Source organism: Sebastes umbrosus, chromosome 23 (genome assembly GCF_015220745.1).
Source record: "Sebastes umbrosus isolate fSebUmb1 chromosome 23, fSebUmb1.pri, whole genome shotgun sequence".
NCBI lineage: Eukaryota > Metazoa > Chordata > Actinopteri > Perciformes > Sebastidae > Sebastes > Sebastes umbrosus.
In genome coordinates, this window is record NC_051291.1 from 21,250,104 (window position 1) to 21,393,537 (window position 143,434).

Consider the following 143,434-nt stretch of genomic DNA (forward strand, 5'->3'; position numbering starts at 1 on the left):
GCTTAGTGACCTCCGCAGGTGACCGCCACTTGATGCAGAGCAATCTGTTCCATCTCTGAGCCGCTCAATAAACTGTAATCAGGAGACGGAGGATATTTCTGGAGCAGTCAGCAGCCGTTCTGCTCCGACTGGTTCCTCCCTTAAAGACCCTGGACTTAATATACAGTCTGTTTAATGTACTGAACCTCCACATGCTGGGTTAAAGTTGACTTATTTTAAATTTGGAAAATGTGAACGTGCTTGTTCAAAGTAACAAACCCAAAGAATTGTCTCTAACTCTGCAGGTGTTTGAAGCTTAGGATAGCAGGATACGCTAGGCAGCCGTCATGTTAAACATGTAGACGAGTTTAACTTCAGTCTGTTCTCAGTAGTTTCTCAGAGAGAGAGATGACCTTCCAGAGCCACTCAGCAGTTTATTGATCCGGTTGGAGGCTGCTGCTCTTTATGCAACACGTCCTTCTTTACATCCATCGGCTGCTGCCCACAGTATGAACTCAGTATGAACCCGTCTCCCACTCCTTCACAAGAAAACAAGCACAGAAACACACTAAACATGCTGCAGCCTTCACTGTCTCAATCACCGTTCTTCCTGCAGCCAGAGAGGTTCCTCTGTCAGAGGGCGAGGTGTGTTCTGATTGGTTGGTTCTATCTGGGTTCAGACTACATGATATTTTGTCTGTTAAACGGTCACTGTGTCAGATTATAGAGGCATAAATTATTGAAATAAATCAGGATTGGCGGCTGCAGGAGGAGGAAGACAAATCATAAAACTTCCAGGAAATAGTGCTCCAGTGACCATCGATCATCGCTGCTGTCACAGCTGGGAAACTGAGATGAAGCTGCTGCTGCTGTTGCTGTTGGTCTGCAGGAGGAAACTATCAGATATAAAGTATACATGTACTGTACTGTTAAAATATGCCTGGCTCAGTCCCACGACACTGATCCTGATGCTGTGTTCACACTATGAGCGACACTACAAGTCACTTTCAATGGAGGTCGTTGGCATGAAGCTACAAACTGACGGCTGTGATGCGCTACAAATAAAGCTGAGCTGGTCTCAACTTTTTTTTCAGCGCTTTTTTTCCGTTCTGTCTAAAAAAAATAGTCAGTTCCCACGACGTAACTACGTCAACGAGCGCTTGAGCAACATTTCAACGGCGAGTCGCCTAAAATCTATCTGCCACGCTGGCTGTTTTGTTGCTTTTGTCGCTCATAGTGTGAACTTAGCTTTAACATCGGCTCAGGACATCTGATGGTATGAGATTAGAAATGGTTTTGTTTTGATGATTTTAATGCTTTTTAATGCTTTTTAATGCTTTTTAATGCTTCCAACCAAAACTTTAAACCAAATAATTTTTGCATGCCACCCATCGGGCTCCGGGGGCCGAGGGTGAGGGTAGGCATCACCCTAACCCTAACCCCTAACCCTAGCCCCAAAGAGACTCTCATCACCCACAGATCCCCAGGCCCCCTGGCCCTTGGCCCCTGGCCCAAACCCTGTTCTCCGGCCGGACCGGTGGACCCCGAGCTACTCACCAGTAACTGCCCAGGCCAGAGCCTCGCGCCCACCTGTCACTTCGTGCCCCTGGTACTCCACCAGAGTACCAGGAAGAGGGACCCACATTCGGCCGCCCTACCTGCCCCACACCCCTCGGCTGTGAGTGTGTGGACTTTTGTGTGGTAATTTTTTTCAAGTCTCTTGGTCATCTTGCCCCTGGTAGTACACCAGAGCACCAGGGAACGCTGGCCATGCAATTGTCCGCAAGAAAACCACATAGTTAGGTTAAGGGAAAACATCATGGTTGGGCTTAAAATAAGTACCTAAACTAAGTCAAATACGTACGGAAACAACAACACCACATAAACGTCAACAAAAAACACGTGACAATCGTCACTAACCGGTCAACACCGGTCTCCTGGTTAAAAGTCAGGATACATTGTGTACAAATGAAGAGCGGAGTATGCTTAACATCTTGCAGATTATCGTGACATTTATACGCCTTTTAGTGTGAACGGGCTGGAATAAACATTCCTGCTTCACAGGGGAACAACTGTATCGTGACTTCAGCTCCTCCTGGTATCTTCCTGATGGGAAGGGACTGAACCTCAACATGACGGCTACAGCGTACATTAGGTTGGTCACACGGGGACGAGCTTCCCGCAGCGGTAGACAGATGATATGAGCTGCTGATGAACCCAGTGTATGATGGGTAATAGAAGTTGTAACAGCCTGCCAGCCGGCGACCTGCCGTGATTGATGTGGCCCCTCGTGGATGCGTGAAGGCTGACCTCAGAGCAGCAATGCTCCTGAAACAACGACGGCAGGGTCAGAAAATTGAAGTCAGAGGTCGATGGTCCATCAGCGGAGAGGACGGGGACGCCGTAATAGAATCTGTTCTCTTCAGACACTTCGTTTTAATCTCTCTTCGCCGCACGCTTTGCTTAACGGTCTCAGTTATGAAGCAAAAAGCTGCAAAAAAAAGACGCTTTTTATTAGTATTTCATGTTGTATTAACTCTATATGTTTTAATCTTTCTGCACGACGATGAAAGAAAGAAAGAAAGAAAGATAGAAAAATAAAACAACAATCAAAATCTCGACCAACTCAGACAATTAATATCTGTGTAATCTTTATTAAAAACTATTTACAGAAAGGGGAAGACACACTGCAAATAATGAAATCAAATGAGTAAAAATGATATATATAATAATAAATTAAATAACTAAATAAGAGACGACGCAGGGACGTGATGGTACAAACAGTCTCGGGGCTCCTACATTAAATCTGCTGCATCATCTCCTCTCTGTTTGTTTGCAGGGGGAAGCCTGACCTTAGACCTGTGACCCAGAGAGCTATTAACAAGACCAGAGAGAGTCAGTGTGAGACATCTGAGACGTCTGAGGCAGCAGGTGGACATGGGGGGGGGGGACGGACGGACGGACGGACGGATAGCTAACAGCCAATCAGCTGTCAGGAGAGCAGGGAAATCCCCCCCTCTAACTTTAGATCCTGATTAAAGAGCATTTTGTCCTGAATCATGAAACCAGAGCGTGAACTAATATTTATAAAGTTTAAAAGTAGAGAGGAGGTGACTTTCAAGATTTCTGAGGTAGAAAACGTTTTGACCTCATTTCTCTTCAACCTGTAATATTTCAGCTAATTTAATTATCCCTTCATTAATTAATGTTAACAGTAAGTCGTCCCGTGAGAGCGAAGCTTTAGAGGTTCATCACACACCGTGGATTCACAGCTCTCTACTACGGGAGCAAAGCAATGTACGGCTATATGGAGAGAGCTGGATTTACTCCGCTGTTTATTTTCCCTTTTATTTATTTATGTATTTATTTTATTTTTTTCATTTATGTATTCTTGTATGTTAGCATTTATTTTTTTATTTATTACATTTCACCCCTTATTTATTTCCCAAAAACTTTCTGTATTATTTTCTTTTTACATTTCTTTATGCATTTCTGCCTCATTCTGCAAATGTGGGGGCTGTCACTGTATAAAATAAATCAAAAATAAATCCAAAAATAAATAAATTACTCAAAAATAAATACATAAATAAATAACAGGGAAATATCAATTTATGTCAGATTTGATCAATTAATTAATGGCTACATTTATTTTTATATTATTTTTGCTGCATTTAATAACATCTATTTAGTTAGCTGTATTCATTCATTCATTTTTTATGTTGGCAGGTTCTGTCCTCCGTGGTTATGTGTTCTGGATAGGTCATTTTTAATATTTATAAGCAGACGATTTACGTTTCATTAACTGATTTTTCCAATTTAACAGTTTTGAAATAAGACTGAAATAAACCCTGAGTTCTCATCCCCTCCTGTATCAGCAGGTATTCAGCAGGAACATTAATGACCAGTGGAAAGACGTTTTCTTTGTTCCTCACCTCGCCGCCTCTCCGCTCTGCATAATGAACAGGGCAGAATACAATTATTACAATTACCCAGAGCGAGATGACCCCAATCAAGTCATTCACCAGAAGCAATTATAACGAGCTGCCAGACATTTCAATAGCAGGGACCCTTTTTCTGTGTGACGGCTAATAATGAAGTCAAGAACTCAGACTGAAGAGAGAGAATCACATATTTTACTGTCAGCCTTTAAACACATTCTGTTATTGCGACTTCTTCCTCTTCCTCCGCTGGTCAGACGTAGTGAGACTCTGTTGTCCACTAGACACTTATTTGTCTTGACAAAGCGTGTTTTCTTTGTTAAAAATATATATATTTTTTTACCATAGACTGTAAATGAGAAGTAGACGTAGTCACCGTGACGTCACCCATTGTTTTGTAGACGGTTTTGGCCGTCACCATCTTGTTTTTGATCATCAACATTTTGGTTTTTGACCGTCGCCATCTTGGTTTTTGACCATCACCATCTTGGTTTTTGAACATCGCCATCTTGGTTTTTGACCATCACCATCTTGGTTTCTGGGTGTCACCTTCTTGGCTTTTGTCAGTCGCCATCTTAGTTTTTCACACAACTCAGCCTCCCTGGTAAAGTCTACTCCAAGGTGCTGGAAAGGAGGTTTCAGCCGATAGTTGAACCTCGGATCGAAGAGAAACAATGCGGATTCCGTCCTGGCCGTGGAACAACGGTCAGCTCTTCACTCTCGCAAGGATCCTGGTGAGGCCTGGGAGTATGCCTATCCAGTCTACATGTGTTTTGCGGACTTGGAGAAGGCGCGAGAGATACCGGGAGATACTGTGGGGGTTGCTGAGGGAGTAGGGAGTGAGGGGGGCACTTCTCAGGGCCATCCAATCCCTGTACGCCCAAAGCGAGAGCTGTGTTCGGGTTTTCGGCAATAAGTCGGACTCGTTTCCGGTGGGGGTTGGCCTCCGTCAGGGCTGCACTTTGTCACCAATCCTGTTCGTGATATTCATGGACAGGATATCGAGGCGTAGTCGGGGGGAGGTGGGTTTGCAGTTCAGTGTGCTGAAGAGCTCATCGCTGCTTTTTGCAGATGATGTGGTCCTGTTGGCATCATCGGTCTGCGGCCTCCAGCACTCACTGGATCAGTTCGCAGCCGAGTGTGAAGCGGCCGGGATGATGATCAGTACCTCTTAATCTGAGGCCATGGTTCTCAAAAGGAAACCGGTGGATTGCCTACTCCGGGTAGGGATTAGTCCTTACCCCAAGTGAAGGAGTTCAAGTACCTCGGGGTTTTGTTCGCGAGTGAGGGGACTATGGTATTACGGTACTACGGTATTGCATTCTCCTTACCGCAACGTTGTGACGAAAGGAGAGCTGAGCCAGAAGGCAAAGCTCTCGATCTACCGGTCAATCTTCGTTCCTACTCTCACCTATGGTCATGAGGGCTGGGTCAGGACCGAAAGAACTAGATTGCGGGTACAAGCGGCCGAAATGGGTTTCCTCAGGAGGGTGGCTGGCGTCTCCCTTAGAGATAGGACTCGGAGTAGAGCCGCTGCTTCTTTGCGTCGACAGTAGCCAGCTGAGGTGGGGTCCTGCTGGAGCTGTTGACCCCGTGACCCGACCCCGGATAAGCGGTTGAAGATGGATGGATGGATAAAAATAAATACATTAATAAATAAAAGAGAAAATTAAACTGAATAATAAATACATAAGGGAATTAATACAAAGATAAATGAATAAAGAACCAAAATAAAACAGAAATATTATTTTATGTCACATTTTATCGATTCATTAATGGCTACTTTTATTTTAATATTTTTTTTCCCACATTTAATGACATTTTCATGTATTTATTTATTAAGTAATTTGTTTATTTATTCATTTAATTTAGATTTTTGCCGGTTCTTCCTCCACACCACAGCAATTTCCCTCAGGATGAATAAAGTTTTATCATATCTAAAGAAAGAAAAAGCTCAGATGTGACTGCAGATGATTCCTGCTCTACTGTATGTTTCACATCCCAGCGATACTGACGTCTAAAAGTCATTACATGTAAATATGAAAGAAATGATATCAGATCTTCTATTAATATCTGTTCCTCAAACAGCACATAACAACCCGTATTAATGACCCGGTGTGTAAAATATAGTGAAAACCAAAAACCCTGAAACCTCTCAGGTTCTTCAGGTTGTGGATCATTAAGTTCCTGCAATAGAAACACATCTTTAAAATACTATTAAGGGATAATAATAGAAGCAATTTACAGCTACGAGTCTTCTGAGAGACGACGAGGTAAATATATCCTCTATGCTTCCTACAAAATTAAAGAAATATATCTAAATGTTTTCCATGTCTTGTGTCGGTCTGATCTGATGAATAATGTTTTGGTGGAGGTGAGCTGGATGCTGAGTCAGTCATGAATCAGCAGAGTCATCGTCCTGCAGTCAGACACTTCCTGTCCAGACCGGCCCGTCCTCGCCCACATGGCCCGAGGCTGGCACGGGTCAGCAGGGCCACCGGGCGCCGTGCGTCCGTCAGGCTGTTATGTAATCGCCTCCATCAGCAACAACCTGCCTGCTGCCACCTCTCATACAGTATCACACAGTAACAACCACTGACCCTGGATCAGGTTTAGCAGCAGTTCTGTGACAGTAAATAAATAAATAAATAAAGAGTCTCATCATCAGGACAGAGACGACCTGTTGAGGAGAGAATCAACCAGACCTTTGTTGCTCTGAGCAGAAACATCAATAGAGTCTCAGTGTTTGTGGATCCATCAGAAAAGGAGGAGACAGGAAATGAGATCGACCCTCAGGCCTTGCTGCCAGGAAGAACAACTCACCGCCAAAATAAATGTAGCCTATTACAGTCATATACCACAATGGAAAAATCAGCATTTACAGAAATAAAAGTCTGGAATATAAAATGTGACTTAATTAAACAGTGTTAGTGGTACGATTTGTTCAGAGATTCAAAGTAAAAATTTAGTTTTTAAACACTGTATCTCCAGTTTTAGGGATTTTCATGTTTTCAGTAGAAGGAGGAGAAGAAACAAACAAGGATTCAAAGAAGGAAAGAAAGAGAAGAAGATAGAATGAAAGAGTTTTAAAGAAAAAGCCTCAAAAAGTGATGAATAAACAACACAAATGTTAACAGAAAGAAGGGAGGATGAAAGAGAGAATAGAAAGAAGTTAAGAAAGAAAGAAATAGAAAGATAGTTATTTTTATTTTATTTTATTTTATTTTATTTTATTTTATTTTATTTTATTTTATTTGCACACACATAAAACTTAAGACTTAAAAAATAATAAATGTGACAGGAGAGGTCAAGAAGCCGCAGGCTTATACAACAGACCTCCCATCAACATAAAGAGGAAAACAAATAATAACAAAATAGGGAGAAAAAAAAGAAAACTGAGCCAACATCATTTAGAAAAATACCAAAAAAGTATATGATGTGTGTTTATAAAAAACTACAATATTCGTCGCTCTTGAATGCAGCATTAGTGTGTTTCTAATTATTTTGCTTGACTGACATTATTATGGGAAGCATGATACAACCAGTTATATCATATTGTGTTCTTTGATTTCTTTTATTTTAGTTTCAAAACTTTATTGAGCAACTTTTACCTCTGAGAGCAAACCTACAGAGGTCAAAGGTCACACAGCTGCATAGCTTTAAGACAAACTTTTATTTAGAAAAACTTCTTATTTCGTTTTAAAGACACAAGACTTTAAATCTGGATCTGAAAGAACCCACAAACTTAGATAAATAGAGGAGTAAAAAGTACAACAAGTAGAAAGTCTACTCAGTACTGCAGTACAGTACAAGTGAAGTGGTTTTTGGAGGGTAGAAGTGGAAACGTGGTCTTGGCCAGCCGGGCCTCTCTGGCACAGCGCTGTGTTTTCTGCTCCCAGCGTTCCCAGAGCGTTGGGACGGCGCTGCCCCAGTGATTGATGGAGCTATTCTTATTACTGTGACCCGTTACGTAAAAACACAGTCAGACCCTAAAAATAAGAGCAGGCGTTTCAGGACATTCATTGTTTGCTTTAGTACCGGACCAGGAATCTGGATCCATCAGTCACCCTGCCCCCTCTCTTCCCCTCACAAATTAGTCGCATTAGCGCCGGCCGCGTGCTGCTGTGGATAAAAGTTATTGATGTGCGTCTGTTGTGGCTGAGCCCACATGAACCGGTGCATGATGGGAGGGGAGTTATCGGCTCGCCGTCTGTGAAACATACGAGCAGAAATAGAAGACAGAGCTTTCCAAGAAAGAGTAAATGAATGTGGATGAGTTCACGTCACCTGCTGGAAGAGTCCCAGATCTGATGGATCAGATCAGACTGGAGGACACGGGATCATCAGGTCTGATCTGGATCGCCTGGTTCAGTTCAGACTCTATACAGGTATAATTGCAGTTCGCCGACTGTATTTAAGAAGTGGACAAAATCACCATGATGTCACCTATGGGTTTGTGGACTGCCGTTTTGAAGTCTTGAGTTCAGTATTTTGGGCTGTCCGTCGTAATCTTGGTTTTTGGCCGTCCCCATCTTAGTTTTTTGCAACCAGAAGTGACACCAGAGGGTGGAGCCAAGTACAACTGAACGCTGAATAAGACATTTTTAGGCAACCAAAAATGTTACAATTAACTTTGATGAAGTGAAAACAGACTGTGAAAGGGTTAAAGTTGTAAGATGAAAACACGGACAACTCCCAGACCGGACAACGCCGTGGTAGAGACCTGTCAATCTGGAAAAACGTCTGGAAAATTGATGAACAATGAATACACATTGTTTCATGAAATTAATTTTCTGCATGAATTGTATTTTTTTATGACTTCATTTTCTGTTTTTATTTATAATATATATAATCTCATAATGACAGGAAGGTGTGGAGGCTGTAACATTTAATAGTTTCTGCCTATGCACTTATACTGTCCACCTGCACCAACCGCAATACATGTATTTACAGCATTTACCGAAACAGTGATCATAAAGTGCTTTACAACAAGAAACCAGTAAACCGTAAAAATATCAGGAACAAAGATAATAATGAAACAGATAACCTTTCAGTTCCTTAAGTTCACTTACTCAGAACGAATACATCTTTACTGCAGCTTCAGCTCATCACTTCTTTATATATAAAATATAAAACACATCCATGATGGTAAAATAGATCAAATAAGTGTAGTCATTGATTGTGATGGGACCTTCCTTTATAAACCATGATGAGAGTAAATGTGATAAACTGATGTGATGGATTCTGCATCGACTGTGTAATCATGTTGCAGTAATGTGCTCGCTGTTATTCTGCGGCTGTGCTTGTGTTGGTGTCGGGGGGGAGGGGATGTCATTCGGTGTGTGTGTGATAGTCTGGCAGTTTCATCAACCATGCTAATAGAGTCTGCAGAGAGGTCATGGCTGCACGTCTGAAAATAACAGTGTGTGAAACTACTGTTTGCTTTTTTATACTGTCAGCAGAGAAACTGAAGGTAACAGGCCTGTTTACTGCAAATACAAGGACGTAGTTTTGTCTTATTATTCAGTTCTTTTGTCTGTTAATGAGTCCTAAAAAATCTTAAGAATTAAGAAATATTTTAGGAGAGTAACAGGAAAAATCATAAATAATAAAATAAAATAAATAAATAAAAAAAAAAAAAAAAAAAAAATCCATCGTGGTCCTCTTTCCAGGAACACAATGGTCATGTTCAGCTAATCTACCCTAATAAAATATATATGATAATTAACCAGACTACTGGACTCTCCTCCAGATAACAGCTTAAAGTGGCAGTAGGCAGTATATCTTTGGTATCATTGGGCAAAAATTCCATAATACAGCATATTGTAATTCAAGTGTTCTGAGAGAAAACTAGACTTCTGCTCCTCCTCATGGCTCTGTTTTCAGGCTTTAGGAAATCTAGCCCGTGACGGGAGACTTTGACCAATCACAGGTCATTTCATTGAGAGAGAGAGCGTTCCTATTGGCTGTGCTCCGGTCATGTGACCGGAACTTGGCGTTCCTTCGCCAGATTTCACAATGGCGGCGGCGTCACAAACTTTCTCATTTTACAGCTAAACCGTGCACTACAAGATGATTCTGAAAACATTTGAGGAGAGAAATAGACATTAACGTAACATAATATTGATTCATATTTGATCAGCGCTGCCTAGTTTGACCGTTTGATCGGAGTTTGCGAGTGATTGACAGCCGGCTCTCATAAACAGCAGCTGGACAGCAGACCTCAGCTCAGCTCTTACTGCTTGTTTCCTCCGGTCTGTGAAATCTTGCAGATGCCGTTAGGAGCACCGGACACCGGAGGACACTGAGGCACATGATTTTTTTCAGGTACCTGTTTCATGTACTACTGTCACAATATATAGTGACTGTTTTATAAAAATAATTTTGTAATCATATTTGCTCCAATCTCGCCTGCTTCAGCTTTAATTGCTTCATCTTGAGAAAACAAAATGCTGTTAGAATATTGTGTAAAGCAAAACAAAAGCTGTTCTTTCAAGATAATGGAATATTTTGATCATGTCAACATGCAAAGATACAGATAGCTGACTTAATGGGTTTTGTTTTACATATTTTAACCTAAATATAATTTAAAACAGAGAAGAATTAAACTGCAAAAACCAAGATGGCGATGTCCAAAAATCAAGATGGCGACGGCCCAAAACCAAGATGATGACAGTCAAAAACCAAGATGGAGACGAACAAAAACCAAGATGGCGACGACCAAAAACCAAGATGATGACGGTCAAAAATCAAGATGGAGACAAACAAAAAGCAAGATGATGACAACCAAACACCAAGATGGGTGACGGAACAAAAACCAAGATGGCAACGGCCTAAATACCGACCTCAAGGCTTCAAAATCGTAATTGACAAACCAATGGGTGACATCACGATGACTACGTCCACTTCTTACATATAAAGTCTATGTGGTTTACAGTCCTGTTTAAACTACTCTGCTGGAGTTTAACGGTCTTCCTAACCTGAGTTTTGGGAGCTCGTGGAGGCGACGTGGCTCTATGGTTTAATGTTTGCTGCAGTTTATCAGGGTGGAGTGGGAATCCCAGCGTCTGCATCCAGCTTGTGATTAAACTTCACCTCTGCAGCTCCACCTCAAATCATCTGCTACGGTACAAACTAAGGTACTATCTAGTGAAGAAAAAATATTAGTTTTCATTAATATTCTGCACAGCTTGCCGGCGTGATGACATTTAAAGTGGATCACCATTAACCAGCGGTGCTGTTGTTTTTATTGTGGAGGGGCGGACGCAGCAGGAAATGAATCCATCACTTTGCATGCTGGGACTCTGGTAGTGAAGCGTGTAATCTTCTAATGCATCCCCAGGAGACGAGTCATTCCTGACATCAAGTGACATCAGAAGACGTCGTGCAGCCTGAGACTCACATTACCGGAGCAGTCACCTTCTCCCAGCTGGTCGCCGCCAACAGGAAACGAACAAACTAACAAGCATGAAAACACTTTCTTTTCCTTCAACCTCTGCTCCTGAACCTGAAACACGTTTTCTTTCTCACTTTGACTCGTTGGTGTCGTCACTGCCGTGCGGTTAAGAATCATAACGAAGCGTTCGCGGGTCTTTAATAAATCCGGACGTGTCAATGACTTCAATTAAAGATAACAGTGAATCCCCCTGATGCAACGAAACCAATTACTCTCCACAGAGATACGAATGCCTTTAAACTGCCTCTGAACATTTGAGATCATCTTTAGAAATAAAACAACAGCTGAGACTTTCACTTCACAGATTACAGCTGCAGGCCAGAGGCTCATCGCTTATTCCACCATTTTACTGGTGAAGATGAAACCTCGTCTGAGGTTTGACAGAGAAACCTCCCCAGATGACAGAGATTCCTCAGAGATTGCCATCAAGCTCCCCGAGACATTAACCCAGTTTCTGATGATTTCCCCGTCAGGAGCTGACACCAAGACGACCCTCAGTGTTCAATCATTCAGTCAGAGGACACAGAGCGTCGTTATACATCCTGGGAGATTATTACAGGTCGTTAACTATTTTAAATTAAAACTAAAGTGGATCATCCTCCAGGCTCTAAAATCTCCACCTCTCTGAGGGAAAACTGTCATGGCCATTTTCAAAGGGGTCCCTTGACCTCTGACCTCAGGATCACCATCTTGGTTTCTGGCCGACGCCATCTTGGTTTCTGGCTTTCGTCATTTTGGTTTATGGCCGTCGCCATCTTGGTTTCTGGCCGTCACCACCTTGGTTTCTGGCCGTCACCATCTTGGTTTCTGGCCATCATCATCCTGGTTTTTGAACGTCTACATCTCAGTTTTTGGATGTCTCCATCTCGTTTTTTGGCTGTCGCAATCTCGGTTTCTGGTCGTCGCCGTCTTGGTTTTTGAATGTCACCATCTTGGTTTTTGGACGTCTCCATCTTGGTTTCTGGCCATCACCATCTTGGTTTTCTGCCCGTCGCCATCTTGGATTTTCGTCTTTGCGTCTTTGATTTTGGTCGCTGTCATCTTGGTTTTTGATACTTCTATCATCATGTTCTCAGCACAAAATTAATTTGAATGAATGAATGAATTAGTATTTTATATAAGGGTTAAATAAGGCTAACATGCTCTGCTGTAGCATCATTCCTTATTAACAGTTCTTTTCTTCATATCTTCCTGATTAACCGGTGCTCCCTGACTGAAGGTGTTGATGAATAATAACCAGCTGTCTCTCAGCTTTCACATCACACTGTAATTTCATCTAACTACATTCATTTAATTACAGAGGACATGTTAAAGACGTGAGGCTCCCAGCAGAGAGGAGGCGAACCATTGATCCTTGACCAGCGTGGACATACCCAGCAGCTCATACTATAAGATAAATTAAATCTGCTGGAGACTTGGACACGTCTCCGGTTCAGAAAGTGATTTAAAGTTGAATGTAAGATTTCACCCGTCACAGCTGGGATGTGTCCTACATTATGAGGCCGTGTCCTGTGTTCATTTCACAGCCGAGGTAATCACACTCGTGTTCTAATTTCACACTACATTTATAATTCACAGCAGGTTTACAGTGACATGTATATGTCCCGGCTTCAAAAAGCATAAAATCCAGTGTGAATGTAAATTAAATTTGCTTCATTTTGAGGGTCTGTTGGTGGACGCCATCGTCCCAAAATACACTGTACAAAAGAGCAGCTGGTTTCTGGCCGTCGCCATCTTGTTTTTTTGACGTCTCCATCTTGGTTTATTGGCCCTCACCATCTTGGTTTTTGGACGTCTCCATCTTGGTTTCTGGCCGTTGCCATCTGGGTTTTTGGAAGTCTCCCTCTTGGTTTTTGGCCCTCACCATCTGGGTTTTTGGCCGAGGCCGTCTTGGTTTTTGGACGTCTCCATCTTTGTTTTTGTCTGGGGCCATCTTGGTTTTTGGCTGTGGGTATCTTGGTTTTTGGACGTCTCCGTCTTGGTTTTTGGACGTCTCGCTCTTGGTTTTTGGATGTCTCCATCTTGGTTTTTGGATGTCTCCATCTTGGTTTTTGGACGTCTCCCTCTTGGTTTTTGGACGTCTCCGTCTTGGTTTTTGGACGTCTCCATCTTGGTTTTTGGACGTCTCCATCTTGGTTTTTGCCCATCACCATCTTGTTTTTTTGCAGTCACCATCTTGGTTTTTGGCCGTTACCATCTTGGTTTTTGGCTGTCTCCATCTTGGTTTCTGCCCGTCGCCATCTTGTTTTTTTACCGTCTCCATCTTGGTTTTTTTTACCGTCGCCATCTTGTTTTTTTTCCCGTCTCCATTTCCAGCTGCTCATAGCCGGAAAAAGTTAGAAACTGGGGTTGATGATGAGCAAACCATATGTGTGCGTCTCTAAGTACTGTCTGACTTCCTGTCTGTGGACCATTGGTTACTATAGAAGACGTAAATCTTTAAAAACACAACAATATAGTTTCATCAGTAATTTCCTAAAAGAGCCAACATGCTGCTGGTATTCTTCAGACTCTACTTGACGTGTTTTTACTGACTGTGACGTCAGAGCTCACAGATACCCAGTGACCTCCAGGATTTCATCCATTATTCATGTCAGACTTTGGTACGGCTTTCAGTTAATAAAAAAAGTGTATGATAAATTATAAAGACAGCAGAAAGCTTTAGCGGGTGGGAAAACCCCTCCGTCCACTGTGTGTGTATTAAACTGGATGATAACGTGTAACGGTCGGTGGTGATGGGACTCCCAATGAACCATTCAGAACCAGAAAACAGTGACGTCCACAAACAACCCGAGAACCAGGTCATATGTGGCGTCGTGCAGCAACAGTTCATGTTCTCACAGACATGAAACTCTTCTGGTTAAATCATCACAACAAAAGATTAACAACTGTTAATCTTTGAGAGGTAAAACAAAATCCTATGAAGGAATATTGGATTATATTCTCTCTCTTTTTCTTATTTTAACACAAACACAAAATTTAAAACATTTTCATACATTTGCTAAAAAGACATACTTGATAGCATCAGTCATTTCGGCAAACACAAAAATGACACGTGTCACATTAGAGATGTGTTTTCCGTACTTTTGTCAGGTTGTTTCCGTACGTATTTTACTTAGTTTACGTACTGGTTTTTGGACGTATCCATCTTGGTTTCTGGCCATCGCCATCTTGGTTTTTGGACGTCTCCATCTTGGTTTCTGGCCGTCGCCATCTTGGTTTTTGTCTGTCGCCATCTTGGTTTCTGGCCTTCTCCATCTTGGTTTTTGGCTGTCGCCATCTCGGTTTCTGGCCGTCACCATCTAGGTTTTTGGCTGTCACCATCTTGGTTTCTGGCCGTCACCATCTTGGTTTTTGGCCGTCACCATCTTGGATTTTGTCCGTCACCATCTTGGTTTTTGGCTGTCGCCATCTCGGTTTCTGGCCATCACCATCTTGGTTTTTGACTGTCGCCATCTTGGTTTCTGGCTGTTGCCGTCTTGGTTTATGGCCGTCGCCATCTTGGTTCTTGGACGTCTCCATCTTGGTTTCTGGCCGTCACCATCTTGGATTTTGTCCGTCACCATCTTGGTTTTTGGCCGTCACCATTTTGGTTTTTGGTTGTCGCCATCTTGGTTTCTGGCCGTCACCATCTTGGTCTTTGGCCGTTTCCATCTTGTTTTTTTGCTGTCTCCATCTTGGTCTTTGGCCGTTTCCATCTTGGTTTTTGGCTGTCTCCATCTTGGTCTTTGGCCGTCTCCGTCTTGATTTATGAACAAACCATTATAGTGTTAGTGTGTGACGTGCTTATTTTAAGCCCAATGACGTTTTTCCCGAACTTAACTGCAGACGTCACCGTAGTTTTGTTGCTTGGTGTACAAATGACACATGAGATCCTAAAATGCGTCCTCATGACACGCGGAATGTCGTTGTAATGTCGGGCTACTTATACGCCTTCCTGTGAGCCCGGGGTTGGAATGACAACTACATGTATGCACACCAGATCCGGTGCAAATTATCCGTGTTACAAAAAACGTAAACTACACAACTAATCGGACCCCAAAATGTTATGCTAAAACTAGCTGTTGACCAACATATAATGTTAGCAAGTGCGTATCAGCCACATTAGCATCTTTATCGTATCCCAGCTGCATATATTGTCCTTTATCTGGTTGTTGAGGTAGTCGTCGTGGTAGTTCTTGTACAGTATTGGGTGTTGAGAAACCAAATTTATAGACTCTCTGGGAGTAAAAATCCTGCTTGTAGCAAAAGGATGCTTCATAAATCTGACAGAAATATAGTTCATATATGCATATTTCTACAGAAGCCTGAAACCTGCAGGCTGAAGCATCTGTGGTTTCAGTTTTAGCTGCTTTATGGATATTTAGGAATAATTAAACAATCTGAACATTTTGCAGATGAGTTGAATCTGAACTCTCTGTCTAATACGTTAGAGATGCATGTGTTACTGAAACCAAACGGTTGCAAATTAATGTTTTTATTTGAGATTGAAATCAGATTAATTTCTGTCTGCGGAGACTTTTAGAGAAACAGAAGTGAAGCTGCCCTTTAACTGATCATCTTTGGGAGCCAGAGGTTTGTCTGATTATTGTGAGATTCGAGGTTTAACTGAGACTGGAACGGTGACATCGGAGAGCATCGCTTTCGCTCCGAGGCCTCGCAGACGTCCCGCGGTCCAAACAGGAAACCGAAACCTGGACAGAGACGGGGGAGAGAATTCACCTGAGACCCAAGAGCGACATTTAAGAACATGTGGATATGAAGTGATGAGCTCACAGGATACAGGAAATGAGGTAGTGGCAGACTGAGGTCGGTCAGCATGAGTCAGACGATCAGGAGCTGAATGATGATGAGGAGGGCTTCAATAAGAGACCTTTTAAAATACGTGTGCATCATTAAACTTTAAAGACCTGTTGGCCCTCTGATCGGATAATGATCCATCTTAACGATGTGTTATGGGCCTCAAACTGTAAGGAATCCATTTGTACCAACAATGTCATGCTAGCTTTTCATGAAGGAGGTTGAAAAGCGCTCCAAATGTTACATTTTGGCGAGGAAAAACTGTCATGGGGGTCTCAAAGGGGTCCCTTGAATAAATGTGTTATTTTCTCCTGTTCTAAAATGGTGTGTTTGAATATTTCTGTATACTGGGGTCCATAAACAGTCTTGAAGTACATAAAGTGGGTATCACCGTAAAGCTGAGACTCTTGTGGATCCAATGAGCCCAACTGTATTCATGTGTGATGATGTTAGTCCCCATAGGAGACATTTCATTGTAGTGAAACTTGACCTCGCTGTATAAAATGACCTGTGGTGACCTCTAGGATAATCACAGCCTCATGAAACTTTATTGCCATAAACTAGAGATCTAGAGCATTCAGAGGATGGATGGCTTTCCTAGCTAGATTGACAATAAGGGGGTTTCTGAGCACAAGTGCTCGCCATCCAATCTCCAAATGTCAAAAGTGTTTGATCCCAAATCACAGCATTGGCTTTTTCTAGTGTTCCTCAAGGTCTTGGTGTCTTAATGTGGTATTTTGGAGGGATGATTGATCTTTTTTTAATATCAATTCTCCAGTGGTAAAAAATGGTTACATTTATCACCAAATCTGTGTAACAAATGGTATCAATCCCCAAAAATTGCTGCAACAACTTATGAGTCATAATAGAGCATGAGAATGACCATCATATACTTCTATCATCATGTTCTAAATCCCTTATACACTTTCACTATTTATTTTGATTATTGACTTATGACTAGAATTAATCTCCAGGTTCTCAGCTTTCAGATGATGTACACCACCTCTATGTGAAATTGACTGTTGACCTGCTATCTCCCCCTAAAGACCCTCTGTACCCCCCTAAAAAAAGTTCTCTCTTAGGGTTTATAAAATCATAAAGTCATGCTGGAAGTTATTGCCACTTATTCTTTATTTTTTTTGCATATTTATTTGTATAAAGAAACACACCAGTTTCCCATGCATTTTGGAAATAACTTCTTCCCTTATTTCCACTGTTTTTTGAGTGTCTTTATGTTGAATTTCTGTTTATACGAGGAGCTGAATATGGTGACACAGAACCTCATTTCATATGTCTTGTGTTTTTAGCAATATCATGAATTTCCAGATAGCAAAATGACAAGTTTGTTTGGTAGTGAAAGATGTTGGCTGGTATTCTGGTTCCATTCCAACATCCCATTGAATGTTTTAATGCATTCCTCTTCGTTCTCCTGTTTTAATCTTTTCATTCAAGAGGAACTTTGAATTAAGTCTCCAGGTTTGCTGTTGTATTTTCTGAATGACTCTCTCCCTGTGTATCTTCTTCTTCTCTCTCTTGGTTAGAGATGTAAATCTGTTTTATTTTCCCTTTTTCATCATCTCATTTTCTCATTTTCCCTGCAGCAGCTCCCTCGGGTCATTCCATGGGAAAAGAAACTTTTCCTGCTGGCCCCTGAGAGAAATCCAGCTATTTTCGGAGAGAACACGTCACCACTTTGAGCTGCAGCCCAGAAACTCTCCCTTCTTTCCATCATCCAGATTCCCTTTTTATTTTTTTTCTCCTTCTCTCGACTTGTTGCACAGCGCAGCACTGTTTACCTTCCACACAGAGACATGTTGCTTTCAAACTCTCGACAGAAGAATGCTTTATTTTGTGTTTCACGCACAAAGCAATACGCAAGCAGACATGACACCATCCTTGAAAGTCGTGCACAACTTTAACCCCAGCGAGGTTCCCGTCTGGAAAACGGCTGCAGCGCGTGACATTGCGGAGCCTCTTTTAGTCTCTCTATGTGTGTGTGTCATTGTGGATGAAAGGATGGATGGACTGAGGAGGACGAACCTCTGAGCCACAGGTATTTAATCACGGATGAAATTTAGATTTCTTGCATGAAAATTGCATGTTTTTTGCACGCGTTTTGCACGCGTTTTGCACGTTTTTACGCATTCATTCATTCATTCATGCATGTTCGTATTTGCATCAAAAACAACTCAAGTGATAACCTTGAGACTGTGCCACGCTGGAGACAACAGGTTCATTTACGCACGACTCTTCCTGTGCACGCAAAGTCTCCAAATCCCCCTGCTATTGTCTCCATATTATTATTTTATTGTGTCTAAATAGCCGGATCAGATTCATTGTGAGCATATGTGCGTGTTTTCCCCCCCCACCCCCCCCTCCTCAGTGAGAGAGCGCGCACACACACACGTCAGCTCGGGGAGGGCAAAGCCTGCTTAAGATGCAGTGAATGTGACGGCCAGTCCAGACAACAGCAGCGCGTGGACGGTGGAGAGGTGAGCGCGGTGGGGTGGGGGGGCAACAACGATGCCAGAGGAACCAGAACCAGAGGAACCACAGGAAAAAGAGGAACTACAGGAACCAAAGGAACCACAACCAGAGGAACCAGATCACACGTGACGAAAAGAAGAAGACACGAGAAAAAGACGGTCAGCTGGGTTTCCAAAATACGCGCGGAGGAGTCGGAGGGGGGATCGGAGAGAGGACTGAGGAGCCCTGGTCTAGGGTCTAGGGGGGTCTAGTGGGGGGGTTAAGATGACAGTGGTGCCCGGAGAGAACCTGGATGAGACTGTGGCACTGGCCGCGCTGTCAGCCCAGGATGTGTACGACCCGGAGCGAGCCGACAACCAGGACTGCTGCGAGCGGGTCGTCATCAACATCTCCGGGCTGCGCTTCGAGACGCAGCTGAAGACGCTCGCCCAGTTCCCGTGCACGCTGCTGGGGAACCCGAGGAAGAGGATGCGCTTCTTCGACCCGCTCCGGAACGAGTACTTCTTCGACCGGAACAGACCCAGCTTCGATGCCATCCTGTACTACTACCAGTCCGGCGGGAGGCTCCGGAGACCCGTCAACGTGCCGGTGGACATCTTCATGGAGGAGATCAAGTTCTACGAGCTGGGCGAGGAGGTGATCGAGAACTTTAAGGAGGATGAAGGTTTCATCAAGGAGGAGGAGCGGCCGCTGCCAGCCAACGAGTTCCAGAGGCAGGTCTGGCTCCTGTTCGAGTACCCGGAGAGCTCCGGACCCGCCAGGGGCATCGCCATCGTCTCCGTGCTCGTGATCCTCATCTCCATCGTGATCTTCTGCTTGGAGACTTTACCGGAGTTCCGGGAGGAAGCCCGGGTACCGGACGAGCAGCTGCTGGCGGTGAACGGAACCGCGCGCGCAAAGAAGCCTAACCCGTTCACTGACCCGTTCTTCATCGTGGAGACCCTCTGCATCATCTGGTTCTCCTTCGAGCTGCTGGTCCGGTTCCTCGCGTGCCCGAGCAAGCCCGCGTTCTTCAAGAACATCATGAACACCATCGACATCGTGGCCATCATGCCGTACTTCATCACGCTGGGTCTGGAGCTGGCGGAGCATCAGGGCAACGGACAGCAGGCCATGTCTCTGGCCATCCTCCGGGTCATCCGTCTGGTCCGGGTCTTCAGGATCTTCAAGCTCTCCAGACACTCCAAGGGGCTCCAGATCCTGGGAAAGACCCTGCAGGCCAGCATGCGGGAGCTGGGACTGCTCATCTTCTTCCTCTTCATCGGAGTCATCCTCTTCTCCAGCGCGGTGTACTTCGCGGAGACCGACGACCCGGAGTCCGGTTTCAGCAGCATCCCGGACGCCTTCTGGTGGGCCGTGGTGTCCATGACTACGGTGGGCTACGGGGACATGTGTCCGGTCACCATCGGAGGGAAGATCGTGGGCTCTCTGTGCGCCATCGCCGGCGTGCTCACCATCGCGCTCCCGGTGCCGGTCATCGTGTCCAACTTCAACTACTTCTACCACCGGGAGACGGAGCACGAGGAGCAGTTCCAGTACACGCACGTGACGTGCGGGCAGCAGCAGCAGCCGCAGTTTGGAGACTTTAACCAGAGCGACAGCAAACCGTCTCTGACCAAATCCGACTACCTGGACAGCGACAACGCGGACTCCATCAAATACACCAACTGCAGCCCGCACAAAGCGCCGTACACCGGGAAGCTCACCGACGTCTGAGATGGACCCCACGTTTACGCACCGGTGGCGCGTAGAGGAGAACCTTTCAGTGCCATCAAACATCCTGCACTCTGGTTGGAGTTCAGACTGGAGAGCTCCTCATTTCTGCCATCAACGGGATTCATTTATGGATTATCATTCATCCCCTGAAACGGTCTTCCATTACGCGCGTCATGAGTCAGGAGAAATGATCAGCCTTTAGCCAGTTGTAGCACTTTATTGTTATTATTATTATTAATGTCTCTCTTAGTAAATGCGTAATTTATTGCCATAATAATGCAGGTTTAAAGTTTACATTTGCTTTTTTTTCTGTCTATCTGAAGCAACACAGGACCAATTTAATCTAAATAAGATGCAGCACATTCTCATGTGTTTTCAGCTCAGTGGTGATCAGATGATGTGGAAGAATCAATTCTACTAAAATTAAACAGTCCAAGGCTCCAGAAGGTTAAATCCTCACTTTGTTAAAGCATTATGAAAATCAGCTGCAGCTTTTTTTCCCCCCAAACCAACAGCGCCACAGTGTGGATGAGAAGCATCCCCGCATCCCTCTGCTGGATGCAGTTTCTATAGCAACCTTCCAGACTTTTCTGTATTGTCTGCCACAGGACTGAAGGCTGTGAAGACGAGACTCAGCGAGGCCACTAAACCACCATGTTGTGGAAGCCTCCATGTTGTTTGATTTCACCAGCTGAATCATTTCAACCTTCACAGTCCAAAATATAAAATATAACATATTAACAGCCAGTTACACGACTTATTGTCCATGCACCTTAGTCACACAGAATATGATCCATACTGATGGTCCAAACTGAGCTGTAACCAGCCATTACTCTGATCATCTGTTATTTTAGGCTTAAAATATGTCAGAAAATAACATCACAAGTTCCCAGAGACCCAACAGAAGTTCTAAAATCGTGTATTTTTTTCAGCCAGAAAAACACATGTATAAAAAAGAAAGGAAGCCGTCCCATTCAATAGTTTGTAAAAAAAAAAGATGTTTTAGAGCTCGACTGATGCTGAAATTTTGGGGCTGATTTATACAATACAGACACTGATATTTACTTATTTAAAATCTCAGCAACAAGTGCTGTGATAAAAAGCAGAATATTTTAGCAATGAAAATTATTTAATGATACACTTTCTTATCAAAATTGACAGTAAAAGAACATTTTGAACAACAAAAGTCACAGGAATTAGCAAAAAAGATATAAACAAAACACAAAAAAACAACAACATATTATACAGAAATGAAAAAAAAGATCAATTCAAAAAAATGTAGCCAAATTTTGCCACTTTTTGTTGGCCAAGTACGGAAGCCAAAAAAGACTGAAATCTGAATCTTTGGTATTTAAACTGTGATTGAATTTCAAAATTAAGTATTCACGTTAAAAATTCATTTTCTTATAAAAAATGACAGTAAAAGAAAATTTTGAAAAGCAAAACTGGAATTACTGGAATTAGCAAAAATTAAATAAACAAAACAAAAAAAACAACAAAATTTGATACAGAGATGTAAAATAAGATCAATACAAAAAAACGTGTTGCCACTTTTTGTTGTATATATTGACCCGATATGGCAGCCAAAAAAAGGACAAAATCTGAATCTTTGGCATTCAAAGTATATAAGTATTCATGCAGTTTCTTGTAATGTTGAAATATAAAAAAGAGTATATAAAAAGAGAATTCAAACCACATAAATCCAGATAGCTAGGTTTTCAAAGTAAAATATTTACATTCAGTTGTATTAAAAAAAAATTACAATTAAAATTATTTTATCACCTTTTTGCTTCCATAACAAAATGCTGACACTGAGACCGATATTTCTTTGATCAGGTGATATCAGCTGCTGATGTATCTGTCGAGCTCTAATGTTTTAACTTTAGGAAATGCTTAAAATGCACAAATCAGTTTAAGCAAAAATACAATTTTCTGTCTCAAATCGATAAATATTTTAGCACTTCCCCCGATATTTACACCAACAGGTCGCCTGCTGTGTTTGAGGTTTCCATAATTAGCTCCGTCATTAAAGCACCTTACTCATCTGGACTCCAGGGACGAATCACTCAACCAAACCTCATGAAAAAAGGGGAATTTTTGAACAAACTGAGGGAATAAAAATGGTCCCAGCAGACGTCCTGTTGGATTATTAGCTGATGGATTGATGGATGGAGGCCTGATGGAGTTTAACTGCTGAATCATCGACACACAGACGGACGGCCGGACGGCTCTTCAACTCAGACGACTAACGGATTCATAACTCCGGAGGGCTGGTCACACGGAGAGGTGAGTTCAACCAGAACAAGTTCATTATATTATATTCATTCTGTGTATCTGTGTTGAGGTTTCTGTAGCCCGATATCAATCAATAATGTTGTTTTCATGTGTTCATGTTCGGTCTAGATTAGTAGCGAGTGACATATTTATCCATTTGGCGTCATTTTCAGTGAACACGCTGAATTAAAGATCATTTTCCACCTAGATCGATAAAATATGTTGATTTAAAGCTGCATGAATTGATTGTTGGCCACCAGGGGGCAGGAAAACAAACTAAAAACCATAGACGTATACAGGAAGTGGATGTTGTCACCGTGACGTCACCGTTGGTTCAACGTTTTGGCCCTCGCCATCTTGGTTTTTGGTCTGCCATATTGTTTTTTGTTTTTTGGCTGTTGCCATCTCGGCTTTCTGGCCGGCACAATCTTGTTTTTTGGACCTTCGCCATCTTGTTTTTTGGGCCATCGCCATCTTGGTTTTTGGCCGTCACCATCTTGGTTTTTGCCCGTCACCATCTTGGTTTTTAGCCGTCACCATCTTGGATCCTTGGTCGTCACCATCTTGTTTTTTTGCTGTCACCATCTTGGTTTTTAGCCGTCACCATCTTGTTTTTTTGGCCGTCACCATCTTGGTTTTTGGCCATGGCCATCTTGGTTTTTGGGCTGTTGCCATCTTGTTTTTTTTGCCGCACCATCTTGATTTTTGGGTCGTCGCCATCTTGGTTTTTGGGCCGTCACCCTCTTGGTTTTTTGGCCGTCACCATCTTGTTTTTTGGGCCGTCACCCTCTTGGTTTTTTGGCCGTCACCATCTTGGTTTTTGACCGCACCATCTTGATTTTTGGCCATGGCCATCTTGGTTTTTGGGCCGTCACCCTCTTGTTTTTTTGACCGTCGCCATCTTGGTTTTTGGCCGCATTATCTTGATTTTTGGCCATGGCCATCTTGGTTTTTGGGCCGTCGCCATCTTGGTTTTTTGGTCTGCACAATCTTGGTTTTTGGCCATCACCATCTTGGTTTTTGGGCTGTAGCCATCTTGATTTTAAGGCCTTCGCAATCTTGGTTTTTGGGCCACCAATATCCACAACCCTCGCTTTCACTCATACACTAACTTAATACTCTTACAATACAGTTTTTTTTTTTTGTATTTTCTGATATTGATACCAATTATCACAAACAGTTTGCAAAAAATCACTAACGACCAGATGAAAAATACAGAATGCTAGTTATTTAAAGAAATAAAAATGACTAACGCTAATTTTCTTGATTTGGAAAAAAAAATAATTAAAAACCCACAAGTTGAATGACTAAAACATCTTATTAATTCAGAGAACATTTTGAGGTGAATCCTTCTCACATTAACATCAGCTGACATTGGCAGAAACTGCATTGTTTCAGTCTTTTATTCTGTATAAGTTTGGTCAATAAGAAATATGAGAAATTTCTTTTCTTATATAGAAGAAATACGTTATTACTGCAGCTCTGTTCTCTGATGATTACTCACAATGAAATGGTATTTTTAAGCTTCATTGAGAACAACAGTTAGTCACTCTTGTTTAAAATGCAGGATGTTAATGTGTAAAAGCTGCAGACAGATTTAAAACCCATCATCTGTTAACATCTGTAGCAGCTGCAGTACAGCTGTGATCCTGCAGGTGGCAGCCAACAGCTGCTGCATCATTCTGCTGGTTCACATTGATTCTGTCAGCTGCAGCTGGACACTGATCCACTTTCTATTCAGAACTTCCTTTTAAAATAAAACAGTTCTGGCTGTAGGAGAGTCTTATGACGTAAATGTAGACTTTTCTTTACTTTCTGATAGTGCCAGTGTCTCTAAAAAAGAGGGAAGAATAATAAGAGGTTAACTTTTACACTTTATCTTCTTAATTCTTCTTGTGCGTTTGCTTTGGTCTGGCAGATGTGCGAGCTGTCAGTTGAACTCTTGTGGTGTGAAAGCAAAGCCACAAGATTAAGTAAATTGTGATTTTAGCAGGAATAGTAAGAAACTAAGATATTAAATATATCTGTTGATCACGGGATCTGTCAAGGAAGTTCTGTGTTCAAACTGAGGTGTGTTTTATGTTTTTATCAGCTCCTTCTTAAAGAGGTGAAACGAGTCGATCACACAGGAACTATCCCTCTAAATCATACCTCTTTTTCATCCTGTTTCTACCTGGTATACTTGCCAATATTCATGGCGATGAGGTCGGTTACAGTCCGGACAAATAATGATCTTTCTTTGTGACACCAGATAACTTAAGCAAACACAAAAGTTTAAATCTTTTGTAAAAAATCAGCGTGAACATGAACAGATTTTTTATTTTGATGGTGCGGACTTGGAACAGGTGTAGTTGTGATTTTACTTTTTAAATAAAATGTTTTATCATGAAACATCCCTTCTATAGATGGGTATTAGCAGCCTGTTTTGTTGTCGATGAAATAATTAAATATTCCTCTTTTTCATGAAACACAGTCAGGACTCGTTTCCCGACTAAAATGGTTCAAACCAAATTGTTTTCCTTGGACGTGGAGAAGTCCTAAATTCAAACTAAAGTAGCTGCATTTCCTGAAGAAAGATCAGAGTAACTTCTGGGCTGTAAGTTATTTTCTAAAATGTCTAAAATCTGTCCTCTAACTTCACTCCTCTGTCTCCACTGATGGAGCTCTGGACTCTTGTGACGCTGCAGCTTTAGAACCTTTTAGAACCTTCCTCCGTCCAGCTGCTCGCCGTCTCACTAAGGACAACTCACACAGGTGGTTGAGATGAACCTTGTTAAAGACGTAACTCTGCATCACACACGTATTACCTACACTCCGTGTTCAGTTTATTAGGTACACCCAGATAAAACGAATGCAATAATATGTTCAGTTTTTAGAGAGATGTTGATTCAGTTTTATGATCATTTTGGAGGATGTAGTTGATTGTGTTATACTGACAAGTGTTTCTACTATTTTGTCCACCCAATTTATAATAGTGAGGGTGGACTAAATAACAGAAACATCTCTCTGTAATGCAATATAGAGCGACAGCACCACATACATCCTCCTAAATGATCATAGTTGAATCAACAAACTGGCAACTGAATGTGTACCTACATAAACCAACATAAACCCATAGATTTATATACACACATATTATATTTAGTTTTACTACAACATTACAATAATGACCAGTATACATACAACCCCACTTCAAAAAATCTGAACTTACCCTTTCAGTTATTTCCAAACGTAGACCATCAACTCCTGCGTTCTGAGAGGTTAAATTACTGTTTTTGTGAATGGAGTCTGGTGGCTTTGAAGACAACAGCTTCAGTTCCCTGTCAGAAAGGGCTGTCTGGCGGGGAGGTAAAGTGATGAAAATATTCAAAGTATAGCATACAGTTAAACTGATGTTGAAAGTTTTTAGGTCCGTTTTTCTGCTGCTTCCGTCCACAGCTGCTTTACGGAAGCCGTTATATTGTTCTTTTCAAAGCCACCAGACTCCATTAACAAAAACAGTAATTTTACGTTTCAGAACATGGAGTATACATACAACCCCACTTGTTTAAGTTATTTCCAAACTTAGCACAGATAACGTTGACTCAGCTGGTGCTAGCGTTCACATTATTCAGAACATTATTGATTAGCTTACTGTGCTAACCTACGTCACTGCTTTTAGCTAAATGGCTGAGGGCTGGGCGTTAACATAGTCGATGGACCCGCCCTTTAAATCATTCCAAACTGCAGCCCTTTGCATTATTTGACTTAAAGTGTGTCGGTGACGTGGAGGAAAGATAAAGCATGTTTAGAGCGTGTTGTAGGCCGCTCCTCCACCATACATCCACCCTGTTACAGTTACATAACGCAGACATGACGTCTCAAACAAGCATCGTGCTGACTGACTGCGTCGTCCTCTGGGAGGGGTTCTGGTCAGAACCTCCTCTTGTGGAGTCACCTCCCTCCTCCTCCTCCTCTTCCTCCTCCTCTCTGAACATATGCAGGTGGAGGTAAACAGGTCTCCCCTTGGATGACACTGCTGCTGTTGACGGGCCGAGTTTCACTCTGACAGCTATTGTTAGTGTCTTTGTCACTGCTGAGAGAATCTGTCCTGGAGCCACAAGTGGCCCGCAGAGAGTTACACACTCAACCTCCAACCTCCCCCTAACCAACCTCCACCCATAACCTCCCTATGGAGGAAGGAACCTGCCAAAATCAAAAATAAATGAATTAATAAATAAATGACTCAATAAATAAATAAATATGTCATTAAATGTGGCAAAAATAATATTAAAAATAAATGTAGCCATTAATGAATTGATAAAATGTGGCATAAATTGATATTTCCGTTGTAATTTGCTTATTTATTTATTTATCTTTGTATTAATTCCCTTATTTATTTATCTATCTTTGTATTGTTTATTTATTTATGTATTTATTTTTTATTAATCTTTAAATTTATTCATCTATTCATTTATTTATTTTTGCATTATTTTTGTATGAGTGCATTTGTTTATGTATTTGTGCAATCACTTATTTATTTATCTATCTTTGTATTAATTCCCTTATTTATTTAATCTTCTTTTTAATTTTCCTTTTTATTTATTTATGTATTTATTTGTATTTATCTTTAAATGCATTTTATTCTTTCCATTTATTTATTTATGTATTAATTTTGTAAATTTATTAATTTTGCATTTATTTTTTAAATGTGTGCATATATTTATGTATTTATGCAATTATTCATTTATTTGTTTATTTATTTATAAAATGTCACAAAATAATGAAAAACGTCCAACACGATGTCCAAAACACAAAGAGATTCAGTTGACTGAGATGTAAAACAGAGAAAAACAATAAATCATCACATTTACGTAAGCAGCATTTATGCTTAATAAACACCTTCAATTAATATTAAGCAGATTAATTGTTTCTCGATTGGCTAATTGATTTCAGTTTTAAGTTCTAAGTCTGAATATATTCATATATACAATTTTAACATTTTATCCTCTTTGTGTGACATCATATTTCATATTTAACAAACCTGATTTGTAGCTGAAATGACAAAAAGAAACATCTGTCTCTATCTGGTGTTCAAACTTAAAACATCACACTGATAACAGTCCAGTCATTGATTTATGTGATGAGTAATTATTGATAAATATGTGAGAATAATCAGCTGCTATTGATATAATCCGCCAGTCGTGCGGCGTCATGTCACAGGTCGGTGGAGGTTGGAGGTCAGCGTTATTTAAAGACACCTATGTCACTTACACTTGATGAATTACAGTCAGGAGACCTTGAGCTGCTGGACACTAAACCATCAGGTGACAGCACAGCTGCTGGGCTGCTGGTCGCCGTGGTGACGGGATCACAACATCAACATGACATCACACTGAGCTGCTTCATGCTGTTTACATGAAGGAAATAATGATGCAGGTGGAGGTTTTACTACAGCTGGCGAAAGAAAAAGATCAAATCCAGTTTTTGGGGAACACATGACTCTGGTTAGATATGTATTATGACTGTTGCCATAGCAACAGAGGATACTGGATTCTGATTTGCTGGAGAGTTTTCTATTATTTTCTGTTATCCATCTTGAGAGCTTGAAGGCTGCAGCACTTCCTGCTGGTTGGAGGAGTAAAGTTTATCATAACGGTGATTCTAATGTGTTTTTATTACTTTGTTGTGTAGATTTCTGCAACCGGACAGACTTTGTTTGGACTTTAACTTTAAGTGCTGTTGGATTCATCTTTGACCTTATTCACCTTGTATTCAGGTTGTTACATTTCTTCTTTTGTTTTTAATAGAAGCACATGCAAGTCAAAGTATTATTCACAGATTTTTGTAATATAGGGTATATTAGTATTTTATATATATATTTAGAGCAGAACCCTGTAAATCCACCACTGTATACCAAACATTTAACAACATGTCATGCCCCCCTCATTTGCATAATGAGGCATAGATGCATAAATAAATTTAAAAAGAAATGTGTAACGAAAAGAATACAGATATAAATAAGTTTGGGGGAAATAGATAAAGGGTGCAAAGAAAAAATCATGCATAAATAAAGAAAGAAAGAAATGCATAAATACATAAATAAATACATACATTTAAAAATAAATATAAAATAAATAGATAAATAAAAAAATAAATAAATGCTAAAATAAGTAAATACATTTGAAATAAAAGGGAAAAATTATACAGAGGAGTAAATAAATTAATGCAAAGATGAATAAAGAACCAAATTAAAACAGAAATATCAATTTATGTCACATTTTATCAATTAATTAATGGCTACATTTATTTAATCTCTTTGTGTTTTGGACAACATGTTGGACGTTTTTCATTATTTTGTGACATTTTATAAATAAATAAACAAATAAATAATTGCATAAATACATAAATACATGCACACATTTAAAAATAAATGCAAATAAATGTAAAATGAATACATTTACAAAATGAATACATAAATAAATAAATAAATGGAAAAAATAAAATAAATTTAAAGATGAGTAAAAATAATTACATAAATAAATGAAAAGGAAAATTAAACAGAAGATTAAATAAATAAGGGAATGAATATAAAGATAAATAAATAAATAAATAGATAAGTGATTGCACAAATAAATAAACAAATGCACACATTTAAAAATAAATAAAAATAAATGCAAAAATAAATAAATAAATAAATTTAAAGATTAATAAAAATAAATACAAAGATAAATAATATGGGAATTAATACAAAGCTAAATAAATAAATAAGGAAATTAAAACAGAAATATAAATTTTTGTCACATTTTACCAATTCATTAATTTATTTATTTTTGATTTTGGCAGGTTCCGTCTTCCATAAGGATCAGGTTAGGATCGGGTTTATTTTGAAAACTCTCATGTTTTGGCTTTAATCTCAGGCCTGTGCAAAACGCTGCAATGATAGAAGCAAGATAAAATACTCTGACCCATGTGGTTATCAAAAATAACAACCTGTGTCATCCTTTATTGTTCAATAATTGCATAGCTGGCTGTGGATTATTCCTGATGTCAACAGGATGGTGAAGGTCATAGTGGCTCGGAGTGGCAGCAGAAGAAAAACAGAACTGATTAACTATAAAGACTGAATTATCCCTGCAGAGTGACATCAGTAAATGAAACATGTTTATTGATTATCTCCTCTCTGCTCTCCTGTCCCGGAGAAACCGTCTATTCTCAGCGTTCCTACGTGGACGCTGTGCAGCCATGCTCACCGACGCCAGCTGATAAAACCTTTGTATCTGCTGGAGTGAAGTGAAGCTCGACAAACATCAGAGAGCAGCTTCACTGGATTATTATACAAACAACATTCAGCACACAGCTGGTCTGACTGCTCCTGGTTCTGGTCCGGGTCACCGTCTGGCTCGCTTGTCTTGTTGCAGCTCATCACGTCCCGTCTTTTTATAGTTATAATAATAGTTTCCCACCAGTGTCCGTAGCTGACACCTGAGATTAAACTGGGTCAGTAAAGTGAGTTTATGGCTGGATTAAACCTCCTGTGGTCCCTGTAGGTTTAATCTCAGAGGGTTGGTAACCAGTGAACTGGGTGTCATGAACTCTTAAATGTGTGTGTACGACAATAGAGGCTGCACGGTCCACACAGAAAAAACAGAAAGTGATGGCTGCTGGTTTGTCCTTGTTTCCGCTTCCTCAGCATGTGACTGTGGTGATGGATACCCTGGGAAAGTAAATGTTCACAGTAAATGTTCACAGTGTGCAGCCTGATTCCAGAGCTTCCAGAAAAATGTCCAATTTATATGAGACGGTCTTTCACATATAGATTTAATTGCCTCGCTCTCTCTCAGGATATGGAGATAAGAAGACTGAGGTTTCGTTTAAGAATGAACTTTCCAAAAATCAAAAGCAGGTGTAATTTACTGTTAGGTATCACAGTCTTTGAAATCATCTTTCACTTTACCAATCAACAGGAGTTTATCTTTTAAATCAACACGTTTTCTTTGAGGAAACTTCATTATAACATTCCAAAATACTTTACTGTACTGTAGGTGTAGTCCCCAAACTGAGGGACTACAAGTTTCATCATTTCCTACCAAAAAAAACATATATTTGCAAAATCGTCTTTTCACACATTTTTTGGATATTGTTTTTACACTTTGCAGACATTTTTCACATATATTTCACACATTTTCTGGAACATTTTTTAAAATATTTTTCACACATTTTTCGACAGTTTTCACAATGTTTTGGGACATTTTTCACATCTTTCACAATTTTTTTTTTTTTTTTTTACATTTTTTAAAGATTTTTCACATTTCTTTGACATTTTTCACACATTGTTTTTTTTTTCTTTTTTTCTTTTCACCATTTCTTGGACTTTTTCCACATATTTTCTTTTACATTTCCCCACACATTTTATGGAAAAGTTTTTGGTATTTGTCACACATTTTTCGACAGTTTTCACAAATCTTTTGGACATTTTTCTCACATTTTCTTTTACATTTTTTTCCCACATTTTTTAAACATTTTTCACACATTGTTTTTTTCCCCCCACATTTCTTGGACATTTTTCACACATTTGTTTTTTACATTTCCCCACACAATTTTATTAGATTTTCCAATTTTAACAATTCTTGACATTTAAGATTTCTCCATGTTTACAACTTTTATCTGAGACTGTTTAAAGTCACACAATGTACAAGAGTTTTTTACTTCCTGGAGGTGAAGAAAGACTACTTTTTATTATACTCTGTAATGTAACAACTGTGTTTCTTTCTTTTTGTTTTCCAGGTGAAGAACGATGAGCCGCTCCTCCACCTCGTCAAACCAAAAGAGTACGACATCCATGCTTCCCCCACCCCTCCTCTTCCTCTTCGTTATCCTTCCTCTGATGAAGGTGAAATAAAACTAACTCTGGATAAAAACACTGACACTCATGGGAGCTATGAGACGCCTTTCCATTACAAGAGGACATCCTGACTGAAGCTACAGTCGGACTCTGAGGTACGACAAACGTTACTTGAATCATCTGATATTTACAACATGGAGTCCTCTGCATATTCTCGAGTAGATGTTTTTTGGGAGATTGCTCCTGTTGCTGTAGAGACTTGTAAGTCCTGTCTGTACGTTGCATATCATATTCAAACCAAAACATATTATTGCATGCTTGGAAAGTAGAGCATGTAAAGAGAAGAAAACATGTTTGTGTTGATCTGAAACACGGGAACAACAACAGCAGCTCATCGATATATTGAAATAAATCTGTTCGACCGGTGGAGTTAGTTGCTAAATCTATATTTTTTAAAGTATCATACTGTATATGTTTTATATGGAAAGGAATTGGTTAATTATTTTGTAGATTTTTAACATTTTTGCTATTTTGTTTTTTTTCATTTTTGCCTTGGTAAAAACAGCTCCAGTGGGCAGCTCTGATGAAAAATGTCTGCCTGCCAAAAACACTTTAAAAAAGCCCCAATAACAAGAATGTTTGTGTGGAAAATTATGAAAAAAAAGACAGTTAAAATGCATTTATTGCAGACATTTGACATCTTTGAATAATTTTGAATGTTTCTGATTGTGTTTGGGTTTTGATCAGAATGCTGTATATCTGTTATTATTGATAACATCTACCTCAGTGTCCGCTCATTAACGACAGAAGCTTTAACGACGTCGGTGTCCCGTTATCTGTCATCACACCTGGATTGAGTTTATAAATGTCTCTCTATGTATCTGGGACAATTAAATAACCCAAACGCTCTATAAACTGCCATTTGATAACTTACTGAAGTCCCAAAAAATGCTAAAAATGCCAGAGGAAATGCATACAAAACTAACTATATGAAGCCTTTTAATTAAACATCCAGTTTAGAGCCTGACATCATGATTTTCTTTGCACATTTTTTATTTATTGGTGAAATGATCAGAAGTGTGTGTGAGCGAGTGTGACTGTTTTTAAATTATTTGTTGATTTAAGGGCAATAATGTATGGAGTGGGTCAGCCTGTCTTAAAAATAACCTGCTTAACCTAAAACAGTTTATTAGTTTGAGGCTTTAATGGAAGCGGATGGACTAAAATGCTGTTTCTGAGATTTTTCCACCAGTCCTGGAGGTGACGTTTAATTCCTGTAAATTTCAAACACAAAATTGGTGATTTGTGAGAAGAATGGATGACGTCAGATGGATACCAGTTCAAATCCCCAGTAGGGATAGTTTCCAGGATGTGTTTAGCTTAGCTTAGCACAAAGGAAAACTGCTAGCCTAAAACGTCCAACAGCTTAAAGATGTCTGGTTTACGCGGTTTTCGGATCAGTTAGCGCTTCGGAGCTATTTGGTACTATACAATGAAAATGTTTGAATTATAATACAGACATTTTCATTCTTCATTATTAACTTCAGGCTTGTCACCAAATTGTTTCATTTTCATGCAAAAATAAGAAAAAGCAATAGCGTGACTGATTACTGGGAACTTCAGTGTGAAAGCATTTTTGATTTCTTTCTTTTTCTTATTTCCAGTTCTTGTTGCCATGTTTATTTTGACAATCTTTAATTGTGATCTATTTTTGATAAAATAAATCTTTTATCCTGATCAGTTTCTATCTTCATGTGTTTCAGACGACTGCACATGCAGATGAGTCATTTTCTGTTTCTTGTGGGTTTTTTCATGTTTCATAGACATTTCACCATGACGGCAAGGTTGGATTTACACTATGTGTTTGTGGTGTGTGTAAATGTGTGTGTTGTTGGGATTAAACATCATCACATCTGGATCACCACCATCCATCCTCTGGTCCCTCGGTGAATTGGTTAGTGGAGAGAAAAGTTTTAAAGTCTAACTGAAATTAAATTGTATTTTTGAGGGCTACAGCAAATATACCTGTGTTCTCCTTTGAGAATAAAAATCAAAAACCAAAAGGGAGCTTTAAATTTTATATTTTTTTGTTTCATCATGGCGCCCCCTAGTTTTACATTTATTCAACACCACTCCCACGTTCTCTACGGTGTAACACCGACACTCTCGTTCTCTACGGTGCAACACCGACACTCTCGTTCTCTACGGTGTAACACCATCACTCTCGTTCTCTACGGTGTAACACCGGCACTCTCGTTCTCTACGGTGTAACACCGGCACTCTCGTTCTCTACGGTGCAACTCTGATACTCTCGTTCTCTACGGTGTAACACCATCACTCTCGTTCTCTACGGTGCAATACCGACACACTCGTTCTCTATGGTGCAACTCTGATACTCTCGTTCTCTACGGTGTAACACCATCACTCTCGTTCTCTACGGTGCAATACCGACACACTCGTTCTCTACGGTGCAACACCGGCACTCTATCGTTCCCTACAGTGCAACACCGACACTCTCTCATTCCCTACGGTGTAACACCGGCACTCTCTCCTTTTGGCACCGGCGACTGACTAAATGTAATTTCAGTTGGACTTCAGATTTCAAGTTTAGCCTATATCTCCTCGTCATATTGTGACACAACATTTCTCTTTTTACTTTTGGTAATATACCGTAGGCATGACCCTTTGCCCACTGTCATCACCTCTCTTAACTGCAGTTTGTACATCACAATTACAAAGCCTGCATCCAAGGGAGACTTTGAAGGAAAGAGTGAACCTCAGTCAAATAAGAAAGAATCACAGACTCAACATTTAAATGTACATCAAGTTTTGTTTGCTTCAGTATACTGAAGGTAACAGTCCGTGTTGTTTGGAAGGAATATGGACATGTCATCAGCAAAATATGAAAGTAGGTTCAATCCTGAAAGTTTTAGTAATATGTTTTTAGTTCTTTGTAATATAATGACTGAATTATTACAGTCAAATGAACAGTTACAATAAACTTTAACTGAAGATTTCACCCTTGTAGGAAGAAATTATCTTAAAAATATTGTCCAATATCAACGTCCTAATATTAATAATCTACAGAATTGAACATTTATTTTGGGGGACAAAAATATCTGATTGTATATTGACTATATATCCATGAATTTGTAAAGATATTTAAAGAAATGCTCATATGTTGATTTACATGTGGCAATGTTTAACCATAAAAGAGCTGGTCATTCAAATAGAAACAGAGCTAAAGAATATGGTAATCAATGGCAAGGATTGATTGTTACAGCTTTGCATTTCTTTGTTAAACTAAACATTCATTATGGAAACTATATCAATGTCTGGAGGGATGTAGAGTTTGGAATTGAAATGCTAAGTTGTGAAATGCTTCATAAGTTTAACTGCATATCAATTTAACCAGCATATGCCACATATGCAGTTACCACATTTATTCATCAATAAGCAATAATGCATGAAAAGTTCAACATCATCAGCAAAAGGTGATTCGTCTGGTTGTTCATGTATGTGAATAAAAAAGTATAATAGTGCCTTAATCATAACCTGATTCAGTTAAAAAAATGCATCTGTACCATAGAAGAAGAAAGTTAGTATATATACATATTAGCACGGTAGAGAGGCAATCGGCTGGTTGCACATAGAAATTATGTAAATTAATGTATTGAATGTAAAGTAAGAAGTCTTCCTGGTTTGTGTTTTGAGAGGAAACAAATATGAAAAAGTTAAAAGAAATCTCTCCAATTCTTTGGAAGCTCAGAGAGGATATGACTACTCATATCCTGTCATGTCCTTGAAAAACCTGAAAAAATATAATTTTTTCAGGTTTTTGGGTAATCTTCTGATAAATAATGTGTTTTAATAAGGTATGAGTATTTTCTGAATAATTTTCTGCACCACAAATTGTGATCACAAGAATAAAGTAATATTGAGATTACAGGACAAAAATTGCAATCATGTCCACACTGAGCTTCCTTAGTTTAATTTTCGGTTGACATTCCTCACCAGACTAACTACAGTTTTTGTTTGGCGGCTCATGAGAGTAAAACTGTGATGTTTATCATGTCTTTACTTTTCACATTTTTTTTTCATTTTAGGGTGCTAAATAGTGATGTTAGTATTGTTACTGAAAACTAAAACAAAGTGAAAGTTAATTAAAATGATAGTTAAACAACCTGCAACACTAACACCAGATTTCTCTTTGAAGAACATATATAAACGCATCTTCAGGGACTTTTATTATCGCATTTTGTGTTTTACAAACTGAGCTAAATATACAATTTTAAAGTTCATTATTCAGAAGTCAAAAAATATCAACTCAAGGTCCACTTACTAGCTTTTTTCAGGGCTTTCAACAGCGTATCTTAGTAATAAAGCTCTGGAAAAAGCTGGTAAGTGGACTTCTGAGTCTATAGAGTGAAACAAGACTGAGAGGAAAATTGCAAAAGAGAAGTAAAATAATTATCATATCACAGACCTTTACCGGCATGAGTGTAATAAATGCAGTCCTGTATTCATTCACTGAACTGTGTGTTTATCTCATAGTGTTAACAGCTGATACAACCGTGACGAAAATATTTCTGTCTGCGAAACCTCAACTTGTGTCCTCAATGTTTAAAATCTGAAATAATATTTTATTTTGAGTGTTTGTATGACAGTTAAATAACAGAAAAATAAGTCTTTCATAATGTGAAATATGTTTGGCTTGGGATCGTACATACTGTATATGCACAACGGAGTCATTCTGGATAGTTGTGACTAAGTTTAATGTGGCCTTTTCTTTCTCTTTAATGTACTGCAATGTTGTAAATTATTTGTATAATATGACATAATGTATATTAAAGTTAACAAGGCTTTATGTTTCTACCACCTATGTTTAATAAACAAATGAACTGTGCTCAAATGTATAACATGACCACTTTTTTATACATCGTTCAGGTCAGGTTGTTGTGTTAAATGTCAGATACAGTATATCTACAGTGTATTACAGTAATATTTCATTAAAGACACCACTCTTATAAGTCAACGTATCCTCATACAACGGGTCATATAATACCCTAAAAAAAAAGTTATTCCTAATTTTTTTCGAGCGTCAAAATAAACTTTCCGACAAGAAAGATCCTGGTTTTGTTAAAATAACTACGAAAGTGGAGTAACATAAGTACGGAAGTTACGTGACAAACAAGTCAAGGTTTGGGTTAAAATAACTATGAACGTGACGAAACTTAAGTACGTAAGTTACGTGACAAATAATTCAACATTTTGTTTAAAATAACTACGGAAGCGGCGTTAAGTACAGTAGTAACGTAACAAATAATTCAACGTTTGTGTTGAAATAACTACAGAAGTGGCGTTACTTAAGCAGTAAGTTACGTGACAAATAACTCAACATTTTGTTTAAAATAACTAGGGAAGCGCGATAAGTACAGAAGTTACGTGACAAGTAAGTCAACATTTGGGTTAAAATAACTATGTACTTGGCGTTACTTAAGTACGGAAGTTATGTGACAAATAAGTCAATGTTTGGGTAAAAATAACTACCAAAGTGGCATAACTTAAGTACGGACGTTATTTGATTTTGTGGGATATATACGAATTACAGTGCATTACTTTTTATGGTATCGCTACAAACGGTGTACAGGAACAGCCTGTCTAGTTGAAGATTGTAGTTTGAGTCATCATAGATCCAGCAGGTAGCAGCTTTAATGCTTCTCCAGTCGTCTTAAACCTCATTTAAAATGAATGATTCTGAACTGCAGGGAAACAGATCCATTACATAAAGAAAGCTGCTCTGGGAGGAGACTGCAAATGGAAAAACCACGACTGAACTTAGATCATTAGTACAGTGAACTGCTGAATCAGCAGTCGTAATTGTTCTAAGCCATCCATCCATTCATTTACTGACGCTGGCAGGTCTAGGTCGATGGAGGCGAAACCTGCCAAAATATAAAAATATATGAATAAAACAATAAATTACTCGATAAATATGTCATTAAATGTAGCACAAATAATATTAAAAATAATTGTAGCCATTAGTTAATTGATAAAATGTGACATAAATTAATATTTCTGAATTAAGTAGATTCTTTATTTGATTAATCTTTTTATTAATTCCCTTATTTATTTACTCTTCTGTTTAATTATCCCTTTTATTTATTCATGTATTTGTTTTTATTTATTTTTTATTTTATCTACTTATTTTTTTTTAATTTTTTTTTTTATATTTATTATTAAAGGTATGTATTTATTCATATAAAATAAAATATAGCCAATGTTTAATTGATTAAATGTTACATAGGTTGATATTTCTGTTTTAATTTGCTTCTTTATTTTATTTATCTTTGTATTAATTCCCTTATTCATTTACTCTTCTGTCTGATTTTAGCTTTTATTTATTGATGTCTTTATTTTCATTAATTTTTAAATGTATGTTTTTATTTATATATATATTTTATTTATTTATTTTATATTAATTATTAAATGTAGGTATATTATTTATGTATTTATGCATTTATTTATTTATTTATCTATTCACAATTTTCCCTTTGCATTTCACCCTTTATTTATTTCCCCCAACTTATTTATTCATGTATTATTTTCTTTTTATTAAATTATAATATTATATATTTTCACCACCTGGCTACATATGCTGAAGTCGTGTAGTCTCACACAAAACCAAAACAAAGTCACTAAAACATTGTGACAATAGTACGATCAGCACCATGGACTGAGCTACACATCAAACAAGGCTAGCTGTTTACAGTCTTTATGCTAAGCTAAGCTAACGGAGCTAATGAACAGATGTGAGAGTGGTGACGGTCTTCTCATCCAGCTCTCCACCAGCTTATTTCCCCAAACTCTTCTTTTGGCTCCTTCAGTCCTGTTTTATTTATAAAAACCCAGAAACACTTTGTGTCCTCCTCATTATTAGAACGTTCTGACTGCAGCAACATCTGATCAGCGTCTCTCTGACTGACTGACTGACTTGAACCGGCGGCGGAGAGACGGGATCACTTTGTCTTTGTGTCTCTGAACCACATTAATAATGGATTGGTCCGACGTGGTTTCACTTGTCCTCTATACCGTAACAGGAAGCAGGAAAACAGAAGGTCTGAGTGGAGCAATCAGTGTGAACGGTACGTCACTGTCCTCATCATGACCTGCATGAATCAGAGCTGAAGGCGGCTCGCTGAACCACGACTTATAAACCCTGTTTATCAAGGTGGAAGTGGATGGTGTTGTCCCTTAAGGTGCAGGAGATGTTTATTAAAACCTCCAAGTGTTGAATATTAGCGTCAATATATTGTTTTAGAATACATTTTAATCCAGTAGTGATGTAGAGGGTCTCAGGATCAGGATCACGAGCCCTACCTCGGGTCACATTATCATCCACAATGATATGAGGATGCCTAGCTTCAAAACAAGTCTAACAAGTAGGTAAATAAAATAAAAACAAATCTAACAAATACTGTACATCATATAAGACAAAATAATAAAAAAAAAATGAATATGCTTAGACTAGAAAGAAAAGAGGAAATTGGGGGAAATAAAAACACTAGAAGGAAACTCGGAGAACGCAGACCTCCGCTAAGGGCATTTCCTTAAGTAAAAAATAATGCCTGTATCCGCTTCAACATATAATGAATTCTTCCTTGGTCAGTTTCATGAATATCGGGCCAGTAGTTTTTCCATAAAACTAACAAACAGACAAACATACTGAATTGAAGAAGAACAATGTACAATTGGTACAATTTTTTGGAGAAAATAAGAATTTCCTTTCCAGAAAAGGCCTTAAACACCGAGGGTGTAACGAATAAATGACACGAAAATGCGAAATACTCGCTGCGAATATTATATGTCTAAGGCTTTTATTGTAAGTTTGCCATCTTGTTTCGGACTATGAGCCTCCGTGTCGTCGTACACTTCAGTACATATTGTATATGTCCATTCTACGCAACGTGATTGGTTGATGTCCTTCTTTGCTGTGCGAAAGCTCAGAAAAATCATTCCAAAAAATTCACGATAAAAACAACAGTTCTAAAAATGTATTCAGGTGTGAATTAATTGCATGAAAAATTATTATAGTTTTAATTTAATACAATTTTACAGTAATTTCACATTTTTTATGTACAACTGAATTGCTGTAAACTGATGAAAACTCTCTGTTAAAAAAAACTAATGAATGGAAATGAATTATTTCCAAGGTGTTACCTTCATCCTCACCACATATAGCTTATAATTCTCACATTTGTCATGTTATAGAGGTTTTTTTAGAGGAACATGTCTGCAGTAAAACAATATTCCAGCAGTAAAACAGATGAGATTTTTTTTCTGCAGGCTGGAGGGCAAAACAAGGTTGATTCCTCTCTTAACACAAAGTGTAGGGATGATTTTTTATTTTTATAATATTTCGGGTCGTACCATCAGTGAGCAGAGCCACAGGGGGGAGGTGAGATAATACAGTATAGTACATGTCAGCGTCCGTGCACACACACACAGTTAGCAGTATTAGCGAATGTCTTAATGACATAAACTGTGACGCTCTGACGGCTGAGCTGCTGCAGCGTCTCATTTAACGAGCATCACCGACCCTCCGTACTCCCCATCTGGATGTTAAATGGTGCCGACTGTCAGGACCCTCATCTAAAATAGACTCCAGAATCCCCTCAAAGAAAGACGTGTGCTCTAAAAATAGACCTCTCTCTCACACACACACACACACACACACACACACACACACTATGTGAAGCCATGGTAGTGACATGCTGCATGCAGGGATTCCCTGAAGGTTGCGTTTGGTTTGTGGAGCTCAAACTGGTGATTTCAGCTGCTTAAATGCAGTCATTTTATTTATTCATTTTTATTTTTTAATTCATTAATTTGACAGGGACGGTACATATAGGCATTGTTTAGTTTCCCAACCTGGGGGTCGGGACCCTCCAAACTGTACCAAGAAAATAAAGCAGAAAAATATATATGCAACACAAAATGACATATTATTCTTCAGATGTTTCTTTAATCTTTTCTGTTTTTCCTTCGTGAATTTCTGGTATTCAGTAAGTACAAGTGCAATGCATCACTCAACATAATAGTGAGTGAACGTACCACCGTGCAAATGCACTTCATTGCGTAACAGTAAGTGAACGCACCACCGTTAAAATAAACTTCAATATGTAACAGAAAGTGAACGCACCACTATCGAATGCGCATCAACACACAACAGTAAGTGAACGCACCACCATTCAAATGCATTTCAGTACGCAACATTAAGTGAACGCACCACTATTGAAATACACTTCAATACGTAACAGCAAGTGAACGCACCACCGTTCAAATGCATTTCAGGATGCAACGGTAAGTGAACGCACCACCGTTCAAATGCTTTTCAGTACGTAACAGTAATGGAACGCACCACTGTTCAAATGCACTCCAATATGTAACAGTAAGTGAACGCACCACCGTTCAAATGTACCTCAATATGTAACAGTAAGTGAACGCACCACCGTTCAAATGTACCTCAATATGTAACAGTAAGTGAACGCACCACCGTTCAAATGTACCTCAATATGTAACAGTAAGTGAACGCACCACCGTTCAAATGTACCTCAATATGTAACAGTAAGTGAACGCACCACCGTTCAAATGTACCTCAATATGTAACAGTAAGTGAACGCACCACCGTTCAAATGCACTTCAGTGCGTAACAGTAAGTGAACGCATCACGCAGTTCAGTTCAGTCTCAAAGATTAGTTTGTACATGTACTAAAAACCTCTAATGTGCTCACGTTCGCTGCACGTATTCAACGTATATAAAGTCAGATGTTTCATGTCGATGTTTTAATTATTCATCACGCCTTGATGAAACCACTGGAGGGTTTTTTATAGATTTCTGCTTCATGATCTCTTGTCTAATTTCTATTTATTTCCATATTTAGTCTCTCATATATACCAACAGAGAGACATCTCAGACGGACTCTCTGCAGTCTCTCTAACATCTGACCTCTCTGTTATTCATCCTGTGTACATACAGGGGAGGACTCTGTCCATCCTGCTGCTGTACCACTCTGTACTTCATGTACCACACACATCATTTATTCATTGCAGCAGAGCTTTTTACTCTCAGCAGACTCTCTGCTAACAGACCGAACACAGTTTCTTCAGCAGCTGGAGGAGATCTTCCTGCAGTAACTCAGCCGATGGTCGGAGAATTTGATCCTTTAGCATGAAGAAGACAATCAGTTGAATGAAAATCTGTTTTGCTGTTACAGTGAACACTATGCTTATAGAAAGTAAATCATGTGTAGTGTATTGCTGTACCTTCTCCCTGCCCGTCTCCCTCGGGGGCTCTGCGGTTATTTAGAGACACTGATCGTCTGTCAGACCCGCAGCATCAAACTTTCCTCCGGCATCAACGTGTCGCTCTGCTGCCGTCTCAAGTGTTTCCTATTGATCCACTCATTGACAACACGTCACATTCAGGTCAGCGTTATGATGATGATACTGCCGTTTGGACTTCGACGTGGTCGGCTGATGTTTTCTTTATTTACACTGAACCCGGAGATGGATCATAAATTATCTCATCCAGACTAACAAACATCTCACAGCTCCCTCAGGACTCACTGACCACCGGTCATCCTGGCTTCTGTTCAACAAACTGGTCATATGATAAAACAGCTTTAGCACAAGGCCTTAAAATACACTTCCTGTTCTGATTGGCCATATTGAAACACCTGAAACACAGTTACATTAAACAGGCAGTAATAAAAAAGGTACTCAACTTATTTTAGTCTGCAAATATCCAGCAAAAATATGAATGTAAACATCAATTTAACGTTGATTTTCAGTTGCTTCCTATTGTTTTTTCGTTTTTCTGGCCATGCTACAGGTGCAAAGATACAACAAGAGGTCTCATATAGTCAGTTTTTACACTGTGTGCATGTACGGTCGACCAACAGCTGCGATGCAAGCCGCATTGTTTGCATACTTCTGTGCATACTTTGTGTGCACCTTAAGGATTAAAAGGTTTATCAAGGGGGCAGATCAGAGCAGAATAATCTCTTTGTTGACACTGAAATCTCATTGATTGAGCACTTTTTAAACAGAGGTCAATATATTGTTGAGATCACAGCAGTGAGAGTCAGCATCGTAGATTACTGTAGACTAGTGTAAATTTCCATGGGGTCGCTATGATTCACATGCGAAATGAACTGAAATTTTGCAGATTTTCAACTGTCTTTGCGTCGTTGTAATATTGGTGGTATGTTTCCCTTTAAGAGTGAGTAATTAAAGAGCTTTAATAAAGACATATTTATTGGCGCAACTCAACTTTGGTTCATGGCGTTCTTCATCTCATTCCTCTTCCGTTTTATATTTTAGACACGTTGCCATGAATCATCGGCTACATAAAGGGTTGAACACAGTTTCTCTGCAAATGTTTTTATTCAAATAGTTTACCTCAGCCAATGTGTTGTGTTAGCTTGCAAGCTAACGGTTACGAATTGATGAAATAAAGCAGCCTGACTTTGTCTCATTTCAACATGAATCTTTCTACCTGATTGGACGAGCAAACAAAGACCATTGAGAGTCCAAAAAGTGGTAATTGATTTCCAAAGTTAAAATGATGTAAAAAATGATGAATAATTTTGTGATTTCTAGAGGTGGTGAGTTCTATTTCTAGAGCTGCCCCCTCTTAGTCGATTAGTCGAGTAATCGAGTCGTTTTGGTTTTAGTCGACTAAGATTTCTTTAGATAATTCGTCTTTTTTATGGATTTTTTTTTCATGCTGAATGACTTATGAGCCGATCTCTGATAAACACCAGATTTAAAGTGGTACTTTTGTGTAATTCTTCGTGGAGAAACTCAGTTTCACAGACAGGTTGATTAAATCAACTAATCAATTAGTCGTCAAAATGTATTAGTCGACTAAGAATTTCTTTGGTCGAGGACAGCTCTATTTATATGTCATCTAAACCATCTAAAATAACAGCGTGCCGAATAGTTCAAAATGTTTGATATCTCTCCGAGTCAACTGACAATTTGTTTCTTAAAATTTAAAACTAAAAACTTCAATCACAGACTTTGATGTTTCCATGTTTTCCTGTTCTTGTGCTATTAAACATGAACCTTATGACATCCGTATTTCCCTTTACATCCCCTCTATCACCATCATCACCACTATACGCTCCGTATCCGTTATCCTCCCCTTTCCCCCCATCTGTCGACCCCCCTCACCAACCCCCCCCCCACCCCCTCCCTCGCTGGATCTCCCATGACGTGACTCTATAAATAGCTCCCTGAAGACGGGGGCCCGGCGGCCCCCGAGGGCCATGTGTTGGTCTTGAAGGGCACGGCATGAATCGGCCACGCTCTTCTTCTCCCAGCATGCTACTGGGCCTATAAATAGCTGTGGAGAACGAGGGGGGATCTGCAGCTGCATTATATAAGCATGTTTATGAATGAGGGGAGGTGGGGGGGTCGCTGCATTCATAATTCCTCCTGCTGCAGCTGCTGCAACTCACTCAGCCATGTGTGAACATATTTTATATGAATAAGAGATAAAAATAGAAATTCTACTGTCATTAAATCACTTCTACTGTATAGCTGCTCCAACATGTACAGTACCTGACTGCAGTTTGATGAATGAATTTAATACAGCACGTTAAAAGGTCAGAGGGAATCCATGTAAAGTTTAATATTAGAAATTAAATGTCTTCATTAAATCTGCACGTGGTCTAAAAGTAGTCGTTTTCACAGGAAAATGTACAAGTTTGTTTTGGTTTAATTTACAAATTAAAGAATTACATCAAATCATTTATGTTAGCATGTTAGCATGCTAACATGTTCACGTCATACAAGGCAGATGGTAGAGATTAAGATGGAAGTGAGGGTTACAAATACTGTTGCAACATAGCACCAAATCAAAATTACACTTGTTGGCATTGTAAAAATGTCGGCAATGTACGTTTCTGAAAACTACAGATACGTCGAATGTCATTGCAATCGGTCAGAGCAAGTGACGTAGTATATGGAGTCAGCGTTATTGAATGTTACATGGTATAATAATGAGTAGAAGAGGGTCAAACTTTAACCCAGGAGACCGCTGTTGGTGTCCTAGTGTGAAACCAGAAGTAGACGCTACGCTTATTGTGGAACATTACATACTAAATTTTGCTATGGGTGGTTGTTATATATTTACGCTACTTACGTTGTTACGCTACGTTGTTACGCTACGTTGTTACGCTACATGCTACGTTGTTGCGCTACGTTGTTGCTACGTTGTTGCTACGTTGTTGCTACGTTGTTAGGCTACGTTGTTAGGCTACGTTGTTACGCTACGTTGTTACGCTACGTTGTTACGCTACGTTGTTACGCTACGTTGTTACGCTACGTTGGTTGTTACGCTACGTTGTTATGTTGTTACAAGCTACTAACTTCTTTAATGCATTAACGCAACTTGTGATATTTAGGTTGTAGCGGCTCAGTTTGTGAAGATACTGGTATCATATGCAATTAGAAAACCCGATGAATCCAACGGTACCATACATGTCATACTAGCTTGTCGCGAAGGAGGTTAAATAACCTTCCGAACCAGCGCTAAATTTTGGCGAGGAAAAACTGTCATGTCCATTTTCAAAGGGGTCCCTTGACCTCTGACCTCCAGATATGAGAATACAAATGGGTTTTATGGGTACCCACGAGTCTCCCCTTTACAGATATGCCCACTTTAGGATAATCACATGCAGTTTGGGGCAAGTCAAACTGTTGTTGCCTGTTGGGCTGGAGTTTGCCATGTTATGATTTGAGCATATGTATCATGCTAAATGCAGTATCTGTGAGGGTTTCTGGACAATATCTGTCATTGTTTTGTGTTGTTAATTGATTTCCAATAATATATATATATATATATATATATATATATATATACATTTACACATTTACATAAAGCAGCATATTTGTCCACTCCCATTGTGCATTTCTACAAGCGTGATACAAGGCTGATACGAAGCGTATTTTTGGTTCAGAAATGTGTCAACGTTTATACGATGACTGGGTTGAAAAATATTAAGTTTTGGAACGTTTGAGGCTCTGCAGGTTTCTATCATAACAGAAAACTAACCAACCAACAACTGTTTTGTGGTTTAGACTTAAAAACATATTTTTTAAATTTTTTTTCAAATTACAATTCATTGCTTTTCCGAGGCCGACATAAGATTTCCTAAAACCTTTGGAGAACGTCTAGTTCTCACAGCAAACAGTGAGATCCACAAAACTGAATAAAAGGAGCTTCTATGAATTATCATTACAGATATAACTTCACAGACCTTGTTTGCTTTAGCGTTTTGTTCTGATTAAATGAGGATTTCATCTGGTTAAATGTTCCTCCATCTTCACCATCCTCCCTTCCTCCCTCCCTTCCTCTCTCTCTCTCTCTCTCTCTCTCTCCGTCTCGTGAGGTTTTCACAGCAAGGTACTGAGCTGAGCGTGAGGAGATAAGAGGGATGTAGGGCGAGATGGTGGCTGGAGAGAGAGTAGAGGCGAGAGAGGGGGGAGGATGGAGAGAGAGTAGAGGAGAGAGGGGGGGAGGATGGAGAAAGAGTAGAGGAGAGAGGGGGGAGGATGGAGAGAGAGGGAGGAGGATGGATGGAGAGCCCCGTGGAAAACTAGAGGAAAGCTTAATGAGGATGTTGCCCCTGATTCGGGCACGAGCAGGAAGAGGGAGATAACAGGACTGTGTGATGCCACGGGGGGATGCAGCTAGGGTCCTGCATGAAGCTGAGGCATCCCTCTTCCTCTTCCTCCTCCTCCTCCTCTTCCTTTCTGCTGGTGTTGCATGAAGAACAGAGTACACAAAAGTGTAGCAGGACTTTGGTCTAGGGCCTGGAAATGTGCATCAATCTAACTAAACTCTTAACCAGGATTATAGAAATATGGGAGGTCATTGCCGGGAACTCATTGACTTTTCCCAACATAATAACAGTCCTGAGAGTCTACAGCCATGCTAGCAGCTCTGTGGAGCTGTACCTTAGTGTGGGACACCCTAAAAACGTGCTATTTCCCCCGGATGGCCGTGGTCTTACAGGACGTGGCTGTGCAAGCTCTGGTTTCTGCCCGTCGCCATCTTGGTTTTTGGCCATCGCTCATCTTTATTTTTGGCCGTTGCCATCTTGGTTTTTGGCCGTTGTCATCTTGCTTTTTGGCCGTCACCATCTTGGTTTTTAGCTGTCGCCATCTTGTTCTTTGGCCATGGCATTTTGTTTATTGGCCGTCACCATCTTGGCTTTTGGGTCGTCAACATTTTGGTTTCCCCTAGTTGTCCCGGGGATACCCTGAATTGGAATAAGTGGGTTGTGATAACTATATTCATGATGTTTATTGGCCTCCAAATACTAAAGTTATCTATCCTCATAAACAGTAGCAGATCTGTGGGATGGTAACACGGTCTCGGTCTGTCAGTGGTCCACTAACAGGGCTGCTTATAAAACTCTGGCGTTTGGCGAGTGAATTAAGGAAACTAATCCGGTCCCATCCTGACCAATCACTACTCCCCAGTAGAGGAAACTGGGGGCCTACAGGAGCTTAGCGACGGCTAACATCAGCTGCTGATTTGGTGGGCAGCAGATGGAGGACGAACGCCCTCAAAAGTTCAAGTGCACATTAAACTTTCCACTTGCTTTGAGAAGGGATTTCAGGCGCTGCTCTGTCTTCAGGCTTCAGTTTCAGCGCTGTAATCGGACTCTCGGCCGGTTATAGCAGCAGCAGCAGAGTCTCCTTTGTACCGCAGCAGCCTGCCGGTATCATCTAACACCAGATAAAAACACAGCGCCGTGTTGCAGAGAACGCCAACGGGATGAAGTCATCCGCGGAGCATCTGCGCTCTCGTGTCAATGTGTGAATATGTGTGTTCAGCACTGTGTCAGCTATGTGACTGTTCCAGCTCCGTCCACGGCGTGTTCTCCTCACGTTTCCATGCTTCCATTCACAACAAAGTACGTGACCATGTGTCGTCCAGCTGTATTAACCCCTCCTCAGTCTGAAGTCGTGTTTTTAGTCTGCTCACCGTTGACTTTGACCTTTGGTTTCCACCTAAAAGAGGTATTTACCCCCCACTGTGAAGGATTTGTTACCTCCGCCAAGGAGGTCTAGTTTTTGGTTTTGGTTTGTCTGTTTTTCAGCATGATTATAGGAAAACTACCGGCCTGATTTTCATGAAACTTGGGGGAAGGGTGTAGCATGGACCAAGGACAAACCCATTACATTTTGGTGTGGATCTGAATAATTTTACTGATGGAAACAGCCTTGGCGGATGTCTGAGCTCTTCACGTGCCCCTCTAGTTTCCTTTGTTTTTTAAAGGATTATATAGTATAAATCTGTCTCTGATTTGTTTACCAGACAGTTTCAACAACCACATTATGAAAACACCAGAAAATAACAATAAAGGTTTGGTTTGATTTGGCAAATATATTATAACTCTCTAAAGGCCATTACATACTGGGGAAGGGTTTGTGTGATTAATTTGCATGTCAATATATTTTTTTCGAACCGTTGTTTTTGTCGTTTTTGTTGTTGTTTCTGGCTGTCGCCATCTTGGTTTGTGGACTATGGCTTTGAGGCTTCGAGTTCATCATTTTGTCTGTCACCATCTTGGTTTTTACTGATGGAAACGGCCGTAACGGAGGTCTGCACTCCCTGAGAACTCTTCTAGTTTCCTTTGTTTTTTAAAGGATAATGTACTATAAATCTGTCTATGATTGGTTTACCAGACAGTTTCAATAACCACATTATGGGTTAGGGTTAGGGTTAGGGTTCCTAGATTTCCGCGTGTCTTTTGAACACCATGAAACCTGTACTGACTGCAATGTGAACACATCCACATATACAGTAAATGCTACGGTAAGAGTTAGTGACGGGTGGATGGGTCCAAAAAACGCCATACTTTTAACCAGGAGACCGGTGTTCGAGACCATTGTTGTTGACTGGTTATCAGTGATGTTTGCCACGTTATAATTGTCACTTGTTTTTGTTGACATTTGTGACATGTTTCCATAGTTTTCTGTAAATGTTTTACTTAGTTTACTTACTTATTTTAAGTCCAACCATGACGTTTTCCTCTTACCCTAACTAAGTGGTTTTCTTGCCTAAAGGAAACTGCGGATGTTTGCGTGACGTGCAAATGACACGTAAAAACGCTAAAATGCCATGACACGTGGAATGTCGTGGTATTAATACGCCTTCCCGTGAGACCGGTTTGGTGTATCTGACCATTTTTGAAACCCATCCAACAACATTTTAAATTTTAGTCCCCAAATGTCTCCAAAATACCAAATACGTTGGGCTCAAATTGGGGTTAATGTGTATAAAAGCTTTTTTCCGCTTCCCTTAAGTGGTCAGAAAATTAAATGACTGTTTCCATGAGGACATCAACCGTTAAGGAGGATACGTGGCATTCGTTGTAAAATAAAAAAAATGTACAGCTTGGACTAATTGTGAGTAAAGATAAGATATGATAGAACTAATGCAATACAAAGTAGGAAAGAGGGCAAATATAAAAATCGGAAATAACAATCTAATCTAAATCTGACACTTAAAAGGGGTACTTAAGCAACAAGATGTTGAGATAACAGATATTTAAGAGAAGTCAAAGATAACAGAATGTTGTGTTTAACAGCCCAAAGCAAAATGTGTCCATGTAGGTCCAAAATAGAACTGTATGAAATCTAAATTTGGGGACAGTTTAAAAAAAGAAAAAATAGGCCGAGATGTCCTGACTTTTAGTCCCTCAAACTGATGAAACACTGGATCCTACATTTCCCATAATGCAGATCACTAGCATCTTTTCATTAGACCCTTTCTGTCTGGTCTTTAAAACCATCACAGACCAACTTTGTTACTAAAATGTTGTGTTATAAATTTGTCTCCAAGCCCACACCGAGATAACCTCGATGACATCACTATGACATCACCGGGGTTATACCAGTAAACTGACCTTCATGTTAAATCAATGGAGAGTTCCTGACATCTTGTATAAAAGAGAAGCATCACATCTGCACACTGAACCAGATTAGCTCCATAACTACAGTCCAACTGGATTATAATCCCGCCCATTAAATCTCCCGGGTCAAAGGTCACGACAACATATGGATCGAGGCTCATCGTCAGTCTTTGTGCATGTGTGCAGATTGGCTTCACACACATGACCGAATACAAAGACATTAGTTTCTTTTATTCGGTGTTTAATTCAGACCTGAGGGGCTGAACTTGTGTCAGTTTACAGTGTGTCCTGTTGTGTACTATAAATCCAGATGTTGAAACCACAGGAGGTCATAAATGAACTGGAACCATGTGTTCATCATTCAGAGGGACTAAATTTAGTTTTCAGGAATTCACCACGACGTGCAGCCACGTTTGGTCGGAGCAGCTGTTGGACAGTTACAGCGACAAACTATCACTGTAGTTCAGTCACATACCAGGAAACACTGTCCATCCTTTCACTTCCAAATACCTGGAGAACCACTTTTATTTTATTGTATCTTTTTAAACTGATATTCTGAATAAGAATCTGTTTTATTGGCCAAATATGTCCACACATAGAAAGAATTTGACTCTGGTTTTAAAGGTCCCATATTGTAAAAAGAGACATTTTCATGTCTTTTATTTTATAAAGCAGGTTTAAGTGCTATATAAATTCTGGTAAACTATCAAAACGCTCAAAATACGGAGAAATACACACAGCCCGTATTCAGAAACCATGCCTTAGAAACAAGCCGTCAGGATTTCTGTAATTTTGTGATGTCACAAATATACAATATTTAGACAATTTCACAGTTTTAAATGTAAACATTCTAAATGGGTCCCAGTTTATTTACGGATGCAGTGTATGTGAATGATATCAGCACACAGGAAGTAAACACCGACCCAAGCTGTTGTCTAGCAACGCAATTCCATTGTAATTCCATTGAAATGTGCTAAAACGGAGCGTTTCAGGCCAAGGGTAAATACAGGTATATTCAAGCAGACAGTAGGGGATATAAAGGGTTTCTTAAACATTAAAGCATGTAAATATGTTCTAGTAAAAACAGAAATACTTTTATTTATAATATTATAAATAACTATGAACATAAAAATAAGCATAATATGGGACCTTTAAGTTGCTCTCAATGTTATAACATACTGTATTTTGCTTTTTTTGTTGATTTTATTCCAATTTTCAAAATTGTGTTGCTCCTGCGCTACATGCTTTTTATTGCAAAGCACTTTTATTTTGAAAAGCACAACAAAAATAAATCTTAAAGGTGCAGTGTGTAGGATTTGTTGACATCTAGTGGTGTGGTTGCAGATTGCAACCAACTGAGTACCCCTCCACTCACTCCTCCTTTTACAAGACTGAGGTAACGTAAAGTGTAAAACCGCGCTGACGCCGTTGGCCTCGCTCAGAGATCATCCTTACCATAATTCTGGCGCTATATACAGTGCGTATAATCCCTACTGTTTCCACCGGACGGCAATAGAGCTACACCTAATGTTGATTCCCGGCGGATAAGAGGGTCGCGGCACAGCGCAGTTTGAGCTCATGTTTAAAGCTGCCCTCGCCAAAGTCGGGCTTTGCTCGACGAAGCGAAAAGCGGCTACCGTAGAAACATGGCAGAGCCACATGAAAAGGATGCGTTCCCTATGTAGATATAAAGGACTCATTCTAAGATAAAAACATTCTTAGTTTCAGCTGATTATACACTAATGAAAATATAGTTATTAATATTATATTACATTTCTGAAAATAGATCCCATGCAATGTCACACACTGGTCCTTTAACAATTGTGCTATTTTTGATTGGAGTAACCAGATGAAATATATTCCACATGTAGTTTATTATGACATTAAATCATATTTAATGACAGCAGTGAAAAACTATGACTTTCCGTAAATAAGGTTGTTTATGTGACCCTGTCTGTGTTCTGGATGTTCCCTCCGTTCAGTGTTAACTGGGACCAGTTCCAGTTGTTCTGGTTCCAGCTGGAGGTCCACTGCTGGGTCCATCTGCTGGGCTTTGACTCCCCGCTGCCTCCAACAGATTCCAATCTGCTGGACAAACTGTATAAAACAGTGTCGTATGTGTAGACTATATAATGGATCCCTGTTGTGATAAAAGAACCATAAAATAAAGTAAAGAAGAAGAAGAAGGTTTAGTGCTGTTTGGAGCTGTCCGTGGTGCTGAATGTCACACAATCGGGTCAAAAACAAATAAAACGGATCTTTTAAATGTATGAAGATTATTAAAGATGTACGTCTTCAGTAGGAACCAACGAGCTCAGAGCTGAGAAACAGGAAGTCAGTAAAGAGAGACGGACTAACACGTTGTTGGTTTGGGTCTAAACATGGGATTGGTTCATAATAATGAAAATAAAGACCAGCATTCTCCTTTAAAAGATAATAATAAAAACTGTTCTGATGCATAATAATGGAGGAAATGCAAATTCAAGCTTCTGCAGAATCCTTCAACGAAGCGTATTAAACACACAAGTGTTTCCATATCTCAGGTCTGACTGAATTATTATAAATCCACCACACAGAGAAGTAAAGATCTCTCTGTGTCGACCCACTCCTCTGACCTTCCCACTAGTAGAGGTGAGATAACCTCCAGGCTTCGGTGAATCAGGCTCAGAAGGAGATAAAGTCAAATTAAGCCTCGAAGCAGATCCAGGATCCAGGTTTGAGTTTTTAATAATTTATGCCAAACTATAAATCCTTCATTCGTTATCTCAGCGATCAGATTAATGCTTAATGAAGGTCGACTTCAGAGGCAGCTTCTCTTTAACACTGAGCTTCAAATCAGTCATGAACAATCATGGAATTGTTTGTGTTTTAATGTCATTTTATGTGAGTCTTTCATGTATGTTTTTATGCTGTTTTTAAGCCCCTACCAAAGAACGTATGTTTCCAAGAAGTCAATCGTTCGTTCCATTGCAACATCAGCGTCCAGCAGCAGAGCTACACTTCCACCATTTTGGACTGAAAGTCAGTAAATATCATATCATCATATCATTAAATATGACCTGCAAACGTCTGGGAAAAAAAATTATGCAAAATAAAAAAAACACAAATGCAGCAAACAAGTAGTCAGTTAAGTCAAATCAGGGTCAAAATACATCAAATTGCTGTCAGTAAATTTGTGTTAAACTATGGAAGATCCTTTCTGTTGAGAAAAGAAGAAGTGGATGAAAAGTTAGCGATGATAAAAATATAAATACTCACGCAAAGACAAAATTATGAGATACCATGTCATAATTTTGATTAAGTATCACAGTTTTGACTCCGTATATTTCATACTTTTGTCTTAGTATCTCAGAATTTAGAGATACAGTCTCAACATTTTGACACAATGTGTTGTTTTCAAGAACTAAATGCTAATTTTTGACTCAGGTCAACATTATGAATCTCATAATTTGGATTTTTTTATTATTATTTATTTATTATTATTATTTATTTTGTATTGATTATTTTTGAGTACTAAATCATCACTTTTTACTTTTTACATAACTTGAGCACATTTCATACTTTGATTCAAAATCTTGAGTTATTATCTCATAATTTCCATTTATTATCTCACAGTTTGACTCTTTTTGTATCTTATAGTGTTGACTTGGTATTTCATAAATTTTACTTTATATATTATATATACACACAGGTATTAAATCTGAATTATTTGATTTACTTGTCATTTTCACTTAGTATTTTAAAGGCTTTGCATTAGTAAATATATTTACTTTAAATTTAGTGATTTCAATCTTTGAGTTTAATATAATTTCGACTCAATTTCGTATGATTTAATTTATATTCTTTTTATTCTTATCATTTTGATTTACCATATCTAGTTTTCCTTACATGTCATTTTATTTATTTATCTGGCATTAATAGGCTTCCATACCTCAAACCCATTAGATGACACTGAGTTTTTAGACTGTCTTGTCACGCAGAGCCAAAATAAATAAATAATTAGAAATAAAAAATAAATAATTTATAGAAAATGCTGGTTTCTCCCTGTTACCATGGCAACACCGGCATATTTACACCCAACATTCAGGCCCGACTGTCGCAAACTGCTAAGCGGCCAGTTATGTGAAAAAGGTTTCTTCCTGCTGCACATTCCTCCAGTCAGACCTCAAACTGTGAATAAAACCAGCAGCACAGCTATATCTATAAAGGAACATACTGGTTCCATAACATGATGCAGTAGATGTTGTAATGTCTGCAGCGTCCTCTGCTTTTATTTCTAAGGAGCTCATTTGAATACTGTGGGTCGTGCTGCTCTGGTCTGCTCGGTACCGGATCTGGTTTTGCAGATACTGTAGAGCCAACTGTGTTTTACAGTCTGTCTGCATTGCGTCGAAACCCCCCCTCCTCTCCTCTTTCTCACTCCCCTCACTCACTCCCTCTCTCCTAACCCCTCCCTCCCTCCCTCCCTCCTTCACTCACTTCTCCTTCCTCCTCTCTCCATGAAATCCTGCAATATGCTTCCAAATAACCGGAGACGCGTCCTCGGTCTGGTGCGCCGTTAGTGCGGGATCTCAAACCGGTTTCCCCTCCAAAAACCCTCCTCGTCTTTTTTGTTTTTCTGTTCCTTTTTACTGCGGAGCTTTGTGCTGATGCTGCAGTTCCTCCCAGTCCTCCCAGTCCTCCCCATCTGGAAGCTTATTGATCTGATTTTCCTCCTTTTATTTCCAGCATGATTTTAATAAATGTGTTTTTGCTGCTGAGCTGCGGTTCAAAGCCGTCTGAAGCCTCCTCCTCCTCCTCCTCCTCCTCTTCCTCCTGCTGCTGCTGCGGGCTCGGATCGACGCTGAAAACCTACACTAAGAGGATACGGATGTTGACCAAGACAACATAGTCTATTAATTTTTCAGACATACTGTAAAACGATATCAGTATTAAAGCCAAGTTGGGGGAAAGGTGTGCAAGGTGAGGACATCCCCTGCTCTCCATATTCCTGCTGGGCACACAGGTACATTTTTATGATCATAATCAAAAAGCATATTTTGACATTTAGAGGATTTGTCTAGATGTGAATGTGTGAATGTGAGTGGACGGTGTGTGTGAGAGGAGGCTGCAGGTCCTGATGTGCGCAGAGAGGAAGCGCAGCAAACTTGAATACTGATGTATGCGGTAAAAATACAGCAAATGCAGCACTGAACCGTACTGCTGTTGTTCTCTGTTGCAGATAGAAACAGGATGTGAAGGGAGCGCTGTGAGACTGGTTTGTTTCGCCTTCTTGCAGGTGACGACGGAGAGAAAGATGTTCAGCTCGGAGACGATGATGGTGATGGCGAGGGAAGCTCTGCCCAGCTCGCGGCCTCACTAAGAGGCTTCTCTTCTTCGACCTGCTGTCCTTCACCTTCACGCCGCTTCCTCTTCCCGTCTTCCGCCCGCCAGGAAGGATGACCGTGGTGTCCACCGAGAACATGGACGAGACCTCCACCTTGCCGGGACACCCGCAGGACCTCTACCCGCCCGACGACGACCACGACGACCACGACTGCTGCGAGCGGGTGGTCATCAACATCTCGGGGCTGCGCTTCGAGACCCAGCTGAAGACGCTCGCCCAGTTCCCGGAGACGCTCCTCGGGAACCCCAAGAAGAGGATGCGCTACTTTGACCCTTTACGAAACGAGTATTTCTTTGACCGGAATCGCCCGAGTTTCGACGCCATCTTGTATTATTACCAATCCGGGGGACGGTTAAGAAGGCCGGTGAATGTGCCGCTGGATATGTTCTCGGAGGAGATAAAGTTTTACGAACTGGGTGCGGAGGCCATGGAGAAGTTTCGCGAGGACGAGGGATTTATCCGCGAAGAGGAGCGACCCCTACCGGAGAAGGAGTTCCAGCGGCAGATCTGGCTCCTCTTCGAGCACCCAGAGAGCTCGGGGCCTGCCCGGGGGATCGCCATCGTCTCAGTTATGGTTATTCTTATTTCAATAGTCATATTTTGTTTGGAGACGTTACCGGAGCTGAAGGAGGATCCCAGACAGCGGATGCGCGTGGTGGGGAACATCACCGTGTATTACAAACCAAACGTCCTCACCGACCCTTTCTTCGTGGTGGAGACGCTCTGCATCATCTGGTTTTCTTTTGAGTTGATAGTCCGGTTTTTCGCGTGTCCCAGCAAGCCGGCATTCTTTAAAAACATGATGAACTCTATAGACATTGTGGCTATAATCCCATACTTCATCACACTGGGAACGGAGCTGGCGGAGGACCCAGACGCCGTTGAGGGGAAGGGAGGAGGCGAACAGGCCACGTCTCTGGCGATTCTCAGGGTAATCCGCCTGGTGAGGGTGTTCAGGATCTTTAAACTGTCCCGGCACTCCAAGGGCCTCCAGATTTTGGGGCAAACTCTAAAGGCGAGCATGCGGGAGCTGGGCTTGCTCATCTTCTTCCTCTTCATCGGTGTGATTCTGTTCTCAAGCGCCGTCTACTTCGCCGAGGCCGAGGAGAAGGAGTCGTTCTTTACCAGCATCCCGGATGCTTTCTGGTGGGCCGTGGTGTCCATGACGACTGTCGGCTACGGGGATATGTACCCCGTGACCATCGGAGGGAAGATCGTCGGTTCGCTGTGCGCCATCGCCGGAGTGCTAACCATCGCACTCCCGGTTCCCGTCATCGTCTCCAACTTCAACTACTTCTACCACCGGGAGACGGAGGGCGAGGAGCAGGCCCAGCTGCTCAACGTCAGCAACCAGAACTTGGCGTCGGACACCAACTCGAGTCGCCGCAGCTCCTCGGTGGTCAGCAAGTCGGAGTACATGGAGATAGACGAGGACATGAACAACAGCATCGATAACTTTAGGGAAGCCAACCTTAGGACTGCCAACTGCACGGCGCCCAGCCAGAACTGTGTGAACAAGGGGAAGCTGCTCACCGACGTCTGAGGCGGCGACTGGCGCACCGCTGTACATAGTGTAGAAATATCTCGATGCTTTATCTCCATTGGTGCATTTTATTCTTCTTTTGCATTGATCCATTCAAACGTGTGTGAAGACTTGAAAAGATCAAGGCACACGTGGTACGTTTATTAAAAGGAAGAGGCTCAGTTATTTCTTGAAATCACAACGACAGACTTGTTTGGCTCAAAGATCAGCAGGTGTCGGGGGACATTTTTGATAAATTATTCTCTCATTTTAGGAATTTGTAGTTTGAAAGATGTGGGTGTTTACGAGGCAGTGAAGATATCTCGACCCCTGCTGCTTTGATTATAATCATTCCAAACATTACCAGACAGGAAGAGAGACATTATGGGAGTTATTATCAAGTTGCACTATGGGAAATGTAGGAACTCGTGTTTCTGGAGTTTGCCCCAAACACAAGACAAAAGTCAGGATATTATAGTCTCCATTGCTCCTCCGTGCTTCTTTTTAAAATATATCACTCGCAAATTCTCAATTTTTATAAAAGTGCAGTAGGATATTGACTTTTTAACCAAGATGTATAGGTATACTACAGATTTAGGCTGTTAAAGCACAACTTTCTGATGTCTTTGACGTCTCTTAAATGTGATTTATAGAAATACAGCGTGTTTTAGATGAATTCAGATGAAAACAATGTTGTTCTGGAGATTTTCATGGATGCACAAGAGAGAAGAAGGGGGGGGCTAATTAAGGCCCTGTCCACATGTATACAGATTAGTGCTGTCAATCAATTGAAATAGTTAATCGCGATTAATTGCAAATTAACTGCACATTTTTTTTGTTCAAAATTTACCTCAAAGGGAGATTTGTCAAGCATTAAATACTCTTATCAACATGTGAGTGGACAAATATGCTGCTTTATGAAAATGTATGTATATATGTATTATTGTAAATCAATTAACAACACAAAACAATGACAGATATTGTCCAGAAACCCTCACAGGTACTGCATTTAGCAACAAGAAAAATGCTCAAATCATAACATAACATGGCAAACAAATTTGCGTTAACGCGTTAACTTTGACAGCCCTAATACAGATATTTTTAAAAATGGATATCTTCCCCTCTGTTTAAAAAGGATTTCTATCCACACAACCTTCGTTTTACAAAATATCTCCATCCACACTCAAGCTCAGAAACGTCTCCAAGCTGGGTATTAGGTGGCGATAAAGTCTACGTCAACAATACGATCCCCTGGACTTGCGAAAGTTTTCCTTCCACTCCGGCCGGGCCGGATCCAAAAGAGTTGTTTTTGGCGGACTTTAAACCACAGGTGCTGAGGTGGACCAAATAACGTTGTGCACAGCAGACGCCATCCGTTTGTCCGGGAAGCGGTGCAGCAATATTAAGTTAAAATGTAAAGTAGTAGTTAGTCCGAGCAATGCTAACAAAACCGGTTGTCCGCTATCTTTGTTATTGTTTCTGGCGAAACGCTCATTACAGAAAGCAACAATGGGCTTCGTTTTACACATCTGCACTGGAGTTTTTAAAAATCTGCACCTTAGACAACCTGTTCTCACTTGCCGATTGGTCAGTGCCCCTCGGCTTCTGAAACCAACGCACGGAGGCGCCCTTTAGTGACAGTTTGTGACGAACCAGGCTTTCAACTAACTCCAGTGTAAACCCACCCATGGCGTCATTCCACAGTCGGAACAACTGACGTAGTATTAATAGCGTGAAAGTCCACTAAGAGCAGGCGGGCGGGAGGGGAGGTGGATGGTGTTCGTTTCCCGTGTGAAACTAAAAGTAACGTTGACTTGTTTTGTCACGTTGACAGTCTTTAGCCACGTGACTCGTTGGTATCGTCGGTCCACTGTCAAGCACGACCGTTTCCTAACCCTACCTAAGTGGTTGCTTAAACCTAACTTCCTGTAAAAACAGAAGTTTATTTTGAAAGGACACTGTACATGTAACCACCATATCTTGACACGCCGTCCCCGGTCCGTCCAAAAGTAACGCTAGAGGGGTACCGCATGCGTCAGCCTCCAATACCGAGGGGCTCTGACCAAGCGGCGGTATTTGACGGATTTTGTTGCCTTCGAAGGCATTTAAAAAAATATCGTTTTTGTGACTCAAAACTTAGTTTTTGTGTGGACGAGAGGCCAAAACGTGGAGGAAAATATCCATTTTTTAAAATACTGTATCTGTATACATGTATACAGGGCCAAAGTCACTTGATAGCAAGATTTAGTAAATTTGAGGGAATCAAATTCCCTCAAGTTTATTTGTGTTGCACCTTTCAACCACAGGATTAAACTAAAACTGAAAATAAAAATAAGAAAATAGAGAAGTTAGTTTAATAAAAGGCAGAAAGGTTTGAGAGTTAAATATAGACATTCAAAATGACTAAATTGGAGCGCATGAGGGCACAATTAACACAAGAATTTATCAAAACATCTCCCCCACACCTACCAGGCTTTGTGTAATAGACTCAACTAAAAAAACAACAACAAAGCCCAACTGAGATTTGAGGAATGCGCCCGAGGACGACACATTTTTTTTGTGGATTACAGTTGAAGTTGAGGCGTGTTGTTTCCGCGGCACATCCAGGGACATTTTGGAAAACCCAACGCCAGATGTTGATGGATGTTTTCCAGGCACCTTATATCAGAAACAAACAGGAAGTGTGCCGAGCCTTGTGGAGGATTATCTGCTGCTGCTACAGGTCGGCTGGAGGTTCCCTGTATGACGCCATGCAACACTCCTTTATATAAAAGCATGTGGAGACTCTCTTCTCTCTTATATTGGCATGCACAAGACGTTACCTCATTTTGATTTCTTCTTCTTTGACCTTCATCATTCTCCTCCTGGAATATTTTTCTCTCATTTGTTTTCACCAAAAGTGCACTGGCTATTTATTATGATTTAATTTATTTTGGAGCATTTACGTGTTGAATGTTAAAAGCATTAAGGGAACAGGAACACTACTTTTTCGAAGATCATGGCATGTCAAAAATACTAAAGCATTATGGCCTAATTAGCTATGGTATAGCTATGTATACTCAATGCATGACTACAGTATTAAATTGCTTGCAGTTGTGGAGGGACCTCAGGAGATGGGGATGATGATGATGATGATGATGATCCTCATTATTGTCACGCTAACGACAGGATACGGTGCATGACGGAGCTAACTGCCGGAGGGGACAAATCTGCTTAAAAAAACAAAAACAAGGAAAAAAAAATATCAGAAGAGACAAATATCTGATGATCTCTTTAAAAAAATGACACTTCAGAAATAACATCCTCCTTTTTCATTTATTTAAAGCTTCGACGACGGAGAGCATGGGATCATTTTTATGTGATTTGTGACCCACTTCTTAACAGTTTGAAGAAGGAACGCAGTAATATTTAACAAATTTCATAGATATATCTAAAATTAGTTTCTAGTGCCTTGAACCCCGTCTCATTATAGAATTGACTGAAGTGCCTCCCGTTAGACAACAAAGAGCTTACTATGTGCAGCTTCTCTTCTCCTGCCATAAAGATGCACCACTCTCTGCACACCTGGAAACGAAGAGGGTTATAGACTAATACGTTTCGATAAAGATATGAATATATTCCTTATTCTGGGGCCACGTAAACTTTGTCCTGGTTGATGACACATGGCTGCAGTGCACAATGAGCAAGATAGAGGAGTTAAAATACGCTTAGTTTGCATGGAAATTCAAGAGAATTTTTTTGTCGTACATCTGCATGTACTATTGGGACATTCCAGTATTTTTCAATATGGGTGTTATTCTCAAAATTGTGGTCATTTTGAGTCATATGCATAAGAACCTATTGAAACGCTTATCTCTAAATCCAAATAAAAATAAATAGCCTACAGATTAGCCTTTTGGAGTAGCTGTATGGGATCTGTTCAAATGAAATTAAACACAGAAATTATCACTTGTGATTAGCTATAGTAGCTAACTACATAAAGTTCTGCTTAGCCTATGGGTCAATTTGTTGGCTAACAGAGCTAGCTGTTAGGTTTGCCAACTAGCAAACTACCTACTTAACCCCCTCTGAGTCCTAATGAAAATGACTACACAGAATTAGCCTCCTGGATTAGCTGTATAGTAGCCAACTACATAGCCTAAATAGCTACTTAGCCTTTGGGTCAATTTGTTAGCTAACAGAGCTAGCCGTTAGATTAGCCAACTAGCACACTTTAAACCCCTCCGAGTCCAAATGAAAGTAAACACAGAAATTTGCACTCAGGATATGCTATAGTAGGCTAGCTATCTGCATAGGGTTGTGCTTATGGGGCAACTAGACGGCTAACCAAGCTAGCTGTTAATTAGCCAATTTCAACAAAAACAAAAACAAACACAAATTAGCTACTATAGCTAATCCAGGGGGCTAACTACATGAAGATCTACTTAGCCTATGGGTCAAGATGTTGGCTAACGGAGCTAGCTGTTAGGTTAGCCAACTAGCACACTTTAAACCCCTCTGAGTCCAAATGAACGTACAAAGAAATTAACCTCTTGGATTAGCTGTAGTAACCACATAGAGTTGTAGCCTACTTAAGGGGCAAGTAGACCAAGCTAGCTGTTTGTTAGCCAATCCCATAATCTGCCTATTTTACACTCGTCTGAGTCTAAACAAAGGTAAACACACAAATTAGCCCCCTAGATTAGCGATAGTAGCTATAACTACATAAAGATGTACTTAGCCTATGGGTCAATTTGTTGGCTAACGGAGCTAGCTGTTAGGTTAGCCAGCTAGCATACTACCTATTTAGACCCCTCTGAGTCCAAATGAGTACACACAAATTAGCCTCTTGGATTAGCTGTAACTGCAATAGGGCCGTAGCCTACTTATAGGACAATTAAACGGCTAACCAAGCTAGCTATTTGCTGCTCGCATGATTCTATAATTTGATTTAGCCTCCTCTGTGTACTCTGTTTTGGATAAACATGGTTCTAATAAACAAGTTAGAAACCATGGCTAATCCAGGGGGCTAATTAGCCTAGCCTACTTCTGTTTGGGTTTGTAGATAAACATTTGACATGATTTATGTACAAGTTAAGTTAGCATGACCAATGAGCCAGAATGACCACAATTATGAGAATAAGAGAAATCAGATATATTATTGATACCTATAATGAATATCTATAGTATAGTGTCTGGGCATAAGTAAAATTAAGGCATATTATAAGACTCATTATTTTCATTATTTTCTACAAAAATACAAATAATAGAAATACAATAGCAGACAGGGTCGTAGCCACGTTTTTATAGATGGATAAGGATTGTTTTTAAAGCCTGGTTTGACTACTTCTATCATTTCCAGACACATTTCAAGGCGACAAAAGAGATTTGATGATAAGGTCACGACCTCTGTGTCTTTAATGGCAGCTATAAGGCCCTGAATGCAGCACCAAACATCTCAAAGCAGATCTGCAGCATCATCGGCAGCTCTTCGTATCAGCTGCCACCGTCAGAGGAGCCGGCTCTGATCACAGCGTCCTCTGGCTAATCACTGCCGTTTTCTGATTCCTGGGACCAAAACATGCTGCTGAACACCAGATCTGCTCCTGTTAAAACAAGAGACACAGTCTGTTTGTGTCAATCTGAAAATAATGAGTCTTATATGTCCGCTCATGAGTCTCTCGCTGTGGTTGTTTTTAACCAATCCGACCCGCTGATGAAGGCGTACGTTGTCCAACATGTCCGGTTGGTTGAGGTTAAAGATATTAGGGTGAAATTATGTGTTTACTGTGCCTGGGAGAGCTCAGTTGTGGATGTTTTCTGCAGAGAGATGAAGCTGAACCCGACCACTCAGAGCAACCAACGTTCATCTGAACGATACCACAGGCATTAGTCACTCTGCATGCCAGCAAAATGGCTGCTGCTGATGTTTTGTTTTGAAGGAGGAGCACGTGGCTTTAAGGACTCATTAACGAAGTTAAAATCATCCACAAGAAGAAGGAGAGTGACTCAGTCTGATCTGGACTCTCTAAACTCTGGTTCTGCTACAGTCATAATAACAGCTGCAAGTGTTAATACTCATTAGACATATCTCCTCCTTCTCACTAGCCGCGTTTCCTTTCTATTGTCAAATTAGTTTTAACAGAACTTTTAAAAAAGTTGCAAAAAAATAAATACAAACTAGGCGCATTTTCCATTGACTGGTTTGGCAGCCCGGTTGCCGAGATTGAATTAACTCGACTCCGGCTTGGTCAGGATTTTTCCGTCCGAAATTGTCGCACGTTTTAAAACAACCTCACGTTGTGTCCACCACGTTTGTGCACCGACTCACAAAACTTTCGTCCGTCATTCAAGTTTTTGGAACAGGCTGATTATCTGCGTTTTTCAAAAGGCAAAAGAGGGTTGTTTGAACACTCAGAGCCACTGTACATGTCAAAATGGCATCTGATTGGATTCACGTCTCCCAGCACAAAGTATTTTACAATAAGGAAATAAAAGAATATAGAGAAGCGCAATTTAAGCATGGCTTCTTGCTGCGCCTAGCGGCATCAATTGCACCCATGTAATTAATTCAGATTTGTCTCGTATTGCGAATTCTTGCAACAAATAGAATAATACTATATTAATAGTGGAATATTAGTGTGCATTTAAACGTCATTCACACAGTTTCCCCAGCCCGTTCACACAAAATGGCGTATAAATGCCACAATAATGTGGAAGCCGTTTAGTGTGTAATAAATACGCCTTCATTGATTTTGTCTTGTGTTTGCCATGTATTCTGTACTGACTGCGATGTAAACGCATCCACGTAGAAATGTTACGGTAAGAGTTAGTGACGTAGAATAATCAAAGAGAAAGACCACTGATGGTGGGAAGGTCCAACAAACACAGGACTTTAAACAGGAGGTCCGTGTTAAGAGACCGTTGTTGACCTGTGTTTTGTTTGTAAGTTACCTTGGTGACTTTTGTCACGTGTTCATTATTTGTGACATGTTTCCCTAGTTGTTTCCATATATGTTTTACTTAGTTTACTTACTTATTTTAGGCCCAACCATGACGTTTTCCCTTAACCTAACTAGGTGTTTTTTCTTGCCTGAACCTGTGAGCGTTTGCGTGGCGTACAAATTACACCCAAAAAGGCTAAAATGCTACGATATGCAGAATGTCCAATGGCATTTATACCCCATGAGACCGGGTTGATCTTACACCCGGCATAAAGCGGCGTACAGCGCATCGCAACTGTCATTGCTATTTTAAGTCCGACGCTGTCGTTTCTTGCGCCCATCTCTGCGCCCATGGGCGTGTTGGTCTTAAAATGAGGTGTGGTCAGACGCTTTTTTGGCGTTTTGCTATCTTGAGGCAGCAGAAAGCGATTGCGCCATTCACCAACCGAAAACCTACATGTCGGAAGTCAATGGTGCAGTATTTTCCTGCTATTTAAAGGGCGCATTATTCAGATAGTAAGACATGGTAGTATTTTTTTTTTTTTTTTGTATAAACCTAACTGCGGACGTTTGCATGGCGTACAAATGACACACAAAAAGGCTGAAGTGCGTACTCATGACACGCAGAATGTCCGTGTAACGTCGTGGTATTTATACATCTTCCTGTGAGACGGGTTGACAGCTCTGTGAAGTTGCTCAGTGTTGTTTCATACAGCGATATCCTCCCAAAATGATTGTATTTGAGCTCATTTCTGATGAGTTATGCCTAATATTGAGAGTTCTGATCGATCACAGGCATCGCAAAAAACTGGTGGTATTCAGGGAGTATTTAGTTGAGGAGTATTTGCACCTTTAGCATCAACATTTAGTTTGTTTGAGACCAACAGAAAAGCAGCTCTTTGTTGAGCAGCTAAACAGCAGAGCCTCTGACTCAGTACATCTGGTTACATAACAGTCTGCAGGTTTTAATGCAACCAAACACAACTTATGATTTATTTAAGTGAAATCAGCCGCTGCAGGATTTAGTTTGGATAAAATAAAGACGTCTACAGACTCATTGGGCAGGTTTAAACTTCTGTAGTTGAGCTGAATGACATCAGAGTTGAAGTCAGGTTTTAAGTCCTCCACCTCCACTTCCACCAACACAGCTGATCTCATTAACTGATCAGACCTTCTCAGGACTCTGAGTACAATCAGTCAGCAGTGAAAACACCTGTTTCTCAGACTGGTCCCACCACCAAAACCCAGAAAACCCAACTAAACTAAAAACTGTCACTGTGTTCAGCTGGTACAGTTAATTATCTGATTAATAACTTTTATTCAGAGCACATCAGGTCAGCTGAACATGCAAAAAATAGGATATTTTATCTGCTAAAAGATCAGAATCATAGAACTGATTACCTGCAGTTTAATGTGGCTGGAGCACCAAAACATCAAATGAGCTGCTTTAGGATATTTTTAGACAATATATTCAAGTGTTTGAACACTGTATTATAAACACGGAGCAGTCTCGCAAATGTATTATCTGTATTCCTCTCATCATGATGTATTGATCCAGCCCGTTCGCAGGAAAAGGCGTATAAATGACACGATAATGTGGAAGACGTTTAGCGTTAAGAAGTTCTTGATTTCCTCATGTCATTTGTACGCCATGTATCCTGAACTGACTGCAATGTAAATACATCCACGTATAAATGCTACGGTAAGAGTTAGGGAAGTAGAATAAAAAAAGAGAAGGACCACTGATGGTGGGCGGGTCCAACAAACACAGGACTTTAAACCAGGAGACCGCTGTTGACCTGTGTTTTGTTTTGTAAGTTACGTAAGTGACGTGTTTTCTGTAGTTGGGTTACGTACGTGTTTTACTTAGTTTCCGTACTTATTGTAAGCCCAACCATGACGTTTTCCCTTAACCTAACTTAGTGGTTTTCTTGCCTTGAACCGAACTGTGAACGTTTGGGCGGCGTACAAGTGACACGCAAAAAGTCCACGTAATGTCGTGGTATTTGTACGCCTTCTCGTGAAAATGGCTCAGTCATTCATTAGCCCCGTTTGGGACTGTAGCGCTATCAACTGCATCCACATAATTAATTCAGTTTTGCGAACTTGCAAACTAAGAGAATAATAAAACGAATCGGACTCAGTGTGCAAGGTTTCTGTTTTTTATCGGATTTAAAACAAATTGCATACTAACTGCGGCTAAAGGCTAAAATGCATCCTCGTGACACGCAAAATGACGGCGTAACATCGTATTTATTCGCCTTCTCGTGAGACCGGGTTGATCGATCGGTCCTACAGTGCTGTTGTGGGCAGTTTACGTCTGTTTACGGCAGTTTTTCGTCTGAGATGTAGCTCCTGGAGTCCTGCAGAGATTATTTGTTTTTAATCTTGTGCATGCACAGATTATTATCTTGCTCATGGCTGCAAGTATTGATTACCGTTCATTTTCGATTATTTGCTGGATTAATCAATTAGTTGTTTGGTCTCTTAAATGTGGATCAGTGTTTACCTAAAGTCCAAGATGATCAAATGTCTCAAAGAGATTCAGTTTACTGTCACAGAGGAGGAAAGAAACCAGAAAATATTAATATACTTTTTTTTTCTTTCTTAAAAATGTTCAAACCGATTAATCGATTAACAAAATAGTTGATTAATCGTTTCAGTTCTAATCTTGCTCCATATCTTTTGTGAACAGGATTGTGAAATGTGTGAAAAAGATACGACAATAAGTTGCAAGATTATTTTTGTTTGCACTTCTATTTTATGCACTAAAAACAAGTTATTAATGAGATATTTTTAGTGTGCACGAGTGACTAATGTCATCAAACCCATGTCTTGTGTGAACAAGTTAAATGTGTATCTGGAGGAGGTTTATTTGAGTTTAGTGTGCAGCAGCTGCGTGTCATCAACCAGTTAGTTTAAGGCTCGTTTCACAAACTGCAGCTGAACGTGTGAAGAAATAAAATCCCTTTAATCAACGTTTCAGTAAAAAATAAATGCGAAGGTGCTAAGTGTTAAACATGCAGTCGGTCCGAGGGAGCAAAATTGATACAAACTTCACTACTTTTCTTTTTTTTTTATTAAAGGATGAAATCACATAAAAAAGAATATCTGACACGAGGGTATATCTGCTAGTGTTGTGTTTGTTCATACTCGTAGTGTTTTAGGCCAAAGTCGGACACATTTCTGCACCACGAAGGGACCAAATGATGTTTTCTAGTTTTTCATATCATTGGAGCAGCTGAACAGACGGACCATACTCAATAAAGAAAAAAGTATTTTCTAGAATCTGGGTCGGTATGTTTTCAACACTACGTTGTTGTTTTTAATCTTTTTTTGTGTGTTTGATATGCAGTAAAGAGGACGACATGAAAACATTTCACTACATGTTACAGTCCAGTTTTTATAATTAATATAATTTTGTTAACAAGCTTCAAACTGCCAACACGATGAAAGAGTTAATTTATGGACGATCACGTTATTGATCTTCAGTGAGCTGCATATCAAATATTTCTGTTTAATTCTCTTAGAATATTCTGTGACTGCACACATAAGCCATCGATGCAGAGTTTCTCAACCTTCACAGGACATTTTCATGACTTAAATGTGGATTTTTGTTTGATATATTCTTTATTTAAAGCAGAGATCCATGGGTTGAACACATCACACACGTCATTTAATCCACTTTTAATACAAACATATTGAGACTTTCAGCTTTAAAATAAATTTTGTATGATTCCTTCCCACTTGGACCGTCCTCTGTGTCCTTTAAAATCAGATTACTAAATTATAAAACTATATATCTGAATTAACGAGCCAGCTAATTTGTTTATTATTATTATTAACCTATCAATGATTAATATTATGTTGTTAATTAAGTAAATGTACTCAACATTTGCTGGTTTAGCAAAAAATATAATAAAATAAAATAATATAGAAAATAAAACATGCAGTATTGCGGATGAAAAAAGACCAAAAAATAAATTTAAATAAAATAAAAAAGATTTCTTAAATTGAATCCCTATTTTTTAGATTTTTTTTTTAACTGTTGTTCAGACAAAATAAATTGTAACCTTTATGATGGGCTTCATGATCTTTATTTTTAATTATTAAAAGGCTGGTCTATTTTGTAATCAAAAATATAGTATATAGGCAATACAGGTAAAACAGGAATTAAAACAAGCTTAAAAGAGCGAATAAAAGAAAATTCTTAACTAATCATTTTAGTTTACTCAGATTTTGGGACCTAAAAGAAGAAGAAGAAGAATGAGCTTTTAATCCTCTATTTTTCATTTTGAGGTCCCAAAATCTGAGTCGGACTGCGACTAAAAACACATTTCCATAGATTACCAGCCTGTAAATTATATAATCTGACTCCAGAAATAGATCAGTTAGACATTTAAAAATAAATATAACTGCATGTCATCGGTTCCCAAAGTCACATTTGATGTGTTGAAGTTATTTTCTGCGGCTCAGAAATCCCAACGGAGCCGAAGGAGAGCTAAAAATAAACAGGTTGAGAAACTCTGCATCAGTTCATGTTTCACAAGAGTTCACAGGAGAGACGGAGATTTAACAAGCCATGACACCATGATGATGATGATGATGATGATGATGATGATGATGAGGATGTATAGTAAAGTATTTTTGAAGAGGATTTTCTGGAACAGTGTCATCATGTGGACATGATGAGTTGCAGGATCTTAACATTCAAATACAAATATTACTGTTATTAATAATATTACACCATCGAATCATTTGGAAACTTCATCTGGAGGTTAATTGGCTTCATTTAGAAGTATACAGTCTATATACGTGTGTTCCCTCTCGTTCTAACTAACAGTCATGAACCAAAGTCTCATCCTGACCGCCTCAGAGCTGGAGACTCATTTAAATATAATGAAATAATAATAAGTAATACTCGTTGCCCCTCCACCTGAACCCCAAAGCAGTCGATCACTTCTTTTCTTAAAGACTAATTTGGGTTCTTGCTGCAACGTCGGTCATCTGTTGGTGAGGCATAGTCTGTAACCTATGCAAGGTTAGTCATGTCCATGATCTCATCATATTACAACCGTTTCAATAAAATTTTGAAAGATACGACTCTGCTGTTTTCTTCATTATTGATGTACGAATGATTTTTTTTCTTTTTTTTAAATATTTTAAAATTTCAAGATTTGAGTGATTTTCTTTTAAAAACTTTAAATGTGATGTGATTGACTCTCTTCTTTCTTTTACTTTCCTCCTCTGGTTTAAAATGATTATATTTATTTTATTATTGTCATTTACACAATTCAGGATACCCTTCATGCTACACACAGAAAATATTTTAACATATATTCAAAATAGGCAATACAATAGAACAGTAGCACTAAAGGAAGAAATAAAAAGGAAAACTAAATTCTATTTACAAGGAATAAATACAGTTAGATACACGTACGATGGTGTTTTAGGGCCACTGGTAAAAAAGAAAAAAAGAGTAGGTAGAAAAAATGTTGACGGAGTTGGGGGGGGGGGTTATATTCTGATAAAAAAATCAGAATTTCTAAGATTAAAGTTGCAAATTTATGAGAAAAAACAGAATAAAATTGGATATTCTTTGACATTTAAGTGGTAAATTTACAAGATGAAAAAAAAAAAAAAATTGCGAGAAAACAATTCATGAATTCTCTAAGATTAAAGTCACAAATTTAGCCGAGGTCTGAATTTAATTGCTCCTACAGTAGTGTTATCATGGTAAGGATGGCTTCTACAGTAGGTGAAGGTCCTGAAAGATGCATATACATGTTGTCTTTCATGTTCTTTTTTTGAACTGCAACCCCCCCCCCCCCCCACAATTATTTTTCAGAGTTTTTTGTGACTTTATAATCTCAGACAATATTTGAGTTTAATCTCGTAAATTCTGGGTTGTTTTTTCAGAATATTACCCCCTGCTCTCTGCATTTTATTTACCCCAATATTTTTTATTTCCTGCTGGTGTTTTGATCACATGAGTTTAGCAGAAGATCAACAGAAGTCAAACTGCAGGAACAAAAACACATGTCTGAGTTCAACTCTAAAATAGTCCAGCATGTGAAGCAGCTCATAGAGTCAGAACACAGTGAACCTGCTGAACAACGTTAACATGAACAATGTTAGAGAGAGAGAGAGACAGAGAGAGAGAGAGAGAGAGAGAGAGAGAGAGAGAGAGAGAGAAGGGTTAATATCAAATAATGGAGACGTTGCTGTAGTTTATTAGTCCGACTATTTAATGTTGCTGATGTGTTTAAAAAGTCAGTGGGGACAGGGACACTAGACATCATGTACTAGTGCTGCAGTATATAGACTACTGTATATACTACAGACATCATGTATTAGTACTGCCATATATAGACTACTGTATATACTACAGACATCATGTATTAGTACTGCCATATATAGACTACTGTATATACTACAGACATCATGTATTAGTACTGCAGTATATAGACTGCTGTATATACTACAGACATCATTTGTTAGTACTGCAGTATATAGACTACTGTATATACTACAGACATCATGTATTAGTACTGCAGTATATAGACTACTGTATATACTACAGACATCATGTATTTGTACTGCAGTATATAGACTACTGTATATACTACAGACATCATGTATTAGTGCTGCATTATATAGACTACTGTATATACTACAGACAGCATGTATTAGTACTGCAGTATATAGACTATACTGTATATACTACAGATACCATGTATTAGTACTGCAGTATATAGACTACTGTATATACTACAGACATCATGTATTAGTACTACAGTATATAGACTACTGTATATACTACAGACATCATGTATTAGTGCTGCATTATATAGACTGCTGTATATACTACAGACATCATGTATTAGTACTGCAGTATATAGACTACTGTATATACTACAGACATCATGTATTAGTACTGCAGTATATAGACTATACTGTATATACTACAGACATGTATTTGTACTGCAGTATATAGACTATACTGTATATACTACAGACATCATGTATTAGTACTGCCATATATAGACTACTGTATATACTACAGACATCATGTATTAGTACTGCAGTATATAGACTATACTGTATATACTACAGACATGTATTTGTACTGCAGTATATAGACTATACTGTATATACTACAGACATCATGTATTTGTACTGCAGTATATAGACTACTGTATATACTACAGACATCATGTATTAGTGCTGCATTATATAGACTACTGTATATACTACAGACAGCATGTATTAGTACTGCAGTATATAGACTATACTGTATATACTACAGACACCATGTATTAGTACTGCAGTATATAGACTACTGTATATACTACAGACATCATGTATTAGTACTGCAGTATATAGACTACTGTATATACTACAGACATCATGTATTAGTACTGCCATATATAGACTACTGTATATACTACAGACATCATGTATTAGTACTGCAGTATATAGACTATACTGTATATACTACAGACATCATGTATTAGTACTGCCATATATAGACTACTGTATATACTACAGACATCATGTATTAGTACTGCCATATATAGACTACTGTATATACTACAGACATCATGTATTAGTAGTGCAGTATATAGACTATACTGTATATACTACAGACATGTATTTGTACTGCAGTATATAGACTATACTGTATATACTACAGACATCATGTATTAGTGCTGCAGTATATAGACTATACTGTATATGTGGATCTGCTCTGTGGGCTGCAGGTCTGAGTCAGAGAGGAGATCTATTCTTACCGAGCTAAGAATACTGCTCGTCTGTAACAGCTCCAACAACACAAAACCACAACCAGCCCGACTCTGAAGGAGGAGGCCCTCATGCTGCATTACTACCGTATGAGAGGAGTCCTCTAACATTTACATAGAAACTACTGTACACTCATCTCAACGCTATACGGCCCGCTGATGTAACACACTGACTAACAGGACGTTATAGCAAAGGCTTTTTTTTTTCTAATCAAAAACTACCACAAAATAATGGTAATAATGACAGGTGATGTCAAAAATCTCAAGATGGCAGCTCCCGTATCCTGGATATTCTGGCTTCACTTCTGTATAGTGCAGGGGTCAGCAACCTTTACTGTCAAAAGAGACATTTTAGGCAAAGAAAAAGAAAACAATCTCTCTGGAGCCGCAAAACATTTGATCATTGTGATGAAGGTAACACAGTTTATAGTCTAAGTATATAGTATATAAGTCTAATGCAGTGAGGGCCAAAGTGCAAATGTACTACGGAGTATTAGGGCCACATTGAGGGAAAATACATCTGAGATTTAGTCCGAAAAAAGTCGTAATATTACGAGAATAAAGTCATAACTTAATGAGAAAAAACGTCGTAATATTACGAGAATAAAGTCATAAATTAATGAGAATTTTTTTTTAATATTACGAGAATAGTCATAACTTTACGTGAAAGAAAGTCGTAATATTACAAGAATAAAGTCATAACTCTACGAGAAAAATTATGACTTTATTCTCGAAATCTCCGATTTATTTTTTCCTCAATGTGGCCCTAATACTCCGTCATAGCGTCGTACCATAGACCTACAACAATGATAAATAAAAATGAAAATGTAAACAAAAAACTGTTTTCATTTCCATTTTTAAAAATCCACAGGGAGCCACTGGAAAGGGGCTAAAGAGATGCATGGGGCTCCGGACCCGCATGCTGCTGACCCCTGGTATAGTGGGAGGAAGTGGAAACGCGTTGTCCATCTTTTTTACAGTCTATTTGACAAACACTTATTTCCCCATAAATGTGGGACTGGTCCCGTTAGCTAATTTCTTTCTCTGCAGACGAACAGTTCCTCGTCGTCTCCACTGGATTTAAACCCCATTTCCTGACACTAATTCTTACACTGTTGTTATAAGATGCTGTTGTTTTAGTTGCATGAATCATACTGAGGCTGCAGACCACTGCGGCATACAGTAAACGGTTGTGTGTTGAAAACTGTATATAAACTATATAAGTGGAGACAGAGAGGGGGAGCCTGGGGCAGAGAGCATGCTAGGTTAGTGTGGGTGGACGCAAAGGGAGATCCAGAGGAGAAACACAAAAAAAAAACAGAAACAAAGAAAAGAGGAGGAGGAGGAGGTAGACTACCAGATACTGAGAGGATTACTATTTGAGGAAAAAAAGAGATGGAGATGCAGGGATGGAAATAAAGATGGAGGGTTAGAGAGGAATGTAAAATGTTCAGTATGGACACTGGACACTAGAAGTCAAACCAGGCCGGCGTTACAGGTATTTATAGTTTCAAGGCCATGTTTGAAATGTTGTCAGAGACCCAGAATTTATTATAAAGAGAAAATAAAGAGTTTTGGGGGGATAAATAGTGTAAAGAATGGACTAAAGAGTGGTCCGAAAAATGAAGCCAAACAGTGTGATCATCATCGTAATATATCGTTTAAATTGGACAGAATTACAGCACCAGATGCTCCTGACTGGACAACCAAACCTCTGGCAGGGTTCTGATTGGTCATTCACTCTCTTTAGCTCTCTGATTGGTCATTCACTCTCTGTAGCTCTCTGATTGGCCATTCACTCTCTGTAGCTCTCTGATTGGTCATTCACTCTCTGTAGCTCTCTAATTGGTCATTCACTCTCTGTAGCTCTCTGATTGGTCATTTACTCTCTGCAGCTTCCTGATTGGTCATTCACTCTCTGTAGCTCCCTGATTGGTCATTCACTCTCTGTAGCTCTCTGATTGGTCATTTACTCTCTGCAGCTTCCTGATTGGTCATTCACTCTCTGTAGCTCCCTGATTGGTCATTCACTCTCTGTAGCTCTCTGATTGGTCTTTCACTCTCTGTAGCTCTCTGATTGGTCCAACATGAATCTGGTTAACTCAATCGATTCTTCCAGACTTTAATCTCATTGTTACTCTCTATTTTAAATAACGGTTTTCCCAAATATTGGCAGCAGTGGAGGAAGTGTGTATATTTACAGTGATGCAGGTTTCAGTGAGATCAGCCTGCTGGCAGATTTCCTCTCCAACAATAGAGAGACTGAGTGTCTCTCAATAATTGAGCAGAGTTCAGCCTCCAGCTCAGCACTCTGCTCCACGTTACACAACTGAGTAGGCCTGTAGAGGGAGAGGGGCTCTACATCCATCCATCCATCCATCCATCCATCCATCCAGATATTCATCCATCTATCCTTTCATCCGGCCATCCAGATATTCATCCATCTATCCATCCATCCATCAATCCAGATATCCATCCATCCATCCATCCATCCATCCATCCATCCAGCTATTCATCCATCCATCCGTCCGTCTAACGTTGCCAGCCCAGTCGCCAGTAAAAATGTTGGCACTGAACATTTTCTGCAAACCAAATGAATGTTGACGTTTCTGAACCAAACATAGGTTTTATTAATACGTTTCATATCAGCCTTGTATCACAGAAACGCACAATACCACATGGTTAACGTTCGGAAACGATTGGTTAGGTTTAGGCAACACAACTACTTGACAACCACAAGACTTTCAACCAGGAGACTTACTTTGTCACGTCAGTCTTTAGTCATGTGACTCGTTGGTATTGTCAGTCCCGTGAGCCGTTAGTCACGTGAGTCGTTGGTATTGTCAGTCACGGGAGTCGATAGTCACGTGAGTCGTTAGCATCATCAGTCCCGTGAGCCTCTTGAGTTGCTAGTCACGTGAGTCATTAGTCACTTGAGCTGTTTAGTATTGTTAGTCCCACAAATCCGGTGAGTTGTTTGTCACGTGAGTCGTTTAGTATCGTCAGTCCCGTAAGTCACGTGAGTCGCTAGTCATGTGAGTCGTTAGTCACGTGACTCGTCGGGATCGTCAGTCACGTGAGCCGTTAGTCACATGAGTCGTTAAGTATCCTTAGTCACGTGAGTTGCTAGTCTCGTGAGTCGATTAGTCCCGTGAGCTGTTTAGTATCACCAGTCCCGTGAATCCTGTGAGTCGTTTGTCACGTGAGTTATTTACTATCGTCAGTCCCGTGAGTCGCTAGTATCGTCAGTCCAGTGTCACGTGAGTCGTTAGTGAAGTTAACGTCAATCATGACCGTTTCCTAACCCTAACTAAGTGGATGTGTTGCCTAAACCTACACTCTTAACCTGAATAAGTTGACTTTACTAGAAATTTGCGTGGAAATCGGTTGCACTAAACCATTTAAGTTTTTACATAATGTGAAACTAAACAGGTCAAGTTGAATAAACTTATAACCTTAATTGCACAAGTAGACATAATTAAGCTAACATTAGTAGTCTTTACTCAAAAACGTAAGTTATACGAAATTATTATTTTAAGTTAAATAAACATAAACATGTGTAACAAATGACAAATAACTTTTTATTCATGCTACTTACAGTAATTTGTTAATACAACTAATGTCTTTTTTCTAATTTAATTAATTATACTATTGTGATTTTGATATTTTATTGTTTCAATAAATTGCATTGAAGGGAAGAAATGAAACAATACATTTAAATTTGCCAATGTATTTTATTAACAACAAAAAAACTGTGAACGACTGTATACTTATAGACAGGCATTAAAACTGTATAAAAGCCTCTAAAACTTCAACTTCACTGGATAAAAACAGTTAACTTTGTTAACTATGTAATGTACAGGGTACATGTAATGGGGGCTAATGTACAGGGGGGGAATTCACAACAATGACCCGCTAGCTGTAGATTATCCTGCTTACTACTCGTCTACTTACTTAAATCAAAAACGCTAAAACGTCTGACGACAGAACTCAGCCATAGCTGCGGTATATTAAACATAGCAACAGTCTGCTGTAAAGAAATCAAGTATTCAACATAGCCGTGTAATAAATCAAATGAAGTGAGCACTAATATGCTGTCGAGAATGCTGATGTCAACGGTAGCAGCTGAAGAGCAGTCACAAACATCTGTGTATGCGTCTGTGCTTCAAAATGTGCCGCTCTCGTGCATGGCACGCCATGAAAAAAAAAGAAGCAGCCATGTTCTTCTCACAGTAGAATTAACATAGCATTTCTTTACATTACAAGCTGGTTCTTCAAGGTTTGTAACCTTGGTTTTAGTTCATTGTGGCCCAATGTGAGAAGTTCCTGTTGGATGAACTGGAATGTGCACTTCATAGACTTGGGGTAGTTGAGATGCAGTGCATATGAAAGTCCAAACAGAAGGCACATCGCTTTAGGAAGGTCTTTAAAGTTGTCCATCACAACTTCTCCCTCAATGATGACCGTCAAAGAGGCTGGACTGAGATGCAGGGGAGATGCAACTGCAGCACCTTCAGGCTCAACCTGGAGGATTTCAATCTCGATGTGGCGGAATGAGTCATCATCATCAGCGTCCTTCATAAACGATATAAACATAATGGCACAATCATGACATTTCTCATTTAATAGCCATCAATAATGTTAAGCATTGTAGCCTAGTCACAGGAGAGTCAGACGCTTGAGGGAAGGTGTGAATTGGTTATGACTGCTGGAGTATATTACACAAACACACAAATCACCCAAAGAGGTAAGAAAGAGCTGTTACTTGCTATTACTTATTACATAATACAAAATTAAAAAGCACCTGTTAGACATGGTTTCCTTGTGTACATTTTTAACAGTTTGATTTCCACAAAAGAACACCTATCCAGCCTCTTTGTATTGGGGTGAACTACCAAATTATGGTGACAATTCAAGATAACACAGTCATGGCCCTGAGGCCTGTACTACGAAGCAGGATTTGGCGTTAGCGAGGTAACTTCAGGGTTAACCCTTCAGGGTTTTCAGTCCTACGACGGTGGTTCACTTCTTACCGGGGTAGATCGCCATGGTAACAGATGCTGAACAGCTAACCAGCTCTGGAGCAAGTTATGTTCCAGATAAGAGATCAACTCGTATAAAAGCACCTCCTACTGACCAATCACATCTCTGTGTGCAGATCGTGTGATAATATTACACACATATGAAGAAGTTACAGTCATAACCCAGACTAAAAACAACACAGTTTAAACTGACAAATGCAGGAAGATCAGTTGGCTGTATGTTGTGGGTGTTTACCGCTTTGAATTAAGTTTTTATATTTTTATAATTTATTTGCTCTCGAGTCCGTTTCACAGCGTTGGAGCCGTTCGACGCAGCTGAAAGAAGGTTGAATTACTCATACACACCTGATTGTTGTCAAAGGCCATTATGAAGTGTAATCTATTCATCCATTATACTCTGAAAGCTTTTTATAATATCACTGTCCCATCTAGATGACTATACATCTGACTTTTCAGCCCGTTAAATTAATAAATCTGTTAATTTACGCATTCACAGACATTTTTTTCTTTTGCCAGCAGTCTTTCCTGCATTTGGCAGCTTCAACTGTGTTACTTTTAGTCTGGATTAAGGGTTTAACTTCTTCGTATTTGTCTAATATTATAGTTTGAAAACATGTCCTTTAAACAACTGGATTTATTCAAGTTTCTCACCAGAAATTACATTTTACAAGATTACATTTGAACACTGGACTCTGTGATTAACTTTTAAATGTGTATTGCGCAGGTGAGTGAAAAAAACTGCTTCAGGAGCAGGGTGCAGAAAAAAGGTTACTTGGGCAGTGTCACAAAGTTGTGCATCCTGGGCTTTCTGGTGGATCTTAAATAGGTGGACCTTAAGTGCATTAATGCAGGGGTTCTCAACCTTTTGCAACTGAAGGCACACTTGTGATTGTCAAAACATTTCCGAGGCACACCTTCCCAAATAAATGAGTAAAAAACCTAACATGTTTATACAACAAATAATAAACTGGGCTGTAGATATGTGTTATGCCACTGTCAGCTGTAATGACCAAAATACATATTCTGCTTACCCTCAGTGAGACACTTGGGCTTGCCTCGTCTCCGCTGCCTGCTTACCTTCACTCAGACAGAGCGCGCGTTCTCGCGTACTCGTTCCACCTCTACTAGACGTGAACGCGCGCACTCCACACTGCAGAAGAGTTAGTTTAGCTCTGAGAATATCTAGTGAATGTACAGTGGACGTTTGTGCAGAAATAAATGCTGCAGCTCCTCCAGACCAACAGAGGTTTTCCGTGTCTTGTGAAGTGACGGGGCTCCTCCATGTGTTACGTTGTCGCCTCTTTACCGACCGGGTGCTGGTGTCTCCCTGCGGCTGCCGGCTGCGGTCGGGAGGCGATAACGTAACTCGTTGAGTAGCCCCGTTGCCTGAGCCTGCGCTGAGGCAGGAAAAGCCAACACTAGGATCAGCAGTGATTCATGGAGAGACCTTTGTCTGGTCAGCTAACATTACTGCCAAGCAGGTGAAATATAGAGTGATATAGTGCTTTTAGATGACGTGTGTCGCCTCACTGTTTTGAGCGATGCTCCTCCATGTCTATTTAGAGCGAGCAAGCGCGAGCTCGACGCTGACTTTCGTGGATTTCAAAGCCACGGGTGTCGCTGTTAACAAGCATTTCTGAATGTTACAAATAGTCCCTTTAAATTTACTTGAAAGACAAGTTGTTACCTTGGTTTGTGTCTTGTTTTAACAGAAACTGCCACCACACAGGTAACCCCTTTTCTCCGTTACAAACTCACAATACTTACATGGCCACTGCATCTTCACATGAACCTGTAACGACAGAACATAAGAACACTTTTAGCTCAATGTTTGGCTCAAAGTTTGGCTCAATGTTTAGCTCAATGTTAGGCTCAATGTTAGGCTCAATGTTAGCTCAATGTTTGGATCAATGTTTAGCTCAATGTTTAGCTCAATGTTAGCTCAAAATGTTAACTAATAACCAACTTAACTAACTAATTATCTCGTCCTTTGAAAGTCAGCTAAGTTACTGCTATAAATGCAAAAAAATCACTCATGATGTAACGCTAATGCTAATGCTAACCGTTAACACCAGTTTGAATCAGTAACGTTACATCAGATATAGTTCAGCTAGTGTTAGCCACATGCTAACACTTGTTACAGTCCTGGTACACCGACGGCTCGACATTGCCTAACAGCCAACCGTCGGTGCGTCGGTTGGCCTAGCTAATATTTAGCGGTGTGTCCCACATCGTTGGTAACGTTACAAATTAAACATTAACGTCATAAACTGTGATGTTAACACTGAGATAACTTTAGCTAACCTGCGGTCACCGCAGCAGTCTTTTTGGTAACGTTAATCAATTTCCCCTGAAAGATAGCAGACACACTTACCATTCCACCATGTTGCTTTCTAAAACAAACCCACAGCTCTCTCAGAGTACACGGTCGGCGCAGCAGAGAGGACGGGCGGACTCTCTCCCCAGTGTTAATGGTCCTTCTGCTTCTTCCTTCACGCTCTGCACGGAGCTCTGCAATCAGCTCACCTTGAATTTCAAATAGGCCCCTTCCCTCCCCTCTCTCACAGAAATCTAACATACTAAGTTATCTCTGCTTAATATGATAACTGCAGTGTATACTTCAGCTGATTAGTGCAAACAACTAATTTAATTTAGTAATGACACCGGTTGTGACACACTGCTCCTCTGCCTGCCTGCTTGCCTTCACTCAGCTCGCTCAACCTCACGTGCATGCGCGGAATACTTCGTAGCTCTGAGAATATCTAGTGAATGTACAGTGGACGTTTGTGCAGAAATAAATGCTGCAGCTCCTCCAGACCAACAGAAGTTTCCCGTGTCTTGTGAAGTGACGGGGCTCCACAGCAAGAAACGTTATCGTCTCCGACCAAAACTCCGGTGTCTCCCCTCTTCCCTCCGGCCGCGGTCGGTAGGCTGAGGCAGGAAAAGCCAACACTAGGATCAGCACTGATTCATGGAGAGACCTTCGTCTGGTCAGCTAACATTACTGCCAAGCAGGTGAAATATAGAGTGATATTGTGGTTTTAGCTGACGCGTGTCGCCTCACTGTTTTGAGAGATGCTCGTTCATGTCTATTTAGAGCAAGCACAAGCGCGAGCAACAGGACGCTGACTTTTGTTGACTTAACGGCCACAGGTGTCGCTGTTAACAAGCATTTCTGAAAGATACAAACAGTCCCTTTAAAAGTTGAATTCAAACAAAATCTGGGTTTACAGTGTAACCTCCTGTAAATACTGAAGTTCATCGGACACTATGCATGTAACGAGCGTATATTGACACGCCGTGCCTGGTCTCTGTCTTCCTCTGTCGGTCTCCGATACCAAGCGGCACTGAGCAAGTGGCGGTTTTTGACGAGTTGGGAGTCAGAATGTTTCGTAATATGACTTTAATTTGCAGCTTTCCAGAGATATAAACCTGAGCTTTTGACCAGAATACAATGAATCCTCTGCAGGGCGTCAGAGCTCAAGCACACTCTGAGAATCACTGACCTTGGAGAGCTGATGTATAATGTGGGCGCTCCGTTGGCACAAGCTGCAAACACCCACTCACATCCTCCCACCTCCATCGCCTCTCTCTGATGCAGACATACAGACACGGCTAACCTAATAGCCCCGCTGTCTCCTCCAGTTTCATTTTCCACTGGAGCGTTCCAGCTCTTACCTGAGAGGCCTTCAGTCTATTCAGGCTGAGAGGAGGACAGCCGGGGGCGGCCGGGCCCGAGCCGAGCCGAGCCGGGCCGGGCCGGGCGTCCTCCTTCAACACAAACCTCCAGACAGCCTGAGATAAAACAGTTGGCTCATTGGGTTTCATCTCTTCCTGTCTGCTGACACAGAGCTCTGAGCGCCAACACCAGCGTCCATATGGGCTCACAGCGTGAAGTTCAGACCGCATGAAGAGACCAGAACCAGCATTAGTTCTGCTGTTTGCTCCGGGAACACTCACTCTATTAATCAGATGCTGGAGGTAGTGATGCACGGTTTAAATGGATATAATTACTCATGTTTCTGTGTCCCAACAAACATGTCAGCGGGCATCAGTCCTTTATATTAAATGACATGTTTACATTAAACTCACAATGACCTTTAGTAGCCCTGTGAATTATGAATGTCATAATTCACATTCATGTGCAAAGGAGGACGTAGCATGATGTGTCCTGACTTTTACATGTTTGTTTCCTCTCAAAAATCAACATTGGTTTCTTTTAACCCTGATCCAGGTTTACCTTTATTTAGAGAGCCCCAAGGCCAGAAATACCACTGCCCAACATATACATCAGCAGCTTTATTATGGTTAAAAACCAACTAGTGCTCTTATGCTGAAATAGTATCAGGTTTTCTGTATGAGTTACTTTGCAGTAATTTCTTTATCAATTTTTGAAAATTGCACCATGTACAGTAAGTAATAAAGGTTAGTTCATAATGCAAGACTTAAGGCCAAGTCCAAGCAAACCAAGTCCGTATTTTTCGTCCGAAATTGTCACGTTTGAAAATAAATACGACCTAACGTAGTGTCAATCATGTTGACACACTGACTCAGAAACTTTCATCCGTTAATTAAGAGTTTTTCTGGATTTTTCGTATCCGTCAAAAATCAAAAGAGGGTGGTTTGACCACTCAGAGCCACCGTCCGTGCAAACGTCATCTCGAAATGCATCTGGTAAACTGATTAACTTCATCTCCGAGCACAAAGCACTTTCTTTTGAAGAAATAAAAGAATACAGAGATGCGGAATTTAAAGATATTTATTTATAAGATACAGCAGTAGCTTCTTGCTAATATCATTCATTCATTTACCCCATTTGGACTAGCGCTATCCATCGCACCCCACATAATTAATTCACTCTTTTTTCTTGCATTGCGAATTTTCGCAAAACAGACTCGGTGTGCAAGGTTTCTGTGCGTAATGATTTTATCAGATGACGTATTAAAAAAATGCATATGAAAAACACGGACTTGGTGTGCAAAGACCTTTAGTATTTTGAAATTAGTGACGCAAATTCCAATACATACAGCCATCGGTTAGTTCCACGCTTTGCCCAGGTGGTAATCCAGTCTTGCCATGATAATTCCCTAACCTAGATACATACATACATGTATCAAATTATCTAGATACATAAATAATGCCCTTTAAGACACGTCCACTCTTTATCAGGACCGATACAGTAGATATTATAACCTGTGTTCAGTGGTCAGTGTGGTGGAAGGAGCTGCTCTTAGTCTGGTGTCCTGTTCTCTTCTTGTATCATATTAGGTTATAAAATATTCACATCTGTACTTTCTGGAGTCTCTGCTGCCTCTACTGTAAGAGCTGACTGTAAGAGGAGAGGAGGCTACAGTAGGAAAAAATCACTCAACTTCTCATACTGTGACTTCTACGGAGCTTTTAGCCCAGTTAGAGACTAGCTGGTGAACATAGTGGAGCATTTAGCAGATAAAGAGACAGATATTTACCTCAGGAGTTAGTGGAGACCAAAGGTTGTGGAGTTTTTCTTCCTCAAAGTGGCAGAGAAATCATTCAGGTGTAAGTTGAGACACTCAAACAGGTGCAACCAATCAGGGAGATGCTCAAACAGCAGAGATGCAATCAGCCAATAAATTAAAACACCTGTGTGGGAACGAACTTCAGTTATCTGTCAAACAATGCACACATTTATCAAATTAACTTGATGGATAAAGCGGCGGTCACACCTCAAAAAGCTCTTTCAGGAAATGACTGAGTCTTCTTTTAAAAAAATGTAAACGAGGCGACTCCTTTCACAGTGTTGTCAATTCATCAAAGTTAATTATAACATTTTGGTCGCTTAAAAATGTCTTATTCAGCGTTCGGTTGTACTTAGCTCCACCCACTCGTGTCACTTCTGGTTGCAAAAAAAACAAGATGGTGACGGCCAAAACCAGAGATGGCCACGACCAAAAACCAAGATGGCCACGGCCAAAAACCAAGATGGTGACGGCCAAAACCCGAGATGGCCACGGCCAAAAACCAAGATGATGTTGGCCAAAACCCGAGATGGCCACGGCCAAAAAACAAGATGGCCACGGCCAAAAACCAAGATGGTGACGGGCTAAAACCAAGATGGCCACAGCCAAAAACCAAGATGGCCACGGCCAAAAACCAAGATGGTGACGGCCCAAAACCAAGATGGCCACGGCCAAAAACTAAGATGGCCACGGCCAAAAATCAAGATGGTGACGGCCCAAAAACCAAGATGGTGACGGCCCAAAAACCAAGATGGCCACGGCCAAAAACCAAGATGGCGACAGTCCAAAAACCAAGATGGTGATGGCCCAAAAACCAAGATGGCGACGGCCAAAAACCAAAATGCTGAACGCGAGGCTTCATAACTGTAGTCCACAAACCAATGGGTGACTTCACAATGACTATTATATATATCACACAAGTCGATGAGATTTTTTTGTCATTTAAGCAGAAACATGTTGACTTCCTGTGTGTGTGTCTGTCAGTACTCAGTCAGTCAGAACCAACAGGAGCTCATTATCACCTCTCCCATCATGTGATCTTTACATGCCTCTACAGGAACATACAGAACTGTTTCCATAGGCCTGATCTTTACATGCCTCTCTCTCTCTCTCTCTCTCTCTCTCTCTCTCTCTCTCTCTATGCACCTGTCTATTGTCAGACATCTGTAGAGGACTGCAGACAACCACCCCCTCTTCCTCCTCCTCCTCCCTTATTCACACCATCTTTTCTAGTTGCTTTGTGCAGCGATGTGCTTTAAAATGGTTCTTTTATTTCTTTATTTCCTGATAGCAGCAGGACTGAAGGACAACCGTGTTCCTTCTTCTCTACCTGGAGGACGGCCCTTGAAAAGACAACGAGAGTTCAAGCAGTTTGAACTCAGTAGGTGGTACACGTACACAGTCAGTATCAGTATCTGCAGGTATCAAACTGCTGTATCTAGTGGTATAAATGTGTAGAATTCAGGTTAACGCACACAAATATATCTTCAAATTCTGTTCACACAAACATCACGCTGATGCTTTTTCTCCATATCGAGCAGCTCCTGTTACATGCCGTGCACTTATGTCCCTGTCTTCCTCTTGGATAATATTTGTCTGCTGTGGCCTTAAAATAGCGACGCAAATGACACATTTTTACATTACCGCTGGTGATAAGCGTGATGGGCTGTCAATGGGTCGCCTTAACGGAATGTAGCGTCCCAAATCCCCTCTCAGCGGCACTAATCTGATGTGAGGAGAGGGAGAGGATGTTCACCCAAAGACCAACCGCTGAGGTGACGCCACCGAGAGGAAACCGGGTTCACACAAACTACGAACATGGATGGATGGATATGATCGAGTCTGGCAATGCCAGCTGGGATATGTAGTCCCTTTCAGCTCTTCGATGTTTATGCAGATCTGACCACAGAAATAACTTCTAATTGAAGATGTTTTATTCAGTCAGTATAAGCTCGACTGATGGCTGCACATTGTTGGTGTAAATAATGTTTTAAAAGCAGCAGCCAGAGGAGTACCGGTCTGGTTTCACACCAGCAGGGATCCTCGCCGTCAGCCACCCGCTTGCCGCTGGCATGAGGACAACAGGACTAAATGATTGATACCAAACAAAGCTCTCTAAAGCAGCCTTTAAATGATGGATGGGACAGAGCTGCAGTCAACACACACAAACTCTTGAGTTACAAGGTGCAAAGTGCAAAAACCCGACAGCTGATTTTGTCACCTGAGACTGTTTGTGTGTTTCAGTGTGTGTGTTAAAGCAAGCAGGAAAACAAATCCAAGAGCCACTTACCGGACCGGGAACGCCACCACACAAATAGCTGCTCTGATGTCAACATACTGTAAAAACTAAATCAGCCCCCACAAGATTATTTATCCCGCAATGAAATCTGAAATGTTCCCTGTAGAGAAAGGAAACAACACTTTTACAAAAAAAATTAAAAGAAAAGTGGACCGATGCTTTTCAGAGGATGAACCCTTCAGATGTTAATGACCTATAGACTGTATATAAGAGGTGGATGTAGTCACCGTGGCATCAACCATTGGTTTGTGGACTACGGTTTTGAAGCCTCGAGTTCGACGTTTTGGCCGTCGCCATCTTGGTTTTTTGGCCGTCACCAACTTTCTTGTTTTTTGGCGTCGTCACCATCTTGGTTTTTGGCCATCACCATCTTGGTTTTTGGTTGTCGCCATCTTGGTTTTAGTTGTCGCGATCTTGGTTTTTGGCCGTCGGCAACTTTCTTGTTTTTTGGCCGTCGACGCCATCTTGGTTTTTGGCCATCACCATCTTGGTTTTTGGTTGTCGCCATCTTGGTTTTAGTCGTTGCGATCTTGGTTTTTGTCCGTCACCATCTTGGTTTTTGGCCGTTGTCGCCGTCTTGGTTTTTGGCCGTCACCATCTTGGCTTTTGATCGCTGCCCTCTTGGTTTCTGGTCGTTGCCATCTTGATTTTTGGCAGTCACCATCTTGGTTTTTCGTCGTCTTCATCTTGGTTTTTGGCAGTCTTCATCTTGGTTTTTGGCCGTCACAATCTTGGTTGTTGGCCGTCACCATCTTGGCTTTTGATCGCTGGAATCCTGGTTTCTGGTTGTTGGCCTCTTGGTTTCTGGTCATCGCCATCTTGATTTTTGGCCATCACCATCTTGGTTTTTGGCTGTCGCCATCTTGGTTTTTGGCTGTCTTCATCTTGGTTTTTGGCCGTCTTCATCTTGGTTTTTGGCCGTATTCCTCGTGGTTTTTGGCTGTCTTCATCTTGGTTTTTGGCCTTCCCAATCTTGGTTTTTGTCCATCACAATCTTGGTTGTTGGCCGTCACCATCTTGGTTTTTGATTGCTGGAATCTTGGTTTCTGGTTGTTGCCCTCTTGGTTTCTGGTTGTCGCCATCTTGGTTTTTGGCCATCGCCATCTTGGTTTTTGGCTGTCTTCATCTTGGTTTTTGGCCGTCTTCATCTTGATTTTTGGCAATCGCCTCATGGTTTTTGGCCGTCTTCATCTTGGTTTTTGGCCTTCCCAATCTTGGTTTTTGGCCGTCACAATCTTGGTTGTTGGCCGTCACCATCTTGGTTTTTGACCGCAGCCATCTTGGTTTTTGGTCGTTTCCATCTTGGTTTTTGGCCATCGCCAGCTTGGTTGGCCGAGATGGTTGCTCACTGTAATGACTCCGTGACCTTTTCCTCTAGCTGTCCATTGTGTTGTTATGAAGGGATGTGAACTAGCTGCTTGTAAAAGAGCAGATTGACCTCAGACATAAATATGGAGGCAGATTTTAATTTGCCGTTTGTATCACTGTCATGTGAAAGGATGATGGTGCTCATGCTGCAAACACCTGTCCACATCGTACAGTTAGTCAAAGTTATTTCCGTCAAAACTGGCAGGAATAAAAGGTGAAGTCACCGTGCGAGTAATACAACAACTCACTGCTGCTGTTGATGCCCGGGGCGGCGGCTGTCTGGTAAAGACCACGTTATGAAAACGTAGATTTAAAGTCCACGAGCGTGCACACCTTCCCCCGGCCAGCCTGTGCATCATTTACATAACCCTGCCCCTTACCCTTTGTGTCTGTCTCTGGTTTGTTTTCATGGCTGTCGTCACAGACAGGCTCATTGGCCTGCAGCGAGGCCTTCCACCGGACGGGACGGCGTGTCTTTAATACACACTGACAGCGGATATGTGCACATACTGTAAGGATTCAACTGCCTTTTAAGGCCAGAGACAGGACTCTAAAAATAGCTGGCTGTGAATAATACGTCAAAACAATAGTCTTGAGGACAAAAGGACAGTTTGGAGAGTAGTCTCTAGAGGACGGAGGAGCTGGTGTCAGCTTAACGTCAGTCAGTGAGGACCAGAGAGGGTTTAGAGGAAGGTCACCATGCGCCAGTCATTTGTGCTTTATTTAATTACAACAGTTGGATGGGTAGACCTCCACTAGACTCAGGAACGGAATCAACTTTATGTTGACTCATACAATGAACCGGACCGATTCTCAGTAGCTCTAAAAGCAGTAGAGCTGAAACATTTAGTCAATTAGAAGGGTTCTCTGAGAGCGCAGACCTCTGCCAAGGTGGTTTCCAAAGTGAAAAATGATTTGTGTTTCTGCCCCAAGAATCGGATATGCTCCGAAATATATCGGGTTCTTCCTTGGCTCATGCTACACCCTTCCACCAAGTTTCAGTCAATCAACAGAAAATGAACCAAGGGTTTTGATAACTCACTCATTCATTCTCTGGCTACAGCTTCTATATGAGGCTTACCTGCTTTGCTCTGTTTTCTACCACTACCAATTATAAAGAAAACTAGGGCTGTCAAAGTTAACACAATAATAATGACGCAAATTTGTTTTAACCACTAATTTCTTTAACGCATTAACACATCTTGTGATTTTTAGATTGTAGCTGGCTCAGTTTTAAAGCTAGACTGGTATCATATAAAACGATAAAACCTGATGAATCCATCGGTACCAACAATGTCATTCTAGCTTGTCCTGAAGGAGGTGAAATAAAACTCCAAACTTACGCTAAATGTTGGCGAGGAAAAACTGTCATGTCCATTTTCAAAGTGGTCCCTTGACCTCTGACCTCCAGATATGTGAATGTAAATGGGTTCTATGGGTACCCACGAGTCTCCCCTTTATAGACATGCCCACTTTATGATAATCACATGCAGTTTGGGGCAAGTCATAGTCAAGTCAGCACACTGACACACTGACAGCTGTTGTTACCTGTTGGGCTGCAGTTTGCCATGTTATGATTGGAGCATATTGTTTTATGCTAAATGCAGTACCTGTGAGGGTTTCTGGACAATATCTGTCATTGTTTTGTGTTTTAAATTGATTTCCAATAATACATATATACATACATTTGCATAAAGCAGCCTATTTGTCCACTCCCAAAATGTGTGATTAATTTGCGATTGAATATTTAAATCGTTTCACAGCCCTAATAGGGCGGTGTCTGTCTACAATCACTTATCTGTATTGTGTGCTGCTGCCTGTCTTAGCCAGGAGATGTTTAATCTGTATGGGTCCTATCCTGGTTAGATAAAAATAAAATAAATCATCATGTGTGAAACTGTGTCTCATAAAAATGCTGTGTGTAACCATCCTTTAATAATAATCCTCCTTCATACCAGCAGACTGGTTGCTATGGACATGATTGGCATTTATGAAGGAGAACGACACTTTCACTGCACAAACACACACACACACACACACACACACACACACACACACACGCACCCTGATGTCATCCTAAAGGTCTCCAGCTCCACCTTGTGGCTCCACAGCAGCACTACAGTTAAGAAACCCAACATTATGGGATATCCAATACACAATCCATCACATCGCCGTGGGAGGGGATGCTGCGCTCGCATGGAGACGAGCCCTGGCAACAGGCAAATACTACCGAGCGTCGCCATGGTAACCTGTGAACTGGTGAGAGGGAAGAAGAGGGAGGAGATGTCAAAAAAACTGAGGGAGGAAGATGAATGTTGAAAACATGAGGACAGTAAATAACAAACAGATGAGATGTTGTGACAGACAGGATGATGTGAGAGAGGTTCCCTCAGGTTTATTGTTTATTGATTATTGATTATTGATGAGATAATAAAATAAAATGACTCGTCCCGTCTGTAGAAATAAGGCCGAGAAGCCTCCAGGACACATGTGGTGCTACTACCGTTTTACTTAAATCTCTGTTTTTTATAGTGAGTCACATCCCTGATGTGTGACCAGTTTAATGAGAGATAAAGTAGGACAGCCTCTTCCTGCTGGGCTCTTCTCAAATACATCCACCCCCCCACCACCACCATCATCACCACCACCACAACAAGGCCGCTAAATAACAGACTAATGGACGACCACAAGAGGATGCTGGCTGCATGTCACACACCAACACAACGTCTCCTCCTCTGTCTGAGGAGAAGCTAAGTTTATTTATAAAAAAATCACAATTTATATTATAACAGTCAGACTTTATGGAATGTTATGCATTAATACAGCTATATGTATTAATATAGATTTAAAATATACGGTATTTCTGCTCACTTTGATCTGAAAACAGCTCTAATGTTTTTTTGTTGTTGTTATGTTTATGAGCCGAAAGCATTTTAATTTAAGTGATCTGACCTCATCAGATTGTTTCATTTGATTATTTTATAAAATAAGTAAAAAATACAATTAAATAAAATTAAAAAAGAAGATAAAATTAAAAAGAATAAAAAATAAATAGCATTTAAAAAACGTAAATAAAATAAATAAAATAAAATAAAATAATACATTATAAGCTTTATTTATATTGCACTTTTATGGTCAAGTATTTCAGAAGTCAGAAAAATAAAAAACACATTAGTGTATCAGAACTTAATTTCTTCTTCTCTCATTAATCATGTGACGACCTCATCTGGTGACCCTTTGGAGGGGCCTGACCTTTAGGTTGGGAACCACTGGACTAAGCTAGCTAACTCTACATTAAATAGTTAAAACTGAACATTGATGCTTCGGGATGATTTTTTTGCAAAACAAGTACTTGTAAACCGCCATGTTGGTTCTTTAAACTGCCCTGATTTTAAAATGGTAAATCCCTGGGATTGTGTTGGTGGGTTTTCTCAGCAACAATCAAGTTTAATTAAGACTTGTCTTGTCTTTTTTTAATTATTCTTTCATATTCAGGGGCCCATGTAGGACGACACATTTCGTGCAGCTTTATTATTGTAGTTGGGCCCCTCTTGTGCATCGACAGTTTCAGGCTGTTAGTTCAGCGTTGATATATTTGACGCTCCAGCTACTGTCCGTGGTGCTGATCAGAGGCTGGTTTGCAGGACGGGAGTTGCATGGTGACATAGAAATTTCCTGCTTTGCAATTGTCTGGGGTGGTTGTGTGTGCACACACACGAGCATGCACTTAATCTTGGGGGTGAGGGGGCACAAGAAAAATATACACTGCTGCTCAGATCCTTACCTTAAAGGTGCAGTGTGTAGGATTTGGAGGCATCTTGTAGTGTGGTTGCAGATTGCAACCAACTGAAACTTCTCCTGTGTGCCAAGCGTGTCGGAGAACTACGGTGGCCTAACCGGAAAACGTGAACGTCCCTCTCTAGAACCAGTGTTTACCGGCTCCCTATGTAGATATAAACATCTCATTGTAAGCTAACGGAAACATAACCAATGTTATTATCAGGGGATTCAGCTAAATGTACTCAAAGTATTCTAATTGAAGTGAAGTGGTGGTCAGAGTCCCTCGAGGTTTCACAGATGCTGTCTGATGTGAAAAAGGGCTCCGAAATTATATAATGACCTCTGAATGAAGACTGAAGGCTGGCGGCACAGTAAGAAGCATAGTAGGCCAAACCTGGGTGTGTGTGAGTGTTTAATGTGTGTGTTAATGTGTGTGTTAATGTGTGTGTGTGTGTGTTCTGGTTGTGAATTCAATGTGCAGGACGATGTTCCCTCATGCTGAAAAAATCTGTCCTTCCTTTTCTTGTTTCTCTCCTGGGGTGTGTGTTTACACATATCTGTGTGTGTGTGTGTGTGTGTGTGTGTGTGTGTGTATGTGTGTGTGTGTGTGTGTGTGTGTGTGTGTGCGTGTGTGTGTGTGTGTGTTACAGCTCTCTGTGGGCTCTGAAGGCATCTGGTTCAGTCTAAACAGACGCTGCACAGTCATGTTCACATCTTTATATATTCGTGTTAGCTACAGATATTCAATTGTATTGAACTTCTTTATCAATATTACGTTATTATTAATTTTGTCCGTCGCCATCTTGGTTTTTGTCCATCGCCATCTTGGTTTTTGACTGTCACCATCTCGTTTTTTGTCAGTCGCCATCTTGGTTTCTGACGTGACCATCCTGGTTTTTGGCTGTCACCATTTTGTTTTTTGGCCATCTTCATCTTGGTTTATGGCGTCACCACCTTGGTTTTTGGCCGTCGCCATCTTGGTTTTTGGCCGTCGCCATCTTGGTTTTTGATCGTCGCCCTCTTAGTTTTTGGCCGTCGCCATCTTAGACTTTGGCCGTTGCCATCTTGGTTTTTGGCCGTCAACATCTTGATTTTTGTCAGTCGCCATCTTGGTTTTTGGCCGTCGCCATTTTGTTTTTTTGCTGTCGCCATCTTGGTTTTTGGTCATCTTCATCTTGGTTTTTGGCCATCACATCTTGGTATTCGGCTGTCGCCATCTTGGTTTTTGGCCATTTTCATCTTGGTTTTTGGCATCACCATCTTGGTTTTTGGCCGTCACATCTTGGTATTCGGCTGTCGCCATCTTGGCTGGACCCCGGAGGTTTTGCCAACTGTGAAAATCTGACAGGTGGAGGTTCAATGTAGCGCCACCGACCAGCTGATCAGTACACCCTGATATCTCTACTATTGACTGAATTTGTGCGTGCATATATCTATACATGTACAATATGTACACTGAGACATATAGACAGAGTGTGTGAGAGAGAGCAGAAGACTGTTAATACCTCGCTTAATGCTTTTCACTCTTAATACCCTCGTCTGGAGAGAGTGAGGGCGTTCGACATCCACTCACACAGAGAGAGAGAGAGAGAGAGGATCTGTCTGGGGATTTGGACAGCTGTCAATTAAAATCCCTCGACACAATCCACCTCTCATCAGACCCTCGGCCCTCTGCTCAACGGCACTCCTGCAGGACGGTGTCCCTCTTTATACCTCACCCTCCTGCACCTCCCCCCCCCCCGGCTCTGATAATGCACGAGTGTTTGTGTTTGTATAATGTGTGAGTGTATATATTTACGTGTAAATGTATGTGTGTTGAGTGCAGAGCTGAGGCTGTTGTTATTATTTCTCCGAGGCTGTAATCCCCTCTCTCCCCCCTACAGTCTCTGCTGAGTTATAGTGCATGTGTGCATGCGTGTGCATGTGTGTGCATGACCGTGAGTGTGAGTGCATGCGAGTGTGTTGTTAATATCCTCTGTAGGCTGCTGTGAACAAGCAGAGATTTTCTTTTTGTATCTGGTGATCTGGGTTCCTGAGGGCTTTTCAACACACATGCACACACACATGCACGCTCACAGGCCTGAGTAGGGCTTCCCCTCCTCCATCCTATACCCACCTCGGTGTGTGTGTGTGTGTGTGTGTGTGTGTGTGTGTGTGTGTGTTGGGGGGGGGGGGGTATCCAGGCTGCATGTTAGAGCTGGAGGTGTGATTCGTGACCAGTGGAGGCCGATGATTGGCCCACGGTTCCTCCAGTCGCAGTTATTTTCCAGTTCAGCGCTCATTCAGTGCACACACACACACACACACACACACACACACACACACATGCATGCATTTCTATATTTGTGAGGTCTCCTCATTGGCATAATACACTCCCTTGTTTCTACCCTGAACCTTTTCAGCATGTATAAGTAGCTTATAAACCCTTAATAAAGGTGTATAACACAATTGTGAATGCGAATGTCCCCATATGACCCACGTGCACGGGCACGCTCACCACACGAATGTGATCTTATGGGAAAGCGTATAAATAGCACGCCACTTTTAAAGACATTCCTTGCGTGTCATGTCTATGACTTTAAGCTTTTTGTACGTCATTTAGCGTCTAGCGTCACAGTTTTAAACTACTCGGTTATGTTTAGGGTAAAAATAAGTAAGTTTGTTACGTAAATTAAGTTACGTACGTGAGTTAAGAAAGTCAACATATAAGTCAACGCTTGACTTTTGGTCTCACCCGTCCATCCACCCCGACCTACTCCCTACGAGGACTTTCAAGCTCTTTATACTACGTCACCTGACTTCCAGATCACTTGCTCTGAGCGTCTTATATTGGTGCAGCGTGAAATGACACGCAAAAAGCAAAAAATGCGATAACGTGCAAAATTATTTAAGAAATTTATGTGTAAAGATCAATACACTCTGGCGGCATTTTTTTTTTGTGCGATTAATTTGCACTGTTTTTGTCGTGAATACTACATGGAAATGAAGCTATTTTCGGAGGTTTCGCTCTGTGAATAAAGGCGTCACACAATCACAGTGTAGCAGAACGGGTTGAGTTGCATCTATATTCATGAAACAACAACACAGAAGCTCCGTAGTCTGAACCAAGATGGCAAACTTTATTACTCCTTTCAACCTCGACAAAGGCAGCGCAGACCAGATCAACTCCTTCCGCTCTTAGCTTTCACAAAGTATTTCGTATTTTTGTGTCATTTATACGTCACACCCCGGTGTGTAAAGGTCTTTATTCATACGTCATTTGGTCGAGACCAGGCTGATTTTGGATGCACGTTCCAAGCAATGATATATGCCATTTTATGTGTCATTTAACGTGCATCAAATAATGCAACGTTCAAGACATGTTTGATGCGTGTTGCGCTTGTGGCAGCTAACACGTCATGTCCCTGGTTTGATTCTGATTGGGAGCTTAAGTTGTCATAACCCTCTGTCATTCCCGCTATGTTGGCTGCTAATGATCAAATAAAGGCCTGACACTTTTTTGTAATTCGGGTGAACTGACCCTTAAAACGTCCTCACTGGCAAGATTTACAACACAGATTGGTCCTCACAAAGATAGACGTACGAACACACACACACACACACGGCGTGGAGGAGGAGGCGGATAGATCGGAGCCCATTTTAAACCGCTGCCATCTTGACACTGATGGCCAATTCTCCAAAGCAGAATGTGAGCACGCTCAGATTGTTTCTGGAGAATCAGGACGACAAGCGAGGACACGATGTGTGATGCCGCGTCCACGCCACTGCCTCCGCCGATGAGATTGAAAACATCTGAGGATCGTTTTAATCAGGAGCTGAGCGTTGTTTTGGGTTTCAGCTATGAATGTGAATATTTAACGAGCCCAAACATCAGATTGTGTAAACGTTTGGAGCTGAACTTCCTCCTCCTCCTCCTCCTCCTCCTCCTCCTCCTCCTCCTCCTCCTCCTCCTCCATCAGCATCTGCTCAAACCTCGCTGCAGCCACCAATCCTACTTTAAAAGAAGAGGTCCTCTCCCTGGCAACGCTGCCTCGACCTCATCAAAATACATAAATAGTGTTTTAAATCCGTCCTGGGCTATATTTCACAGCGCTGATCCATTTAGCAGCATCTGCAGCCTTTTCTGCTCATAATCTGCGTGCACGCTTTAAGCTGCGAGAGGAAACTGTGACTTTAAATGACTGGCACGCATGACGTGGTGTCCTTGATTTTCCTGCTTGCACATGTCCTCTCTGTGTGTTATTATGCAGGCATCTGCTGTCAAGACTTCTTAAACTCATCGCAGCGTTCCTCCCGCGCTCCCCTCCACGCCACTCTCTCCATGCAGCCGCCCTGAGCCCACAAACACACACACTTAACACACAGACGAGTGCATGCAGAGTCCATGAGGAGGGCACACACACACACACACAGATGCATGATGGGAGGTTAGCGAAGCTCCCTCAGGTGTCGGCGAGTCTGACTCAGGCCTACTGTCAGCCCCGCGGCGCCGCTCGTCTCCTCACATGCACCAAATCTGACGTTTTACTGCTACTGTACCAACACACACACACACACACACACACACACACACACACACACACACACACATAAACAAACACTCTCTCATTCCCGTTATGATGGCTGACAGGTGCATTAAAGGAAGACGCCATTTTATTTCAACAAAAGATTTACTAAAGGAGGAGGAAACACGCTGGTTAGATTGATTCCACTTCTCAGGTCTGTACGATAAACATGAAGCTACAGCCAGCAGCCGGTTAGCTTAGCTTAGCATAAAGACTGGAAACAGAGGGAAACTGCTAGCCTGCCTCCGTCACCTCACCTCACTGAATAACATGTTATGTTATATCTCATTTCAGATATTCCAGATATCATATGAAACTATAAAACCTAATAAATGGGTACCAACCATGTCATACTAGCTTGTCACGAAGGAGGTTAAATAAAAACTTACGCTACATTTTAGCGAGGAAAAACTGTCATGGCCATTTTCAAAGGGGTCCCTTGACCTCTGACCTCCAGATATGTGAATGAAAATGGGTCCTATGGGTACCCACGAGTATGTATAGTGTAGTATAGTATACGGCTGAGGCCTGTTGTTATCAGCAGCAGCAGCAGCAGCTCTGAACCATGGTGCCTCTGTAATTAGAGAGCTAATTTGTGAGCTGCAGTTGTCGTTATGGATGCTGGTTGTTAGTGGTTACCTGTTGTTATGGTTACCGTTTCCCTCTGTAACTGGCAACAAGACCTCAAGTACCACAGAGTGGGACTCGGCTCAGCTCCCTGTCTCCCACTCACACACAGTTACTGGGACATCATGTGAAGATAACCCCAGATAACTGAACTTAATCCCACAACACAGACCAGCAGAATTAGACTGCAGTTCAAACCAAACACCAGAAAAAACTGTCTTTATCAGCTAGTTTTAGTCTCATATTATAAGAGAAAGATGGATAACAGCACATGAAGCAGTTACGCATCTTAACAGTCAACTGCAGTTAGTTTGTGGAGGTAAACATCAATATCTATATCTATATGTTTTATTAAGAGGAGACTGTTTACATACAAATCCTAAAATCAAATAGCAAAAGTCTCTTCATGTAATACATAAATCATTGGCTAAGTACTATAAGTATATAAAGTAAACTTTCATAAACTTAAATGTATACAAGTATACTTGCAGTATAAAAACTATGAAACTACTAGTTTACTGAGAGTATACTTTAAAGTGTACTTTCATAAACTAAATAGTGGGCTCAGTATCAGTATAGTATAATTGCAGTACAAAATAAAACTTAGTCATAAACTAGTTGTGTACTCAAAGTATACTACAGTATACTTCAAGATATTATGGTTAGTTGTTGTCTCTTTCTAGCCAAACAGCTAAGAAGCAGCTAGCAGCTAGCTAGGTGGCTAAAGCTAACAAGCTGCAGCAGTGCTCGGCTTGTGATTGTCTCGGGCGGGACCTCGATGCTGCGGCTCCATCCCCCCAATCACTACTGCACAGACTCTGGCTCCAAAGGACGTCAAAATATCAAGATGGCCGCTCGCGTGTCCGGATATTTTTGCTTCACTTTTGTGAACGGTGGGAGGAAGTGGAGACGTGTCGGCCATCTTTATATGCAGTGTATGATATAGATATATACTAAAGACATTCCCATCAGCCTCAGTTGTGCTTTGTGTTTACTGATAATTAGCCAATAAGATTATGAACATAAACATGCTAAACATCAACACGTTAGCATAGTGAGCATGTTAGCATGTAGCTTGAAGCTCCACTGTTTCTAGCCTCAAAGAGCTGATAGCATGACACTAAATATGTTTAATATTTAAATAAAAACATTGTTTTCCTTCACTTTAACCAGACATAATCATAAAAGTCCTCTGAAATATCTGTATAAAGTGATTTTAAATATTTGGATTCAGGCAAAATGTGCACACACATAAATATAATATGATAAATAATCTCTCCATCTTTGAGCTAAACTAGAACAACGTTTGCTCTTTTCTCCTCCGTGGTTTCAAGCTGCAGTTTCCTGTTTTAGAGCCGCCGTCGTCGAGCGCGTGACAACTAATACAAAGTTTATTGTAGAAACATCCTAATGGCCGTATCCAGTGCGTGAAATCGGTGCGTTGCCAGTGGCCAGTCACACAGCGAGATGGATGTTGGTGAGTTATTATTCATGGCTGCGGTCTGAGGACAGTGCACTAATCCAGGGGCGGGGAGATGCACATAGTTCTTATCATGATGAGGCTGCAGCATTAGATAAGGAAAAGGATAAATATAGTGCTCGTGCTTTGTTTTCCTAATCCAGCCACGGGGCTAAGAAACTAACCTTTTAAATAGGTCACCTTCTCTGCTTTTAGAAACCAACGCACTCAGGCTTGCTGTGTCCACTGGCTCTGTGTGTGTGTGTGTGTGTGTGTGTGTGTATGTGTGTTGTCCTTTGTACGAGCCAGTTTGAGTTTTGGATGTTCACAGCGACTGCATTCTGGATGCTCCTCCATTAAAGGGACAGTTCCCTCAAATCACAAATCATTTTTTTTAGGTGATTCCGAACTAAACATAGCAAGCATCAAACGCATCGCTTTGGATGCCTGTTTGTTTACATTCTTGTTCCCGGACGTTGGTTTCCATACTCCTCCTTCCTAATGGCATATGCAAGTCATGAAAGATGGTATGCTCTGATTGGTCGGCTACCAACATGTAGTCTTTCTGTCTTTCAGACGAGTCACGGCAAGAATTTATGACTCATTAGAGTCCAGGTGAGTTGGTCTAATATTCATTAGCAAATATTAGACCAACTCACAGGAAGACGTATTAATACCAAGACATTACACGGACATTACATGTGTCATGAGTACATATTTTAGCGTTTTTGCGAGTCATTTGTACGCAGCTTTTTGCGAGTCATTTGTACGCAGCTTTTTGCTAGTCATTTGTAAACAGCTTTTTGCGAGTCCTTTGTACGCAGCTTTTGCGAGTCCTTTGTACACAGCTTTTTGCGAGTCCTTTGTACGCAGATTTTTGCGAGTCATTTTTAAACAGCTTTTTACGAGTTATTTGTACGCAGCTTTTTGCGAGTCATTTTTAAACAGCTTTTTACGAGTCATTTGTACGCAGCTTTTTGCGAGTCCTTTGTACGCAGCTTTTTGCGAGTCCTTTGTACACAGCTTTTTGCGAGTCCTTTGTACGCAGCTTTTGGCGAGTCCTTTGTACGCAGCTTTATGCGAGTCCTTTGTACGCAGCTTTTTGCGAGTCCTTGGTACGCAGCTTTTGGCGAGTCCTTTTTAGGCAGCTTGTACGTACAGACCATGATTTCAGATAGTGAATGTGTTGTCAGTCAGTGGTCTTTACAGCACAGAGAAACATTAGTTAGTGTGTATTTGTGGAGGTATAAAGAAAGGACCCGTCCATCTCCTCCAAACATCCGGATAAACACAGCAGAGAGCAGAGTGAGGCCCTGGGGCCCGACCCTCCATCCACAGATGAGGACAGGACTCGGACACAAAGACGACACAAAGGGGAGACGTGAACGAGTCCATGGACGTCGTCATGTGGAAGCAGGTCTTTGTGCTCCGGCTCAGAGGAGATGGATGTGTGTGCATTAAGGATGTTTGAAGAGACACTGAGAGGCTCGGAGGTTATATAAGACTCACTGTAAAAGAAACAGAAAAACATGAGACGTTAAATGAAACAGACAGTATTTAGATATTAAACTACAGTAGGAAGAAGTAGCCTGATTATGTACCAACACATAAATATGAAATAAATCATATAAAATATTAATAATAATTCAGGCTATAAAATAAAATACAAATATGGAGAGCAAATTTCTTGCCAGACTCCTGCAATAATTTAATAAATTATGGAGGACGGAACCTTCCAAAATCAAAAATTAATAACTTCAGAAATGAATAAATATGTCATTAAATGAAGCAAAAATATAGCAAAAACATAAATGTAGCCATTAATTATGTAATTGATAAAATGTGACATAAATTGATATTTCTATTTTAATTTGTATTTTTGTGCTTTGTATTAATTCCTTTATTTATATACTGTTTTGTTTAATTTTCCCTTTTATTTATTTATTTATATGAATTTTGAAATGTATTTATTCATCTTTGCATTATTTTTTATTTATTTATGTTTGCCTTTTTTATTGATTCATTAATTTATTTATGTTCCATTTATTTTTTATTTTCTTTATATTTGTTTTTAAATGCACGTATTCATTTATGTATTTATTTATGCACAACTTTCCCTTTGCATTTCACCCCTTATTTATTTCCCTAAACTTATTTATTTCTTTATTGTTTTCTTTATACATTTCTTTGCCAGAACCTGCCAGATTTTGCAGCACAATGGAAATGTCCACTGCAGTGGGCATGCAGAAAAATGCAATAATATGATAAAATAAACCTTTATTAAATCTTTATTGAGCCCCAGAGGGAAATTAAGGCGTTGGGGGAATAAGTAGGCAGACAAAGAGAGAAATAAAAAAAAGATAGAATAAAAATAGAAACTAAAAGAGCAGCTATGTTCCAAATCTCATACTTTTTCTTTTTACTTTTAGTACGTACTGCAGTTGCCCTTACAAACTTTTTCATGCAGTATGCATACAATTGGGACACAAAAGAGTAAAGAAGCAAAGAGGCGAAACTCTGCCGCCATTTTTTGACTGGAAACGCTTATTATATTCATAATATTGTATTGTTCAACACAGGACATTTCAGTAGAATATGACAATAGAATAGAAATAACGTAGTTTTACTTTTGTAGGTGGACGTTTTACTGGCGTCCGATAGTCGCTTTCAGTCCAAAATGGATGAAATGTAGCTCTGCTGCTGGGTGTAAGTTTTTGTAATGGAACTAACTTTCACTTCCTATCAATATACGTTCTTGGGTACTATTTCTTCATAACATTGCGTCTTGAACTTTGATCCTCTTGCTCATATATCTGCTGTGTTAAGGATTGTGGGTAGAAAAGCATGCTGGCTTCATACTGCAAAATGTGACCGGATGTAGTAGAACATTCAGGTACTTTTGGCATACTGTATTTACATAATGTACAGGGACATATCTCTTTTTAATATGTTATTGGAATGCACCAAATTAGACTCAAAATTACAATGCAAGCAGTACAAACTCATCCCTTAGACATGAAACATGTTGATTTGGTTTCATTTCATGAGAGAAAGAAAAGCAAAATAAACTTTATGAGTGGTAAAAAAAAAAATCAGGGGTTTGGTAGCAGTTTGGAGGGAAAGTAAAGTTAGAAAAATTAGAGTGTAAATCATTTATATTAATTATAAAGTTCGACAAATAGTTAGCTAGAAAATAAAACTTCGAAGTATCAGGTCAAATGAAGACTTTATCGTGTAATTTGTCTCTCTCTTTTTTGTCTTTTCTTACTAAATAAAAGACAAAAATTTGTGAGAAAAAAAAAAGTCAGGGTAGTGCGCGCACTTTGTTGCCATAAACCAGAAAATGAACAGAGCGCGTCCCCGCCCCCAGAGAGAGAGAGAGAGAGAGAGAGAGAGAGAGGAGGGTGACAGCTTGTCTCACATCCACAGACATTTTCAGAGCTAAACGGTCTGAGCAGCACTTTGACGTCAGGAATAATCATCCCAGCCTACTCTCTCATCCGGGTCCTCCTGCTCTCCTCTTCTCTAGTGGGTTTAATATTTACTCCATCCACATCCACATCAGCAGCAGCAGCATCAGCAGCAGCAGCATCCACATCATCCACAGCAGCATCCACAGCAACAGCAGCGGTGCAGCTTGAACCACAGCAGCAACATCCATGTAGAGAGGAGCGACATCCAAACCAGCGCCAACAAACTTTCCCTGAAATCCCGGAGAGGATGTTCCGGATCAACAAGTCTCTCTTCTTCAGCGCGCAGTAACTGTGGATGGCTGCGGAATGGAGATAGCCTTGGTGAGTTTTGAGAACGGCGGCGCTAAAGGGAGCGGTGGAGGAGGTCTAGGTGGAGGTGGTGGAGGAGGCAACAATGCCGAGGAGAGCTGCCGGAACGCGCTGGATGTCCCTCAGCCTGGCTTCGTCCAAAGTGGACTCGGAGAGGACTACAGCAAAGAGCTGAACACCCGAGGGAGTCCTCAGCAGCAGCAGCATCATCATCATCATCACCCTCCTCATCATCATCAGCAGCAGAGCTCGTGGAAGATCAACGACATGAACAACACTCTGAGCTGCAACGAGAACGCCATGGATGCGCTTTTACGCGCGGACCACAGTCCCCATCTGTTCGACGAGGACATGCTGGACATGGACATGGACACGGAGAGCAACGAGAGGGTGCTCATCAACATAGCCGGGCTCCGGTACGAGACCCAGCTGGGCACCCTGAACCAGTTCCCGGACACTCTGCTGGGAGACCCCACCAAGAGGATTAAATACTTCGACCCGCTCCGGAACGAGTACTTCTTTGACCGCAACAGACCGAGTTTTGACGGGATTTTGTATTTCTATCAGTCGGGAGGGAAGATCCGGAGACCCGTTAACGTGTCTATTGACGTGTTCGCGGATGAGATCCGGTTCTACCAGCTGGGTGAGGAGGCCATGGAGCGGTTCAGAGAGGACGAGGGCTTCATCAAGGAGGAGGAGAAACCGCTTCCTCAGAACGAGTTCCAGAAACAGGTCTGGCTCATCTTCGAGTACCCGGAGAGCTCCATGCCGGCTCGGGGCATCGCCATCGTGTCTGTGATCGTCATCACCATCTCCATCATCACCTTCTGCCTGGAGACGCTGCCAGAGTTCCGGGATGAGAGCGAGCTTCCGGTGACCAGCCGGCCGGACAACAGCACCTCACCCAGACCCTCCCTCACCTTCACAGACCCCTTCTTCATCATCGAGACCACCTGCGTCATCTGGTTCACCTTCGAGCTCTTCGTGCGCTTCTTCGCGTGCCCCAGCAAGTCGGAGTTCTCCAAGACGGTGATGAACATCATCGACATCATGTCCATCATGCCTTACTTCATCACCGTGTGCACGGAGCTGGCGGAGCAGCAGGGACAGGAGCACCAGAACGGACAGCAGGCCATGTCTCTGGCCATCCTCCGGGTCATCCGTCTGGTCAGGGTCTTCAGGATCTTCAAGCTCTCCAGACACTCCAAGGGGCTCCAGATCCTGGGTCAGACCCTCAAAGCCAGCATGAGGGAGCTGGGTTTACTCATCTTCTTCCTCTTCATCGGAGTCATCCTCTTCTCCAGCGCAGTGTTCTTCGCTGAGGCGGACGAACCGGAGTCGCACTTCTCCAGCATCCCGGACGCCTTCTGGTGGGCCGTGGTCACCATGACGACGGTTGGCTACGGCGACATGCGGCCGGTGACTGTCGGAGGGAAGATCGTGGGCTCTCTGTGCGCTATAGCCGGCGTGCTCACCATTGCGCTGCCGGTGCCGGTCATCGTGTCCAACTTCAACTACTTCTACCACCGGGAGACAGACCAGGACCAGTCGTCCCTGAAGGACGAGCCCAACAGCGGCCGAGCGAGTCCCGAGCTGAAGCGCAAAGGGAGTAAATCGTCCAACAAGTCGCAGCAGCAGGACGCGGAGAACAACGACGCGGCCGGTTCGGTGGAGAAGGCAAACATGAAGGCGAACAGCAGCATGGATTTCAAGAGATCCCTTTACGCGTTCTGCTTGGACACGCGGGAGACAGACCTGTAGTCCCAAAAGTCCTCACTTTAAAAAGTCAGAACTATTAAAGCCCATAGTTGTCTAGAATAAACCCCCATTAATGGGCTCTTAAGTCTTTTTGCACATGGAGGAGGATCAACACATCGCAATCCTGAAAAGTTTTAAGAGCGACGGGGTTGATTTATAAAAAGCACATTTTAATCCCCCTCATCTGGTAAAGCACATCCGTTAGTGGAAAACCTGAGGAACAAACCACAGTGCATGTGATGCAACACAGTGGCCCTTTAAAGCAGCAACACCTACAGGACATTCATGAAACTCATGGATGAATTAAAAAATGAGGACGAGCAGGACTTGGAATAATTACTTGACTTCCAGAGGATTAACGAGCAGACTCTTGTACATAAAGTAGGAAAGCAGTCCATGTTCAGTAGAAAAGAAAAAAAAAGCCAAATTTTATTTTTCGTACCCTACATTTAGTCATTATGTTTACGCTGAAAAGTTGCAGCAGATGTGTACATATGTCCCACAAGAATTGGATTTATGGTGTTATTGTAGATTTGGAGAAGTCTATTTTTGGAGATGCAGACACCTGATTTCCTCCACTCAGGTTCTGGCAAAGAAGTGAGATACTTTACTTTGTTTTTTATAACTCTCAGAGGACCTAAAGAGAAGATTTTTAGCCTTGTTTATGATAAACTAAAGAGCATTTTTTTTTTTTTTAAAAAGGACATATTGTGGGAGTAAAACAGCCAAGAAAAGAGGACAGAGCAGAAACCATCTGGAGAGATCGAGCAACACAGAAACCAGGTTAGTGTCAAAGACTTTATTATTTATAAAGTTTAAAATGTGGTTTCTTTTGATGGGAATTTGCAGTGATTATCAGCAGATTTTGTCACTAATGTTCCTCCATACAATGAAGAGCTGGTGCTGAAAGAACAGCTCCTCAAAAAAGGAGGAACAACTATTTTTTTCAATAATTGAACCCCTTTAAAATGTTTTTTTGTTGTTGTTGTTGTTGTTGTTGTTGTTTTTTTTCCATCAAGTAACCCCTAACCAGCACAAAAAAAACAAAAAAATGTTGGTAAAAAAAAAAAACGTTTGTTGCAGCAGCTGATATTTTTTAAGATTAACATTAAGAGAAAAAAAATATCTACTCCCATTTGAGAAACACTGCAAAATTCAAATACTGATACTTGGAACAAATATAATAAATGAAATATAAATAATATTATATATATATAACAAAGCTACTGTAGCTAATTCTTTGGCTAATGATATTTGAATGTAGCTTTCGGCTGCAAAGCAAGCACCATGGCTTTCTGTGATTATGAGCAAGATGGACAACATGCACCAGGCAATCAACAGTAGTTTGTATCACTATGTTTTCAGGTTGGGTTTTAGGTTGCTACTAGAACATGTTTACATGCTTTAATGTTGCAAAACACATCATTTTTCTCATACCGGCTGTGCCGCAGCACCTCTTTTCAGCCTGAAATGCTCTGTTTGAGCTCCTCCACCACCAAACTCTTCAGACACCGCTCCAGCTCCGCTCTAACCAGCTTTGTTTGAGGGCGTGCCAAACTAGCCGCTAGGAAAGTATTATGCAAATGTGTTACTTGGTGATATCACCATGTTACGGAGGAATAGGCGGGACTTGAATCAAGGCGTTTCAGGGGGATTGTTTCTGTTGAGGAGACAGACTTTATAACTTTACATGCACAAAACAACTACATAACATACTAAAAGAAAGAGGAAAAAGCAAGCATGATTCATTTTCTCACAGCCTGACAGACTGATATCATGGATAAGTCCTCAAGTTAAACATGAATCCTCCACATGGTGGGTTGGCTTGTTTTCAGATTATACATGCATACAGTATATACCGTCCTACGACCTCAACATTGTTGAAGTTTCTCTGAGACTGAGCGAGCAGCCAGCCGGCAGCATGAATGCCGAGTTTGACCTGTTTGACTGGATGACAAGTTGGAAATCTTTCAAAGCAGATTATAATGGGCTTTCCTGCTTTACGGATGCATGTGTGTGTGTGTGTTTGTGTGGGTGTGCTGAATAGGGGAAATTGAATATAGTTGTTTCCTCCAATGCATAAACAGTAGAATAACAATAATGTTTTATATGCAAGCATTTTGTTTATAGGACAAAAGAAAACAACATGAAAAGTTAGATATAATAAAAAAAAAACTAACTGTTCTAAATCAAAATTGTGAAGTCACATACAGCGTATAATTAAGAAGTCATGACTCTAAGACAGTTTGAGAAGACTTTGCAAGTCTAAATTGTGAAATATAAGGTAACATTTTGACATTCTGTACTAAAACAACAGCATGAAATTGTAATACGTAATAATTATGACAGGTCGTGGTTGACGTTAACTTCACTGATTAGCGACTCACGTGACTCACAGGAATAACGACTGATGTGACACAATAAGTCAACGTTACTTTTAGCCTCACACGGGGCACCAATAGCGGTCTCCTGGTTGGAAGTCTTGTTTGTTTGACCCATCCACCACCCTCCTCCCTGAACGGACTCTCACGCTATAAATACTGCGCCAGTTGCTCAGAACCGCTGTATAACGCCACGGGTAGGTTTACATTGGAGTTAGCTGAAAGCCCGGTTCATCACATACTGTTGCTAAAGTATATTAAATACTATATTCAAGGTGATTCACCTGTTAATATTGCTGCAGTTCATTTAAGTGGTCAGGAACTCTGTGAAAGGCGTTATAGCTGTAATAAAAACAAATACTTCAATTTATTTGATGAGTTGGGAGAGAGAACGGGTTGATCCCAGATACCGGATATTTTTTTTTTTGTCAGAGCATTTGATTGCTGTCCGGATGTAACGAGAATTTCAACCAATATAACAAAAAAATGGTTTTAAAATCTTCACCAACCCTGCCTTTTAGGATATTTGTGAAAAGGAAACCAAACATGAAGGAAGCCTCTTAAATGCACTTAGGAATAAAACTTATTATTAAGGATTTTTACAAAGACTCAAGTTGAATCTGTGCAATTCAATTCAAAAACCAACAAATGTACACTGATGTGAACAGGAGGTGTCCATATGTTTTTGGCCATATACTTGCTATACTTACTTTGAACATAACTGTAAATGCAAAACAAAAATGACTTTGAGAAATTTTATTTTTGTGCTAAATCATGTCGCCTCGACTTGTACCGACCTCATCATCCATCAGCCCTCCTGACTTTAATCATTTCAGGGGGCTCCAGGTCTCCTCGCCGCCCCGATCCGGTTACATTACGTAACGTCGTGTTTATTCCAGTGTGTGGACATTATAACCATGACGACAGCTGCTTTTTGCATGTAGAAAACCGTGTTTTGGCAATCACGTCTGTGGAGCTGAGCTTGTGTCGGTGAGCAGAGAGCTGCAGAGAGCTGCAGGACGGATCCACATGGCCTCCTCACCTCCGCTGAACCACCGCCAGCGGTGCAGCATCTGGACGCAGCCAGCCAAAAGCTAATGTACATGTTAGCCTGCATCTTTTATTACTCTCATCTGATTTCACTCGCTAATTACAGCCTCCATCACCATCTTGCTGCTGAAGCATCGTAGCATGCTCCTGGTTGGTTGTTTGTCGGCTAAAAAAAACACAGCGAGCTGCAGTGGAGGTTGTTGTTGTGATTTGTTGTAGTGATAGATGTTCATTTTTCCTCTTTTTTTACATTTGATATTGTAGTTTTCATTCCTGACAGAGTGGCAGATGTGAGAGTATGTATGTTAATAGTGGCTGAAGGCGATATGAGAGTCAACAAAGCCAAATGTTCATAATTACGACCCAAAGACATGACGTGAACTGACAGGACGGCTCATGTATGTTAACTTCTCATAATGTGGCAGAGCTTTTAAAAATTCACAAACCTCTCAGCCCCATGTGTTTATTTATAGCTGAGGTAAATGTGTTTCTTAGTTTTTCCCTTTTTTAAAATTTAACATAAATGTAGCTGGACTCGCAACAAATACCTTTAATAAAATCTGATCCTAAAGTGCATATTTAAGCTCAAATGATGCTTAAAGTTTGTTTTTCTAAGTGCACAAAGATGTGAAAAGTTAAGACAGCAAAAAGGGCCTAAAGACCAGAGTCTCTGCTGAAAAGAGGAGGAAGATGCACCAAGCTGCTCTTAATAGTTCATTAGGAGCCATCAGTCCTCTCACCTGCACACCAGGTGATCTGAATAACTTCCTATCAACTCAGGAGAACTGGGACATTCAGATAAAATTAACTGGGAAAAGGGGAATGAGGGACTGATATAGACCTTTTAATTGCCATTCTGTTGCCCTTTGGTCCAAGTTTACTTCCTGTCAGCTACCGCATTAACAAACAGGCTGTGTCTGAAATCATTCCCTCCTCCCTACTCATTATGTAGAGCACTATTTAGTGAGCTCATCAGCAAAATGAAAAAAAACACTTTCAGACCCTACTCAGGTCATTTTCTCGGTGCCGTTAATTATTGCTTTCGCGCAATTAAATCGTTCCAGATCAACATCGGCTGGTAGATCATCCATAATAAACACCAACATGTATTTTTGTGTGTGATAAATACATATTGTAAGCGAGATGGTCTGAGTGAATTAAAGTCCCCCTGTTAAGCAGCGATGCAGCGTAAATGCAACACGTTCTCATCCCAACTCGTCACATACCGCCGCTTTGTCATGCCCCCCCCCCCCGGCTTAAACCTATGTTTGCACGGTGAAAATGACACTGAACATTGAAAACACGGGACACAAACGAACAGCTGATTGTAACGTGTAAGTGAAACGTAATGCGCGGGACATGAACAGCGGTCTCCTGGATGAAAGCCCTTTGTTTGTTGGATCTAGGGTTGCACCGATACCACTTTTTTCAGACCGAGTGCAAGTACTTACATTTGGGTACTCGCCGATACCGAGTACCGATACGAGTACTTCTCTGTGTCAAAAGACCCTCGTTAACAGCCAGCTGGAGGGTGTGAGCGACACACGGCAGGCTGGGGAGTCCCGCATACGAGGCGGTGCACCGCGACCGGCTCTAGGTCGGATTGGAAAGGCTTGGGGCGAAGGTGGCTCACGGCCGCAGCTTTACAGCGCTCCCTGCCCTATCCTCGCCGCACCGTGGACAAAGGGCTCACTGCGCCCTCTCTCCCAGCCGGGGGCAGCCCCCTGCTCCCGGTGCGACTGTCGACCGTGGCGGACTGTCCTCAGTGCGCCTCAACCGCGTCGTGCCGCCAGATCGGGGCTCGGCCCTAGTAAAAGGCGCCAAGGGTCTGCGGCGATGTCATGCAAGCAAAACCTTATGGCGTAATGAAAGTGAGGGCCGGTGCGCGCTGGCTGAGGTAGGATCCCGGCCCAGCGAGGTCGGGCGCACCAGCGTAAAGTGGTATCGGTGCCATTTTGCGAGTACGAATACGAGTACATGAGCACAGTATCGGACCCGATACCCGATACTGGTATCGGTATCGGTATCGATGCATCCCATGTTGGATCCATCTACCTCCCCTCCCACCCATTGTCTCTTTGACTACGTCAGAACGGCACTTTCTCTGAGCGTTCACTGTCGAAGTGGACAGGTTTACACTGTAGTTCACAGAAAGCCCGGTGCGTTTCATACCCAGCGCTGAAGGATGCCTTGTAAGTCAGTATCTGACACCGACGGACGTTATTTGACGCCCTGGGGATGAGAACCGGCTGATATATGTCTAGAGATTTTATTGTGAAGGTAAGAACGGAAGGAGAAAAGCGATATCTATTGTCGTTCCTTGAATTTGTTTAATGATTTCATTTTTCATTGTCAGCCTTTACTGACAAAACACCCTGAATCTCGTCGTCTCTTCCTCTTCTTCTTTGGATGTTTATTTTCTTCCACATGATAGAAACTCGCTCGCTCGTGAACTCTCCGGACAATGAGCAGCTCTTTTCACTCATGGGCTCAGGGTACAATCGACTAACGATTGGGACATTTGCGTTCTCACATACAGCTCCTCCTCCAGGTAATGTCTGGATAATATCAGGGTAGAAGTGCATGTGTTAAAGGTCCCATATTGTGCTCATTTTCAGGTTCATACTTGTATTTTGTGTTTCTACTAGAACATGTTTACATGCTGTAATGTTAAAAAAAAAACTTTATTTTCCTCATACTGTCGGCCTGAATATACCTGTATTTACTCTTTGTCTGAAACACTACGTTTTAGTGCATTTCAACAGAAATGCAATGGAATTGCGTTGCTAGGCAACAGTTTGAGTCCATGTTTACTTCCTGTCAGCTGATGTTATTTACATACACTGCAACAGGAAATAAACTGGGACACATTTAGAATGTTTATGTTTAAATCTGTGTAATGGTCTAAATATTGTATATTTGTGACATCACAAATGGACAGAAATCCTAACGGCTTTTTTGAAACGCACAATATCTGAATACCGGCTGTGTGTATTTCTCCATACATTGAGCATTTTGATAGTTTAACACTATTTATATAGGACTTTATTATAATATAAAAGACATGAAAATCTCACTTTTTACAATATGGGACCTTTAAAGGGGTATTAGTGTCAACAGTTTGTCCCTTTTCCGTGCACGAAACCAACTCCATAAAAAAAATGGTTTTATTTGGCTGTAATATTCAGGCGTCCGCATACTTTTGGCCATATAGTGTAACAATGCTATCAGTGCTATCCGATCCCCACCTATTCCCCGCTGTAAGGTTTCATCAGACTAAACTGCTCTATAACACTCGTTATCTGCTGGACGCATCAATTAGCCGGATATATCGGGACTATCCACGAGCTCCGGGACGGCGTCCAACACTCACTAATAAAATGTGGCAGAGCCGAAGCTGCTGTGTAATCTGGTGAACTGGCGGGCCGCTCCGCAGATCCCAATTAGGGCGAGCCGTCTGCTGACCGGCACGGCTCAGTATCATCCAGATACATGAAACATCTGATATAACTTTTATTACTCATTGAGAGGCTGTAATTTGACAGTTTTGAGAAATAAAAAACGTTTCCTGTGTTACTTAGACTCACTTTCATCTCAAAATAACTGCATTTAATGTAGAAATAAACACATAAATGTTTCCTAACAATGACTTTAATTGGCACCAGCAGCTCTCCTTTGGGTTTCTTTTTGATTTGCTTGTTATGGTAGTATTAAGTCTTAAAGCAACAATCCAACTCCAACATGATGGGAGGTTCCCGTCAGCCATCTCCAGGTGAAAAGACGAGTTATGACAGCCAGGTGATTGGCTCAGGGGTTTCCAGTCCACAACAGAAACTAAACTAATTGGCGTCGACTGTCAGATTGGCGAAGGGGAACAAACTTATATCTCTATTTGTGACAGTGGACCAGCTCAGTGTATCACGCCAACCACTGCTAGCAGTTCATCTGAGATGTAAACAAAACTGTGTAGCGCTCGTGATAGCATTTGTTACACAGATTTGGTGCTAAATTTAACCATTTTTTACCACTGGAGAATTGATAAAAATGATCAATAATCCCTCCAAAATAACACCTTAAGACACTAAAACCTTGAGGAACACCATAGAAAAAGTCATGCTGTGATTTGGGATCAAAAACTTTTTGACATTTGGAGATTTCTGCAAGAATTGCATGTTTCGGCGATTGGATGGCAAGCACGTCATGGAAAGCCATCCATCCTCTGAATGCTCTAGGTCTCTAGTCTGTTCCATCCATCCTTTGAATGCTCTAGGTCTCTAGTCTGTTCCATCCATCCACTGAATGCTCTAGGTCTCTAGTCTGATCCATCCATCCTCTGAATGCTCTAGGTCTCTAGTTTGATCCATCCATCCTCTGAATGCTCTAGGTCTCTAGTTTGATCCATCCGTCCTCTGAATGCTCTAGGTCTCTAGTTTGATCCATCCATCCTCTGAATGCTCTAGGTCTCTAGTTTGTGGCTGTAAAGTTTCATGAGGCTGTGATTATCCTAGAGGTCACCACAGGTCATTTTATACAGTGAGGTCAGTGAAACGTCTACTATGGGGACTAACATCATCACACATGAATACAGTTGGGCTCATTGGATCCACGAGACTCTCAGCTTTACAGTGATACCCAATTTATGTAATTCAAGACTGTTTAGGGACCCCAGTATGCAGAAATATTCAAATACACCATCAAAAAACTGCATGTGATTATCATAAAGTGGGCATGTCTGTAAAGGCGAGACTCGTGGGTACCCAAAGAACCCATTTTTATTCATATATCTGGAGGTCAGAGGTCAAGGGACCCCCCTCCAAAAATGGCCATGACAGTTTTTCATCGCCAAAATTTAGCCTAAGTTTCGAGCGTTATTTAACCTCCTACATGACAAGCTAGTATGACATGGTTGATACCGATGGATTCATCATGTTTTATAGTTTCAGGAAGCAGCATTTGGCTAATTTGTGCTGAGAATTAGCTTCAAATAGCAGCAGCATGATTTCACATTAAAAATTGGGATCAATCAGTGTTACTGAGGCTTAATATAATTTTTTTCCAAAACATGCAGAAACTCTCCGACATAGTTGAGGAGGTTTTCAACACGCCATCAAAACATCCTAAATGTTTGCTAGATCGCAGCCTGACAATCAGATTTAATTGTCATTTAATTCTTTATTCTGCCCACAACAGACCGACAACAACCTGCACAGCGACGTCAATCTCAGGCCAATTTTCCCTGGTGACATTTTTCTGGCACATGAAGACGATATCCTCGTTATTAATCCCGTCTACAAACCTCTGATTGGTTTTCCCAACTGTGGAAACAGCCGATCACGACACCAAACCAAATCTGAAAAGTTCCCTTTGCACTTCCAAATAATTCTCCCATCATTTTTAGCGTCTGTCCTCGAATGCCTCGTGTTGATGCGTCGGCAGGATTTGAGTCTGAACTTTAAACTGTGTCCTCAAAAACTTTGATTGAGATTAACAAACTTTGCCCGCCGACAGAAACATCCCGTCACAGCTGTCCGATTGATCGACATCTCATTTCACTGAGCACTCCGAGACGGAGGGGAAAAAATGTCTCCGTGACTGTAATCCCAACGGCCCCGTAAACTCAGTGTGGTCGTGTATAAATAAACACACATAAGAAGTACAGTATTTACATGTGATGCATTATCATGCTTCTATTTTTACCCTCATAAATGCGTTTAATCTGGGGGGGCGTCTAATGCCTCGCGTGACACATAAGAACTGTGGCACGAATAACAACAACTGCTGCTGCTGCTGCTGCTGACACACCAACCCACGGGCCGTGATTAGTGCTATTAAAACATGAAATATTAATATGTGACAGTGTATAGCTCAGCTGGAGACAGATAACCGGAGCTTTAATACGACGGTCCGATGGAAAGACGAGGCCGCGGAGTGTTTGCTGTGATTTCTGAGGGTGAGGTGATTAGCGTGAGCTCCTTTTCTGCTGCAGCCCTCCTGACTCCCAGAACCGGCGCTCGGCTGGGAAAGCGCTGGAAGCGGCAGAGACAATGCAACAAGGACGTTACATAACACACACACATACACAGTGGCAGTCCTCAGCTGCAACCTCCACTGCTGCTCACAAAAAGTGGGAAATCAGCGAGAGAGCAAAGATGGGGGCTGAGCTCGTCCCGGCTTACAGCGGTGAATGACAGGCGACGACTCCTCCAGAGGAAACGGCGTTCTGCATTTACGGGAGATTTATACACAATATCTGACTTTTTAAATGTTTTAAATGTTGAAATCATGACGATGAACAACAACCTACTTGGTGAAGGTTAGAGAATGATTGTGGTCACGGTTAAGAAGAAGATGGAATGCAAATGGTCGCCTCCGGTGTCACACGCTATCGGTCATGTCTAGAAGGAAACCAGCAAACTGGGGAAACCCTCGCGAGATTGTCAAGGTTAGGCATTAACCTTGAATAGTTAAAGGTCCCATATTGTAAAAAGTGAGATTTTCATGTCTTTTATATTATAAAGCAGGTTTAAGTTCTATATAAATACTGTGACAGTATCAAAACACTCAATCCACAGATAAATACACACAGCCAGTATTCAGAAACTGTGCGTTTGAAACAAGCCGTCAGGATTGCTGTCCATTTGTGATGTCACAAATCTACAATATTTAGACAATTTCACAGTTTTAAACATAAACATTCTAAATGTGTCCCAGTTTATTTCCTGTTGTGAATGACATCAGCTGACAGGAAGTAAACATGGACCCAAGCTGTTGCCTAGCAACGCAATTCCTTTGAAATGCACTAAAACAGAGCGTCTCTGACAGAGCATGAATACAGGTATATTCAGACAGACAGTATGAGGAAAATAATGTGTTGTTTGAACATTAAAGCATGTAAACATGTTCTAGTAGAAACCCAAAATACAAACATGAACCTGATGATGAGCATGATATATCCCCTTTAAGGTTAGGCATTGACCTTGAAAAGTTAAGGTTAGGAGGTCGTCGGGCAGCGATTCTCGCAAGAGTTTTTGCACATCTCGGATCAGATTTCACAATTCGTGGTCTTTCTTCTGGACACAACCCAAGTCTTTTAGTTTATTCACTTCTAAAAGATTTCTCAAATTAAAACTTCACTCAGCATTAAAAGCCAAAGTGATTTGTGAGCAGATTTTGCCCCTCATGCAACATACAAGCTGCCCTTCTTGGTGGAGGTTGTTGGGGTTGTAGGCTGGACTGAAAACGTCCCCTGACTTTTCATTTCCCAGTAAAAAAAAGAATTCAGCTGTTTCTATTTACAGATAAATATCCTAAAAGACGCTACAACTGTTCATGAATCAAAGACGATACATTAAAAACAGAGCTCTCTGTATAGTATAGATAGAAATAAAACATTATCTACTGAATTTGAAGGTTCATTGTTAATCTGAAGGTTGTCTGGTGAAGAATTACTTTTTTTGTGTGCTGCACTAAACAGTTTAAAATCTGTTTATGTTGAACTTACTTTCACAGCAAAATCTGTCAGATGACATCAATTTAAAATGCAAAATACAGCTTTTTCTGTGCTGCAGAAAGCACGGATCTGCTTCTGATTGTGTTTAAATTGAGTGTTTGAGGTGCAAATTGTGTTCACAAAATCTAATTTTCTTTCTTATTATATATTTTTTTATCTGATTTATAATATTAAAACATAGAAAAGAGGAAAAAGTGAACCACAGAGTGAACACTTTAACACAGTTAAGTTCGTCACATTCAGGCGTTTCTCTGGAGAAAATCACAGTCAGTCTGATCAGTAACAGCTGAGTCACTTCTGAGAGAAACAAACACTGAACCGGCAGAGAGACAGCGACATAAAAACGAGGGAAAAAAACAGCAACAAGACAAATACATTTATATATATGTATATATACACACACACACTTTCAAATATAGTTATACAGGGTGCAATTTGTGAGAAAAAGATCAGAGGGGGGAAATAAATCCCGAATCACAGTGGGACTATATAGACGATGTTAGGCTTTTTCTTGCAGGTGTTAAATTAACATTTATACAATAATTATGAACTTTAATAAAACAGCTTTGGACCTTCAACTTGTCCATTGCATTTGCAGGAATATTTTTCTTTTTTAAACACAACAAAAAAAAAAGATTAAATGCTAATTTATCACGCCAGAATCCCCTTTCACTACCTCTCAGACAGGAATCCCAAAAACACTTATTTACTAACCGCAGTATTTAATAAAATAATCTCAAAATGTAATAGCACAACGTGCTGTCAACATAAAAATAAATAGGCTAGTATACATCGGACCGGCACATACGAGTACTTCTCAAAAAAGTCAAGGCCACGCCCCCTTTAGGGGGAAAGAAAACTGAAGGTCTCGTAGACTTCAATGTGATCTGACGTATGTTTGGATTGTAATTTTGACAAGTTCGTATGCGTTCATCTCTTGTTAAACAAACGTTTGTTTTACACACAATTATTTTATGATTACATGGATTGCATGTTTCATCTTCTTCTGCTTACTCTGTTACCATCTATGAGGGACACGGGATTGGTTTCCCCCAAAAGGAGGCGTGGTCATGAGAGCCTACTCTGGATGACGTACTGACAGTCTGATATATACGCCTACTTGTTAGACCAGGGGTCAGTAACCTGCGGCTCCGGAGCCACATGTGGCTCTTTAGCTTCTCTCCAGTGGCTCCCTGTGGACTTATAAAAATGGAAATGAATAACTGTTTTCTGTTTACATTACATTTTTATTTATCATTGTTGTAGGTCTATGGTACGACGGTATGACGGAGTATTAAGGCCACATTGAGGGAAAAAGACAAAATCTGAGATTTCGAGAATAAAGTCACAAGTTTAAGAGAAAAAAGTCGTAGTATTATGAGAATGAAGTCATAATATTATAAAGTAGAAATTTTACGTGTTATTTTCTTTTTTTCTTGTTAAGTTATGACTTTATTCTCGTAATATTACGTCATTTTCCCGTAATGTTACGACTGTTTTCTCGTAATATTCTGACTTTATTCTGTAAATCTCAGATGTTTTTTCCCCTCAATGTGGCCCTAATACTCCGTAGTACATTGTCTCTTTGGCCCTCACTGCATTAGACTTATATACTATATACTTAGACTATAAACTGTGTTACCTTCATCACAATGCTCAAATGTTTTGCGGCTCCAGACAGATTTATTTATTTCTTTTGCCTAAAATGGCTCTTTTGATAGTAACGGTTGCTGACCCCTGTGTTAGACAAAGACAACAGTCTGCTTTGTTGACGGACTTCTGTCTTTTTCTGATTTCCTGTGGAGGCGTCTTCGTCTTCTGCGTGTCGCCTCTCTTTTACCAACATCTCTGCAAATCTCTGGGCTGGGAAGGAGGCAAGATAGATATATTTATTTGACAATAAATCATTAATCATTTTTTTAATTGGGCTGCTCATGTGAAACCAAAAGTTCATGGTTTACATCTGTAAATAATATAACAAACATACTCATTTTAAACAAATAAATAATGATAAATAATTCAGCAGGGATGTATTGACCAGGGGGAACATCCTGGCAAATCACACCCTGTTGTTATAATATTGGCGGTTTAGTTGAGTGCTTGTGATCTACTGGACTCTTTGGGATGGAGCTGCAGCTAAAATATGAGTGACACATATTTAATGTACAGAAATCTTCTCTCCTCCTCCTCTTCCCTTCATCATTTCTCCCCCACATTTAATCTGCTGCTGATGGATTTAAGCTCCATGTTGCATAAGAATCAATCCTTTGTATGGAGGAGCAGGTAGAGACGTCACAGCTCAGGTCTGAATTCACCTGAAACCACTGAAACTCATGTTATACATCAGATATGATGTATACGTCATCCAGAGTAGGCTCTCATGACCACGCCCCCTTCTGCGGGGAAACCCAATTACAATCCAAACATATGTCAGATAGCATTAAAGTCTATGAGATCTTCAGTTTTCTTTCCCCCAAAAGGGGGCATGGCCTAAGGTCCCATATTGTAAAAAGTGAGATTTCATGTCTTTTATATTATAAAGCAGATTTAAGTGCTATATAAATACTGTTAAACTATCAAAACGTTCAATATACTAAGAAATACACACAGCCCGTATTCAGAAATTGTGTATTTGAAACAAACCAATTTCTGTCCATTTGTGATGTCACAAATATACAATATTTAGACCATTACATGGTTTTAAACGTAAACATTCTAAATGTGTCCCAGTTTATTTCCAGTTGCAGTGTATGTGAATGACATCAGTTGACAGGAAGTAAACATGTCCCCAAGCTGTTGCATAGCAACGCAATTCCGTTGAAATGCACTAAAGCAGAGCGTTTCAGACAGAGGGTGAATACAGGTATATTCAGGCAGACTGTATGAGGAAAATGAAGTGTTTTTTTTTAACATTACAGCATGTAAACATGTTCTATTAGAAACACAAAATAAAAGTATGAACCTAAAAATGAGCACGATATGGGACCTTTAACTCAGGAAATATTGTTTCGGAATTTCACTTTAACTTGAAGCACTGAAAAGGAATTCAGTGTCATATTAGTGCCAAGTTTAATTCCTAATCGAAGATCCTTAGTATGTAAACGCTGGAAGCTGTTGAACTTGGCCGTGATGACTTTAAAAACCTGTGTCAGAGTATTATAAACCTCTGTGCAGTATGTTGGCATCTGATAAGCTTTTAAATTTATTTGTTCACATTTAAAATCTGCACAGCTTGTTCATTAAATTCATATATATATTGTACATACTTTCATAGTATTTTTCATATTTTTATTATAATTTTCTTCTATTTATGTTTCTTGATTTTTGCAATACTGCTATTAATAATATCAATATTAATAATGCTTTTATTTGTAATTACTTTTTATCTTACTATGTGTATGTTATACTTGAATACGCCAAAGCAATTTCCTATTAAGTCTCAGGAGATGCAGCAGGAAGAGTTCAATGAATTTATTGACTAACTAAACTTAAAGGTTAAAGGTAACAAAAAGCAGAAAGCACAGGGAAAACTAGACACTAACGAACTGGCAAAGATCAGTGCGGATGTGATTGGTTGATTGAGAGCAGGTGAGTTGAGGTGAGGTGAGGTCAGGGCTAACGAGGGACAAGTGACACTAATCAGGACGAGGCAGACGATCAGAACTGACGGGAAAACATGCAAAGACAGGAAGTAAAGTGACCTGAAACAAGAGGAGAGCTGAGTAAGAAAATAAAACAGAAAATGAAACAAAGGAAAACATAACCTCAGCAGCAGGACGGATTATGACGTGTGTGAAAACTTACTCTGCAATAAACTGCATTTTTTTTGCCCACTTACATCCAGGAATGTAAAGAGAAAAATACCAGATTAACTGCTGATTATGCACCAAAATTCATCTCATTAAAATGATATGGAGTCCTGCTGGTGTATCAGAGACTGAAATAGGAAAAGAATCCTCTTAAATGAATAATTTCTGTACACAAATTAAAAGAAAATAACTAGGGCTATCAAAGTTAAAACGATAACAAGTTCATTTGTTTTAACGACATTAATTTTTTTTTATCACATTAAGGCAACTTGCATTTGTATTTATATTGTAGTGGGCTCAGTTTAAAAGCTAGGTACATTTTGAACAGATAAAGAAAAGGTGCAATTAATTTGTGATTTATCGCGATTAACTATTTAAACCAATTGACAGCCCTAAAATAAAAAAATGAAAAAAACAATTCTGTTTAAATTTGAATTTAAATGTTAGCATCAGGCTACCAGCTGTGTTTTGGTATTTTGCCATCTACAAATACTGAATTAATTCCTTCATATTAATATATTTAAGTTAATGCATGTATTATTAATTATTTGGTTTTTTTCCCCCAATAACATTTTTTTTAAATAAAGTTTCATGCTACATCGGACATTGTGTATCGGAAAACTGCATGCAGCACAAAATAAACAGTGACTGTTGTCAGAAAATGGAAAATGTAATCTTAATAAACTAAATTAATTAATTTTACAGAGATACATAGACATACTTAGAATTGTGCAGTTAAAACAACATTGAAACAACATTACACAACGTCTTTGACATTCCTTAAATGTGCTAACATGTTAGAATGTTTAATGTTAACACAAATTATTGATTTAAACCCACAAATTGGGTCATTCAAGAGCACAAATTATGTATTTGAGAGCAGGAGTTACTTTGTGCACAGAAAAATATTATTATCATCAAGTTTGTGATACAAATTGTAATGTATTTGTAAAAATGTATGATTTGTTATTTATTTTTATGGACATTTTTGCCTTTATTTTGACAGTAAAAGACTGTAAATTACAGGATATTACAGATTTTTATTTATTTTGAAATATCAAATATACACATGCATTTCCAGATAAAAAATTGACATAAAATTAAATCATATGATGGAAAATATAACAATATAAGACAAAGATAATGAGCCTAAGAGACTGTGTGTCACCAGTGATGACTACTAAGTGCAGACAGTGTTTTTCGAGCTTTATTGCCCACTGGTACCAACTACTAAACACAGATTACAGAGCCATCAGTGTATTACCTAAAACACACCACAATAGGCCCTGAACGCATCCTGAACACCACAATTATCTGAAATGGAGGGATGAAAACGTCAGCGTGAAGTTCACTACATCCTCACCGTAGTTTATTTTAAACCTGGGCTGCACCGGGTCATTAACTGGAGCTGTGAGCGCACGAGCAAACACAAAATGATTGCCTCATCGGCGTGTGATAATTAAGGGTTTTCAGCCGAGCTGCTCAGCTGGCTCGAGGTCTGTGACATGGAAATGTAAGACTCAGATGAGTTTACGTAACCTAATTGTTTAGCCTCGGGGAGAAGAGCGGTTATCTTTAAAATGGAAAGCATTGTGAGGGCCTGAATTAATCAAATCTACGTAAACTCTACTGAGAATGCTAATTAATCCCTCTCGGTGTTCCCGCCCTCCGCTTCCGGATCCTTCCTGGATGAAAACCTCCGTTGTGATCATCAAGAGCGGAAGGTCGACTTTTTAAATGTGCTTCAACACACAAACACGTTAGCATCCCCACTCCACTTTCTTTGATACACACTGACTCATCCTGACAAATGGTCCTCGCCGCATCTGTGAGATGCAAATACACTGATTCCTATTGATGCTCTGACCACATATAGAGACAGATGATGTAAGTGGAACCCTGTCACCTACAAATAATGTCCCATACAACTAAACTGCATCTCAGTTATGATTTGAGGGTATTTTCTCCCCGGATTACAGTTGCAGTTTTAAACAGTTTTAAACATGTAGTTAACGTTGTAAACGCAACAACGCTATTTGGTTATGTTTAGTAAAAAACATCCGTTTGTTATGTTATTAAAGGTCCCATATTGTGCTAATTTCAGGTTCATACTGTAATTTGGTTTTCTACTAGAACATGTTTACATGCTGTAATGGTCCTTTGACCTTATTTTCCTCATAATGTCTGCCTGAATATACCCTGTATTTACCCTCTGTCTTAAGCGCTCCTTTTTTAGCACATTCGACGGAATTGCGATGGATTTGCAACAGAATTGTGTTGCTAGCAACAGCTTGGGTCTATGTATACTTCTGTCAGTGATGTCATCACATACACTGCCACCAGGAATAAACTGGGACACATTTAGAATGTTATGTTTAAAACTGTGTAAAGGGTCTAAATATTGTATATTTGTGACATCACAAATGGACAGAAATCCTGACAGCTTGTTTCAAATGCAGAGCTTCTGAATACGGGCTGTGTGTATTTCCCTATGGATTGAGCCTTTCGATACCTTCACAGTATTTATATAGGACTTAAACCTGCTTTTTAATAAAAAAAACATGAAAATCTCACTTTTTTATAATATGGGACCTTTAAACAGTTTTAAACATGTAGTTAACGTTGTAAATTGAAACAAAAAAATGCAACAACGCTATTTGGTTATGTTTAATAAAAAAGATAATGGTTTGGCTTAAAATGATTCTGTTTGTTATGTTATTAAGTTGCGGACGTAATTTAAAATAAGTGAACGTTGACTTCTGGTTTCACACGGGAGACAAACAGCGGTCCCCTGGGTGAAAGTTCTGTGTGTAGAGCGGTAGTGCCATTATTTTGCCTATTTTCGTGCCCTTTACGGTCTGTTATACATAGCAACTGTCTGTTATACATAGCAACGGTCTGATATACATAGCAACGGTCTGTTATACATAGCAACGGTCTGCTATACATAGCAACTGTCTGCTATACATAGCAACTGTCTGCTATACATAGCAACGGTTTGCTATACATAGCAACGGTCTACTATACATAGCAAGAGTTTGTTATACATAGCAATGGTCTGCTGTACATAGCAACGGTCTGTTATACAGAAATTAGAGACCGCAGAACGCCATGATTGACCAATCAGAATCGAGTATTCAACACAACAGGTAATAAAGTTGAATGGTTTTTCCTTTAACCATTTTTATTTCGATAAAGGTGTCATCAATCATGTTGTGTATTCATCAAGCAGCACGAACCCGGCTGCGTAAAGTCTTTAAAGTCTTTTGCACACTAAGTCCGTATTTTCGTATGTGTTTTTTTAATCCGTCATGATAAAAATCATTACGTACAGAAAACCTTGCACACTGAGCCATGTCTATACAGATATTTTTAAAAAACTGATATTTTCCTCTACGTTTTGGCCTCTCGTCCACACGCAACAGCGTTACGCTTCTACGCCGCTTCTTCAAACGACTTCTAATGTGCAGACTTTTAAAAACTTCGGTTACTCTGTGTCTGTGTGGACGTGTAAACGTGAGCGTTTGGGAAACAACGGCGTCCTCTCTCTCATGCCCATTGTTGCTTGTGTAATGAGTAATGAGTCAGATTGTTAAATCTAAACCGTATTAATCTAAACGTTCAGATTAACAGAGGTGGATGATACCATGGTGTAAAATATCCGACAAACTCGTAGGTTTACAAATGCTCCCCTGAACATTTCCAGATTATATTTTAGTATCAGATGCATTTCAGCGTCCGGATCACTGCTGACTGTGTGCTTCTGTAAGCAGAGCGGAGAGAAATAAGCAGAAAACAAGCAAACAAAGAGGCTTCAGTGGAACGTTATCTAACCAGACTGACTGAATGCAGCGTTTCCACATGAGCAGCTGCTGCCATCGCTTCTGCATCATCTGCTTTAAGTGCAGCGCCGTAACTGTCTGCCACGGGGCAGCACAGCACCTACAATGATGATGGTGATGATGGGGATGATGATGGTGACACCTCAGGGTGCTGCTGCTTACAGCCAATCAGAACCTGCAGATGTAAAGTAGCATTAAGATGCACTTTGTTTGTCCCGTTGCTTTTTTAGGTTCTGTCTTTGGAAATATAAAGAAACGGAAGTGATGAACACATGAATGCATCAATAATTATAATCCAATAATATAAAATATTTTATTCTGTATACTTTTACTTTTGGTACTTTAAGTATATTTTGATGCTGATACTTAACTGTAGGACTTTCCACCAGAAGACCGATGTTGGTGTGAAACATCAGGCCCGTTTGCACAAAAAGTTGTATAAATACCACAATAATGTGCACGGCGTTTAGCGTACAATAAGTAGGCCTTTCTTGATTTCTGCATGTCATTTGTATGCCATGTATCCTCTACTGACTGCAATGTAAACGCATCACGTATAAATGCTACGGTAAGAGTTAGTGACGTAGAATAAAAAGAGAGAAAGACCATTTAAGGTGGGAGAGTGGGGAGGTGGATGGGTCCAACAAACACAGAAATTTTAACCAGGAGACCGCTGTTTTGTTTTGTAAGTTACGTTAGTGACGTTTGTCGCCGATTGTCGTGTTTTTTTATTGATATTTGTGATGTGTTTTCCATACTTATTTACCTTGTTTCCGTACTTATTTTACTTAGTTTCCGTACTTATTTTAAGCCCAACCATGACATTTTCCCTTAACTTAACTAAGTGCGGACGTTTGCGTGGCGTACAAATGACACGTGAAATGTCCGTGTAATGTCATGGTATTTATATGCCTTCCCGTGGGACCAAGTTGTAAACGTAGTTATTTGAAGCCATAAGATGGCTATGGCTTAAAATAACGGCATGAAGTTATTTTACTAAATCTAACCATGTAGTTTTGTTGTATTTTTTGTTTTGTTTTCTTTGGTTTCAATTAACAATGTTAACTACATGTTTAAAACTGTTTAAAACTGTTTAATACTGCGACTGTAATCCGGGAGAAAATACTTTTTCCTCCAAACGTAATTGAGAATGCAGTTTAGTTTTATGGGAACGTAATTTTGTAGGAGACAGGGTTGGAACGTGATGATATTTTTCTGTAATTTTGATGCCATTTAATGAACGTTGAATCCGGGATATAAACTGGAAATCTTGCTATCTCTGGAGAGAGTACTCTGTATGGCGTGCAAAAGAATCCTTGTTACATGGTTTGTCCTTTAGAAAGACACATAGAAATGTTTTTGGATCTGATGCCTCGATCAGCAGGACTACATAATTTGCCTGTGCTCTTTTAAAACTGCGAGAAATCACAGTTAATAAATAAATGTGTTTTACGAAGTAAAAGTGTGACGGTTTGGTTACGTTTAGGCACAAAAATAAATTAAGTTTACGATCGTGGTCTTTAATCAATATTTTTTATAATAATTTATTGGGTGTCTGTGGTAGTGATGAACCTCTCAGCTTTACGGAGCTTTATAGTGAGTTTCAGCTCATTTTTGGAGCATTTCACAGCTAAAGCGACAGATATTTCCATTCAGGAGTTGGTGGAGATCAAAAACAGAGCTAAAAGAGAGAATAATGGGCACATAGACTCCTAATTAACCATCATGTTGATGTGTGACTGGTGGATGTGGAAATAAACAACTGTTTGCTAACAAGTTCATCATCAACTTGGCCAAAAAATGTTTTTGCTGGTTGCAGGCACCAAAAACTAAATATCTGTTTTACCCATTGTTTTGCTGTGGAGGCAAAAATCTTAGAGTAATATTATAAAATCTGGATCAGTAAAACCAAAATTATTATTAGAAAATGATGCTCCATTTCTCTCTGATTATCTGAACTCTACTATATGGTTCCATGGAGATATTTTAGTGGTAAAAGTAGCATGTGAACGTGGCGTGTTTACATGATGCAGGAGGCAGTGAACTGTCGGTGTTCATGGCTTCACTCTGCAGAAACATGTCAGCCGGCGGGGCCGAGCAACGAGCTGCAGACTGTCTGTCTGACAGATCAGAGGTCAGTTTGGACGGTTAAATAATACGTGGGCATGAAAATAAAATGACTGACAGAGCAGTTGACAGGAAGAGGCTAGATCAGTCAGAAAATGTACATGTTAGTATTAAATCTAAACAAGCAGATTTGACTTGTAGGGAGGTCAAAATAAGACATGAAAATGAATTTAAAGCAGATTAATTATATGAAAAAAAAGCGGGCAGATTGGATGCAAGACTTTATAATAGTTGTGATTCTAACAAAATATTTTGATAAATGAACAATTTCTTACATGTTTATTAGAGTGAGAATACACAAGAGTCTTTTTTTGGCACCATTTTTAAGCTGTTGTTGCTCTGACCAACAACTTTACACTGTGACTTATTTTATGTTCAACAACCCACATGCATCACTTCATTAACAACATAAACAACTCTGCCAACTACAGAATATGTTCATATAACAAGTTTTCATTAGAAAATATGTTGTGTAGGAACTGTAAGGGCGTTTTTTTAAACAACTAAATATGAAACATTTATATCTTCAGAATATTAAATGTATTCCATTTGCAAAAATAACATTTTTGTGGTTAATTTAAGTAACTCAAAGCTTGACCCTTATTTTAAAGGAGAAGTTTAGTGATATTCTATATGTCCTTATATCCCACAAAAGCACTAAAGACCTTAAACTAAAACTTAACAGCACACTTAAACACTGACAGCTGTTGTTGCCTGTTGGGCTGCAGTTTGCCATGTTATGATTTGAGCATATTTTTTATGCTAAATGTAGTACTTGTGAGGGTTTCTGGACGATATCTGTCATTGTTTTGTGTTATTAATTGATTTCCAATAAAAAATATATACATACATTTGCATAAAGCAGCATATTTGTCCACTCCCATGTTGATAAGAGTATTAAGTACTGGATAAATAAGAATACAGAATAAAAATGTGTGATTAACAACAATGAGATAAACTGTAAGACACACAGTTAATAATAATAATATTAATAAATAAATAAAGCTTTTAATAAGACAAACAGAAGAGGCAGGTCAGAGAGCTTTTCCTCATCGCACTGCAGAGATGACGGACACATGACGCCGGCCCTGAGGCCCGTGTGAAGCCGCCTGCGAGGCTTCGCCGTCCACCCTCATTTGTGGTCTACGGAGAGGGCTGGATGTGCAGCGTTCGGCGAGGCCGGCCGCGTAATGAATTCACTTTGACCAAAGGTCAAACCGAGGCGGATCTTTTCCAGCTCACAGTCTGTCCTCATGAGCGTCAAACATCTCAGATCAGACGTGAAGCGCCTCGTCTTTCTTTCTCTCGTGTGACATCACTTCTCTGAGTTAATTGATGGCAAAGTAGCTGCTGCTGTCTTCACTCGTTTCATTCTGCTTCATCATACAGATCTGCTCTTTAAATTTCTTTTTAGGAAATATTAGAATACAGAAATTGTTTTTGGCTTCATGATGGCACCTCCATCTTTACATTAACCAGTCAGACTGACTTATATTCATATAGACGGTCAAATCATTTCAGAGCCGTGGTCGGGGCCATAGATTCTAACTTACTGTTATTTCAGAGCCGTGGTCGGGGCCATAGATTCTCACTTACCGATATTTCAGAGCCGTGGTCAGGGCCATAGATTCTAACTTACTGATATTTCAGAGCCATGGTCAGGGCCATAGATTCTAACTTACTGATATTTCAGAGCTTTGGTCAAGGATGGTAAAGGATCAATGATACACCTTTTTCACCAAAGTTAGTGCGTAAATGCAGGTTTTTTTAAATGCGGGAAAACCTGTTAAAAAAGGTGATAGACTCCTTTCCTATTGCCAGTATGCCAACATGTTCGATATCATGGACACACCGACCGGCAACAGAAACAGCGTTAGTAAACAGTGAAAATGTTACGGTGGTTAATTCTTTTTTATATCTTTTGCTTTTTCAGTCTTTCTTTCAACTTTCAAAACAGAGTTGGTGATTGTTGGAACAGTGGAAAAACTAGCAAAGACGTTTTTGATGAATTTTATTTTGTCTGATGATCAGTGAGGAAAATTACTGTTTTTGTCAATGGAGTCTGGCGGCTCAGTTTATTATGACAAAACCACAGTTGGTACTGTTGGAACAGTGAAAAGACTAACGTAGACGTAGATTTTGATGAGTTTTATTTGGTTTCTGTCGACTGAAGTGTTTTACGACAATCAACGAGGTAAAATTACTGTTTCTGTCAATGGAGTCTGGTGGCTTTGAGGAGAGCATATTAATTGTATCTTTGGTACGTTATAAATTATAATAATTGTCCAAATCTCTGTTGATTTTATTTTTTATATATTCACTTTAACTTATGTCACATAGCCTCGCATAGGAAAAATGCAAAATTTGGGGGCAAAAATTGGGGACTGGCCATTGTTCCGAAAGCCCATTGCTCCGAAAATACACACCCACTTTGCAGCAAACAGAAGCAAATGGTTAATTATAGTGCAGAATGACATCATCATGGGATAAATCAGGGAAAAAACTATTTGCAACCAGGAACGTAATTTAGAATAGCCTAATAATTAGCCATGTGCTTCTGTTCGGGATAACGGGCTGTCGGGACATTTTTTGGGGGGTTTCGGAATAATGGTCCGTCGGAACAATGGCGTAGCACCCGAAAATGTGCGCGTCAACCCGGGTGTTTCCATCACTGCTGATCGGAGCTGGAGCCGATTAATACCCTCATCCCTCCTCAAATCACCTACTGATTGTGACATTCTAACCCAAACAACAGATAGAACTGCAATAAAATCTGAATTATTCGATAATAATGTTGAAATAAGCCGCCAAAAAATTTAATTTGAGGTCATTTTCCAACACCACTGACAGATAGCCGACTACAATCACTTCAAAAGCCCCAAACCACGGCAACAACAAGAGCATCCAAGCCACGTGCATCACTTTTTTGTGTCCCCTGGAAACATTGTCGTGTGTCGTGTCTGTATTTGCAGCTTTTTTTTTAAATGCTGTCGTCAAAGTCGTCAAATTGGTTCTTCATTTGCTCATATTATGTCTATTTGCATGCGTTTATTAATTTGCAGTGTAGCTCTCAGAGCCTCCACAGATTCGCTTATTATACCGACACAGAAAACAGCTGTAACATGACGTAATGTGATGATGTAAAACACTGAGACCTGGTTCAACAGCTGCAGATCTGAACCCTCCATTTAGCTGGAGAGGATGCAGAGTAATGGACCCCCCCTCCCTGAATTTGGGAGCTATTTTTAGGGGCTTAAAGAGGGAAAATCCTGTTTCATTATCCACAGACGAGGTGGCACAACTGCGTCATGTAACCCTCCGTTTTAATGTTGTGGTTGTTTTTTCGGGTGACGGGCTTCAGCGGCACGTTCGGCTCCATGTGCTACATCAGTCATGCATGAACTCACAGATTTGATTGCTCAGTGATAATATTCACCAACCCCCAGATATAAATAGACAATATGTTGAGAGTGTGTGTTTGTAGTAATCAGAGCGGAGCTACTGCTTGTGTCGGGGGGGGGGGGGGGGGGGGGGGTCACGTGCTTCCAGCCGGCCAATCGCAGCAGGCCTTCGCTTGATTGAGTTTCACCAACGTTAACGACACAACTTCCAATAAAGCTCGAGTCAAACTGCTGTTGGTGGTCACAGATGTGTGTCAGCGCTGATGCAGACGTGACGCCAGTTAGTAGTGGAGGAAGTACTTTTACCCAAGTACTGTAATTAAGAGGTACTTTGCTTGAGTATTTCCATGTTCTGCTTTTTTTTATTCACTACATCTCAGAGTAAATATTGTACTTTTCACTGCACTATTTATCTGACAGCTTTAGTTACTTTACATTAATGCAAAATATAATGATTAAATGATGATTAATTATTATAGATTAAACTACCAGCAGTATATAAAGTCATTAAAATGAGCTCCACCTTTACCAGCTGCTTCATTAAAGTGATGAACACATTAATGCATCAATAATTAGAATACAATGATGTAATATATCTGCACAATGAGTACTTTAAGTATATTTTGATGACTAATACTACTAATTCTACTCAAAGGTCCCATATTGTGCTCATTTCAGGTTCAAACTTGTATTTTCTGTTTCTACTAGAACATTGTTTACATGCTGTAATGTTCAAAAAACACTTATTTTTCCTCATACTGTCGCCTGAATATACCGTATTTACCCTCTGTCTGAAACGCTCCATTTAGTACATTCAGTGGAATTGCAACGGAATTGTGTTGCTAGGCAACAGTTTTGAGTCCATGTGTTACTTCCTGTCAGCTGATGTCATTCACATCCACTGCAACAGGATATAAACTGGGACACATTCAGAATGTTTACGTTTAAAACCGTGATTGGAAATGGTCTAACTATTGTAGATTTGTGACATCACAAATTGACAGAGATCCTGACGGCTTGTTTCAAACGCACAATTTCTGAATACGGGCTGTGTGTAATTTTTCTGTATATTGAGCGTTTTTGATACTTTCACAGTATTTATATAGACTTAAACCTGCTTTATAATATAAAAGACATGAAAATCTCACTTTTTTACAATATGGGACCTTTAAGACGTGCAATATATAAAAAATAACCACAGTGTAAATAAGTAATACAAAATGCTGTAAATGGGAATCTATTTACATAAATGCCACAATAAGAAATTAATAAGAATATTTCTCAATGTACAGTATAAATGCAGTATAAATAAGAAATTAATAAGTAAAACATCTGGCGACAAAGTGCCGTACAAAAGTACAAACTAAATTATTTTCTATTCTGTTGTCATATTCTACCGAAATGTCATGTGTTGATCAATAAAATATTATAATATGATTTCAGTCCAAAATGGAGCAGCGGCTGTTGTAAAAAAAATCACCAGAGTTTCGTCTCTTTGCTTCTAAACTCTTTGGTTGCAATGTAGCAGATATATTGTAGGAAAACAAATGAAATACTTTTGCCAATGATGATTTTTTGCACATGCATTCAGTAATCTGCCTTTTCCAGGTATATTAATTCACAACGTTTCCTCATTAGTTTGATAGAAAACGTGATCCGGGTGACGTTCTGTTTTCTCAAATTAGTTGAGCTATATAAACCGTCATTTCTAGGAGACGTGGTTGGATCCAGAGGTCATCAGAGGTCACTTTCTTCAACAGCGAGTCTCTAATGGTGTCTATAGTGTACAATGAGACTGAACTAGACAGGAAATTTGCCGCAAAAAAACAAAAACTAGAAACTAAAAGAGGTTAAAGAGCTCCATAGAGCTGCTGAGCATGTACAGTGAAAAGACTAACGTAGATTGGTTTGATGAGTTTTATTTTGTTTCTGTCGAATGAAGTGTTTTACGACAATCAACGAGGTAAAATTACTGTTCTGTCAATGGCGTCTGGTGGCTTTGAGGAGAGCATATTAATTGTATCTTGGTACGTTATAAATTATAATAATTGTCCAAATCTCTGTTGATTTTATTTTTATATATTCACTTTAACTTACGTCACATAGCCTCGTAAAGGAAAAATGCAAAATTTGGGGGCAAAAATTGGGACTGGCCATTGTTCCGAAAGCCCATTGCTCCGAAAATACACACCCACTTTGCAGCAAACAGAAGCAAATGGTTAATTATAGTGCAGAATGACATTCATCATGGGATAAATCAGGGAAAAAACTATTTGCAACCAGGAATGTAATTTAGAACAGCCTAATAATTAGCCATGTGCTTCTGTTCGGGATAACGGGCTGTCGGACATTTTTTGGGGGGTTTCGGAATAATGGTCCGTCGGAACAATGGCGTAGCACCCGCAATGTAAAGATATAACTGCAATACAATCAGAATTATTCGATAATAATGTTGAAATAAGCCTGAAAACACTAATTATAAAAAAGGTTAAAGAGCTCCGCCAGAGCTGCTGAGATCCTTTAACATGACAGTCTTCTGTTGTAAAAAAACTGCATGAATGCAACTTATCAAAACTGTTTCATGCTTCCTCTTGTGTGTGAAGCGTTACCTTATCTTGGACTCAGTTCCTGGGAGGCATGACTCTGTGATTCGGTCACTTCTGTGATGTAACCGCAGCAGAAACTGTGTCTCGGGTTAGAGAGACTTCAGCAGCGTGGTTGGCGTCGTGGTTAGATCAGTTCACGTCTCCTCCTTGACTCCGTGAACGTCTCTGTAGAGCCGACAGTCTCTCCGCAGCTCATCTCCATCATCGCACTTCCCCTCTCGTGAAGACGAGGGTGTGAAGTCGTGGGGCTGGCGGTGTCGACGCCGAGCGACGCCGAGTTATTCTCTCATTCATCTCAGACGTTTTTTTAAAGAACCAGAGAAGGATCCGGAGCAGACACGGAGAACGTTTAAACGAACCTCCTGAGAGCTGATGTTGAAACATTAAGTGTACTTTTTAAAGGTAGAAATTTGAAAGCAAAGGCCTCAGTGACAGTTTGTTTTCCTTTTCCATCATTTAACCCTCTGAGACCCACAGTAGACCTCGTTTTAGTCTTTGTTAGTGGGTACAGGGGGTCTTTAGGGGAGATAGCAGGTCAACAGTAGATGCACATAGAAGTGGGATACATCATCTGAAAGCTGCGAACCTGGAGATTAATTTGAGATGCTGCTCAGCACTGTGTTTCAAAAGTGTGGTGTCCATCCCATGCTCTGTATGACCTCGTAAGTTGTTTGCAGCAATTTTTGGGGTTGACTACCATTTGTTACACAGATTTGGTGATACATTTAACCATTTTTTACCACTGGAGAATTGATAAAAATGATCAATAATCCCTTCAGAATACCACATTAAGACACCTAGACCTTGAGGACCACCGTAGAAAAAGTCATGCTGTGATTTGGGATCAAAATGTTTTTGAGATTTCTGCAAGAACTGGCATTTTTTGGCGATTAGATGGCGAGCACTTGTGTTGTGTAAACTGTTCAGAAACCCCCTTATGTCAGTCTAGCTAGGAAAGCCATCCATCCTCTGAATGCTCTAGGTCTCTAGTTTGATCCATCCATCTCTTGAATGCTCTAGGTCTATAGTTGATCCACCCATCCTCTGAATGCTCTAGGTCTCTAGTTTGATCCATCCATCCTCGAATGCTCTAGGTCTCTAGTTTGATCCATCCATCCTTCTGAATGCCTCTAGGTCTGTAGTTTGATCCATCCATCCTCTGAATGCTCTAGGTCCTCTAGTTTGTGCTGTAAAGTTCATGAGGATGTGATTATCCTAGAGGTCACCAACGGTCATTCTATACAGGGAGGTCAATGAAATGTCTCCTATGGGGACTAACATCATCCCACTTGAATACAGTTGGGCTCATTGGATCCACAAGAGTCTCAGCTTTACAGTGATACTCAATTATGGAATTCCAAGACTGTTTAGGGACCCCAGTATTGCAGAAAATATTCAAATACACTGCAGCATGTTTGCCCACTCCATGTTGATAAGAGTATTAAATAATAATCGTGTTACACAATGTACAGAGAACATTTATGCAACAGAGACCCTGGTTTGTTTCTCTATTGCAGGGAAGTATGTTGGTGCATAAAGTTTGACCCACTACATTATCATTTTTCAGGGGTGATTCATCTCTTATGATATAAATCCATAAGAGATATTAAGTACTTTTTTTGGGAAAATAATTCTGTGATGAGGCTTTAATCACTGCTGGCTATTTAGGCCTCCACCAACATGCATCTTTAATGGTATTTTTTGTACATATGTGTACAATATACTGTTACAACCCGGCTCTATAGGTTGCAACAAAAATGGAGGTGGAGACGAGGTAAATGCAAAAAGTATCAAAGTTTATTTACAAAACACTAAATTCATGAATAAATGTAAAGATCATTATCAGTAATCAGTGGTGTAGGAGTGCATGGATGCATGTGTGTGAGAGCATATAGAAAAAAGAGGAAGAATAGCCGCGCCGCGATGTCCACGGAATGGGAGTGATGTGGCGTGCATGGAGAGAGAGCGCGTTCTGAATGGCGAAGAGGGTTTTATAGTCAGCGCTACACCGGGCCCAGGTGTAGCTCATCAACCCATCATGTCCTCATGTCCCCGCCTCAACCAGAGCCTGCAAGAAACAAAAGATACCAGCGAGCCAACACACACCTAGTGGTGGGGAGGGGTCGTCACACACCCCCCCATCAAAAAAGGAGTTCCAATAAGAACACCCGCAACCGCTATTCACTAAATTCAACAACAAAACAATTACTTACCTACGATTGATGTTCTTCATTTTTGTAATATAATTTCTAAACTTTAGTTGTAAACACTTTACTTACACTATTATCAAATCCCTACTGACCATTGTAGTTATTTCCCAGCAGCCAACCAACCCCCATCCCGCCCACTCAGCAACTCCGGCGCCTGAGAAGCATTAAGGTGACAGAACAGGGACATAGCAAGACCAGAGGGGTTAACAATTCAGTCAGAGAATATTTAAGAGCTAGAGCCTCTAGATAAGGCATCGGCCACAAACATTATCAGGGGCCTTGATGTGGCGAATGTCCAAACAATAAGCTTGCAAATACAACATCCATCGCATCAACCTGCGATTTGGGCAATGTACTGAGTGCAAAAAAGTTATGGATTATCTGTGTATGCAACCAGAGGAACACTAGATGCCTACATAAACATCAAAAGGCTGTAAGGCCCAGATGAGGGCCAGGGTCTCTTTTCTCAATCACCGAGTAGTTCAACTGAAAGAGATAAACTTTTTTGAGTAGAAACTCCACCGGGACGATCCACACCACTACCATATCGTCTGGAACGCACTGTCCCCTGCCCCCACATCACTTGCATCCACTGCAGTTTGAAAGGTTTGATCCGTGCAAGGAGCTGCGAGAACAGGAGGTGAACACAAAACAGACTTAACATTGTCAAAAGCCTGCTTACACAAGGCTGACCATACAATCGAGCTTTTCCTTCAGCAAATCCGTCAGAGGGGCTACACAGTCGAAAAGTTTTTACAGAAGCTGCTTGATAGTACCCGACTAGCCAAGGAAACGCTGAAGTTCTTTTTTCGTGGTTGGAACTGGATATTTCTCAATGGCCCTCACTTTGGCCTGGACTGCACACACGTCCCCTGTCCTACAACTTTACCAAGGTAAATGACAGTGGCCTTGGCAAACTCACATTTTGCCAGGTTTACTGTTAGACGCTCATCACTCAGACGGTCAAAACAATTTTTTTGATTACGAGCCAAATGTTTCTTCCCATGTATTGCTGTAAATTACAACGTCATCCAAATACACAGCACAACCTTCCAGCCCTGACACCACCATGTCATGAGGCGCTGGAATGTTGAGGGTGCATTCCGCAGTCCAAAACTCATGACATTATAAGTGAACAAACCGTTGGGTGTGATAAAGGCAGAGATTTCTTTTGCCCTCTGAGACAGTGGAACCTGCCAGTACCCTTCAGTAGATCAAATTTACTTACAAATTTCGCAGAACCAACCTGATCAATGCAATCTTCGATCCGAGGCAGTGGAATAAGCATCAGTTTGGTAACTGTATTTACTTTCGATAATCTGTACAAAACCTAGGACTTTTGTCAGACTTTTCAACAAGTACAAACATGTGACGCCCAGCTCGAAGACGAGGGTTCTGCGATGCCATTTTCGAGCATGTATTTAATTTCTGTGTCCATTACCTTGCGCTTCTCTTCAGACACACGGTAAAACGCTGACGGATGGGCTGCGCGTCGCCTACTCTATGTCATGCTCGACCAGATGAGTTTGGCTTGGTGTATCACCAAACAAGCATGGATAGCTGTGAATAAGAGCAGACAACTCAGCACTTCTTTCCGCAGGACAAATGAACAAACAAAGAATCAAGATTACGCACGTTTTCAGCGTTCTTCAGTCGCCCACTGCAACAAGCTTTCATCTGGTGCGTAACCCCATCATCCCTCCCCTGCAGGGAACTGAAATCCCAACAGCCGCCGCTGCTGAGATGAGTCTAGACTCGCGAGCATAGTACGGTTTCAACATGTTGACATGGCAGAGTTGAGTTGCTTTCCTACGCTTCGGCGTGGAAAGGATATAATTTTGGTCAGACACCTGCCGCACAGTACAGTAAAAGGGCCAGTAAATTTAGCTTGAAATGGCAACTTAACTATTGGAAACAAAGCAAGGACCTGATCTCCAGGACTAAACCCGTCGCTGCTCGGTTTCCGATCATACAAACGTTCATTTTTTCCTGGCAGACGACAACTTTCTTTAGCCATACTTCCCCAGCGGAGTACAAACGATGCCGGAACCCGTTTACAATACTCTATTAGATTACTAGGCGGGTTCTGATGGCGTGACAGTGTCATGCAGCAGCGTGAGCGGCCCACGCACTGTATGGCCAAAAACAAGTTCGTTAGGGCTAAAACTGGTGCTTTCCTGCACAACTTCTCTAGCAGCCTAACAGAAGCCAGGGCAGCCCTTCCTCCCAGTCCTGATTCAGCTCAACACAATAACTACGCAAAAGAGACTTCAGAGTCTGGTGGAACCTCTCAAGAGCTCCCTGACTCTGTGCGTGATATGCGGAAGACTGGTTATGTTGGACCTTCAACTGTTTCCACACTTGTGCAAAACGGTTGGATGAGAAATTGAACCCTGATCACTCTGTATCCCTTTCGGGATTCCGAAGATGGAGATGAATTGTGTCAGTGCTTTCACTACCGACTTCGTGGTGATAGAACGCAGTGGATATGCGGCTGGATACCTCGTGCTCTGACACATCACAGTAAGCAAGTAGTTACAGCCTGCTTTGGAACAAGGTAAAGGACCGACACAATCAATGATCAAATATTCAAATGGCTGTGCATGAGTCGCTGGGATGGGGCACAGTGGAGCAGGTTAATGCTCTGATTGGGATTACCTGTCAATTGGCACGTGTGACATGATTTAATATAACAAGACACATCTCTCTTTAAACGAGGCCAAAAAAAATACCGTAAAATGTAATTATACGTATTACCGGACGCCCAGATGTCCTGACTGGTTATGTGATGTTTGAAGGAACCTCGTCACGAAACTTTACAGGAACCACAATCTGAAACACTGGCTTACCGACAAAGTCTTCCCCATGCGACAGCCATTTTCTCACCAAAAGCTCTCCTTGCAACAGATAACCACTGGCGGCGCTGTTTCCAATCCTCAGTGGAGAGAACAGCCCTCAAACAGCTGACTCAGGGAGGGATCAGCTCTCTGCTCCGCCACTAGGTCACTGCGAGATACAGACAACAATGAGTCAGGAACAACAACAAGATCCCCCTCACTCAACTCCTCTTCACCCTGCTCAGGTTCCCCCCTGTGCACGGCTCATAGCCCGTGTCACAGCGCAAGCGATAAACACTGCTGGGAAACACCGAGCGTTCTCATCTGGGTACCAGTCACAGTGGGTGAAGATGACACTATAGGAGGTTGTTGGACGCTCTGGCCCACCACCCGGCTGCCAGCCAGGCCGTTACCAAGAATGATGTCCACACCTTCGATCGGCAGTGCAGGACGGACTCCCATGGCGACCTTACCCTGCACCAAACCACAGTTAATTTCCAACAGAATGCAGAGGAACAGGCACAACGTTCAAAACCCATACCCCGCATCAGGACAAAGTCCCCAGTGTCAGAATCATCACAAAATGGCAGAACAGAGCTCAAAATGTACGAGTCATATGCTGCGGTATCTCTCAAGATTTTTACCGGCACACTGTTACCTCCCACCAGTGACCACACAGCCGTCAGACACAAAGGCAGAGAAATCAGGTTCCTCCAACCTGCATGGGCTCTCCAATGTTAACCTGTCGAAAGGGAGAGACAACAGGGACAGGTTCCACAGATCCAGCACAAGCACCAGAGTTCAACCGACCCCCGCTATACCCTCTTCCAGCATTAGCTATGGGACACTCAGCTTTCCAGTGCCCTCTACCCCTGCAAAAGTTACATACTCTTGAAGAGTCAAAATGCGTCTGACCTCGTGTACAGTGTTCCAACCTACCAAGGCGTGGATGAGGTTTCTCCTCTCGTATACCCGAGGCACGATACATACCACCTCCGTCTGGGACCCTGAAGTTGCGGTCACCTCTGTGCGTCAGTACGTAGTCATCAGCCAGGGTGGCGGCCTCAGCAGCAGTCTTCACCTTATGCTCACCGATGTAAACAGCGATGTGGCTGGGGGATGGAATTTTAAATTGTTCTAAAACAACCAGATCACATAAAGCATTATAGTGTCTACCTTACGGCATTGCACCACCGAACTGAAAAAAGTGACCAGATCTCTGGCAAACTCCACATGACTCTGTTTACCAGACTTCTCCCAGGTCCTGAACTTCTGGCGATACGCCTCTGGGACTAACTCGTAGGCCTTTAATACAGCAGATTTAACAGTTTATATAGATTTTACTTTCTGCCACTGTCAGAGCAGAGTAGGCCTCCTGAGCCTTACCTATTAAACACACTGTAATAATAATGTACGTATCAGCATCAGACCACTCTCTGCTACACGCTCAAACAATGAGAAAAAGGTGTCTGGGTCTCGCTCACTAAACTGAGGAACTAAACCGCAGATTACTGGGCAACATCAAATGACAAAGTCGATCTACCAGAGAAGTCAGAGGCACGGCTAGGACCTCCAGCAGGTAAACTCAACCTGTGCTCTATCTCCAGCCTTTTAAGTTCTGCCTCTCTCCTCAGTTTCTCCACTGCCAGCTTCTCCATCTCTGTCTGCAGTAGCAACAGCTCTCTCCTCTGCTCAAAAGTCAGACCTGTATCTCTGCAGCCAGACACATCACACTGTCCACCTCAGGACCAACAGTATACATTTTACCTCTGAAAATACCCCTATCACTGAGATTTGCTTTAAACAATACCTTTAATGTTTTCCTTCATCCTCTTATCACCAACATCTAAATTAAAATGTTCGGCAATACGGATTAACTGTTCACGTGAGCAGCTCTCCAGCAGCTCCTCCGATGGGCGCTCTCAAAAACTCCTCTACACTCGCCATAACTCACTTACCTACACGCACAATCCTCTACTGACGCGACAAAAACACACCTGGCACGCTGAGCTCACACAGCCCGCACAGCCGTGACGTCACCGGTGCACCGTCCCTCTAACTGCCTGACAGAGAACTAGGTAAACTCCCCCCTAGTCTTCAGGTGCTAGTTGCGGTGGGTATTTATGCACTATCTACCGCAAAGCCCGGCGAAGCAACCGGCAACCGGCGACTCTCCCCCCGCAGCCTCGGCCGTGCTCCCGAGCTGACAGCAGCTCTAACCGCGTTTCACACCACACTACAACCCCCCTACGAACTCCAAAGGGAGTCCGCACTGAAGCCTAACAGGGACAGAAACACCGGTAACTTACAGTGGCTGGACCTGACTGCTGAACTCACTGCCAAACATCACCAGCACATCAAACCTGGCGACACTAAGAAACAACCAGCGGCTTCACTGAAATGAACACAAACAGCACTTACCCTCGTCAACGCTACTCCCAAAACATTTAGCTGAGCGCTCATTGACAAAAAACGCTCCTGAAATTGGCAACAGCTGTGTGTCGACGTCACACTACAACCGGTCCTTCTCACTAACTCCGCCCAACAGACCTCTTACTACCTGAGAAACTAGGTCCACCAAAATAGACGAGCCCCCATTTGTTACAACCCGGCTCTTAGGTTGCAACAAAAATGGGAGTGGAGACGAGGTAAATGCAAAAAGTATCAAAGTTTATTTACAAAACACTAAATTCATGAATAAGGATGTAAAGATCATTATCAGTAATCAGTGGTGTAGGAGTGCATGGATGCGTGTGTGTGAGAGCATATAGAAAAAGAGGGAAGAATAGCCGCGCCGCGATGTCCACAGGAATGGAGTGATGTGCGTGCATGGAGAGAGAGCGCGTTCTGAATGGCGAAGAGGGTTTTATAGTCAGCGCTACACCGGGCCCAGGTGTAGCTCATCAACCCATCATGTCCTCATGTCCCCGCCTCAACCAGAGCCTGCAAGAAACAAAAGAGACCAGCGAGCCAACACACACCTATGGTGGGGAGGGGTCGTCACAATACTGTGACAGCTGCAGGCCTCTTCTTGAGTGCCTGTCACTGTCAGATTTCCCATAATTCCCCGTCCATGCAAAATACCGCCAGACCGTCCCCGGATTATGTAGGTTGGGTGTGAAAACAGATTGGATATGGTCAATTTATGCATCCAGATTTCAGACGTGTGTTTTTTTCGTTTCCTCCCCTGCCGGAGCCTGAAATGTGTTCATATCCTTTTAAAAACTGCACTCGTATTTGTGTAATGGGTTGCAAAAACCTTTGGCTCAAGTTAAGTCCTGCAGGCTGCAGTGCTGTGCCGACTGATGCCCGGTTACCCGTCCTGTCGGGATTTACAGTGTCTGTTATTAAGTACATAATGCCAAGCGCGCTAACGTGATCCCCCGGCCATCTTCGCAGTCAGAGGTCAGCGAGGGTCTTTGGTGAAAAACAGATCCACACCTCTTCAATCAGCACAGTCGATTTGAATGTAGTTTTAATGCCAATACTGATAGTTTGTGATTAAAGCTGCTGATAGAGGGATTATATTCAATATCTTAAATGTTCAAATCTTGTATATTTCTGTTTTAATCACTGTCACTTCTGGTACCCCTTTTAAGTTCCTCCCTGACCCCAGCCCAAAGAAACACAGGCAAAATTAAAAAGACATTATAAGATTTGAATAATTTAAAAAACAGGTGATAAAATAAGATAAAACAGGAAAGATATGAATAAATATTCCCAAATTAATTTAATAAAATTTGGAAAAGTCGTATAACTAGTGGAGGGCTAGAGGCGACAAATGTCACATAAAGAGTAGGTTGACAGTTAAAGGGATTAAAACAATAATAAAAAAAAATATATTTAATATTATGAAATATACTGACTGGATGGTTGATAAAATTAAATGAGTTATTTTGTTCACATTATTTTGTTCACAAATTTGTAATACGGTTAATTTGTTATAATATTATATAATAAAATATATATACTTTAAATATATATATATAAATAAAATAAAAATATGTTATCAATAAAAATATATTATTGTAATTATTATAAATGACTGTTAAGCATTATTATATTAAATATTTTTATTTTAAAAATCATAAATTATATAGTAAATTTATATATTTCAGGGTTGTAATTATTATTATTATTATTATTATTATTATTATTATTAATAAATATATTTTGGGGTTGTCATTTTTATAACCTAGTCTAATTTAACTCACATAATTAGGTATTTTTTATATTATTGAATACTCTTGACCTTGTCAGATGGTTTGTCAGTGACATCTGTCACTACTTGGACTCCGTACAACCGTCCTGTTCACTTCATAGCTAATGAAAACTCAATATCAGAATCGCTTATTAACTAAAATAATAAATTAAATAATAAAGAAATTGAATGTGATGATTAGATGAAATTGACCTTCAGCAGCCCTTATTATTATTATTATTATTATTATTATTATTATGACAATAATAAATATGTAAGTTGAAAGACAAAGTCAAGGTCGGAAAAGATTATCGCACACTCAGCCTTTTTGCTTATATAAAATAGTAACCGTGGCAACCACAGATTAATTCAAATTAATGGTGGAACGACAACAAAATAAATAAATAAATAAATAAATAAATAAATAAATAAATAAATAAATAAATAAAACCTCTCGTACTTTCTAAGCTGACAGCAGAAAAAAAACACCCTCAGGTTAGCGTGATGTTTCACAACCCGAGCAGTGAATCATCAAATCCAACACACACACACACCACACTGGTTTTCTCTGTGCATGTTTTCCCACTGTTTAAACATCAGACATGTCGGACACGTCTTCATCTTTAGCAGCGACTCGTCCACTGAACCAACAATCTATCCATGCACAGATCTCTGCTTTAATTTACTTTGCATCGTCAAACACACGACACATTCCTGCTGAAAATAGTCCGAGAGGGAATCAGACCGCTGGAGCGGGACACAGGAGAGAAACCGAGAAACCGAGCGGCCAAAATGTCACTGTTTTCCATCTTAATGTAAAATTACAGCTGCAGAGTCAAACTGGGAGACAAACAACATTATTCCCATCATGTGAAGCGTTTCAGAGAGTTTCCTCTTCCTGTCCTCGGGGTTTTAATTGATTCCTGGAATAAAAACAAGTCTTCATCAAAAACAAACAGTTTAAGGAGGAAACTACAAACACGTCATGAAGTAAACAAAACAGAGCAGCATCTCTCAATAACAAATAATAAACCTCCCACATCAGAGGAGAAAAACTGGAGAAGTACTTGCAGCATCACCTAGTGGACCAACATGAGACTGACCAGAGGATCTCCACATATTCATAAATATAAAGAAATCTAAAATCAAATTTAGAATATTTTTTTAATTAGTGGCTATCACTGTGAAAAGATGTATCTTCAATAATAATAATAATAATAATAATAATAGTTTTGATTTGAAAAGATTTGTTTTCAATATTATTCATAATAATGCCACTTGATGTAGTTATTATTATTATTATTATTACCTTCATCATTATTGAATAATAATAATAATAATAATAATAATAATTGGCTGCTGAAGGTCATTTACTCTAACCATCACATCAATTCTTCACACAGTATGAGTAATTAAGTGATTATGATATTACGTTTTTATTAAATATCAAATGACAGGTGGCTGTCCGGAAGTCCCAAGTAGGCAAGGCAAGGCAAGGCAGCTTATTTGTATAGCACATTTCAACACAGGGCAATTCAAAGTGCTTGCAGAAACATTCAAGAACATTGCCGACAAAATGCAAACGAACATTAAGAAATAATTAAAACAGTTATAAAAACATAAAAACAATAAAAACATTAACGATTAGAAAATAAAAACAAGCTAAAAATAAAAGCTAGGATAGAAGCTAAAATTGCATAAAACTCAAAGAGTAAAAGTTATAGTGCAGTGTCAGATCATTATCTGGTTTAATAAAAGGAACCCGCAAACAGGAACGTTTTAAGCTTTGTTTTAAAAGAAGTGAGAGTTGGAGCGGTCCTGCAGGGTTCTGGGAGCTTGTTCCAGATATTTGGTGCATAAAAACTGAATGCTGCAAGTAGTGACAAATGTCACTGACAAACCATCTCATACGGTAGAGTATTTAATAATATAAAAAGACCTAATTATGTGAGTTAAATAAGCTAGATTATAAAAAATGACAAACCCTGAAATATATTTATTATTAATAATAATAATAATAATAATAATAATAATAATAATAATGACAACCCTGACATATATTAATTTTACTATGTAATTTATTATTTTTCTAAATCAAAATATTTAATATAATTAATGCTTAAACAATCATTTATAATAATTACAATACTAATTTATTTTTATTAATAACATATTTTATTTTATAATAATATTTATGAATAAAATATATTATATATATTTAAAGTATATATCCGTGAGGACGGATCAAGACGTCGCAGTGATTACAGGCCGAGTGATCGCAGGATAATCGATGATTAAAGGCCATTCAGAAAAATCCCCACAGCGAGGTCACAGGAAGGTCAAGGGATTTGTTTATGTTATGAAATGAACAGGAAATGTGACAGGAGGTCACAGAAAGTACTGCGTTTAAGTACAAGTTTCAGGTACTTGTACTTTTCTTATAGGTTATTTAAATATTTTTGTAGTTTATACGGTAACACTTTATAATAACCATCATTTCCTGTTTCCTAAAAATCACCCATTAGGGCTATCAAAGTTAACGTGATAACGCAAATCATTTTAATGCCACTATTTCTTTATCATATTAATGCAACTTTTACCTCGTAGCGGCTCAGTTTTAAAGCTGGAGTGAAGATACTGGTATCATATGAAACTATAAAACCTGATGAATCCATCGGTACCAACCATGTCATACTAGCTTGTCATGGAGGAGGTTAAATAACGCTCCAAAACGCACGCTAAATTTTGGCGAGGAAAAACTGTCATGTCCATTTTCAAAGGGGTCCCTTGACCCCTGACTTCCAGATCAGTGAATGTAAATGGGTTCTATGGGTACCCACGAGTCTCCCCTTTACAGACATGCCCACTTTATGATATCACATGCAGTTTGGGGCAAGTCATAGTCAAGTCAGCACACTGACACACTGACAGCTGTTGTTGACTGTTGGGCTGCAGTTTGCCATGTTATGATTGGAGCATATTGTTTTATGCTAAATGCAGTACCTGTGAGGGTTTCTGGATCAATATCTGTCATTGTTTTGTGTTGGTAATTGATTAATATATACAGACATTTGCATAAAGCAGCATATTTGTCCACTCCCATGTTGATAAGAGTATTAAATACTTGACAGATCTCCCTTTAAGGTACATTTAGAACAGATAAAAAAATGTGCGATTAATTTGCAATTGACCTTGATGAAATATTTGAATCCATTGACACCCCTAATAGTTACATTATAATTGCCAAAAAACTGTATCAAATCAATCGATGAGCTGAACAAGAGTAGGGTCGGCAGCGATACGTGGGATCAATGCACCCCTGGATGATTGTTTAATTGTGGTAATCTCGCCTCTGGTGTGAATTTTGGCTGAACAAAATGAGATTTAAATGTACTATATTGTTAAAAAGAGAGATTTTCAAGTATGTTACATTATAAAGCAGGTTTAAGTGCTTTATAAATACCGTTAAACTATCAAAACGCTCAATATACGGAGAAATACACACAGCCCTTATTCAGAAATTGTGCATTTGAAACAAGCTGTTAGGATTTCTGTCCATTTGTGATGTCATAAATATACAATATTTAGACCATTACACGGTTTTAAATGTAAACATTCTAAATGTGTCCCAGTTTATTTCTTGTTGCAGGGTATGTAAATAACATCAGCTGACGCGAAGTAAACATGGACCCAAACTGTTACCTAGCAACGCAATTCCATTGCAATTCCGTTGAGATGCACTAAACCGGAGCGTTTCAGACAGAGGGTAAATACAGGTATATTCAGGCAGACAGTATGAGGAAAATAAAGTGTTTTTTGAACATTACAGCATGTAAACATGTTCTAGTAGAAACCCAAAATAAAAGTGTGAACCTGAAAATGAGCACGATATGGGACCTTTAACATTTTGTTTTAGTCCCACCTTCCGACCCGTTCGCACGAAAAAGCGTATAAATGTCACGATAATGCGTGAGGCGTTTAGCGTGCAATAAGTACGCCTCTCTTGGTTTCTGCGTGTCATTTGTACGCCGTGTAACCTGAACCTAACTGCGGACGTTTGCGTAGCGTACAAATGACACGTGAAAACGCTAAAATATGTATTCATGCCACGTGGAATGTCTGTGTAATGTTGTGGTATTTATACGTCTTCCTGTGAGACCTGGTTGAACCTTCAGAATAATCCATAAAGTCAGCGTGCTGATGTATTTATTGAGCAGCAAGTGGGATGTTGGCGGGCGTGTTAACACCTCGCGGCCTTCTCGGAGGGCATTTGGTGAAAGTGAAGGAGGAAAAGTTCACTCATGCCTGCTGGATTTGGCCCTGCGGGCTGCTGCATATGCTGCGGTGGATTACACTGATCCAACTTAATGCCTAAGACCATGCAATCATTCATAACTACAGGAGCTGTTGAGGGCACAGCCGTGGATGCTCCCAGCACCATCTGCCGCTGCGGGCAGGATTAACTTCGAGGAAGATGTTGAAAGGTGGGGGTGGAGCAGCCTGCAGAAAAAACGCCACATTGAGGAACCTCACACTTTACCAAAACATCACTCTGCTGTTTTTAAGCTGCCGGATTTAACTGAATCTGTCTCTTCAGTAACCCGACAGAGTGACGATTGAATTCAACGCAGTGATCAAAATTGATCAAGATCAAAATGAGCCTACTTCTCTCTTGATTTATTACCTCAGTAAACATTGTAAACATGAGTTTATTGTCTCAGTTGCTAGTTTCCAGTCCTCTTCAATACAGCATGATGTCCATTTAGTAAATGATGGTCCCATTTAGAGTCAACTAGACCATAAAGCAGGGGATGCTTTAGGGCATGGCTACCTTGTGATTGACAGGTCGCTACCACGCCATTGTCCGGTCTGGGTGTTGTCCGTGTTTTCGTCTTACAACTTTAACCCTTTCACAGTGTGTTTTCACTTCATCAAAGTTAATTGTAACATTTTGGTTGCCTAAAAATGTCTTATTAAGCGTTCGGTTGTTGTCTTAGCTCCACCCTCTTGTGTCACTTCTGATTGCAAAAAACCAAGATGACGACGGCCAAAAACCAAGATGGCGACGGCCAAAAACCAAGATGGCTACAGCCAAAATCCCAATCTCGAGGCTTCAAAACCGTAGTCCCCAAACCAATGGGTGATATCATGGTTTTGGAGGACAGAACCTGCCAAAATCAAAAATAAATGAACAAATAGATAAATGACTTGATAAATAAATAAATCATTAAATGTAGCAAAAATAATATTAAAAATAAATATAGCCATTAATTAATTGATAAAATGTGACATAAATTGTTATTTCTGTTTTAATTTGCTTTTTTTTATATCTTTGAATTAATTACCTTATTTATTTACTCTACTGTTTAATTTGACCTTTTATTTATTCATGTGTTTTATTTCTATAAATTAAAAAATATATATATTATTTATTCATTTAGTTTTGTGTTTATTTTTTATTTATTTTTGCACTTATTTTTTATTTATTTTTAAATGTATGTATTTATTAACGTATATCGAGTCATTTATTTATTTATTCATTTATTTTTGATTTGGGCAGGTTCCGTCCTCCATACACAGTGACTACATTCACTTCTTATATACAGTCTATGATTTTTACACTGTGGTATTACTACTACTGCTTTAGTAAAAGATTTGATTACTTCTTCCACCACGATGTGAGACTCACAACACATTTAGGAGAAAAGTTGTATGTTGCTTTTAACCACTTTCGTGCATTCTGGCCTTTGAAAAGCGACAATAAACACTAAAATGGTGTCGTCTGTTTGTTTGTGTCTCCACAGAGAGTTGACGCCCTGCCCTCCGATCATCAGGGGAGTCGATCCGCCTGCAGGAATCCCCGTCCACCAGGACACACCAGGACACAAAACTGCTGCTGCACTTCAACAAAAACAGCATCTACAACCCTTTTCTGGAACTCTGTGCCTTCAACCAAAATTCACCAGTGATACTTCTGAAGCTTTTGCTTTTTTTTGTTGTTTTTTCTTTGGACTCAGAGGATTTATCTGCCTGATGTAGGAGGGCCTGGGATCAGGTTCACACTTCTGGAGTTTAAAAAAGAAAAAAAAGAAAACCTAACCAGGAAATGCAAATTTTGATAATTTTAACGTCCTAACGTGTTCATTTTTGTTTTTCTGCAACTTGTGTCAGTGATT

At 40.4% G+C, this 143,434-nt stretch overlaps 3 protein-coding genes across 5 annotated transcripts; all 3 read left to right on the top strand.

Moving 5' to 3' along the window:
• The first annotated feature begins 17,988 nt into the window (after positions 1-17,988).
• On the top strand, positions 17,989-36,380 carry LOC119482941 (shaker-related potassium channel tsha2-like). The gene is made up of 3 exons (XM_037760847.1): positions 17,989-18,226; positions 18,557-22,662; positions 31,417-36,380. The coding sequence occupies exon 2, from the start codon at positions 18,925-18,927 to the stop codon at positions 20,374-20,376; it is 1,452 nt and encodes a 483-aa protein (XP_037616775.1). The 5' UTR covers positions 17,989-18,226; positions 18,557-18,924; the 3' UTR covers positions 20,377-22,662; positions 31,417-36,380.
• A 17,582-nt stretch (positions 36,381-53,962) lies between these two features.
• On the top strand, positions 53,963-57,270 carry kcna1b (potassium voltage-gated channel, shaker-related subfamily, member 1b). 2 transcript variants are annotated; one of them, XM_037759842.1, is made up of 2 exons: positions 53,963-54,478; positions 54,695-57,270. In XM_037759842.1, exon 2 carries the CDS (start codon positions 54,912-54,914, stop codon positions 56,400-56,402), a length of 1,491 nt encoding a protein of 496 aa, XP_037615770.1. In that variant the 5' UTR covers positions 53,963-54,478; positions 54,695-54,911; the 3' UTR covers positions 56,403-57,270. The 2 variants fall into 2 exon arrangements, with proteins under 2 accessions (XP_037615770.1, XP_037615771.1); XM_037759843.1 differs by having other exon boundaries at positions 54,752-57,270.
• Positions 57,271-98,008: 40,738 nt separating this feature from the next.
• LOC119483120 (potassium voltage-gated channel subfamily A member 2) lies at positions 98,009-102,067 on the top strand. 2 transcript variants are annotated; one of them, XM_037761180.1, is made up of 3 exons: positions 98,009-101,665; positions 101,816-101,881; positions 101,987-102,067. In XM_037761180.1, the coding sequence occupies exon 1, from the start codon at positions 99,524-99,526 to the stop codon at positions 101,285-101,287; it is 1,764 nt and encodes a 587-aa protein (XP_037617108.1). In that variant the 5' UTR covers positions 98,009-99,523; the 3' UTR covers positions 101,288-101,665; positions 101,816-101,881; positions 101,987-102,067. The 2 variants fall into 2 exon arrangements, with proteins under 2 accessions (XP_037617108.1, XP_037617107.1); XM_037761179.1 differs by having other exon boundaries at positions 98,009-101,881.
• The last annotated feature ends 41,367 nt before the right edge of the window (positions 102,068-143,434 follow it).

What these genes read in the sequence shown, in the direction of transcription:
- kcna1b (XM_037759842.1), top strand. Translation starts at nt 54,912, where the DNA reads ATGACCGTGGTGTCCACCGAGAACATGGACGAGACCTCCACCTTGCCG.
- LOC119482941 (XM_037760847.1), top strand. Translation starts at nt 18,925, where the DNA reads ATGACAGTGGTGCCCGGAGAGAACCTGGATGAGACTGTGGCACTGGCC.
- LOC119483120 (XM_037761179.1), top strand. Translation starts at nt 99,524, where the DNA reads ATGGAGATAGCCTTGGTGAGTTTTGAGAACGGCGGCGCTAAAGGGAGC.